Source organism: Heptranchias perlo, chromosome 27 (genome assembly GCF_035084215.1).
Source record: "Heptranchias perlo isolate sHepPer1 chromosome 27, sHepPer1.hap1, whole genome shotgun sequence".
Taxonomy (NCBI): Eukaryota; Metazoa; Chordata; class Chondrichthyes; order Hexanchiformes; family Hexanchidae; genus Heptranchias; species Heptranchias perlo.
In genome coordinates, this window is record NC_090351.1 from 15,178,603 (window position 1) to 15,322,781 (window position 144,179).

Below are 144,179 nucleotides of genomic sequence, written 5' to 3' on the forward strand. Positions count from 1 at the left end.
CCTTTGTAGTTTAGTGATAGAATTTGAGGCTTATGAGGAAGAAAGTCAAAGTAAGAAATTAAATGATGTTGTAATAGTAAGTGTAGTTGTTGCCCATTAGCTGGGCCCTGATTAACAGAACATCCCTTTAGTGATGTAGATTCCAATTGATTTCCACTATATTGGATTCATTTAATGAACCACTTTCATTTCATTTCAGCAGTTAATAGGTATCAACTGTGACAACTTCACGAGTTCCAAAACTGAGGACTTTGTGATGTCTGAGACTCATGAAAATTAAGAGTTTTTATTAACCTATTTGCTTTTGCTATCTGTTTTTTTTTAAACGGAGACTCTGGTAACACCATTTCTCAACATGTTTAAACTCCATTGGATTGACAGCGTGGATAGGCAATGCAAAGTAAGGCTGACTTTGTTCAGGCACAACCATTACATGTGTGAAAAGTGACCATTTAATAGACACATTTCCTGAAAAACAGTGCAATTTGTAAAAGTATTTCTTCTACTATATTGCAAGAAATTTGCTGTGTTTTTTTCTGCCATTCGAAGAAAAAACTTCTTTCGCCCCTGAGGTATTACATTATATGTAAATTATATAAAAGTGGACCTGTATAACAGTGTAAGATGATAACAGTATCACAGAGATTCATGTAGTGCTGTGGTTTATAATGAAAGTAGATAATAAAGGACGGGGAATTTTTTTTTATTGCTGTGGTGTAACACGCTCAGATAACATTCTGCATGCATTTTGAGAAGAGTTTTTTGTGTTTTCACCCATGCATTCTTCCTCAGGGCTAAAAGTTTGAATCAGAAAGATTAGATACGGGTGAGACCGATTAAGTAATTTTTGACTAAAATGTTGCAAATGCTTCCTAGTTGGTCCTGTTAAGTGGTAATGAGAACCATCAGAGTTCTTCAAGTGATAAATGTGACTGTCAAGGTGAGATGAGAGATATGAGAGATCAGATGAGAGCTATCTCTGTGTTATTTGACCTATGACTTTGGGGATATTGCATCTGGAATCATTATCACACATCAGAGGATATCAGAAGAGGGAAGTGAAAACGGAACATGATTATGACTGCAGCAAATCAGAATTGCCGATAAGCTTGGATATAAAAAGAGAGATTGATTAACATAATGGTCATTTGGGAGAATCAGTAGAAAGCAGATACATCCATGGTCATTAAACTCATGCAGGATCTTTCAGCTAGATCAGAGTACAAGATCAATGTTCTTTGAAATGGAATCCAGGGCATAACTTATTTGAATGAATCATTTTAGAATACAAATTAACTTTGTGTTGTAGCAAGTACAAAGTGAGCACTCATATTTTAGGCAGTGTGCTAAAAGGCATCAGATTGGTCATATTGTTCAACAAACTCATTCTTTCCACTATAATATGTAATAGTGGTTAAAATGTTTTTTACTGATAAGTGAGCTCATTTTGAAACTTTAAAAGCATGCTTAATATTTTGATCCTATGTAGACCTTTCATCACAACTCACAGTTGAACCTTTCACTTTCTCAAGTTTGGACATTTGAGTGCTTGTTTATTTAACAGCAATATTTTCCATCAGATACTGCATTATAAAACAAAATGTAATTTCAGAATAGCACAAAGGAGAAAATGGATAGGTACAAATGAAAAGTGTATTATTTAAATTAATTGACGAATGCAAACTTCATGGGTTTGATGTAATAAAATTACTATGTTCACACAATAGGTGAATATGTAAATGAAATATATATTTACAGAAGTATTAGAATAAAAGAGACAACTAGTGCATATGCCTGTACATTTTGTTATTTCTATTCTCATTTTGCAGATTTGTCTCCCTGAGCTGTCACTTCTCCCCCACCTTACCAGCCTGGGACTGGGTGGGTAGACAAGCAGCCTACTTCAAAGCTTTGGCTAAAGGCACTCTTCAGCTGCCTGGAGAACAAGAAGAGCTTGGGACGACTCCATCTTGAAAATTCCCCTCATCTCTTTTGCTTTGCTGGGGAATGGTGGGCACAGACTTGCACGCTACACTTGGCAATATATAGACTATAGGCAAGTGTGAGGTCATCCACTTTGGACCTATAAAGGATAGATCAGAGTACTTTCTAAATGGTGGAAAGCTTGAAACAGTGGAGGTCCAAAGAGACTTAGGGGTTCATATACATAGATCATTAAAATGTCATGGACAGGTACAGAAAATAATCAAAAAGGCTAATGGAATGCTGGCCTTTATATCTAGAGGACTAGAATACAAGGGGGTAGAAGTTATGCTACATCTATAAAAAGCCCTGGTTAGACCAGACCTGGAGTACTCTGTTCAGTTCTGGGCACCACACCTTAGGAAGGATATATTGGCCTTGGAGGGAGTGCAGCGTAGATTTACTAGAATGATACCTGAACTCCAAGGGTTAAATTATGAGGAGAGATTCCACAAACTAGGGTTGTATTCCTTGGAATTTAGAAGATTAAAGAGTGATTTGATCGAAGTTCAAGATATCACGGGGAACTGAAAGGGTAGATAGAGAGAAACTATTTCCACTGGTTGGGGAGTCTAGGACTAGGGTACATAGCCTTAAAATTAGAGCCAGGACTTTCAGGAGTGAAGTTAGGAAACACTTCTACACGCAAAGGGTAGTAGAATTTGGAACTGTCTTCCGCAAACAGCAGTTGATGCTCGCTCAAATGTTAATTTTAAATCTGAGATTGATAGATTTTTGTTAACCAAAAGGTATTAAGGGATATGGGGCTAAGGTGGGTATGTGGAGTTCGGTCACAGATCAGCCATGATCTCAATGAATCATGGAACAGGCTCAAGGGGTTAAATGGCCTACTCCTGTTCCTATGTTCCTATGACTTTGGCACGCCATGATGCAACCCATTTCACTGTATTTGTTAAACTTGACTTAAAAGGTCTCCTGTAAAGAGACTACTATCATCCAGAGAACTAACCATATTTTATTCCTAGCATCCTGATTGCAAATAAGAAAAACAAAATACTTCAGAGACCAGTAGTGTGCAAGGGATTATTCTGAATAGTCCCATGTAGGGCCATTGAAGAATCTCTGTGGAATAAGATCTAAACCAAATTCCAAATCCAAAGTGACCTTTACTTCAAAATTGTCAAAATCAGATCACTGTGGATTTTCCAAACTATTACACTATAAAAATCATGTCATGTACACGTGTTCCTGTTTTTTTCTAGTAGTTTCCAGCCACTGTGCTATGTAGTGGACATACAACTGTAGCTGAAGCCACACCAACAAACTTTGGTCCCAGCTCAAAAAAGGGTTTAACTTGTTGATGGGTTCTTAGCTGCTGGTCTATTTTGGGGCACCTGATCTATCTATAGAATATGCAGTTATTTTCCTTCATGGAATTAGTCGACAAATCAGTTTGGGAGAGTGTATGCATCCAGCCCCTGACAGTATAAGTGTGAGTATGTACTCATTTGCCCTAACAGTGTACTGTGTGAAATAGATAACCCATGTATTCTGATGATCTAAACATGTAGGACAGCGGTATCTGATCTTTGGATAGAGTATCACAAATTCTTCAATTCTGGAAATCTGAATTCTGAAAAGTCAAATCCCCTTCCTAAAACTATAGGCCATTGTAGCTATGGGATCTTTAAAGGGTTTCAGTTCTGGACTATTGTATATATTGAAGTTAAAAATGCATTGTTGCTTCAGTAAGATCATTGGCAAGGCCTCTGGTTTACAGGGAGTGAATGAGCTGGATTTCCCTCCACTATCCTTCTCAAAATCATGCTGGAGAGTGGCAGAGAAGGGGGTAAATTCGGGTGGTAAGACCATGGGTCTCCACCCCTTCCCCACCCATGACACACAAGGGGAGATGGGGGCAGATTCCCAGCGCATTTTGCTGCCACTCCCCAGAACTATCTGGAGAAACGTTGACAGTGGGTCTGGAGTAGCGGAGTGAAAGCCTTCAATTCTTTGAATAGAGAGCGAGATCTCTTCTCCCTCCAATTTGAGCCTCAGCTCTTGCCTTTGTAGGTCTTGGTCTCAACCGAGATCAATAAAAACTGAAGCTTACTTCTTGTTTGGGGCTCTCCTGACCCTTTAACTGTCCTCACCATCTCTTCAGATCCTGCAACAATGGTCACGCTGCAGCACCACTGGATTCTGACTCTTCAGCAGTGTCAGAGACCCAGGCCCAGAGTTGGAGGTTGGGGTGGAAACCCCAGCCTGACCCTACTGCACCTCAAAGAGGAGAATTCCGCCCAGTAAGTCAAACTCCACTTTTAATTACACGGAATCTCGGGAATTTTACCAGTGTTTTGGGGGCCACATTCTGGGATTCCATTGTTTATGATTTGGGTCACTGGTTTATGGTTACTGAATAAGTTAAATTCCATTTTTACTACATGGGGTTACAGGATTTTCCAAAACTTTCACTGGTGTTTTAGAGATCAGATTCAGTGATTCTACCCATTTTTCTTTGTGGGGCAGGCTTGATGGACCAGGAGGTCTTTTCCTGCCCAACATTTTTTGTATGTTCGTGTGATTGGTAAAACTTTTGCTTTACTTTTATAAACATGAAATGTGATGTGTGATGATGACATTCACATCATAAAATCAACATTGCATCATGTGATATCAGCACGACACTTGTCTCTTCCGGCAATGTGCCAATAAACCCCCCCTCCCCAATCAATTTCCTTCAGTCACATGACAATAATGGGGTAGGAATCGTTTGGAGCAGCGAACCAACACTCCTCACCGCTCCATAGATTTATACTAACCCACAAACTTACCGCGGTCTTTTCATTGGCCACTTCCTCGAATAAGAAGCAGAGAAGAGCCCAGCGTCAGTTCAGGTGAAGCTAGGACCCTGGGAGAAGCGAGAGGATCGATCTCTCCCCTCGACCAATCAGATCACAGCATTTTTGACAAGCTGCGTTCACTGTCTCTGCAAGTTTTCAGCGTTAAACCAGGAAGTGAAAGGTACAACATTTTAAATCAATGTAAAAACAGTTGCAGAGAGCGAAAAAAAAGAGAGGGTAAGAAATAATTGAATTAAATAAAAGATACAGAAGGGAAAAGTAAAAAAAATTTAAGATTTTTTAATTTTTTTAAAAAAATTTTTAATGACCAAAAACTATTAAAATAAAGAGTAATGAGACTCCAGATTTTTAAAAGTTAATTTTTAGATATTTGGCAGTCATTAAGACTAACCGCTCTGTTAAACTTAGTTTAGACCCGCTATTTTTAAGCCTACCTGTTTTGTGGTGTAATTAGTTACTTTCCAGCTGGGCAGATAAGCAAGTTTGTGCTTTTTCAATGATTTCTCTGATTCCAGCGTGCGATGTCCCTTTAATTCGAAGCTGTCATATCGCCGGCGAACCACTAAGAGCAAGTTCCAGATTTCCGCGTTTCACTGCGCATGTACGAACGCCGGAACTTGCTCCTCGATTTCGCCACTAACAATGGAGAGCGCTGTTGAGCTCTCCGTTATTTCCAGAGCAATTTCTGCCCCTATGTGTAGTTCAGAATCCAACCTGCTTAGAGCTGACAGTATTCAACTCATTGCTCAGCTCTACAAAAAAGAACAAGTTGAATCATCTTCAAAGCTCCTCCCAAATCCCTGTTATAGGCCTTGGCCTGTAATTTTCTTCAGAGGTTGTGGCTGGCTTTGGGCCTGTCAGAATCAATCCCTCGGGAAACTTGTAATAAGGTTTGTGAAACAATTTGATGCCCTGACTATTCTGTTACTGTTTAACCTGTTAGTATTACATTATCTTCAGAAAATCAGGACCCATTTAAAGTTTATTTTTACAGGTCATTATTCTGGTAAACTGTTTCCCATAGACTCAGGAATCACCAAATACAGAAAGAAGTAAATCAATGATCAAATCACAACTTTAATATAAATTTAGTGAAATAAATGGGGTATGTTGAGGACATATTTACCGTAATACATCTGACTTGAAGTATATTCAAGGCAGAGATAGATAGATTTTTGGACTCTACGGGAATCAATGGATGTGGGGATCGGGCAGGAAGGTGGAGTTGAGGTTGAAGACCAGCCATGATCTGACTGAATGGCGGAGCAGGCTCGAGGGGCCGTATGGCCTACTCCTGCTCCTATTTCTTATGTTCTTATGTTAAAGTTATTACCAAGTTTGCAGAGCAGAATCTGCTTCCTATAATGGAAACAGTTTTCGTGTGTTTGCTGAGGTTTTACTATTTTCATCATGGCACAGAATAAAGTTGTACCACAGCCTTCAAGACAATCAGTGGTTACTTTTGTACTTTTTTCTTTAATACGAATAATTTTTTTTGTCAGTATGAGTTTTACAAGAATATCCATCAGGTATGAATTACAAGGCTGAGTTACCCCCACTGAGCACCATTTTACATTTCTTGCCATAAAGGCAGATGGTGAACCAGCGACTACCATCTGTGGCTGGAGTACCATAGATCCATATTGAACTCAATGTGACAGCAGTTATTACCGACACTCCTTAGTATAAATGTAACTGCTCCAGAACTCTGCAGAGCACTTTGATCCGTGCTAAGTGTGAATTTTGTTTAAAATTGGACAGTTGAGTCTTACCAGGTTTCAGAACAACTAAAGGGTTGCCAGCTGATGTTGGAGTTTAGCCATGTGGTGTGGCTGCAGAAGTATCCAATTATTCCATATGAGAGACAGCAAGGGTGTGAAACATCAGCAGAAAAATAATGGATGAGCTTGTAAGATGGATATCAAGAAAGAGGAGAGATATTCATCCTGAAAGAAATTAGAAGCCAAATTAAGCAAGGTCAGAGAAAGGTATGAAATCACACTGTGCATATTAACATATATAGGAATTAACACATTTGTATGAAATTCTTTATAATAATTATTCTGTATGCTTCATTTCATTAATTAAATGCATTTCTTGTATGAATCTTAATGGAGACATTACCTCGCTCAGCGGCCAAAGGAGTTTCATACAAATGCATTTTGTATGTCATCGCATGCCATGATTTCACCCCAAAAGAGGAAAGACAAGGAGAAAAAAAAAGAATTATTCTATTTTTCATCACTGAAAAATATTTTGAAATTCCACTTTGGGAAGGGGAGGAGAGGTTAAGGAAAAGGTGTACTCTTTGTATGCCTGTAAAAATGCACAATTTTGAGATAGTTCCTTACATTGACAAACCACTTTAACTGACCTGTCTAATATTCTTGGGCAGTTCCAGCTGTCCTTCTGATACAGCTTAACATGAACTTTAGCTGAAATCATATAAATACAAATAAATCATTATTTATCATAAGAAATATTTACTGGCACTAGCCAATTAAATCATCATAACTTCTGGATGGAATGTTGGGCAGTCAGATCAGACATGATCTGTTATGTAGCTTTTCATATTTGGTTTTGTACTGTTTATTTAATTAAATACATTTCTCACATGAAATTCTTTGTACTGAATGTAATTCTGTTTTAACAGATTGGCTAATTCTACAAAGAACATGCATTTGTTTGTAAAAACAACAGGGTATGATGAGCAAGTTTAGGGGCTAAGTGTTATATTTGCTAATAGAAGCCATATTGCTGAACTCCTGCTTCAAGGATTGTAAGATAACGGGCTATTAATTGGTCCATGTAGCGTCCATTTTTTTAAGCGCTACATGGCCTCCTAAGGTTTCTAAATAGCGTCCGGAATGAACATGCACGCTTCTAGCTTGTCGTACACTGGACGCCATCTTGGTAAAGGCATTTGTACACGTGCAGATAACGAACATCGGTACCGTGTGAAGTAAGGAGAATATGCATTAGATCAGCGTGCAATGCTGATTTAAAGGGATAGATACCATTTTGGCACTGAATGCTCCAGCCAACGCACTGTCTTAACCACAAACAGCTGAACATGTCATAGATGGCCTGGAGGACCCTCCACCAGTGCTATTTAAAGGGACCATGCAGGATTGACAGGTTAGTTAATGGATTATTGCTTCTAGCTCCTGATGCATTTGTACCTGCTTTTGGAGGTCTCCTATACTTGAATACTAGAACTAGGGGACATGGCCTAAAATTTAGAGCCAGAACTTGCAGGAGTGAAGTTAGGAAACGCTTCTGCACGCAAAGGATGCTAGAAGTTTGGAACGCTCTTTTGCAAACGCCAGTTGATGCTAGCTCAATTGTTAATTTTAAATCTGACATTGATAGATTTTTGTTAACCACGGTATTAAGGGATATAGGGCTAAGGCGGGCATATGGAGTTAGGTCACAGACCAACCATAATGTCATTGAATGGCAGAACAGGCTCGAGGGGCTAAATGCCACTGCCACTTGCTGCCTCCTGTTATGCGCCACTTTCTCCTGCAAGAAAGCGGGATGCGCGTCGGTGAGTGTCCTGCAGGATGTTTGGGTGCCTGTCATGGTTGAATAGCTGCCAGTGTGCGTGACCTGTGAGTTGTGGGTGTGCGGCTTGCAACAGTGGTAATGTGTGAGGGTAAGAGGAAGCATCTGATTGGAAGAGTTGAGTACTGATTGAAAGAGTTTGTTGGTATGTGGGTGATGGGGGGGTGTAGTGCGTGGAGCAGTGGATGTGGCTGGTAGTGCAGTTGGTAGGAGATCCACTTAGCAGTTGACCTCATTCACCTTGACCACTTGTGTCAAAGCATTGAACTTCTTCCTGCACTGCATCCATGCTTGTGGTGCAATGCACCTGGCATTGACTTTGTCCCCTACTGCCTCTCGAGCATATGTCTGGGGAGCCTCTTGCCCCCCTGCAGATATAGGATGTCCCTCCTTCTGACCACCTCTTGCACCAAGGCCTCTAGTGCATCATCAGGCTCTCTCGCAGGCCTGGTACAAACTCAGATCGGCGAATTGGTGAGGTCCGGTGAGCAGACTGGAGGAGGTGAGATTTAATAGTGCACAACTTAATTCAATGTTTTAACATAACTCAACAGTTTGTAAACATAGGGATGGGACCTGCATGTGTGTTTTACAAGTGCGATGTCCGACCTCCATTCTGACTCAGTGCGGACCTGTATCTTACTTTTTGCAAGTAAGAGGTGCGGGTTAACTTTAAGAGGTGTGGGCTACCTTTAAGAGGTGCAGGCTACCTTTAAGAGGCGTGAGCCACTCACGGAATACCTGGGCCCCCCTGCTGATGAGAAATCATTGAACAACACAGCTAGGCCTGGCTGCTCGCGCTGGAATCAGGTAAGTGAGCAGGCAGCACGAATCTCATGTGCTCCTGCCTGCATCTCAACGACCAGGCACGGGTTAATCACGCAGCGTGACCCCCGCACCCTGATTCGGGGGTTATCGAATTTAACCCCCAGTGACTTTGAATTATACTTCAACTATCAGATTGTTTCATTAACCATGTTCAACTTAAAGGAGCACTCCAAGCCCAGTGATTGTCCTATCCTTGAGTGTATTCATCTCAAAAGTTCAATTTTCTACATAATGTATAGGTCACAGGGTGAATTTTCAGAGACTCGGGGGGGAATTTTAACCCCCAAGAACGGGTGGGTTTGAGGCGGGTGGGAAGTTAAAATGAATAATTTTCCCGGCGTGACCGCAACCCGACTCCACGCGCCCACTTCCGGGTTTAACGGAGGCGATTTTGGAAGCTTGGGAGTAACTTACTTGCCGGAGACAGGTCCCTAATTAGTGCAGGCGGGCGAGTCGTTATCAGTGCAATTAACATCATTATGAGGCATTAATTAGGCCTCTTTAAATTGATTTTAAAAGACCTTCAAATTTAATGCCCCCAGCATGGATTTCCCGGGACTCGTGAATCTCGTCAGTGAAACGGAGACGAGAAGGGCCGTATCCATGAGGTAAGAGCTTTTATTGCATTGCTTGTGGGCCATGATGAGCAGGCGTGCTTCCCTGTGGGTCACTAAGCTTACCTTTTAAACAACCCACAATCAGCCGTCCCCCCCCCCCCAAACGATGTCCGACTTCCCCATCCCCCCCTCCACGATGTCCGACTTCCCCCACCTCCCCCCGCGATGTCAGACTTCCCCCAACTCCCCCCCCCCGCGATCACCCCCACATATAAACTCTGAAGACTCTGATCTCTCCCCGACCTCTCCCATACAAACAGATTCAGATCTCTCTCCGGCTGCTTTCCTGCCCGTGAGGCAGCCAGCCTGCCAATTTAACTGGCTGCCAGGCGTGAAACACAGAAGAAAATATTTAATCCTTCAATTAAGTTGCAATCGCAGAATTGGACCCACTTCCGGGTTTTACGTCTGAAAAAAGTCCCCCGCTCTCTTCACGGCTCCAAGTAAATATCAGAGTCTTTGCTTCGGGGATGTAGATCAAAGAATCTGAAGCAGGCATTAATTCACCAAATTCACAGCATTCCCAATTTTTAGCTGTTTATTTCCAAAGGTTTCCCCTCATGTTTCAATGCTTACCCGTGGAAACACTGAGAAGATGGCAGCCATGATTAAGAAGCCAACCGCCTTATGGTGACCTTTAGATAATGTTTTTTTAACTTGTAATGTTTCTTGGTTTCATAGAATCATAGAATCTTACAGCATAGAAGGAAACCATTTGGCCCATCGTGCTTGTGCCGGCTCTTTGAAAGAGCTATCCAATTAGTCCCACTCCCCTGCTCTTTCCCCATAGCCTTGCAATTTCCTTCCCTTCATGTATTTATCCAGTTCCCTTTTGAAAGTTGCGATTGAATCTGCTTCCACCACCTTTTCAGGCAGTGCATTCCAGTTTATTTTGTATTACAGAAAGGGTCATATTAGTGAGACAAATACTTGGGGATAAGACCGTAGTAGGGCCTTATCATGAAGTATTCCATTAGAGGGGCCCTATCCTAATGATAATGCGTTTGGCAAGCTTTCCATTGTCTTTAGAGGGCGATGTGAATCCTGCTCAGTATGATGATGTCTCACACGCGACGTGATGATACATTCTGATGTGATGTGATTTGGGTTAGGGCCTCATGTGTTTGGGAATAAATGAAACAAAGTTTGTCAACTGCTTGAAGACAGTCCCTTTTTAGCAGCTAGGTAAAGGGAGTTACAGAGTTACATTGCCTATAACGTTATAGCTTTATTGTTTCACATCAAAGCTAATTTGCTTTTATACTCCAAAAGAACATAAATTGTTGAACCCTGAGGCCATATTAGCTGAGAGCAGGCATTTTGCTGGAGTAGAAACCAAAATCCTTAGAGTGAGCTCAACTGCTGTGTCTTAGAAGCCGCATCATAATCTGTTTCGTGATGGAAGAGAGTCAGAAAACTGATCAAAGCACTTGGCTGCATCGTTCACTTTTATTGTCTCTCTCATCCATTCCAGCACAATATGGATGCAAATATTCCAGTAATAACATCTCATAAGATTTGGTCTGCTGTTCACAACTTTTCACTAAATTGAATAATCTGTCTGAACAATACTTGAACAATTCTTGAAGGTTTAAAATACAAAATACTTATTTTTAGAAATTCTGCGCTGTCTCCTTTCAAGCCATTTGTTGGATCTTTTGCACGGCATTTCGGCTCAACAGAATTTGTGAGAGGTGAGACTCCGGCTATGAGAGATTTTTAGCAACATGTGGGAATAGCAGTTCTGAACGGTCCAATATACTCATGTGTTAGGGATGAAGATTACAACTTTCTGACATCAGTTTTTAGCATCAGAATAGGTTAGCGAATCTATCAGCAAAATATCAATTAGCTCATTAACTGAGAGTTTGGCCTCATTAAAGCAGACCATGTTTGTGCACAATTAAGAGCTGTCAGCAATAAATTGAGTTCAAGAGTTAGCACTGACAGTACAAATTTTTGTGCAACTTGGCAAAAGCAGGGCAACCTGGATCTTGTGGCTGCCAACATCCTGTCAGATGAGGAGCAGGATGAATAGGAGATGAGGGCGCACAAGTTCAGAACTCTCAGAAGAAGCCCGTAACTCAGGGGAAAAGTCTACAAGCTCCCTGTCTGTGAGCCCTATCACTGATAGAAGGGGCTTGTCTAACTGTGAACCTTTAGATTGTTCAAACAGGTCAGGTGATGTCAGCAAAACTCCCTGATGGTGGGGTGTCACGGTGAGATGTGCTTCAAATGGCCATGATGGGATGCTCCCTGCCTTCCATTAAATGCAGCCATATCTGTGTGATATCAAGGATAGGCTTTTATCAGTTCCAACCTACTGGATCTGAACGACCCTGCTTAGGTAAGTGACGATAGACACCTCCTCATGGCTGCCATGGATCTGTGTAGTGCTGATTCTCCCCACTCTCTGTTTAAAAATGAAAGCACTGTTCTTTGTCCTTCCCATTGCCTCCACTTGGACCTCAGGATGAAGACACCTGCAATCACTCAATGGTCTCTCCAGATCATCTTCAACCAGTCGAAGTTCTATCTCCTCTGTGTTTGGTAAGTTCTCCTGTGTTGATGCCAGGTACTGTAATGGTGATTGCATGAACCCACCCTTCCAGTCAGAGACGCTGTGTGGCACAAGACACTTTGGTGGAAAAAGGTGAGAAAATATTATTTCCTTTACTTTATTTTTGAGAGCTTGCATTTACAATCAGATGAGTATGTTATGCACCCAAAGTATGCTTTGACTACACTGCTTTTGAGAAGAGTACATTGATGTATTCAACAGTTCAAGCAATATGCTTTTTCTTAAGCACTGAAAATTACTTGGACCAGGGAATATAAAATCTTTGGCTACCGGTGTCCTTCTGTTGAGGTCACTATCCTTGACTGCCTAAAGATGGGCCATTTGTTGCTGGCTCCTTACCTATCCTGTGTAAACATTTCATGAGCACACAGCCTTTTGAAATGAGTCCTTACTCTTTTGTACTTTTGCGATTTCCAATGTATGCCTTGAGACGTGTTTGGTTTCCTCGTCATCCTTGGTCAATTGGTACTCAGTTTTCTTAAAAGTAGTTAAAAAGTGCGAATATTACACCAGCCTAATAATCAAATACATATCTTTTGCCTTGGGCAGACCAGAGCAAAGGGTCACTTGCCTTGTACAAACCTGATTCACTTGTACAAACCTGATTCACAGATCACAAAAGCTGATGCCGATTCTTTTCGCCATACTTTATGGTACGTCTCAAAGTAACAACCCTAAGGGAGAACTTTACCTCCTCCTCGGTGTAATGGTGGAGAGAGAACAATGCACTTGTTTAAGTGCGCTACGTGCAGCTAGTCGTAGGATGTGAATAAAACCCTGGCCTGCAATCAGACTGGAGCCTGTGGTTTTAACTAACAGCTACACCCATAACAGTGACCGTCAGCTGTAATCATAAAGAAAACAAAGTCACTTAACTTTGCTGCATCTCAGTAATTATTGTTAATTAAGAGGCTGAGTTTAATTTTTAAGTTAGGTTTACTTTCTGAAGCAGTTTATTTTCTGAAGTAGTTTTAGGATTAAAGAAAATTATGGGGCTAGTTTGCATTTTTATACAGGCACAGTACTGTTTTTAAACCAGATCTTACAATGTCAATGTGGAATCTGAACTGGTTTGTGAATTAATTTCAAAATTACTCATTTTGGGTCAGTTTGTGTCTACACAAAAATTTATTCGATGGGATTGATTTGCAATTGACTGTATTTTCTTTTAATTTCAATGCTGCAGTTCTTGTTCAGTGATGTAATATATTTTCAGGTCTGTGCCAACAATTGGGTAGCACCCACTGACCTGGCATATGATGCTACTTTCATCTTAATACAATATTGAAAAATCTCAATGGAAAAGAGAGGGGCCATTGAAATAGTGAGAAAGCTAATGAAATTCGATTTTATGGTCTATTATTAATGATAAGCAATGTCTTTAAGTGGATTTAAGGAAAAATCCAACCGAAGGATTCAGTCAATGAACAAAAATTGCTTCAGCCCCTCCAGCGTGATCCACCATTCAATCAGATCAGATTTGTACCTCAACTCCATATATCTGCTCTCGCTCCCTATCCCGTGGTACCCTTACCGAAAGAAAATTCTATCAATCTCAGTCTTGAAAATTTCAATTGACCCAGCATCCACAGGCTTCTGGGGGAGAGAGTTCCAGATTTCCACTACCCTTTGTGTGAAAAAACACTTCCTGATTTCACTTCTAAATGACTTAGCTCTAATTTTAAGATTGTGCCTCCTTATCCTGGATTCCCTTACTAGGGGAAAGTTTCTCTGTATCTACCTCATCAAATCCTTTTATTATTTTAAAGACCTCGATTAGATCGCCTTCTAAACTCAAGCAAATACAAGCCAAGTTTATGCAACTTGTCCCCATAATTTAACCCTGGTATCATTCTGGTGAATCTGTACCGTACCTGCCACCACCACCCCCCCCCCAACCCCACCAAGGCCAATACGTCTTTCCTGAGGTGCGATGCCCAAAGCTGAATGCAGTACACAAGATGGGGTCTGACCAACTGTCTTGCTCAGACACCCAACCTCCACCCTTCATAAACTTCAAAACTCTACTGCTTGTATCCTATCTAGTGCTATCACCCACATCCTTGCTAAACGATGTTGGTCCCCAATCCCCCAAAAGCCTCAATCTTTAAATTATCACCCGATCACCCTATTGCTTAAATTCCTCTATAATCCCACTCCTGCCTATCTTGGAAACCTCCTCCAACTCTCCCCTGCCCCATCCCCCACACCCCCCCCCTCACTATATTTTGCATTCCTCTGACTCTGGCCTCGTGCTTCTCTCCCCCTATCACCCCAGCATTGGCGGTCCTGAATTCAGCCATCTGGTCCCTAAAATCTGGATTTCCCTCCCTAAATCTCTCTGTCTTCAGACCTCTCTCTCCTCCTTTAACACCCTCCTTAAAACTCATTACTTTGACAAGCTTTTGCTCACCCCGCTTAATATCTCCTTCTTTGGCTCGGCATCTGTTTGTCCTCACACCTCTGTGAAGTACCTTGGGATGTTTTTCTGCATTAAAGGTGCTCTATAAATCCAAGTTGTTGTTGTTGAAATATAAACAAGGGATAAGCTCACTTTTTGCAGTGTACACCTGGAAAACAGCCTTTTCCCTTTATCTGGAAGAGTCACTGCTTTAGTGTTTAAGGTGATCCAGTCATAGCCACAGAATCACCTGCAATGTCTTCTCTTCCCACTCCCGCACCGTTTATCATCTCATTTACATGTTGCCTCCCGACGACATCGTCTGAAAACACGTCAGGTTCCACATGTACACTGATGACACCCAGCTCTACCTCATCACCACCTCTCTTGACCCCTCCATTGCCTCTGATTTGTCACGCCGGTTGTCCGACTTTTGTATGGATGAGCAGAAATTTCCTCCAATTATATATTGGGAAGACCGAAGCCATTGTCTTCTGTCCCCACCCCGCCAACCGACTGCCTACTTCCACGTCCGTAACATCGGCAGTCTCCGCCCCTGCCTCAGCTCATCAGCTGCTGAAATCCTCGTCCATGCCTTTCTTACCTTTAGACTCGACTATTCCATCGCTCTCTTGGTCGGCCTCTCACCTTGCACTCTCAGTAAACTTGAGCTCATCCAAAACTCTGCTGCCCTTTTCCTAACTTGCACCAAGTCCCATTCACCCATCACCCCTGTTCTCGCTGACCTACATTGGCTCCTGGTCTGGCAATGCCTCGATTTTAAAATCCCCATTCTTGTTTTCTAAACCCTCCATGGCCTCGCCCCTCTCTAATTCCATAACCTTTCCCAGCCCTACAACCCTCCGAGATCTCTGCACTCCTTCAACTCTGGCCTCTTGCCCATTTCCGATTTTCATCGCTCCACCATTGGCGGCCGTGCCTTCAGCTACCTGGGCTCTAAGCTCTGGAATTCCCTCCCTAAACCTCTCCGCCTCTCCACCTCTCTTTCCTCCTTTAAGATGCTCCTTAAAACCTCTCTTCAGCAAAGTTTTTGGTCATCAATCCTAATATCTCCTTCTATGGCTTGGTGTCAATTTTTTTTTGATAACGGTCCTGTGAAGTGCCTTAGGACATTTTACTACATTAAAGGCGCTACATAAATGCAGTTTGTTGTTGTTGTGATCATATAATTCCACATGCATCCACCAGATGGAACTTTGTCTTAGAGGTAATCCCATCATTCATTTGGTAAACTCATGGCTGCAGATGTGAACAAGTTGGAACATGTCCTGCTGAGTGATCTTATTAAAAGAGTGATTTGTGTTCAATTTTATTTGAACCCAGTTCTACATACAATTACTATGCAGATACACATTTCATGGGTAAGTGAAAGGGAGAAGCTATTTTGTAGTCAGAATCAAATGGTGTATCCCTGAATGTTACATCTCTACAAAATGAATTCAATTTCCAGAGATAATTTTAATTGACTTTAACCTGAATGTACAGCAGGTCCACAGCAAAGTTACATTCATTAAATATATCAAAGCACCAGACTTCTTGTAACTGCAGGGACTCTTTTTCTGTCCACCTCAATGATTTGGCACTTTTCGTAACTAATGAAGGACGCAATACCTCATCAGCATGATTAGACAACTCCCTGTTATTCAGTTCACTTGATGGGCACTTTAACTGGTAATTAGTTCCTCCATCGACTGAGGGTACTCTTTGTTAGACTGGCCATTTAAAGAAAGCGTGCGCTATCCCACGTTTTAAATAAACAGGCATCATTACAGGAAGAGTTTAACAAAACCTTTGCAAAATTATAGGCAGCAATTTTAAAAGCATCAATTATTTTTCATCTTTAACTAAAACCATCAGTTGGCATCATGTTTATGTTTAGATCAGTGTGTTTAATAATGTATCACAAATTGTTCGTAAATTTAGAATGTATAAGATTTAATTTTTATACAGCACTTGAAGGAATTTGCTTTTATGATCCCTGCAGAACATAACCTAGAATTAGTTCGAGTGTTTTTCATGTGTATATTTTTCTTAAAATAATTGGACCAAATATTCATTTCAATCAACAGTGCGGGGAGATTTCCTTTGTAAATATAATTATGATTTTTTTTGACAAAACCGCATAGAGAAAATTTTCAGCAAAATACTGCGGATGCTGGAAATCAACCTTCCGTTCCGGAGAACCTTCCGGACTCAACATTGATTTCAATAACTTCAGATCATAACCACTGCTCCCATCTTTTCGGGGCACTAGTGCTGGTAATGGTTCTGCTGCTGCCATTTACAGCTACTCCTGGTCAATCTTTTGTTTCTTTACCTGTTCCACCACCACTTTCCTTGCCTTGCACCATCATCCCTTTTGTCATTTAATCACTCTTGCCCTCTACCCTATCACTGACCTTCCCTTTTGTTCTTTCCTCCTCTCCTTCTCCCCCTCCCTCCCCCCTTTCCCTGGCTCTGTACTTGCTCAAAAACTTTAACTCTTTTAACATCTTCCTGTTCTGACGAAAGGTCATCGACCTGAAACGTTAACTCTGTTTCTTTCTCCACAGATGCTGCCTGACTTGCTGAACTTCTCCAGCATTTTCTGTTTTTATATTAGAGAAAATCTTCGCCCAGTCTTTATAGTCAGTAACCTACATGATTTGTCTCTGTGTTACTGCTCTTTATTCCTAATTTGTAAAAGAACGATGAAAAATCTTTCATGTTTTATCGGGCCTAATAACATTGAATGGAAGTAAACTTTATCCTTTAACATTCTCTCTTTTATATTGATCATTATAGGACTATTGTCAAAACATAAAAATTAAGTAAATTTAGAAGTTGCCCTTCCTAAGCATCTCCAAGAAGCTTGGTTCCCTCCTTGCTTTCCCTCACCTTCTGTTAAAGTCCAAATCCATCCAATATCTGGGGAGCCTCTTCTAGTCTCTCTCTAATATTCCTGGGCTAGGTATCAATAAAAACCACAGTCATCCTTCTCTTGCCTCTGACCTTTCTCTCTATCAGATCTACTTTCCTCCCCCTCAGTTTTATTCATGCTTCTATCATCAATACTCCTCTGAACTTCCCTCTCTTGTTCATCAAATACACTGTTCCTCCTGCTTCTATCTTCATTGTGTTGAGTACAAGACTCATTGTATTGGCACCCATTGGCCCTGATATTTACAGGGGGCAAGGAGGGTGCGGGGGAAGCCGGAAATTGCCGAAGAACCTAGCAGGACCGGGGACGCGGACATCCTGTCGAATTTAACGGCAGGACTTCATTATTCTTTTATTCCGTTTCCCTCCCGGCAGCCGGCCAGATTGGCAGCCTGGCCGGTTGCCGGGTGGGAAACCATTGGCATGAGTCCTTGGGGATGGTCCCCGGCAATCAGGCGGGGCAATGGTCGACGATCGGGGCCTGGGGGAGTTGGCGATCGGGGCTTGGAGAGGTCGGCGATTGGGACTTGGGGTGTTTGGCAATCGGGACTTGGGGTGTTTGGTGATCGGGGCTTGGAGGGGTCGGCGATCGAGGCTTGTGGGGGTCGGCGATCGGAGGATTGGGGGGTCGGCAATCGGAGGATGGGGGGTCGGCGATCGGAGCATGGGGGTGTTGGCGATCAGAGGATGGGGGCTTGGCAACCGGTGCATGGGGTGTTGGCGATTGGGGCTTGGGGGGGTCGGCGATCGGAGGATGGGGGGTCGGCGATCGGAGGATTGGGGGGTCGGCGATCGGAGGATTGGGGGGTCGGCGATCAGAGGATGGGGGGGTCGGCGATCGGAGGATGGGGGGTCGGCGATCGGAGGATGGGGGGTCGGCGATCGGAGGATTGGGGGGTCGGCGATCGGAGGATGGGGGGGTCGGCGATCGGAGGATGGGGGGTCGGCGATCGGAGGATGGGGGGGTCGGCGATCGGAGGATGGGGGGGTCGGCGATCGGAGGATGGGGGTGTTGGCGATCGGAGGATGGGGGGTCGGCGATCGGAGGATTGGGGGGTCGGCGATCGGAGGATGGGGGGTCGGCGATCGGAGGATTGGGGGGTCGGCAATCGGAGGATGGGGGGGTCGGCGATCAGGGCTTGGAGGGGTCGGCGATCGGGGGATGGGGGTGTTGGCGATCAGAGGATGGGGGCTTGGCGATTGGTGCATGGGGTGTTGGCGATTGGGGCTTGGGGGGGGGTCGGTGATCGGAGGATGGGGGGAAGGTTGGCAATCATGACTTGAGGGAGGAGGGGGGTTGGATCAGCTGTGATTGGCTGGACGGAAAGAGAGAGGCCATTGGAGCTGGAGGTGGGGGGGTGGTTGGCGATCACGGCAGGGGAGAGGGAGAGGCCATGATTGGCAGAGGGGAGGCCAAAGGTTTCGTTGAAGGGCTGGGGGAAGCGCTCTTGCTCTTCATGGTGCACAAGGAGTGCTGGAAAAGGCACTTACCTTGTGGAGCCGGAAGCTCCCGCCTCCCATTCGCTGCCGGGTTCCCCGACCCCTGCATTGTGGGAGCCCGATTTACATAGTGTTCTGCCTCTTCATGGTGGGACACTCAGATGCAACGAAACCCATCGCCGTAAAAAAAGGCAACGGGCAAGTACGCGGCGGGTTGGGGTCTCGTTACCCATTTTTTTCATTTTTAACCCCCCATCCTGAGGGGGTTAATATCGAGGCCATTCTTTCTCAGGTCCTCAAACCTGTGGAAGTCCTCTCCATCCTCAGTGTACCGTTCCTCCAACAATGTACAAGCTTTTATAACTTCAGCGTGGTGTCTCCTGTACTACTACTTAATTTAAGAAGTCCTCTGTCTCTCAACTATGATAACGTCCTGCACAATGGGCTTTGGCCCTTCACATTGGCTTCTCAGTAATGTAAAGAATATTTTCCACAAAGCTGCAAAGAAAATGACCTGTAGAAGTCAGTGCTTTTGGAAGCTCAAAGCTAGAGGATAGTTATGAGGTCAAAGTAAATGCTGCTCTAAGATTGAGGCTTAGTTTGAAGTGCCAGTTTGATGAACACTTGACATTTAATGAACAACATTCAAGAAACCTGAAAAACATAGGGTGGTGTGGGGGGCGTTATAACCTCCAGGGAGCGGGTGGGAAGGTGAAAATCTTAAAATTCTCAAACGCGACTCGAATCCCCCCACTTCCGGTTTTAACGGAGGCCGGTTGGAGGGGCAGGTTGGTCACTAAAATCGTTTAAGGAGGCTGCGTGTCTCCATTTAAACTCAATTTTTATTTTTAGCGCATGCAGGACAGGTTTCTCAGGCCGCGGGAATCCCGGCAGGTAAAAGGAGGCGAGACGGGCCTGATCCTTGAGGTAGGTGCTTTTATTGAACTGCTTATGGGCCTGGAGGAACAGGAGAGCTTTTCTCCGGCCCCCCAAGCTTACCTCCATGCGATCGGACCCCCACGATCAGCCGACCCCCCCCCCTCCACCACGATATATGATTCATCCCAACCCCCCACAATATCCAACTCCCCCCCACCGCGATGTCCGACTTCCCCCCTGCAATGTCCGACTCCCCGCCACCCCCCCCCGCCCAGCCCCGATCCAAACCACGAAGGTCCCAATCTCTGTCCAGCTGCTTTCCAGTCAATCTGGCTGGCCGTCTGGTGTGAAACCTGTTGAAAAATTTTGAAAGACGACCTCCCGTTAAAATCATCAGGGCGTGCGGGAAGCCCGTCCGGGTTCGTCGGGTTCCAGGCTTCCCGTCCGAAAGTCCTCCCTCCCACTCTCTTGCTGGCTCCAAGTAAATATCGGGGCCAGAGATTGTAGTATTTAGCTGTTCACCTTTTCTGCTATGTGTGACCCTTACTGCTGCTCAGAGACGGGTAGAGGTTTGTTGTGGGTGGTAGTGCAAAGCGCGAGATGGCAAATCGACATTCCATCTTGCCCGATTTTCGTCTCCACTGAGGAATGGAATGGGCTGTCCATTTGCTATCGTTCATTTTGCGCTACCATTCGAGACGGATTTCTAATTCAAAGTGTTTTTTTTCATTCATGGGATATGGATGTCGCTGGCAAGGCCAGCATTTATTGCCCATCCCAAATTGCCCTTGAGAAGGTGGTGGTGAGCCGCCTTCTTGAAGTGCTGCAGTCCGTGTGGTGAAGATATTCCCTCAGTGCTGTTAGGAAGGGAGTTCCAGGATTTTGACCCAGCGACAATGAAGGAACGGTGATATATTTTCAAGCCAGGGTGGTGTGTTACTTGGAGGGGAACGTGCAGGTGATAGTGTTCCCATGCGCCTGCTGCCCTTGTCCTTCTAGGTCGCGGGTTTGGGAGGTGCTGTCGAAGAAGCCTTGGCAAGTTGCTGCAGTGCATCTTGTAGATGGTACACACTGCGGCCATGGTGCGCCAGTGGTGGAGGGAGTGAATGTTAAGGTGGTGGATGGGGTGCCAATCAAGCGGGCTGCTTTGTCCTGGATGGTGTCAAGCTTCTTGAGTGTTGTTGGAGCTACACTCATCCAGGCAACTGGAGAGTATTCCATCACACTCCTGACTTGTGCCTTGTAGATGGTGGAAAGGCTTTGGGGAGTCAGGAGGTGAGTCACTCACCACAGAATACCCAGCCTCTGACCAGCTCTTGTAGCCACAGTATTTATATGGCTGGTCCAGTCAAGTTTCTGGTCAATGGTGACCCCCAGGATGTTGATGGTGGGGAATTCGGTGATCGTAATGCTGTTGAACGTCATGGGAAGGTGATTGGACTCTCTTCTTGAACATGGTCATTACCTGGCACTTATCTGGCGCGAATGTTACTTGCCACTTATCAGCTCAAGCCTGGATGTTGTTCAGGTCTTGCTGCATGCAGGCACGGATGGCTTCGTTATCTGAAGGGTTGCAAATGGAACCAAACACTCTGCAATCATCAGCAAGCATCCCCATTTCTGACCTTATGATGGAGGGAAGGTCACGAAGCAGCTGAAGATGGTTGGGCCTTGGACACTGCCCTGAGGACACTCCTGCAGTGATGTCCTGGGGCTGAGATGATAGGCCTCCAACAACCACTACCATCCATCTTCCTTTGTGCTCGGTATGACTCCAGCCACTGGACAGTTTTCTCCCTGATTCCCATTGACTTCAATTTTACTGCAGCTCCTTGCTACCACACTCGGTCAAATGCCACCTTGATGTCAAGGGCAGTCACTCTCACCTCACCTCTGGAATTCAGCTCTTTTGTCCATGTTTGGATCAAGGCTGTAATGAGGTCTGGAGCTGAGTGGTCCTGGCAGAACCTAAACTGAGCATCGGTGAGCAGGTTATTGGTGTGTGAGTGCCACTTGATAGCACTGTCGACAACACCTTCCATCACTTTGCTGATGATTAAGAGTAGACTGATGGGGCGGTAATTGGCCAGATTGGATTTGTTGTGCTTTTTGTGGACAAGATATACCTGGGCAATTTTCCACTTTGTTGGGTAGATGCCAGTGTTGTAGCTGTACTGGAACAGCTTGGCTAGAGGCACGGCTAGTTCTGGAGCACAAGTCTTCAGCACCACAGCCGGGATGTTGTTGGGGCCCATAGCCTTTGCTGTATCCAGTGCACTCAGCCGTTTCTTGATATCACGTGGAGTGAATCGAATTGGCTGAAGACTGGTTTCTGTGATGTTGGGGATCTCGGGAGGAGGCCGAGATGGATCATCCACTCGGCACTTCTGGCTGAAGATAGTGGCAAATGCTTCAGCCTTGTCTTTTGCACTCACGTGCTGGACTCCGCCATCATTGAGGATCGGGATGTTCTCGGAGCCTCCTCCTCCCGTTAGTTGTTTAATTGTCCACCACCATTCATGACTGGATGTGGCAGGACTGCAGAGTTTTTACCTGGTCCATTGGTTGTGGAATCGCTTCGCTCTGTCTATAGCATGTTGCTTCTGCTGTTTAGCATGCATGTAGTCCTGAGTTGTAGCTTCACCAGGTTGGCACCTCATTTTCAGATACACCTGGTGCTGCTCCTGGCATGCTCTTCTACACTTGTCATTGAACCAGGGTTGATCCCCTGGCCTGTTGGTAATGATAGAGTGAGGGATGTGCCGGGCCATGAGGTTACAGATTGTGGTGGAATACAATTCTGCTGCTGCTGATGGCCCACAGCGCATCATGGATACCCAGTTTTGAGCTGCTAGATCTGTTCTGAACCTATCCCATTTAGCATGGTGGGAGTGCCACACACATGATGGACGATGTCCTTAATATAAAGATGGGACTTCGTCTCCACAAGGACTGTGCAGTGGTCACTCCTACCAATACTGTCATGGACGGATGCATCTGCGACAGGTAGATTGGTGAGGACGATGTCAAGTAGGTTTTTCGCTCATTCTGGTTCTCTCACCACCTGCCGTAGGCCCAGTCTGGCAGCTATGTCCTTCAGGACTCGGCCAGCTCAGTCAGTAGTGGTGCTACCGAGCCACTCTTGGTGATGGACATTGAAGTCCCCCACCCAGAGTACATTCTGTGCCCTTGCTACCCTCAGTGCTTCCTCCAAGTGATGTTCAACATGGAGGAGTACTGATTCATCAGCTGAGGGAGGGCGGTAGGTGGTAATCAGCAGGAGGTTTCCTTGCCCGTGTTTGACCTGATGCCATGAGGCTTCATGTTGTCCGGAGTCAAGGTTGAGGACTCCCAGGGCCACTCCCTCCTGACTGTATATCACTGTGCTGCCACCTCTGGTGGGTCTGTCCTGCCGGTGGGACAAGACATACCCAGGGATGGTGATGGAGGAGTCTGGAACATTGGCTGAAAGGTATGATTCTGTGAACATGGCTATGTCAGGCTGTTGCTTGACTAGTCTGTGGGGCAACCCTCGCAATTTTTGCATAAGTCCCCAGATGTTAGTGAGGAGGACTTTGCAGGGCTGACTGGGCTTGATTTGCCTTTGCCTTTGTCATGTCCGGTGCCTAGTGGGCCGATGCCAGGTGGTCCATCTGGTTTTATTCTTATTATGACTTTATGTAGCAGGATTGTACAACTGAGTGGCTTGCTAGGCCATTTCAGAGGGCTGTTAAGAATCAAACACATTGTTGCGGGTCTGGAGTCACATATAGACCAGACTGGGTAAGGACGGCAGGTTTCCTTCCCTAAAGGACATTAGTAAACCAGATGGGTTTTTATGACAATCTGCTAGTTTTATTGTCACCGTTACTGATACTAGCTTTTTATTTCAGACGGATTTCTATCTCACAGTGTGCGAACATGTGTAAAACCAGCACACTCGGTCTGTTTCAGCAGAGCTGTGAAATGTCTGCACTGATTTGTTTACACTTTTAAATATACCTTCTAAATTGTATAAATACTGTGTAGGGTGATGTTTATTGTGCGTTCTCAATGCAAACTTACCATCTGTGCGAAGCAGTTTTAGCTCTGCACTAACATTAAACTTGTGAATGTAAATCAGGTGTGAAGACCCAAACTAACTACAAAACAAAGCAGAGTGGGACTGACTCCTACAGGGAGTCTCACTCTACTTGATTCTGGTGTCCGATCAGTCCCTAATTCCAGATTCAGGCTGCATCTACACTATAACTGCAGTATCGCTGAAAACTGCTTTGATCTGATGCTACAGTTGCAATGTAAATCTTTTGATATAATATGGTGGCCAGTCAGGCTCCTCATCATCAGAGTGCACTTCAGAAAATGTGGCACAATATGTCAATTGAATGAGAGCTGGAAGCCATTTATGAACACACGTGAGGGGCAATCTGAGTGGAAGCAGATTTTTGGGCAGGAGAGGATGCAGGAAACACCAGGAGGTAGAAATTGGATAGGGCCGACCTGCGCCTGAACAGGTAGGCCCAAGGCCTGATGAAAATTGTGTCTCGGACCTCATTTAAATTAGAGCGGTAAGCTGTAGAAGCCTGCTACTTGTCCCTAGGCAGCTCGCCAATGAAGCAGACAACAATTTCCGGAAGCTGCAACATTGGCAGGTAGGTCCTCGGAGAGGGAGAGGTGATCAGGAGGGAGCAGAGCAGGGGTCAGCAACAGTCTTCAGGACTGCTATGGAGCTGGGACTGCTGTGCTCCTCCTGGCTCCACATTCAGGAAAACATTTTTAAGAAACTTACCCTTTTGGTGGCAGCTTCCAGCTGCCCCTTTAAAGACTGCTGGTTAGGCCGCATGTGGACCTGGTTATCCTGAACAGTGCAGGCCCGGCACCGGCTACGTCAGGGCAGCCCAATTTTGGGAAGGGGTACTAAAACAGGCATTAGGCCCCTCATTAACATACATGCAAGAAGCCTAACACCTGTTTTAGGCATCCATCTGGGACACCTAAAAAAATGGTGCCACATATTTAACAGTGGGACCAAAGTCTGCGCAGATGAGATGTTAAACCGAAGCCCTGTCTGTCCTCTCAGATGGACTTAAAAGATCCAAGTGCACTATTTGACCAGTTGGGGCGTTCTTCCAGTGTCCTGGCCAATATTTATGTGGAGGGATACGGCAGCGTAACGGTTATGTTACTGGGCTAGTAATCCAGAGACTGTAATTTCAAATCCTGCCACGGCAGTTTGAGAATTTGAATTTAATTTTCAAAACCTGCAAATAAAAAGCTGGTATCAGTAAAAGTGACCATGAAGCTGTCACATTGTTGTAAAAACTCAAACGGTTCACTAATGTCCTTTAGGGAACTTGCTATTCTTACCCGGTCTGGCCTATATGTGACTCCAGTGCCACACCATTGTGGCTGACTCTTAACTTCCCTCTGAAGTAGCCTTGTAAAATTCTCAAGGGCAATCCGGGATGGGCAATAAATGCTGGCCTTGCCAGTGACGCCCACATTCCGAAAATGAATAATAATATAAAAAAAGATACAGGCCGATCTACTGCTAAATTATTATGCTGTATCCCCATTTTACGGCCAAAATTCTACCCCATTTCTCTTTTGCACCAACGTGCAATAGGGTTGGACTTTGGGAAATTGTGAGCACTATGTTTACAAAGGAGGCAAAAGGAAAACCTCATTACAAAGGTTGTCTACTCAGAATAATTAGTGGAAATAGTCTATTCATGAGACTTGCAGAAGTGAAATGTTTACAATTACTTTGGAAACCAGCTGAGTCGTTCTAGCTGTTGAAGAAAAGCACACCTGCCCCATGGAGAGGCTTGTGATACTGTGCCTGGGATAAGAAAGAGAGACCATGAGTAGAACAGCAGATTGGGATAAAAGGAACTGTTGCTGTCTGAGAGAAATGGAAATGTAGTCAGACCTCTCCTTGTTTTCTGTGGTAACGGACATCAAAACGTTTCTGTTTTGGCTGTTTTTCAATGTATCTTGAAGATCAAACAAAAGAAATTCAAAGTAAATAAAAAAGAACTTTGATTCTGTTTGTAAAGCTTAGACAACAGATCTGGGTCTCTGGTGGATTTCTGGAGAAAAGCTGGCTGTCAGACAGACTCCCTTCACTGTACTACGACACTTTCTATTCCCCCCTCCCAATTCAAAAAGAGACTCACTCTACACTTGTCAAATTTGCAAGATGAACTTTAATTAAACTCAGTGAAGCTTTTTGAGATTTGGTCCACATCCAGGTCTCTACAGTTTGGATTTGGAAGGAAGGGTTGAGATGTTAGAAAAATTGAGGAACAAAATCACAACCTGGATGACTGCTACCCATTCACCACATAGACATGAGCATACATGTACTCATCAATGTAGGAGTTAGTGCAGTTAATCAACTGATGGAGGCACCATGGGACATTCAGCAATCATATGTAGCGGACGAGAGTAGAATCGTAGAATCTTACAGCACAGAAGGAGGCCATTCGGCCCATCGTGCCTGTGCCAGCTCTTTGAAAGAGCTATCCAATTAGTCTCACTCCTTTGCTCTTTCCCCATAGCCCTGTAAATTTTTTCCCTTCAAGTATTTATCCAATTGCCTTTAGAAAGTTACGCTTGAATCTGCTTCCACCATCTTTTCAGGCAACTCGCTGCGCCTCATGTCGCCTCTGTTTTTTTTGCCAATTACCTTAAATCTGTGATCGCTGGTTACCGACCCACTCGCCAGTGAAAGCAGTTTCTCCTTATTTAGTCTATCAAAACCCCTCATAATTTTGAACACCTCTATTAAATCTCCCCTTAACCTTCTTTGCTCTTCGGAGAACAATCCCAGTTTCTCTAGTCTCTCCATGTAACTGAAGTCTGTCATCCCTGGTATCATTCTGGTAAATCTCCTCTGCATTCTCTCCAAGGCCTTGACATCCTTCCTGATGTGTGGTGCCCAGAATTGGCCACAATACTCCAGAGGAGGCCAAATCAGTGATTAATAAAGATTTAGCATAACATCCTTGCTTTTGTACTCCGTTCCTCTGTTTATAAAGACAAGGATCCCATATGCTTTTTTAACAGCTTTATCAGCTTGTCCTGCTACCTTCAAAGATTTGTGTATGTGAACCCTTGGGACTCTCTGTTCCTGCATCCCTCTTAAAATTTCACCATTTATTTAAATTGCCTCTCCTCAGCCTTCGTCCCAAAATGCATCACTTCAAACTTCTCTGTTAAATTTTATCTGCCCATTTCACCAGTAATTTCCACTAAGGATATGAAATGTTGCAAGAATGTGCAGTGTCTGAGAGTCAAATGTACAATTGATGATTTGCATAGGATGATCAAAAGTGCATTGTGATCTGTGTCAACAAGTAAGACGAGTTTCTATGTCCAGGATAATGGTGGACTTTGAGTGCATTATAATGTTTTCATGAAGAGCAGATTGGAAGGGCTTAAAGATGCACAGGCCTGAAATTTCAGGGTCCCTACTCCACAGTCAGAACTGTGATGGACTGGTACTTCTGACCACCGGCAGCTGAGAATGTTGACCCCTCCCCAAGAATCAGGGATGGGGCCATTTTAATAAGTAGGCAGACAGCCGACACCTGAGAAAGAGCAGAAAAATCAGAACATGTATTAAGAGACCCTTAATACAACAAAGAAGTCATTAAAAATAATTTTCACTTTTCCCCAAAGGGAAACCATGGCCTGCAGTGGGGGTAACCAGCCCACTCTGAGGTCGGTTGCCTCATCTCTGCAATGTCTTTGGTACCTCAGGAAGGCCCAGTACAGAATCCATACCTGCTCTCAGGAGGCGTAAGAAACACTGTACGTATGAGTGGTGTACTGGGCAGAATTCCTGGGGTAGCCCAGGAACACTCTCAATCTGCTGCTGGGACGTGGGAGCAGAGATGGTAGATTTGTCCGCACCCCTATCAGGATTTTCTGCCAGACAGTAAATGGGATGAAAACCCACCGGATCCAATACTGCCCCAAGTTCTTGCCTCTTTACTCCCTCCTCCACCAGTACGGCAATCTTCCTAAGGTGCGCCCAGCCCCACCGTAAGAACCTTCTAGAGTTTAATATTTCACGTGCAACACATGTGAATGTTTTGCAAACATTCAGGAAAGTTACAGAGAATTCCATCAAACTTCACCTCACTCTCATCAATAGCCACGTACCACAGAGATCCGATATTCTTGTGGGATTCTGAACAATTAAGATTGAAATATGTACAAGCGTATGCTAGTCAGGAACAGAGGTAACTGAGGAAGAAGAAAGTGAGTTAATGCATCACAATGAACCATGCACAGCAGTGCTTGAGATCAATTCTTGTATAGCACTTAGGTTCTAATCAAGGAAATAAATAACGACTTAAGGGATTAGGTTCCCTTTTGCTGTCAGAAGTTGTTAGCAAGATCTCCAGCAATGGAAATTCCACTACTCCATTTTCATTATTTTCTCCTTGTGGCAATTTATACAAATGTCAATGTTCCCCACTGGACCACACACATTTGATGGCCATTTTACTATTCACAGTTGGAGGGCTAGGAACTCTGATTGCTCAAGGGTGTTTTAAACAGCAGAAACATAAAGTAGAGTCCTAGCTCCTGCAGACAATAAACAGATAAAGGGTCTAAATATTAACTAGCATGGTGGCAATCAGACCAGCTTCAAGTTAGTCTTTTTGCAGTCGTTGTAGCACTGGCAGTTGAAGGGGAAAACTTGCTCCTAGATGTCATCACTAACTCAGCCCATCCCTTTCTCCAATATCTGTTCCTGCCACTCCTAAAAAGTGAGAAACAATTAGATTAGCCTTGCCATTTCAGTGTGGGTCTTACACCTTGGGTTTTCAGGCTGTGATGTGTTTTCTCCCTGGCCAGATGTGTTGTCACCTTCGTTAGTAGTACCCTATAGTTCAGGAATGCCAATGGGCACTTGGAGCAGCTTGGTGGTTGGGTAGACCTCAATGTGGAGACATCAGAGGTAGTCTTTCCCATATATTTCTTAAACCAAGGACCTATCTGCCAGCTCAAATGGATGTAAAAGATGGCATTATTTGAAGAAGAGCAGGGAATTCTCCCGGTATCCTGACCAACATTCCTCCTTCAACCAGTGCCACCAAAAACAGATTCTGGTCATCATTCATTTTGTTGTCTATGGGACTTCAAAAGTTATTCACTGGTTGGGACATCCTGAGGGAATGCAAGGTGCTACATAAATGAAAATTCTTTCTTTCTTATTCATCATTAGATTTTGGACAACTCATGAACTGTAGATATTTTTGCTATAAGAAAAGAGCCATTTGTTATTTCAAGTTATTTTCTCAGATTGTGGTAGCAACAACTACAATTAATTGTATATTTATTTGATGATCCAATGGATTTTTAATGCACCTGTAATATTTTTCTTGATGCTTGTTTTTGCATTTGTGTTTCTTTCCCTTCTATGCCATTCTTTTATCCCATTCCTGATGTGGATTGGATCCTGGAGTGTGACAGCTCTTCGCACTCTTGGAATATTTGGATCACGTGGTCTTCACCTGTGGTCCTGCTGACATTAACGATCATAGAATCATGGAATGATGTAGTACAGAAGGAGGCCATTCAGCCCACCGTGCTTATGCCAGGAGTGTCTTGATTTGTGTCAGTTTCAACAGAGTACATCTCCCTTCTATATATATCTTGTATCTATGTATATTTAGGGCCAGTGATTTCTGACAGCAGAATGAATCCTATCAATTTCTGCACTTGCCACATGTAGCAGGATTTGCTACTCGACTAATGCAATTTTGCAATATGAAGTCCAAGGCGGTGAAAATGCCTGTCCTGTAACAGTGGTTCCACCTTGTAAATGGCAGATTTCAACGGGCCCCTGCGGATGCACACATCTCAGGAGCACAACTGCTATTAAGTAGAGAGAGTCAGCACATGTAGTGGGTGGCATCAGGGCATCAGAGAGAAGAGAAGGAATCAATAGCCATGTGGAGAGTGGGGGAGAGAATTGTGACCCAATCTAAACTGTGCCCGTTACAAGTTTAGGGTCTTGCCTTAGATATTCTCTCAAGTACTGCGGTGCTAGTGACTCTCGTAAGCAGTCTGAGTATCATGCATTCAGGGATATCCCCATATTGCCCACTATATAACTATATGCTCGTATAACCCAGGGGTGTATCAATAGTATGGTCTCATGATCCAAACTGAATATTCATGTGGTCCTTCAATCTTTTCAAATGCGGACCTAGAACACAAGTGAACACATACGAATCGTTTACTTCACAGAGTGAACATAAAAAGCAACAGTTATAATCAGACTCACTTGGTTCAATCAGCAACAACTTGTTTTCACATAATAGCAGAAAATAATGAATACTTTACGCTTTCCCAAATCAGTGGATCATTTTTTTTGGTTTAAGCAAAGTAACTTCTAGCTACTCTCGTGCATTCTAACTTTATTGCAGCCTTTGATGTGTCTGACTGACCTTACAGCCTTTGCTGGATCTGACTCACCGGGTGCAACTTTAACTCTGCCCACCCGGCGGAAACTGCTCAAATTACTTACCCGTCATGGAGCCGCCGGGAGCTGACAAGCTTGTATCTTAACCTGCTCACCTGAAAAGGCATCAAGGACATTCGCCTAAAGCTGGCAGCCTCCTTTTTAACATATGCATGTTAACATATGCATATGACGCCATCGGGGGTCTCGACTACAATTTTTACTAAAAGGCCTGAATGGGAAATGGCAACGAGCTTTCCACTAGGCCTAAATAGCACGGAAGTGGATCAGGGCCAAAAGAGGCCTGTAACGCTAAGTTTAAATTTTTTTTAAAATTTCCTTGTGGGGCCCAGAGAAGCAGGGATGCTCCTTCAGGGCCCACAAAAAAATCTTAGGCCTCTCCTGCCATGATCCCCCATCCCCTTTTAATGGCCAGTGACCATCGGGGGACAGCCTGGCAGCCAATGCCACACACTTACCTACTCGGCGGGCAGCCACGGAGTGACACAATTTTGCTTCGCTTTCCGCCGACTTCCCTTTCGGAATGGGTGGTAAGATGGCTGGCGGCATTTAAATGAGGCCTGAGAGTTAAAAAAGAGGTTTTTTTTCGCTGCAGCAGGTGAGTTTTGAACTGACGCCAAAACTTACCAGCCGAAAACTAACTGCCAGTTAGAATTGGGGCCCTTGTGTTTCTTCACCCAAAAGGGACCAGAGATTCCCATCACAATGGGTGTGAGGTGTTTATTGATTACTAGAACAGGCTATTGAATTGCTTGTTGTTTACAGTCTTTGGGGAAAACAATTTCTGTTTGCATATTAACCACCTTTTGTCTAGATGCTTTCTTCACCTAAATTTATGTGAATACACTTGCTTTAAAAACCCAACATTTAAAAGAACTTTCTCCAAATGCTTACTGTGGAGAAATCTCGCAACATGACAGCTCTCCAAAATGTTTCTCATTTTTGCTGCAACAAATCACTTGCCCTCTGTATAATGTGTCCATTCAGGAAAGTGCACAAATGCACTGTAAGTAAAAATATATATCTACCAATATGCCTTTTACTTAAACTGTTCTTGTCCTTGAATAAAGGTTGTGAGGCTGTTGGTGCCAAAGCTTTATTAAGATGTTATAACAAGTAGCAAATATGTTTCAAATACAATAGTACAATTAAGTATGCTGTTTAGATTGATACAACCTGGCTTATTGTTCACGAAACCACAGACCCCAGAGTGCCCCACCAAAGGCCTGATGTATGGAGAGTCCAGTTGTGTCCTGAGAACGTTCTGGTTAATTACCGAAAAGCACCTCACTTATCTATGTTTTAAAGACATTAAGCTCTGAATGTCTGTATAAGCCTCGCATCAATCATCTCCTCTGTCTCAAAAGGGAGGCTATCAATCTTACTCCCTTCCTCCTAACATCAATTGCCACAGCCCTATACTACTCCCTTACGCTTATCTCCAGTGGAACCACTACCTCCCTCTCCAGATCAAGGCCATTAGGATGGACCAGGTGGTTGCTAACCAAAAGGGCTTTCTCTCACAAGGTCGTAGAAAGCTTGTTTTGATAAAGACAGCAACCAGTTCACAGCTAACTAACACATGTATATTACTTTAATATAAGGTTTATGATAATGCAGAAGTTTGTATAGTGCTTTTCTTACACGCGATGCACAGAGAGTTCACAGCACATATTGTAGTCTGTACCAATGTGGGGAAATCATTCTTAGTGCATGATGTCTGTGTATGTACAGACAGATACAGAGGGATACAACAATCTCAACAACTTGCATTATATATAGCACCTTTAACATAGTAAAATGTCCAAAAGCACTTCACAGAAGGTTAATCATTCAAAAATTGACATCGAGCCAAAGAAGGAGATATTAGGCTAGGTGACTAAAAACTTGGTCAAAGAGGTAAATTTTAAGGAGGGTCTTAAAGGATGAGAGAGAGAGATGGAGAGATGGAGAGATTTAGGGAGGGAATTCCAGTGCTTAGGGTTTAGATAGCTGAAGGCATGGTGACCAATAGTGAGGCAAAGGAAGTGGGGGATGCACAAGAGTTCAGAGTTGGAGGAACACAAAGTTCTTGGAGGTTTGTAGGGCTGGAGGAGGTTACAGAGTTAAGGAGGGGTGAGGCCATGGAGGGATTTGAAGACGAGGATAAGAATTTTAATATTGGGGCATTGGTGGATGGGGAGCCAGTATAGGTCAGCGACCAGAAGGGAGATGGGTGATCAGGACTTGGTGCGGGTTAGAACGTGGGCAGCAGTGTTTTAGATTAGCTTAAATTTATGGTGGGTGGAAGATGGGAGGCCAGCCAGAAGAGCATATATGGGATAGTCGAGTCTGGAGGTAACAAAAGCCTGGATGAGAATTTCAGCAGCAGATGGGCTGAGGCAGAGGCAGAGATGGGCAATGTTATGGAGATGGAAGTAGGCGGTCTTTGTTATGGAGAGGATATGGGGTTGGAAGCTGAGCTCAGGGTCAAATGGGACGCCAAAGGTTGTGAACAGTCTGGTTCAGCCTCAGACTGGCCAGTGAGGGAGATGGAATTGGTGGCTAAGGAATGGAGTTTTTGGTGGAAGCCAAAGACACAAAACTTTTTAGTTGAAACATTCTGAATTAATTTCCATAAATTAAAGCTTGGCTTGAGTCTGATTTATAACTTCAGTGGAAGATGCCACATACTTATTTGGAATTTTCAGCTAGTTAATTGGATCTGGTTGCCAATAATTGGGTAAGTTGGAGCTTCTCTACTGTATGAAAGATTCACCGCTGTGCTAAACCTATTTTGGAATTTATGAACTAGCTTTACACCATTCAAATGCACATTGCCTCCAAGCTGGCATTTATCACATAGCAATAAGTCAGCATCATAAGTCGCCACCAGGTATTGTTGTTGTTGTTTTGTTTACCCAAACCAGTAAAAACTCATCCATCTGGGATCTAGAGTAACAGCTTTTTATGGAACTGCGCACTTTACAAGCCATATGAATGGTTGAGAGGATATAAATATGCAGCATATGTGGCCAGATACTAACAGAACCACATGTTTTAGATAGAAAGTACCTTCTATATTTCTAGTATTCTCACTTTAACTGCAAATATAACAGCTAAAGCATGGAGAAAATGCTGAAATATTTATTTCTGAATTTTGTTGATGCTTTTTTTCCAAGTATTGCCAAATCTGGATTGTAAACTCATTCCCCTCTGTCTCACACTCACATCTCTCCCTTTCCCTTCTCATTTCCTCTCTCACAATCTCTCATAATCTATTATTTCCTCTCTCTTTGTTGCTCTCTCATCCTCGCTTCCTGTCTGTCTTTTTCACACTCCTTCCTGTCTGTCATTTTCCGTTCTTCTCATTCATTATCTCCCCACTCCCTCTCATTCCCTTTGTTTCTCTCTCCCAATCTCTCTGCCCCTGTAGCTCTTCATTCCCCATTCTCTGTTCATCCTCACTGACTTTCCCCTTTCCCTTCATTTCCATTCTCTTTCTTCATCCTGTCCTTTTCTCTCTCACTCCCTCATCCTCCTTTTTCTCATTCCCCGTTCCTACTTTCTTATATCCTCTATCTGCGTTTCTCTCAATCTCTCTCTTCTCAGTCTCTCTTCTGTACATTCTTTCCTTATCTCTGCTCTCTCTCTCATTTCTTCTTCCTCCTTTTTCTCGCTCCCTGTTTCTTCTTTCTCTTATTGTCCATGTGTTTCTTTCATTCTCTCTCTCCTCGGTCTCTCTTCTGTACCTTCTCTCCTTATCTCTGTTCTCTCTCTCATTCCCATCTCCCCTTTTGACTCATTCCCTCTATCTCATAGTTACCGGCAGCGGCTCTTTATCTCATATAGCTGATTAATGTACCCACTCTGAGTAACACCATCTGGCTGCTTTTCTGCTGCAGCACAGATAACACTGAAGCTTTGGGTTCACGATGGTCAGCAGTGATGGTGCTTCCCTTTTCCTCCTTTGACAGACTCCAGACCAGTTGATTGTTTGAGGGCCGAATACATGCTCAGCCTTTCTCCCCCTCTACAAATCGTGTACATTCAGGCTAAAATTCAATGAATTAAAAGTTATTCCAGAAACATACAAGTACATATCCATGGTATGGTTTCACACTGCATTTACACCACTGAAAGTTTGCACAGAAATCGTCGGTTAATGAGGGGCATCGGATACCACACGTACTGCAGTGATGTAAATCTTCTGTACAGTCTGCAGCTCCCATACGATACACATACTATTGTTATCTTTTATTGGCGACATGGTACAGATGAGGCACTTTATTAATTTTCCACAGGCAAGCTATATAACACTAGATTTATCACAATTGATCCAGAAAGAATTATCGCCAGTGGCAATTATGCATTAGGAAATACATTTATAAAGATTAGTAGCAGCCAGAAGCAAAGCAGAATAGATAATTTGGAGCTTCAACATCCATTGATAGTTAGTAACCTGCAGTGAAATATTTAATTAAATCTTTTTACAGTCCATGCCCTACTTTTGTCGTGAATAATCAGCAAGCAAAACCCAGTTCTATTAACGTTCAGTGCCTGGCAACCCTTGCTTATGTGAATCATTTTTAAGGCGTGGCCTATAATGCTTAGTCATGTGGAACACTGCATTGATATTTTCAACAAAAAGAGAATTTAATGTAAATGCTACTTGCACATTACTGTCAGGTTGTGAATGGTTTCTGTGTGGTTCTATCATTAGAATAGACACTTCTATTTCGTTTGAAATGTCTCGGTGAGTTATTGAGTATAAATCGATGCACATCTTTTACTTCCTTTCTCCGGATGAGATGTTAAACCGAGGTCCCTCCTGCCTGTTCCGATGGTTTGGGTGGATGTTCGATATCCCATGGCACGATTCAAAGAGCAGGCAGTTCTCCCACTCTCCTAAACAACATTTCTCCCTCATTCAATACCACGAAAAAACAGATCCGTTGATCATTCATCTCATTGTTGTTTGTGAGATACTGCTGGTGTAAAATGGCTGCCAGCTTGGCCTACATAACAAGAATCACTGCAATTAAAGCGAAAGTAATTCATTGTGTGAAGCGCTGTGAGGTGTTTTGATGCATTAAAGCACTATATCAAAGTAAAGATTACCGTTTGACTGGATTCCCCAACACCCCCCCCCCCACTCCCAAAAGTAGCAGGGCAGGACAGACAAGATGAAAAATGGTGAAATGTCTGTTCTGGAACTGGAGGTCCTGTGGAACATAAATCACTGGCCTAACTGTTTACAAACAGTGCTCAAGGACTGTGCTGATACGTATTGAAGTGGAAATAGATAAAGAGGCTGAATGCCACCGCAAGCATTGAACCTCTTTGAATAACAGTTAAGTGATCTGCTTCCGTGATGCAGTTATAGAGTCGAAGTGCGATATTCAGTTCTTAGTGGGTGAAGACCCACAGTACAAAACTGTGTCTAATTGGCATTATTTAACAGTCTCACTCTGAGGGGGCTACAGGTCGGTGCTGGTGGCAAGTGGAAAAATGCCATTCTCGTGCAGTAGGAGGTGGCTCTTCTGCATTTAGAGCTGAGGCATATTGTCAGGGCAGAACAAAGGAGCTTTATTTTGCAACTAATCACGCTGTAATAGAAACAGAAATGTTTGTCTTCATGTTAGATGGTTTAAAAAAAGCTTTGATCAAAATGGAGGCTACCCTCCCTTCATTAAGTTTGAAAAATGGAAGGCAGGAAATGGCTGGTCTGCACAAAGGGGCAAATACCTTTGTTCGGTAATAAATTAGGATGAAGGGTGCTTTGATGGACAATGAATGCAGATGATAAATACAATTTCCACTTATTGTGAGGTGCCTAAACAAATGGGCTATTATGATACCAGGAAGTCTGAAGTTCAAACCATTAGCACTTTGCCTAACAAGGTGTAAAGACTGTTAATGTTTTTGTTTGTCCACTTCAAAAGAAGTGGCTTTATATGAAAGAAATTACAGAGGGTAAAATCACAGTTCTGGCAAAGACAGCCAGTCTCCATGGGAGCAAACACATACTCTACGTGCAGCATCTTGTCCCAACAAACTACAAAATAGAAAATCTGACCCTTTCATCTAAAAGAGCTGCTGTTTACCCAGAGAATGTAAGCAGTAGCTTTCTGGAAAAGGGTATCTTAACCCATTGATTCCAGGTCTCTTGGATAAATATTGTGCAATTTTGGTATCTTATATCTTTTTGCTTCAATATATTTTATCTGTAAATAACTTCGACCAAGTAGTTTAGCCTGAAAAGAATATTTTATCAGCATGTTGTTGTTTTGCATTCTGAGGTGATGGAAGGTCATGGTTGGCTTGACACATATTCTCCAGTAAGTGATGAAGTGCAATTCTGGGCTATGTTAACCAGCAAAAATAAAGACGCACTTTCAGTTCATAAGCGGCTAAGTCTGCTTATGGAAACTGCAGCCTAGACATGAAGATACATAAAAGTATCGGGGGTGGTGGTGGTGAATGTGGGATATCTGAATGGTAACACTGTAATCCTATAACCAAAGGAGTGCTTCATGCTGAAGCAGTGTGACTGAGATGGAGGTGTTCCATTTCCCAGCACTAACATCTCTCGCCATGCTGAGAAAGAATCATTAAAAAATTACATTAATGAATAATGTTCTCAAATTCCACTTGTAGCTCATCGTTATAATTTACATAGAGAAGTGTTCCACTGAAATCCATGCAGGGAAGCATTTGAATTTGCCGTAATTTTCTTTTCTCCGTCCCACTTGGGAGCTGCAACTTGCTGATTCAATCAGCCCTTGCCACATTTTGTTGGGTCCTCAGCCATCTTATGAATGGAATGGCTGCTCCTAAATTGCACGTAGAAATGAAAATGATGCCAAACTTTATTTTTCCTGTGGGTATACCTCTGCCAAAGTCCCCTAACCTTCGGTGTTTGAGTCTGTGTCTGTAACAGTGATTAATGCTGCCCAGAGGATCCTACACACACACACCAAGGAAGTATTAGATTAACAGAAACAAAGTCTGCTTTGAATTTTAAATCATTTCAGCAACAGTCAGAGCTAAACCTTAAAAGAAGTGAGTCATAAAGACAAAGCATTTTGCAGGGAACGTTACCTCGTGTATAAACAGAGGGGCTGAGCCATGTAATCACATTTTTGCACAGCTAATCACATCCACCGTCACTCATTTATTTTAGTTTCAAGAAAAATTAAATTAAAAATTGAAATGAAAGAAATTCCTTTGCGTTTCCCCAAATTCTTGAGCCTAAAATCGGTATTCCACTTACTAATTTCACGGTGGGACGTCCCACAGCAGAAGTGTGCAATAAAAGCAGTGACCGCCATATTGGTTAAGGTGCTCATCAGGCGTCCCTGGAAGTTTGATTTGCTAATTCTTATGATCGTCCAAAGAAACATGGCGTGTACAATCAGAAAGCAGGCTGAAGCAGCAATATGTAAAGGGATCTCCAACTCCATTCAGGTAAGTTTCTGGATTGTCATTTGTGGCCGAGGTGTCCTAAAGCAAAAGAACATAAAAAATAGGAGCAGGAGTAGGCCATCCGGCCCCTTGAGTCTGCTCCGCCATTCAACAAGATCATAGCTGATCTATCTCAACACCATTTTCCTGCACCATCCAAAGGTCTGGTGTCTGGACTGATCCAGTGAAGACATGCAGTAGAGCCCCGAGTGAGTCTCCAAATTTGTAATGGTTTGCTGCATACTACACAACCATGCCATTCGGAGGGGCCCAGCTTTGCAGCTGCCACAGGAGGAAGGAGTTCAGGAACAAGATGAAGAAGGGATTGAGGAAGAAGATGATGATGAGGAAGACCAAGTGCTGCCAGCTGCCAGAGCTGTAAGGCAACAAATTATTGAGGGGAGATTCTCCTAAGCAAACTCTTCCCCCAGCACATCAACAGTCCCACCTACCATCTGACCCATTCCTTCCACCTACCTTCTGAATGCCCTCCAACAGAATAACCTCTTGGGTTTTCCTTTTACATAAAGAATATGAAGATCAACATCAAAAGCAATAGCAGAAAAAAAATCTCTTTACATCATGCATATTGTGGATTTAACAACGAAGTCAATCCCTTAGTGTCTGGCCTCAGTGCTCATTACCTAGTCTAGTGTTCCCACGAGGTGGTTCCCATGTTGCCGGAGTCTGGAAGATGGGAGGCTGCTGATCATCCACTGAGGGCACTTGAGATGGCCGTTGGTGGGTGACCTTGTGCAGCCCTGAGCCTTGAAGGTCCGGCTGCAGACTGCTGTGTCTCGGCGGCGACTGCGGCAGTCTGGGCCAGCTGGCTGTGTGGAACCAACCAAGGCACTGGGTCAGAGGCTGGCATGGAAGCAGGAGTGGTGTCACCCTGAGAATGGGCTGTACGAGCCTCTCCCATGGAGCCAATGCCACGGTCATGGGGCTGAACCGTTACACTGCCTCTACTCTATGGGTAGTGCCAGTCTCTGAGCTGGTGCTTGCTAAAGTACGATTGAGTGATGCAGTGTCAACTTGGCTGATGCTTTCTGCCACCTTCTCAGCCTCTGGGCGATCTATATCTTGTTGCCCTGCAAGGGAAGAGAGGGACAAGGATGAGCTTTTAGTGTGAAGGATAAGCAGAGGCAGATGAGTGGCTGCTGGAATTAGCTACACTTTGTTAAGCACAGTGTGTGAGGGTAAGATTTCAGTGAGAAGGGATAGAGTGCAAGATAACCAAGAACTCTCCAGGACATGACCTCCAGAGTCTCCACTCGCTACAACTCTGGCACGACCCATTCCCACGATCTGCATTACTTCCTCCTCGATTGTGGACAGAATCTGAATGGACGCTCTCCCTCCTTCAGTCCTTGCCTCCTCTCTATTATTGTTCACCAGTTTTCCCTGCAAGAAAGAAGGAAGAGTGTTAGTGGTAGTCTAGTGAGATGATTTGAGGATATGCATATCAAAGTTGAATAATGTGTAAAGGGTGGCAGAGGTGTGAGGCAGTAAAGGCAGTAATAGTGAGTGTGAAGAGTAGGAGATGCATAGTGTGGCACAAGGAGAAAAAGGAGGTGAGGTGAAGTTTGCCCCATTGGATGGAGGAGGGAGGAAAGGATTGTAAGTGCTGGGATTTCAGGTAGTGCAGGGTTATGCAGAGAGTGGTGCAAGATCTTACCTTAGAAACCCTGGACAGGTCATTGAACTTCTTCCTGCTTTGCAGCCATTTCCTGGGGACGATGCTCCTGGCGCTGACATGTTCTGCCTCCTGTGCTCACTGCTGCCAAGCAACTTGGTGGGCTATCTTCCTGCTGCTTGGTGGGAAGAGAACGTTCCTCTTCCTGCCGAACTCCTCCACCAGGACCTCCAGTGTTGCATCTCAGAAGTGGGGGGCTCTTGAAGCTTCTCCTCGGCGTGTCATCTCCTGAATTACCTTCTGTTGCCGGCAGCCAAAGTGTACCTTCCCTTTAAGAGGTTCAGGCCGCCTTTAAATATTGTCAGGGTCGTCCGATAGTCAAGCCCCTGATCATGGGAGCTGCCACTCAACATCGGGACTAGTGTTGGCAACCTGCCTATTTCATGATACATATGAACATATGAATTAAGAACAGGAGTAGGCCATTCGGCCCCTTGAGCCTGCTCTGCCATTTGATAAGATCATGGCTGATCTGATTCTGACCTCAACCCTACTTTCCTGTCTACCTACTATAACCTTTGACTCCCTTGTTAATCAGGAATCTATCTAACTCAGCCTTAAAATTATTCAATGGCCCTACCTCCACCGCTCTCTGGGGAAGGGAGTTCCACAGACTCACAACCCTCTGAGAGAAAAAGTTTCTCCTCATCTCCACCTTAAATGGGAGACCCCTTATTTTTAAACTGTGGCCCCTAGTTCTAGTCTCTCCCTTGATAATGAGTGCCCCTGACCAATTTCGTCTGCTATTTGTGCCCATGTGATTAAGCGCGCACTATTGGCACAGCACCAATTCTGGGCCCTAGATGGGCTCAGACAAGTTTCTACCTCGAGCTCTCTTGATGGCTGAGCAGGATTATTTAGAGAATAACTGAATCATACAATACAAGAATGTTCCAGATTCCACCCCTGTTATGAATTGGCTTAGCAAGGGCACTGGTTGGGGGGCTACAATTGGCCTCAGCCAGCTCTGCAGATTGATAAAATTACCCCTTAAACTCCAACTGCTCTATTCTATTAATTGTACATATATCCCCAGTTTAGAATATATATGAGATGTGGAACACAGATGTACTGTTTACCAACATGTCAAAACTTCATTCATCAGTGCTGCTTAAATTGTTGCCCTTTGCCTAATGTATAATTGGATGATCACAGTTTACTTGTGTCCTCTCCCATTATTTAATCTTATTATCACTCTTGACTGTAATATACATTCATGGCAACAGGGAGCAGAGTTAGTGCAGTATTTCTATATCTACAATCAGATATTATCAGCACATACCATCTCACTACCTGCATAGTCTTGGGATTTCAGGTTCTAATTGTTAATAATTTTGTTTTGTGTTTTAGGCCCCCCTTTGCAGTCAACCAAAAAAAAACAAAATAAGTGTCAAATTATAATTTTATTATATCGGTCCAGGATGCACTCCAGCCCCTGCGATGCCCACCGGTCGTGGAAAGTTATAATTGTTAATTGTTTCTATGTGATTTATATCAATTAGTGTTAATTGTATTCAGGTGGTGGGTATCAATTGGGGACTCTCTTGGAGGGTGTGTAATGTTGAGCTGGGTGAATAAAGGCTTGGAAGCAACTGAATCTCGGCTCCAGTAGTCTATCCTTCACCACCTGGCTATCTCATTTATAATAATAATAATAATGATGATGATACAGCTTTGAAAGAAATATTTACATTTATGTAGCAGCTTATTTCTTTTTCATTGAAATGTCTCAAAGTGCTTCACATAACAATTAATTACTTTAAAGTGGAATTGCCATTGTTTTGTAGGCCAATATGGCAGCCAATTTTCATGCAGCAAGATCCCACAAACAGCAGAGAAGCGAACGACTTGTTAATCTGCTTTGGTGGTGTTGGCTCAGAGAAGAATGTTGGCCAGGACAGTTCCCTACTCTTCTTCAAATAGTGTCTTCAACATTTACTCAGACCACAAAGCCTTCGAGGAGCAGCATTAATATTTCACTTAAAGGACAAGAAACACCTTCAACACGTATCACACCACAGGAGTGTCAGCCTAGATATCATATGCGTTTTGAACCCACAAGCTGAGTCAGAGGTGAGAGTTCGACCAACTAAACCAAGTTAATCTTTGGCAGGTTACTCACTAACTTTTGCTCCGCAGTCACAGTCCCAATAACCAACTCTCTTATACATATAAAAAGCAAAATATATTGCAGATGCTGGAGATCTGAAACAAGCATGAAGAAGGATCTGCACATGAAACATTAACTTGCTTGTTCTCTCCACAGATACTGCCTGACCTGTGTGTTTTGCATTTTCTATTTTTGTTTTTTGTTATACATATATTTCAGCTTCAGCGTCATCTCAGAACTTGCAGGCTGTGAACAACACATGGAGCAGCACTGAGGTGCTAAATAGTGCAAAGTGATACATTTTGGCAGGAAAAATGAGGAGAGGCAATATAAAGTAAATGGTACAATTCTAAAGTGGGTGCAGGAACAGAGACCTGGGGGTATAGGTCCACAAATCTTTGAAGGTGGTAGCACAAGTTGAGAAAGTGGTTAAAAAAGCATATGGGATCCAGGGTTTTATAAAGAGAGGCATAGAGTGCAAAAGCAGTTATGTTGAACCTTTATAAAACACTGGTTCGGCCACAACTGGAGTATTGTGTCCAATTCTGGGCACCGCACTTTAGGAAGGATGTGAAGGTTTTAGAGAGGGTGCAGACAAGATTTACTAGAATGATTCCAGGGATGAGGGACTTCAGATACGTCGAAAGACTGGAGAAGCTGGGGTTGTTCTCCTTAGAGCAGAGAAAGTTGAGAGGAGATTTGATAGAGGTGTTAAAAATCATGAAGGGTTCAGATAAAGTAAATAAAGAGAAACTGCTCCCATTGGTGGAAGGGTCGAGAACCAGAGGACACAAATGTCAGGTGATTGGCAGAAGAACCAAAGGCTACATGAGGAAAATTTTTTTTCATGCAGTGAGTAGTTATGATCCGGAATGTGCTGCTTGAAAGGGTGTTGGAAGCAGATTCAATTGTGGCTTTCAAAAAGAATTGGATAAATACTTGAAGGGAAAAAATTTGCAGAGCTACGGGGAAAGAATGGGGGAATGGGCTAACTGGACTGATCTTATAAAGAGCTGGCACGAGCTTGATGGGCCGAATGGTGGCCTCCTACGCTGTAACCGTTCTATGATTCTGTGATTCTAAAGGAGAGGAGCTAGTGCTCATAATTGGCTATATAATGAGTCTCATTGCTGGAGAGAAACATAATTTATAAAATGAATAAACAGGGTCTTTGTGTAAAACTTAAATGATCAATAGGCTGGTATACAGCCTTTAACTATTGGCTTTGGTCCAACACTGATAGTGATTGAACGGCACTGTTAAATAAACTAAACATCATTAATTATCTGAGGCCCAGTTGCAGTAATGGCAAACACTTAAATCAGTGGCACCAACTTGATACAGAAAAAAACATCTCAAAACAAAACGTAAGGGCTGATTATCCAAACATGTGCTCCCAGTACAGAGCCTTTCTCACCAGGAGCACGCATTGCGAAATGGCAGGCGTATTCCCACAATATTACATTCATTTATGGAGAGCACACCTGGCATTTCCTGATCCAATCTGTGGCCGGGGAGGTGCATACAGTATGAATTGTGCATTTGTAAAACTGGCCCAGTAGCATCTGTGCAGTTTTACAATGTTTACAGTTATTTCCAATGATTTGCTCATGATATAAACCATTCCAACAGGGAAGATCCAGAGGAAAGGGCCTATGCGATGTACAGATACTCAGACATCCATTGAGCATTCACTGGCTACTGTAGTGATTTTTCTCAGCCAGCCATGCTGGTTCAATGGGACAGGCACTAGGTTGGTACATTTTTCTGATGTTGGAGCATGGGAAGGTCCTACTTAAAACATTATCTTTGTAACAAGTTTTTTTATTCTTGTGTAGTGGCTTGTCCTGAAGATAGGAGGTGAGGAGTGGAAGATCATAACCAGTAACAATTAGTGCCTCACATTTTTTCTTCAGTCACACTTATTTCTCTACAACTATGATGGTGGGAACTATATGCTAAAAATAATACAATACGATGCGCAAAATAAATATATTAGCTAAATTTTTGAGTCAGAGAGAACTTGCATTTCCAAAGCACCGTTTCACATTTTTCAGATGTCCCAAAATGTTTCCCATACAATAAATTAATTTGCAGTACAGCAGAGAAGGAATAAAATTAGAAAAATAAATAAAAGCCTAAATAACATCACCTGGAATTTCCGCAATGCTTCTCCCAATCTCCTGCCGTAACTTTGGCAATAACCCCGGTGAAACAGGGTTAACGGTTATAGAGTGTGATAAGCAGAGGTTAGTGGGACAGACAACTTCATCAAACTCCTCGGAGTGCTTCACATACAATGAATTAGTTTGAAGGGCAGCGACTGTAGGTGAATGCAGCAGCCATTTTGCATTGCGGAGCCCCACACATGGCAGTGAGATTAATGACCAGTGAATTAATTTTTTTTGCCAGTGTTGAAGGAGGATTGTTGGCCAGGACAATGGGAGAACTAATTGGTATTAAGTAAACACTGGCTCAGGCCAATCAGGGTTTAACTGTGATTTGGTCAGAGAATTTTGCACATGGAATATGGTTGTCAGTGTGGTGTCTGGAGAGTGGCATCTGGAGCGAGATGTCTGTGCATATTAGACATCCTGGTCTTAAGATATTATTTAGAGGAATTCCCGTGCTATTACTCACAGTGAGTTGAAGGATACACTGGTTCCTTTACCTATATAGTCAGTTTTTAATCTCTTACCTTCTTTAAGGCGCAGGATACACAACAAGACAGGAGAGGTGCTGGGACCTTCAGGGGAGGAGAGGGAGGGGAGCCAGTGAGTGTAGAACTGAACCCAGCCTGTTCAGGATGTAAAACATTCCATGGCACTTTTTCAAAGAAGAGCAAAGATTTCTCTTGACACCCTAACCAACATTCATCCCATAACCAATACCACCAAAACAGATTAACTGATTATTCCTCTCATTTGCTGTTTGTGGGACTTTGCTGCATGCAAATTGGCTGCCACATTTGCCCACACAACATCAGTGACTACACTTTAATAGTAATTAATTGGGAGTGTAAAACTTGGAAACTCGCAGCTGCTGCACCACTCACCCTAAACTTAACAAATGCCAACAAGGTCAGTCAGGATTCAGCGAATGTATCACAGAAGATTCTAATAATGTGAGCAAACTCGGGGGAAGTGTTCAAATGGTGAAGTCAGGCAGAAATGGCATCCTGCCTGATAAAAAGATTTTCTGCACCACTTATGCACTAGGAACAATGAAGAAACTCCCCCTCAAAGTTTTGAATGTCATTCTCCACATTTGGCTAAGTAAATATTGTAGCTTGCACCTCAGCAAACAGCCTCAAAGAAAAGTTGAAACCTAATTGATTTGTCTGCAATTTCCTTTCAGCTAATCTTCAACCAAAGTAGGCATTACATCACTTCAAGAATTACAAGATCATTATGCTTCCTCTTGTTTACCATTACAGTAATTACTGCACATAGTAGGTTTACAGAATATTTTTCAATGATATGAGAATTCCAGTTGCAACATGCAGAGGCTCTTAATGTAGAGCAACCAGACAACAGGAGGTGTAGGAAACCAATAACAAAGAAAGCTGCTCACTCGCATGTCTGTGAGTTACAGGTGTGGGACCAGTGGGCATTTTAAAAGTTCTCCAAAGGTAGCCAACAAGATTTTCCTACTTTCAGCGGTGTATCCTACATTACAACAGTGACTACACTTCAAAAGTACTTCATTGGCTGTAAAGCATTTTGGAATGTCCTGAGTTCATGAAAGGCGCTATATAAATGCAAGTTCTTTCTTTTCTTACTTTCTTGTATTTTAAGAATGAGAGATGCAGGCTGGCCCACAAAACCAATCAAACAAGGGCTAACATATTTGGCCATTGCTTTTGTCAGCAGAATAACATCCCACTGTCATCACTGTTATGTAGGCAAATACATTAGCCACAGCAAAGTCCCACAAAGAACAATGAATGAATGACTGGATTGTCTAATTTTGTTGGTGCTGGTTGAGGGAAGAATATTGGCAGGGAAACCAGGAGAACTCCCAGCTATTCTCGGACTAACGCAATGTGAACTTCCACCTGAGCAAGCAGCTGAGGCCTTGGTTTAACTTGTAATTCAGAAGATGTTAGCTCTCACCATACAGAATACTGCCACTGCACTGAAGTGCCAGCCTAGGTTATGCACTCAAAGTACAGATATTTATGCTTCAGGATGTTTGAGTCTGAGCTGAGCTTTCATTCTGCTTTGATTCACAGTTAGGAACTAAATCCTTCAGGCTGATGAACATTGATGCAGGAGCTGAGGTGAACTATCAGGGCACTGAATAACAGAATTATAATTTGTTTATAGCCCCTGCAGACTCAGTTTTAGATAGTGTCTCATACAGAGCACGCACAATAGCCAAAGGCTCAGATTTCACTTCCTTGTGAGTCATTGACTGCAGTTGAATCTGCAGCACTTTGAGTCTCTGAGGCCTGACCCCGAAGCCAAGTGTCACATGGTTGAATAGTGATTTTCATAGTGACTGAACCAGAACAGTTGTGATATTGAAGAGCAAGTCGCTCAGATGAACACGGGGCAAGTGTTTTGAAATTACCTCAGCAATCTTAAGAGTATATTTGAAAGAGAGCTGAGCTGGCAGTGTTGCCTAACTGTCCTCAGAATTGGTACTTGCCCATGTTTCCAATTCAGGCTAAAACCTTTACAAAATGACTGAATGTAATGTAGTATGTAAAACTGTCCCTGACCATCTGCTGCAATGTAAGTAATGGGCCTTTGCAATATGGCACTGGCATCTAATCAGGTTTCCTGACCAAACCACTAGGTTTCCAATATTAAGCTTTTTCTAGTAAAATTCCAATAGTTTTGAGGTAGTGTCCATTTGTCTTTCTTTCATGATCCTATGTCAATATAATCCACTCTTCTGTGTGCTTCAACTAACAGTAACAGTTTAAATGTAAATGTGTCCTTCATTTTTGTGTCATCTTTGTCCTTGTCAGGTTCAAAGGCACCAAGCTGAAAATACTATTCAAATAGGTTTTAACAAATTCAAGGATGCCGGCTTAATTTGTTTAGAATCCAGCTGTACCAGATATCTGCGGGCATTCATCCAAAGCTGTCAAACTAGGCTTCGCATTAATAAGCTCCTGCACATAAAATAGTCGCTCCCTATTGTCTGGTGAAGATGAAGGAAAATCTCTGGCTACTGGAATGTTTGGATCTGCTTGCTTATCAGAGTCACACTGTCTTTATTAAGGTCAACTTTAGGGTAAAATCCTTGAATTCAACATATATTCCCCTGTCCATTTGTACTGAATTGGTTAACAACAGCTGGCAGAAAGTAGGCCTCTTTGAGGAGATATAGGGGCCAATTTTGGTATCATGGCGGTAACGAGAGCAAAATCACTACGATGAACTTACTGCTCCGTTCACGCCCGCCACGATCTTGGAGTTGGCGGGGAAATAGGTGTCCAGGTCTCCTTCTGTAAACAGGCAGGAGGCTCATTAATGTATGCAAATTGGTCTCTTTAGACATACATATAGTTTGCCTACATAACAATGACTACGCTTCAAAAGTGCTTCATTGGCTGTGTAGCGTTTTGGGATGTCCTGAGGCTGTGAAAGATGCTACATAAATGCAAGTTCTTTCTTTCTTAAAGGACCCCAATGAAATTTTTAATTAAAATGCACAACAACATCCATGCTGTGAATGCCCCGCCCAAAACGCCAAACCAGCCGTCCTTAGAGAGACCACTGGAGGCTGCTCCGAACCTGCTGCAGGTAAGTGTTTTTAAAGATCTCTGTGTAGCGAGAAGAAGCTATTTTCTCCTGTGTCTCTACAAAATTCTTTCCACCCGCTGCTGGACCTTCTTCGGCATCACCACCAACCCCCCCTCCCCCTTTCCCCCAGCTGGTTTGGTCCTGTGGAGGAACCGCCAGATTTGCTGCCCCCTGATTGATGAGCTGCCCATCGCCACTCATTCAGTGCTGGCAGCTCACCCATTCTATTTTAATGAGGTCTGACAATGAAAATGGCCCAGGCCATCACTGAACTTCACCAGGTGGGAGGTGGGCCTGCTCTGCCCATCGCTCACCCAATGATAGGGGTCACATGAAAATCGACCCTATAATGTTACCTACCTGTAGTACAGAATCAGTGTGCTCTTAGCTTTGTCTACATCAAAATCAGACTTGTCCTTACCAATGTTGGAGAAACTTGTAGTATTTTAAAGAGATTGGCGTTATAAATATCCTCTAGGCTACTGAGGGTTTCACCCAAAGCAGTCCATGGTGCACAAACTAACTCCAACAGCTAAACCGTCTTTCTCAGATCTTGTTGTGATGTAGGGGGAAAAATTCGATAAGGGTCGTTTTCGTGAACTTCGTGCTGCCTGCTAATTATCTTGATATCTCCGTGCAGCCAGCGCAACCCTCGCTGCTGAGAGGCTGCACAGAGAATGAGGAAGTTGGAAATGGAGCGTGCACAGCGCACGTCATCAGCAGCCTGCACCTCTTAAAGGTACAGGTGTACATTTCAAATGTCAGGTACAAGCTTACTTGGAGGAGGGAAAGATGGCAATGAGGCTAGCAGGACCGGCATGAGAGAGGGCTCCACACTTCTCTGATGATGCTCTGGAGGCCTTGGTGGAAGGCATGGATGAAAGGAGGGCCAATATGTACCCGCAAGGTGACCAGAGACCCTTCAGACTGCAGCTCCGCAAGCATTGGCAGGCTGTGGCACAGGAAGTAAACGCCAGGAGCATTGCACCACGCATGTGGGTGCAGTGCTGAAAGAAGTTCAATGATTTGACACGAGTGGTCAAGGTGAGTGAATGCAAATTTCAAGTGGCACATCCTACCAACTGCTCCACGCATCACACTCCCCATCACCCATCCAACAACAAACACTGCCCATCCATACGCAATGCTGCACTTGGCATGCTGCATCTCACCCAAACATAGCACCACACTTTCAGGCCACACAACCACCACTCACAAGTCACACAAACTGGCAGCTATTTGACCACAACAGGCACATCACCCACACACCTTGCAGGATACTCACTGAAACATTGTCCTCTGTCTTGCAGGAGAAGGTGGCGCATAACAGCCGGCAGCAGGAGGGACCTGAGGGTGGACGGGCAGTTTACATGTCCTCACCCTCCGAGAGGAGACGGTGCTTAGGATCATTGGGCGGGCTGTCACTGCAGCCGTCACAACATGCTGCGCTAGAGGTCCCGATGAAGTGGGGTATCTGCATATCTAAAGCTCCTTCTCCTTTTCTACATCTCCCTCCTCCCATAATCTTTTCTGACTCACATGCTGCAGATGCTGTCAGCACACACGTCTTACTTGCTCCTCTCCCCACTCCACAACTCAACCTGTTTCCCTTTGTCATTGCAGAAAGCCAAGAACACGTGGTGGCACCGTCCGAGGAGGAGGAGGAGGATGAGGAGGGGGACACTGAAGCCACACCATCACTCGATCTGACACTTGCTTCCACCACTCAGAGACTGACACTGTGCGTCCTTTAGAGGTTAGGTTAGAGGAGGGATCTGCACGTGGTGAGACACCGAGCACAAGTGCGCAGGAGCCGGGGCGGAGGGAACGGATACCACAGGTGCCAGCTCGCCAGAGGGCAAGGCTGCTCACTGGTTCTGCTGCAGAGGAGTCTGATGATAACTTCGATGGGCCAGGCTACAGAAGTCGGCTGATGGGCGTACACCACCAAATGCTTGGGGCACTGGAAAGCCTGCCAGAAAGCCTGCGCACAGCACTCCAGCAATCCGTTCTCCAGCTGATCACCAGGATTGCTGAGGCACCGCCCCAGGAGAGTGGCAGTGGCATCATGGCAGTCGGACCTGCTGTCCTCTCAGGACGACAGCATTCCTGCTCCCACCCCTGCCACTCCCCTGTTGTTGCCTCTCGGCCAGCCAGGCCAGACTGCTGCAGCCCATGTTGCGATGGTGCAGTCTGAAGCAGGGCCCTCCCGGCCCAGAGCTGCTCGAGGTCGTCCTCCAAGGCCATCTGCACACTCCTCCATTGAAGGCCAGTAACCTCCCACCACCCATTCTTCAGCCACTGGGGAAGCACCTCGTAGGAGCACTAGGATAGGTAAAAGCACACGAGTAAAAGGCACTAAGGGAATGCACAAGGGAGAATAGTTCTGTTCTGTTTGCATAATTTCATTTATTCATTGAGAAATGAGACTTTGATTTTGCATTTGGTGGTGGTTTTTATTTACGCAATGAGCTGAGAGGGACACCGATGTGTAATCAGATGGAGGGTGATTTGATTGTCATGTGAGAGCGGAAAGATGGGGAGTGTAGGACTGTTGGTGAGTTGGGGGATGTAGTTCAAATTATTGATAGCAGGGACTGATCAGGCGAGCACGCAGAGCCCTTGCAGACAAGGCGTGCGGTTCCTGTTGCACCCTTGTGTCTTCCTCCACTTTCTCTTCCGGCTCCACCCCCCTCCTCTTCCTCCTCAGCCTCCTCCTCCTCCACCTCTGACTCAGGGTCTTCTGCAATCATTGGTGGCAAAGGCTGATCCCTCGTGATGGCGAGGTTGTGCAGCATGCAGCATACCACCACAAATCTGCCCACCCACTCAGGGGAGTACTGCAGGGCTCCTCCAGACTGGTCCAGGCAGCGGAAGCGTTGTTTGAGGAGGCCACGTGCGTGTGGCAGCATGGCTCCCATTATAGACCTGCTGTGCACATGTGCATGGGTTCCTGACCAGTGTCATGAGCCATGGCATGAGGGGACAACCCTTGTCGCCCAGTAGCCAGCATTTGACTTGCTGTGTCGGGTGAAAGATAGCTGGCACATTGGACTGCCGCATGCCGAAAGCGTTGTGACTGCTCCCAGGGTCGCGGGCATCGACCTCCATGATTCGATGCGTGTGGTCGCACACCAGCTGCACGTTGAGGGAGTGGAAGCCCTTTCGGTTGACGAAGACGGCTGAGTTGATGTGCGGGGCACGCAGGGCAATATTCGTGCAGTCAATGGCACCCTGCACCATGGGGAAGCCAGCAATGCGGGCGAACCCCCATGCTCACTCGTTCTGCTCCACTCTGTGGAGAGGGAAGGTGATGAACCTGTTCCTCATCTGGTACAGTGCGTCTGTGACCTCCCTTATGCAGCAGTGCACTGCGTACTGCGAGATGTTGCACATATCGCCAGCAGAGGCCTGAAATGCTCCTGAGCCGTAGAAATTCAGCACCATGGTGACCTTCACAGTCACAGGCAATACTGTCCTTGCCCTGCTCTGAGGCTGCAGTTGTGGCCACACCAGTTGACAGATCTCGGTGACGGCTTCCTTCATGAACCTCAGGCGTCGGATGCAATCCTCCTCGGTCATGTTGAGGTAAGAGAATTGGTCCTTGAAGGCCTTCATTGGATAGGGCCTCCTGCTCAGTGCCCTGCGCCTCCTTGTCCTCCGTCTCCTTGTAGCTTGACCTGCTATGCGTGGCCTCTCCGCATGCTCCCAGTCGTGCTCAATGCCCAGAGGGAGTCCTAGCAGATCGCCCATGGTTGACAGGAATGTTGTTCAACCACGGTTGTAACTTTCCAACCCATAAGGCAGAACCTGCCAAACCACTCTCAAATGTAGCCCAGGAACTCTCAGTAAGAATAGGGAGCTTCAAAAAACACTTCCTATTCCTCCAGCAGCCAGAAGCAATAATCCAGCAACTAACCTGCAAGACCTGCATGGCCCCTTAATCAATGCTGGTGGGTGGGTCCTTCAGTAACTGTAAGACACGTTCAGATGGTTGGGGTTATGACTGTGGGTTGAGTTGAGCGTTAAGGTCCAAAATGGTGTCTGTTACTTTAAATCAGCATTGCACAATGATTGCATGCATTTTCTCCCTACTTTACATGCTTCCAGCCTTCGGTATTTGCGCATGCTCTAACTCCTATATCAAGATGGCATCTGGCGCACATCACGCTGGAAATGTGCGTGCACATCCAAGACGCCATCTTGGATGTCAGAGTGGCCATGTAGCGCCGAAACAGTGGGCGCTACACGGCCCAATTTAGCGCCCGTAGTCTTTAGCATTTGCTGAAGCTACTTCCTTATGTTTTTGCTGTAGGTTTCTTACCAAGGCATTTATACAGAAACCCCTTCTCTTGTGGATAATAGTAGCAGATGAAGACCGGTTCGCTTATTTCTTTGCTGAGCTGACATGTCAATTATTTTCAAAGTTCTGGACAGAAGCATCACCAATTCCTCTGCCCATTCTTGTTGGGACAGAGATTCCTCTGAATTCTCTACTGAATAGTGCGCTAACAATGGATGTTCCACTCACCACGCACTTGCTATTGCTGGATGGATATTCATGCTCATGTTTTGCAATAACCCCACTGCAGGAGCAGCTCAACCTCCTCCCTGATATGAGCAACAAAGCACATGAGGAGTCATGTGAGCAGTGCGTGGGATTTCAGAAGATTTGCATTTTATTGCAATTATGGAAAAACTTTTCATTCCCAAACTGCAGTTTCTTTTTCCCCGAGATGTGCCAAACAATTACGGATTGCTGTTAAGGCTTTGATGTATTGGGTTATGGTCTCAAATTCCAGTAAGAATGGTCAGAGAACGTGCTGCATCTTCACTGTAGTGTTTAATACATTATTACTCACATTCTGTACTTAAGCCTTCATCATGACAGGATGGTGGTGGAATGTTTAGATCAACAGAGCACGCTATTGATGGTGGATGCCACCATTGTTGCTCCTCCTCTAGATTAAGGTACCCTCGATTGGCCAAATTATGTATTAACTGGGCAATTAACTTCTTCAAGATATAATTTATTGTGTAGAATCTTTTCTTTCATGGCCACCATAATTTGAGTCTCCTCGCTTTCTAGCTGTGAACTGATGACGTGCTTCAGCACAGTTGGTGTTTCAGCTCTCATTTATCGATTAGTATTTCTACTCTCGTTTATTGATTAGTGTTTCAGCTCTCATTTATTGATGCTGTTGTTCTCTAATGTATGTAATAGGAACTTGAGGGTAAATTTACCAGTTCTATGTTCCCAGCAGACAGCCACATCCAAAGAGAGTGAAGGTTGGAGAATTAGTGCTACCCTTTGAGCAGAGCACCTGCTGGGAGTGAGGGATTGGAGATTTTACCCTTTAATCAGGAAGTCTGAGTAAACTCAGGCTAGAACTGTGAAATAGCAAAGGATTTCATTGATGTTCTTTGCAGCGAGCTGGTTTGTAGTTAAGCAGACAGTCCATCTATCTTTTTATGGCAGCATCTAGTGCCCAGTACAAACCATGCATGATATAAAAATACTTAGTGCATCTTGTATAGAGTCAAGATTCCTGGGATTAACCTGGGTCACTCCTTCTGTAGTCTGCCTTTAGGCATCAGGGTATGAGTTTATACATTAATGACAATTTTAAGACTAAAAATTCCCATTGCTTTTACTTGTGCATTGGCAGGTAAATAATGAAGATATTTAAGCTGTTTCATGACGTCATGAGGAAGTTCCTCTGAACGTCCTCTCCAACCACCGGCGAAACGAGTGTGCAAGTTCGTGACTGCGCACATGCACAGTAAAACCCCGAAATCGCAAACTTGTTCCCATTGATTCACCGGCAGATTGACAGTTATGAATTAAAGGGCCACCTACGCTAAAATCAATAAAATCAGGAAACATTCGTAAACGAAGATGCTTATGCCACCAAAAGGTACACTAGAAAATACCAGCCCTACACTACTTTTTAAAAGTGCGGTAAAAGGTTAATGACTGCGAAACAACAAAAAATTCAATTTTAAAAATGTGGAATGTCAAATTACTCTTATTTTGATATTTTTGATCGTTAAAAAAAACTTTTAACTTCTGTAAGTTTCATTAAATTAAATCATTTGCTTGGCTCCTTTATAAGGTATGTTAAATTTTTATTTACGCTAACATAGACAAGTTCACTTTAAATGAATGAGTTTTACTTGCCTGCTTGTGGGCGGGACTTCTCTTCCTGACCGATTCCGTGGGCGTGACTTCCATTCCTACAGAGTCCATCGGTACGAAGGAAAGGACTGCTGAAATCACAGCGCTGTGTGCCATTTTAACAGGTGCGTTCTCGTCAGCTAGCAAAGGCCTTATTGAACTTCAAATGTCGGAGTCTGATGACGTCATTCCGATCCCAACTCTATTTTAACTCCGGACAGCCGTGATTGGCGCCTGGCATCGGCCTCGTCGGGAGCACTGGGTGTGACGGATGAGCAGGCCCGGAAGGGTTCCGAAAAGATAAGCAAAATTTATTTTTGAGATGTTTCCTCATGGGCCAGGAGGAGCTGGAGGGGTCCTCCGTGGGGTCCGAAAGGAAATCCAGGCCCCGTTCCTCCCCGTCCCTCCAAACTCGATCGCCTCCCCCCCCCCCCTTTCCCCCTCACCACTTACCTGACTGCCAGGAATGGTTCCTGTGGGTCCATGCCCTCCTGCCGCACTCGCCCGCCATCTCCTCGTCATTGGCGCCAGGTTCGGGCAGGAGTTGGGCCTAACTTAGTTAAACGAGAGGCAGGAGTTACAATGTCCCGGGCTTCACGTCGGTGGACCAGGGTGAGCCTGATCTGGCCCCACCGACCCCCACCCTAACACCCAAGAGCCACTGCAGCTGCCTAACTCACCAGTAAGAAGCATTCCTGCACCAAACATACAAACAAATTCTTGTATATGCACATCTAAAAGAATAAGATCACTGCCCAAGGTAAGGCTTATTTGGAACAGATTGTGCTCTCGAGCTCAGAACTGCATCAGTATTCTGTTGTTGTCATATTACATTCTCACCATGAAGCCAGTCTGCAGCATCAGGACCAGTGTCTGGTGAACCCGGGACTAATGCTGAGTTTTGTTTCGGGATCTCCTCCAAATGCTGATCGCCAGCAATTCATTTTTCTTTCATTGTTGTTGCTGGTTCCGTGCTGTGGGTCGAGGTCCACCAGGATTGAGGCTGTCAGAGCTCAATTTAATTGGAACCTTCAAAGTGAGAAGAATTTCCTTCTCGAGGTCTCAGGTGGATTTGAATCAGAGCCCCAGCAGTGGTTGAACTTCACAGCTGTGCAGCAGGCAGGTCCAATAGTTTTCAATGATTACCGTATCAGTGTTTCAAGACCGCCAGAGTGTGTGTTGAACAGGCACCTCGTGAATGTAATTTATTATCCTTATTAAATAAGAAAAACCGAAAGGTTTAATGAAACCTGCCATTTGAACAATGTTGTGAGGCATCATTTTGCTGATTTGGTTATTTGGCTGTTTAAATAAGTTTGAGCCCTGTTTGTGGTGGGCGGGAAGCTCCCGCAGGCAGCTGAGTGCGAAACCCTGGGCCATTTTAACTCCTGGGCCGCATTACAATATCATGGGCTAGCTGTCCTCCTGATTGCCTGCAGAATCGGGCAACTCACCCATCCCCTGCTCCACGGGCTATTTCCAGCACGACTCCCGACTGTGCTTAAAGCAGGGATGCAGTCCCCACTTTCATTTCCTGTGTTCAAATTCCCTTTAAAGTGCTGGTTTAATGAACTTTTATAATTTGCTGTCAAACTCAGCAATAATCGTTTAATACCGTAAAAGGTCAGAGTTGTAAGTTTTAAAAAAAAACCGAGCTCCCGTGCCTCCTTTATTGGCTGCCTGACAAAGATTTATTGTGGTGGCAGTACGGCTCAGCAGGTATTTGTTTTTTCTCCAAAAATCTATATCATTAAAAATGACCCAGGAGTTACAAAGCATAATTACACCCAGAACATATGTTGCTGTTTCTTCATCGTCACTGGGTAAATATCATGCAATTCCCTACCATTGGGGGAGGAACCATCACCACAAGGACTTGCAGGAGTTCAAGGAGAATACCCACCCCCACCTTCTCAGGGCATCTAGGGATGGTGCAATAAATGCAGCCTTGCCAACATTGCCCACATCTCAAATATTAAAAAAACATTCAGTGTACCATTGACTTATACGAACATACAAACAATGACGGACAAGAAAAGATCCTTCTGTTCATCCAGCCTGTCCCACACAAATGCCCTTAGAGTGTAGATGCTTTTCATCTATCTCATTAATATTATTCTCAGCTGTGCATCACTTCGGCTTAATATCTCCCATCATATGTTACAAGGGCATTTAAACGAAATTCAATCATTTTAAGAGTCTATTGCTAAAGGACTCTGCATTCTCCCCATTTAATGAAGGTTAAATCTCATCCTTAGAGATGCACCCTCCCATTGACCTATCCATATAGTTGAGACTCCATTCCATCTGTAATCTTCTGCTAAAGTGTCAGCATGTGTTTCTTTAAAGCTACAAAGTCTAATTCATGTTAAATAAATACTGGATGAGTTCGTTCAAAGGTTAGCTGCTGTCAGGCAGGAGATCAGAACTTTGGTTTGTTTGTAGTAATGTAGTCAATTTCTGACTCTCTTCAATTGTTCGAATCTGACACCACATTGGTAATGATTCTGACTTTATTTCACACAAGCAAGAATCAATACATTACAGTATTTAAGCAGTGGTTTACAATGCACAACTGAGACTTATATTTCCCCGTTGTCCTTTGGGTAGAAGCCTTGACCCAGTTCCCTGTTCCTTCTCTCCTCTTTCCACGTCACCCATCGGGTGCTGTCTCTTCTCCTCTACGAAATCTCTCTCCCAAATCACTCTTTTTATCCTCACTGCTGCAGGCATGCATTCCTTAACAAAGTTATTTTTTCCCTTTCTTATCATGTCCTCTAGTCCTGCCTTAATCATGTCCAGAGAACAGAATGTACTACATTGGCCTTGGTTGATCAGGGATCACCACAAATAATGTGATCAAACAGCTATTTCATGATTTAATTATTCCTGTTTTCTCCCTGTCTGGTAGCTACCACATCCTCCCTGTCTGTCCCATCATTAGTTTTACTGTTAGGAAAGCAGACCAAGCATTGAGTACAATGGGAGTGTTCTAAAGTAATCAAGACACCCTTGATAAGGGTTGCCTGAGAGCATGTGGTCAGAAGTTAATAGAATCAAACAGCAGTAATGAAAATATGCCATGATTTTAAAATGACACCCTAACACAATTTATTACATCAAAAAGCCATTTCCTTACAGTAAGGTCACTCAAGAGTCTGCAGATATTGGAGCTCAGGTAATTTATGTTCCTGGAGAGCTTTTCCAAGCATTAGAAATCACTGCCTTTGTTTCTTTTTATCCTTTTTGCAAGTATGGCACAGAAAATTGCATTAGGTGGTATGTGATGTCTAAAGTGTAATGGACAGGAAGCAGGTGCATTTGTGAGGGGTTTTATTAATATTATTGGTGGATCTCCTATGGCACTGCTCATAATGTGTCAGAGGATACGTTGTTTTATGCCAGGGCCACTGATTTATTGTGATTGTATCAGTCAAAGCTTGATTTATTACACAGTTTTGTAGGAGTGTTAGTGATATTTTTGGGCTTGAATTCCGAGATTATATGTATATTTGTATGAAAACTGTAAGTCAGTGGCCTTGATTATTGTTGAATGTTCATTTAACTATGCAGTTAATGTTATCATTTGTGCTTTTTAAAGCCCAGGATATAGAGGAAGATGAGAGTGAGAATGTTCTAGGTTGCAAGTAAGTGGGAGATAAGTTGTAGGAACTGCATGTAGCGGGGAGGGGTGACCATGTAGATTAGCACTGTTGGGACAGCAGTCCTAAGGTCTGGGTGCATTGGGAGGTGGGTCATGGGCTATAGAAATATTGGTGGAGGGATGCAAGAATCTGAGAGAACCAGGAGGGAGATGGGATGTGGGAGCACTGGGACCAGGATAGCGGGATCTTGTAGAAGTGGATTTGGGAGACGACATCAGCATTTGGGAACACTGGAATGAGGGTGCAGAGTATGGTAGCAGTGGGAGAGTGTAGTAGCATTGGGATGGTAGTGGCAGGTGCGAGAACAATAGGAAGGGGTTCCTATGTGTGGTGGTAGTGGCAGGGAATTCTGGGGATGGGAAGGGAGAGTTTGTAGGGTACAACTGACAAAAATGCAGTGGTAGAGCTTTTTTCAGGGTTGGGTGGGGAGTGGAGGGAAAGCTTTGTGAGCTGAGTTTGGGAGGCTGGGAGTAGTGAAAGGCAGCAGAAGGACACAGGGAGTGAGGAAAAATGCAAGTACTCAGGGCAAGAGTAGAGAGAGGTGGTAGGAAGGAATGGTAAATGTATGAAAGTTCGGAGTGTGTGGGGATGGGAACAAGTAGGAAGGGGTGAAGGATAATGAATTCCCTTCACTCCCCAGAAGTATAGAAAAAAGGTTTTCCCATCACTGGGTTGGGGGAAATCTGTATTATTTAAATATTTAGATACTGCTGAGCCCCCAAACAGTGAGAGAAACAGTGTCCTGACCAGTACCAGTGAGAGGCCACAGTGAGGAGGGAGCAGGCAGGTGGCATTGTGGACAGTACTACTTATGTTGGAGACAGAGCAAAGAAAGGCACAATCAGAGGTAGCAAAATGAATGGGTAGGTTTAATCATGGTAGGAAAATGTGAGACAGGCATGACAGAAATAATATGACAGGAACATTGTACAGGAAGTAAATTGATGCTTGCAAGAAGTGTGTGCTAGACTTTTAACAGATGAATGTACTTCTTCTCAGATAGTACACTACCAGATTTGTAGATAAGCACAGCCTGCTTAAAAATACCTTCTATAATTGGCCACCTCAACCATTACAACAATTTGCAGTGAACTAGAAGAAAGAGTTGGTATGAAACATTTCACAGAATCTTTCCATTCAATGAGCAATATGCATGAAACTGTAAAACCCTGACTAATATTTCTCTGTGAATCTCAACACTCCTGAAGATGAAGAAAAACAAGTTGTTCGTTTGACGTTGGTTGACTACGACAAAAACAGCTGCTGAGAGTCATTTCTGGCCACATCAAGGAGCGAAGTGCCCTTATAAGGGGAGGGTTTCATCCGGTGCTGGAAGAGACAACGATAAGAATTATGTTTTTTCTTGTTTGCTAGATAAAGTTGGCCAGTCACCTCAGAAAATAGGGTAGATGTAAAAAAAGACATGAATGCTGCAAATCTGAAATACAAATTCTGACAAAGGTTCCCCCCAAAATATAAGCCGATCTAAAATAATGATAGTTTTTCACTTAAATTCTATTTATAGAAGTATTATATTGACCTTGTAAAGAAAAACCACTGTAGCTGTATATTCCTGGGTGGTATGTAATTCTTAAGACACTTGCAGTTCTAAAGCAGCACAAACTATTACAGCACTGGGAGGGTCATCCACCAGTCACTAACCTCAGCCTGAAATTACACCATAACACTATACAAATTATTGGTTAGACTGCAGTTAGAACATGGTGTTCAGTTTTGGGTGCCTAACTTCAGGAAGGATGACAAGGTCATGGAGAGATTCATTAAGATGATGCCAGGAATGAGGGGCTTTAGTTCTTGGCAAACAATCGGTGGGCACCTCAAGAACATGGTCTGTACCTTCGATCCGGGAAACCAGTCATAATATAACGATGCATATTTTCATTTGGAATAGACCGTGTCTATTAGTGGCGCCCTCCTCCTAGGGAGACATTTGTAGAGTGTGTTGTGTATAGGTCCCATTGGTCTGTTTCAAAAGAGCAAAGTGTTAAATTGCCCACGGCAGAAGTGCAATCGGATCTGAGAACTCTGATTAGGCAGCTCATTACCATTGCCCAATCTCAGACAGCTGATTGGCTCATTGTCCTTTTGCGGTATAACCTATCCGATGATGTAATTCACTTTGATGTTATTTAAATGTGGAATTTGCAGAGAAGGGGTAGTTTTAGTTGTGTGTGCTGTGCACAGGAATGTTTGCCTGATGGTGGTTTGGTCTGGGTATTGATTCCTATTTCTTTTAGCATTGTGAGATTCAGGGAGAAGGTTCTGGCAGAGATAATCTGGTTGGTAATGAGGGTGTACGCCTTTCTGTCGGGATGACGGCTAACAAAGAATGAAATCTGTTAAACAGTAGGGACAAGCTATCTGTGGTTCTGGGCACTACACCAAAATAGTGGACATGGCTCAATCTTTAGATTCTGCAATAGTTGCACATTATTGATGTTACATTGGTGCAGCATGCTACCAGACTACTTATTCCCAACAAGTGAGCCAATAGATATAGAAATGTAATTTCAAGTTGATAAAAGTACAATGGCTATAAGCCTCAGGTTACATTGTAAGATCTTCTGCAAGAATTCAAATCATGAGCTTGCCATGTTAGTGACACTAGCATAGTGGGACAAACTTCCACTGATGGCTATTTCCAGTGAAATCCTACCTATATTCCCATAGAATGTGTTTGATTTTCCTAGAACTGATGAGCATGGGAAACCTCTCTGTAAACTTTGTCATGTTGCTAATACATAGCGTTTGGGGAAACTATTCTTCACTCTCTTCCACCCCACTTATTTGAAGAGTAGCTGGTGGAATTTCCTGGTGTCCTGGACAACATTTATCCAACAATCAATCCCACCAAAAAACAGATTATCTGGTCACTCACTATTTGTAGGAGTTTGCTGTGTGTAAATTGACAGTGGTATCTGCTTCCATAAAATACTGACTGTCCTTGGGTGTGAAGGTCTCTCTGACTTCCTCAGGCAGTGCATGGTGATAGATAAATGAATTCCTTTTGAGTGGAATGACATGTGGGTAAGTGTAATAGCTAATTCATGCACAGCAAAGTCCTACAAATAGCTGAGCTGAATAAACCGTTAATCTTTTTGTGATGCTGGCTGAGAGGAATGTTAACCAGGACATGAGCAGAATTTCCTGCTTCATTACAAAATGAAATGTAATCTTTCTGTCCATTTGAGGAGCTAAATGGGGGCCTTAATTGAACATTTCATCTGAAGACAGTAAGAATAATGCAATTCCACACTGGAGTGTCAGATTAGATTATGGGCTCCAGTAGTGGAATGGGGCTACAAACCATAACTTTGAGTTGGTACCAACTGATATTAGATGGAGCAGGAAAGGCCTTGAATTTGTGAATTTCCCTCTATTCAACTGTGGGAATGTTTGGCATCAAATGGTAAATCTAATGCTGTTGGATTTTATTTGGCTTTGCGGGCTCAGGTTATAGAAGCCTGATATAAAATATAAATGAGCAAAACCCAAGAATTTCATGGGTCAAGTGCAAACCAAATGTTGCATTTGTCAGTAACCTGGTTGTGTTTGTTGAGAGACAGCCTTTATTTCAATGCCTTCCTGATTCTTTTAAAGGCACAGACTTGTGTTTGTTCCACATGTTTTGTAAGCTTTTACGCACCTTGCCCAAGAAGCTGTTGAGTTGACCCCCAAACTTTTGCTGCTTCCTGTATCCATGCTGAGTAAAAATGTAACATTATTCCATTATCTCTTTACCCCAGGGCCACAAAACCATGGAACCTGAGTGCAGTTTTCCCTACTTACAATTGTCAAGCATTTAACAGTGGTGAGTGGTGAATATCTCCTTCCTCTGTCCCGATTTCCTTGCTGTTTTCTCCATTTCTTGTTTTTGAACTATGAGACTTTCCCTTTCACCTCAATTTTAATTTTTAATAAAAATTTAATTGTCCCATTAATTGTTTATTCAACCACGAAGCTGAGCCCAACCTTGTCATCACCTGACCCGCCCATATATCAACATTTCCAGTCACAATTGCTGTTTAACATTTGAAAGCAGGCTTCCCATTCTGGTGACGGAGGTCAATTGTGGAATCCTGTTGTATACTGTTTAATACCAGGCCATGGACTTTTTAAATCTTTAAAAGCACTGACTTGTAGGTTTGAACAAACATTAAGTATTGTGAACTGAGAAATTCCACACCCCTATTTTATAGTTACATCAAAACTACAGCACAGAAACAGGCCATTTGGCCCAACTGGTCATCTTTTATGCTCCACACGAGCCTCCTCCCTCCCTACTTCATCTACATCTACCAGCATACCCTTCTATTCCTTTCCCCCTCATCTAGCTTCCCCCTAAATGTATCTATGCTATTTGCCTCAACTACTCCTTGTGGTAGCACATTCCACATTCTTACCACTCTTTGGGTAAAGAAATTTCTCTGAAATTCTCTATTGGATTTATTAGTGACTATTTTATATTTATGTCCTCTAGTTTTGGATTCCCCCACAAATGGCAACATTTTCTCTGTCTACCCTAACAAACCCTTTCATTATCTTGAAGACTTCTATCAGGTCACCCCTCAGCCTTCTCTTTTCTAGAGAAAAGAGTCCCAGTCTGTTCAGCCTTTCCTAGTAAGTATATCCTCTCAGTTCTGGTATCATCCTTGTGAATCTTTTTTGCACCCTCTCCATTGCTTCTATATCCTTCCTATAGCATGGAGACCAGAACTGTTTACAGTACTCCAAATGCAGTCCAACCAAGATTCTATACAAGTTTAACATAACTTCTCTGCTTTTCAATTCCATCCCTCTAGAAATGAACCCAATGCTTGATTTGCCTTTTTTATGGCCTTATTAACATGTGTTGCTACATTTAGTGATTTGTGAACTGGCAAGCTGCAGTCCACAGCACCTCGGATTCAAATTCAAAATTTGGGGGGGGGAGGAGGGAAGTGGAAGATAATGAGCAAATCTCCCATGGCATTGCTCATGATCAGTTGGCTGACTTGCTGCTTTGTAAGGTTGAGAGTTATACCTGCACAATATCCTCTGCTGAGTTGGAGGTGTGTAACTTAGGTTGTCACTTTTGAAGGCCTGGAGGTCTGAGTCAATATGAACTCCAAGGTGAATAACAGGGTAACTATCGGGCACATGCTGAGCGCAACAGAATGTAAGTCTTTCTATGTAGATTGGCAGCTGATGAGAAAGCCCTGGTTTTGTTTCTATCAATTTATAACTTCTACTCCTCTATATCAAGAATTACTTGCCTTTTTCCCTTCTGTAAAGTTGTCACAATTCACTTGTGCATGGTGTGTAACTATACATCTACTATGGTGCTGCTCACTTAAGACTGAATCCTGCCTTTGTCAGAAGATCAGTGGGGAAGCTGTAGACATTGTTGCTCCAGAATTGTGGTCCAGAAACTTTCTTTCACAGATGACGACTGACCTGTTGAATGTTTGCAGTCTTTTCTGTTCTTGGTTTTCTGGTCTCTTCTTTCTTCAATGGTCCTTCAAGAGATGAGAGGGCTAGTTTTGAGCCAGTCCTTGTGGCCCTGAATGCTCCAATTAGTATGCCACTGTGCCATCCACACCTGTAAGGTCGTGGATCTGATCTGAAATCTGTCAGCCGATTGCCCCTTGGGCAGCAGTTGGAGTGTTCCGTGTCACTTCAGCTCTGGCCTAGAGAGTGAGGAGAATGAGCCAGGGTTCCAATTCTTATCATTTCATGGTGACATCTGCTGGAATGTGTTGTTGCTCAGCCTCTGAAGGAAATCTGCTGAGGTACTAAAGGATCTGTCACTAGTAAAACACTCCAACTGCAAGGGGTCGATTTTGAAATGATGGGGGGTTGGCAGCGGGGGAGATGAAGGTGCGCGTGCCACATGAACAAAACTTACCGTTTCCGATGCGATCGCATGGCGATTGCTGATGATTAACGTGCTCTCCAGGTTTTGTGCCTGGCAGCCAGCCTGATTGACAGGAGCTGCAACATGGTGGTTGGGGGGGGGGGAGGGGCGAGAAAGAGAGAGTGTGAGACGTCTTCCGGCACTGGAACAGAAGGTTGGGGTTGCGGGGGGAGAGGGACATCAGGGGGGGTGAAGAGGGGAACATCGGAGAGGGAGTCATCGGATATCAGAGCAGGGTGCAAAGGTAGGTTGATTTTGTGTTTTAACTTCCTTCTATGGTTTTTGATGTACTTTATTTAGTTTCTTTTTCCCTGATCCAGCCCTTCACGCTCGGTTTCACCAGGCGTGAATCAGAAGCAGTGGACAAGCCACCCAGGTAAGTATAGCAATTTTTAAAATCACTTAATCTGTCACAAGTAAAGTGCCTTAAGTACCTCAATGAGGTACATTTGGCTCTTTAATTGTCATCCCGCCGGCTTTAATTGCCAGCGGGACTTCTGGTTTCGGGACGCCCGCGCACACTGGTGCGTCCTTGGGAAACTCGGAAGTCGACGGGTTGGAGCCGGCTTCCGAACCCGAACGGGATTTCCGCGATTTTCGGAGCCCCCCACCTCCAACGTACCCGCAATTGCCCCCTAAAATTGAGCCCCAAGAGTCAGTGCCTTGCAGAGGGAGGGAGATTGAGGGTCAAAGTAACCAAGGTGCTTTGATCTATTGTACCAAATTTATCTCTGTGCTGGGAGTTCTAATGCTGACTGCACATGAAGGATGTTCGTGTTGCTGAAGTTGTCATAGATTTTGACACCGTTAATACAGGAGCACATTGACAGAGTATGATTTAAAACTCTTTGATCAGCCTTTGACATCTGGGTCTCAACTCCTCACAAACTTACAGCACGAAGCTTCCAAGACATGATGGTTAAACCTTGCCACAGATAGATTGGCTGTTGGCAAAGGGGGGATTGGTGAGTTGGGTTTTAGTTTTTCAGATTCACTTTACACTTGTTCAAGGCGAAGGATACACAGTAATGGGACTTGATTGTGTCTTTGAATTCATGTGCTACCAATCACTGGGGAAGTAGATGTTGGGCAGATGGAGTTTTGAATCCCTACACACTTCTCCCACAAGGATCCTTAGTCCTAACTTCAGATCACCATCTTGCCAAATGCCTGTTTGACTTTCTAGCCCCACACCAGTCGCCATGGCCTATTGGCTGAAATAAAGGTGCCCAATTAATGTTCAAGTCAGATCATTGGTGTTGTAGGCTCAGATTCCCCATGAAATTTGGGCAGGATATTCAGTGCTAATAACTTGCAAAATGTATTCATGCCAGCCTCACTTCAGTATAAGTCGAACCAAGATTTATGCACATTGTCCTGTTATTTATTTATTGCCCACATGAGGGCAGCAGTGAGTGAGGAGACAGCTGATAACCATATCATGGCAAGTTGGGTTTTATTTCAAAACCAGTTGGGTTGGATTAGAAACTTCATTTTGTTCACATTGGGAACAAACTCTGTGCAAATCAGTATGCTGAGTGTACTTAAAATACAGATGAGGGAGTTAATTTGGCACATCTGGCTTGTCGTCGTACAGAAAGCACTCCCAACACAGCATCTAACAACCTATTGAATGATTGCATTCCATGACCTCACCCAGAAGAGTATTACAGGTTCAGATCATTGTTTTGTTTGAAGTGCTTCCTACCCCCTGTTCTAAACTCTTTATTACCGTCGGAATTTCCTCGGGGAGGTTTTCCCCATCGGCCGCTGCAATTTCAGTGGGAAGCCTGTGCATGCTCTGTAAACAAGGCTGCCGCAGAAATTAGTGGCCAAATGGGAGAAATTCACAGCCTTAGTTCCCTGGTTTCCTATATTTTTTTTAAAAAAGCTAGTTGCTACATTTGCCCCAGTGTGCTGCAATTGAATTGTAATTTAATAGTGCTCAGGATTAGTGTTTCCTATTGCCCCTTTCTGTTGTATACCTCCTTGGGGTGCAGTCACGCAGCAATCGCAAACACAGACTGCAGTGGCTCACCACCACCTTCTCAAAGGCAATTAGGGATGGGCAATAAATGGTGGCTTTGCCAGCGATGCCCACATACATCCCATGAACGAATTAAAAAAAAGTGGTTTGGCATCACCGACGGTTAAATTGCAGTGTAAATGTAAAATGGAGCCTAAACAAAACACAGGCAGGCATTTTGAAGGGGGGTGGTCTAATTGCAGTGTGCTCTGTTTTATATTCTGAAGTGAGATTTAACCTTTGAGTTTTAGGCTGTATATGTTGGTCTGGTCGTGTTCTTTGGCTTCTGTCATGGGACAACTTGATGGGCACTGATTATTGATTAGTCAGCCTGGCTTCGTAATGGAACGTGGAAGTGTGGACCTATCAATGGGCGACTGTTCTCTTTGTTCTTGCCCCAGCCTTAACAGCATGTGACCCTTCACATGTAAGGTGAGGGGGTAGGGTGGGATGAAAGTGCTGAAAGCCTGACTCCTACCAATTCCATAGTCTATAAATCTGTAGGTTAAATTCTCGATCTTTGGAGGGAGCAGGGCTGAGCCCAAACTCGGTTGAAGTGTCTGGTGTTGGGGAAAGTGGAATGTTTGTCCCCCCCAGTCCTCAAAGTCCCAGGTCAGGGAGATGTTTGAGCTTTGTGAATTGAGGCATGTTGACTGAGCCACTGTTCCAACGAATGAAATCTTGATTCCTACTTAATGTGTCTTCATATTTGCTGCCAATGAATGTGGTAGTTGCAGGTTTTTTGGTGTGGTTTTTAGCTGAGCCTTTTCTTCATGGAATACACACCAACTTTGCCAGCCTCGAGTGTTAAACTTCAAGTGTAATAATGTGGAGAGTAGAAGTCTTTACTCACGCCAAGCAACCTTGCTTTTCCAGTCATCACAGAAAATCGACAACTGATTTTAAATGTAGTAAATATCGTGTGATTTAGAATGCACAACTCGATTTAGTTCAGTCAAAAGGAACTTACGGTGTGAAGGAAAGTTAATTTAATGTAAGGCTCCTGCTGAAGGAGATATGATATGTAAATTTAATGATAACGGGTGTTGAAAGCCAGAAGAGGGAAAGTAGGACCACCATACAGCAGAAGTATCTCACTAGTTAGACTTCCTTTCTAAGTTATGTCACAGTGAGAAGGCCATTAATTTGGAGTGCAGGAAGGCTGGAAGCCAAAGCACCAATGAACAATCATTGAAGGAAGGAAGAAAGTGTATGCAATCCTAAATTGAAACAGTGCTTACTGTTACTACTAAATTCCTTCTGTCAGCTCAGTAGCAACGATTTCGGTTTCAGAGGTCTGGAATTCACCAAGTGTTTGACCATTATTCCTTGGCTATTCTCTCTTGAGATTTAGTACGCCATCCGAGGCAAGATCCTGGGTTGTGGCACTTGGAGCAACTAGTGAGAGCTGGGTGAGTGGTCAGGACCAACTGCTAGTAAAACCATCCTTCTGGGTGTGGTTGTATGTCAGCGGAGGTGCTCCCTTTAAGACTCACCCCAAACACCCCCTACTGCTTAGTTACTTAAAATTTGCTAAAGTGCAAATTAACAAAAGGAAAATTGTCAGTGTTTCTTTTCTGTGTCCATGTACTTTTTTCTGCAAAAAAACACTCCTTATTACTGCTACCTACTGTTCCGTGCTTCCCTGCTCGCTGTCAGTTTTTGCTAATGAACTACAACAATTTTTATATAGCACCTTTTAACGTGGTAAAACGCCCCAAGGCGTTTCACAGGAGGGTAATCGGACAAAAAGTGACACCGAGCCAAAGAAGGAGATATGAGAGGAGATGACCAAAAGCTTGGTCAAAGTGGTAGGTTTTAGGAGAGGATTAGGGAGGGAATTCCAGAGCTTATGGCCTAGATAGCTGAAGGCACAGCCGCCAATGGTGGGATGGAGGAAACTGGATGAATGCAGAGTTCTTGGAAGGATGGAGGAGGTTAGAGATGGGGAGGGCGAGGCCATGGAAGGATTTGAATACTAGGATGAGAATTTTAAATTCGAGGTGTTGGTGAACTGGGTGCCAATGTAGGTTAGTGAACTATAAATTATATGAAATCAAATCATTAAAAATAGTGACCTAATGGGTAACTGAATTTCAGCTTTGTCCAATTCTGCTCTGCGCCCTCTCCCCCTTTCACTCAAACACTACACTTGGCCAATTGGAAATATAAAACTATCATGTACTTGTATTCACTGTAATTAGAATTAATTGCACACTGTTGGGAGAAACTAGAGAAATTGAATTTCTTTTTATTGAAACAAAGAAAGTTAACAAGAAACCTGATAAAGGTGTTGAAAGTTGAGAGATTTCGATAGTCAGTCGGGGAAAATTATTTCCACAGGTTGTTCAGTCACTAACTAATGGGCACAATTTTATGATTGTTACCCAAGGGAGAGGTATGGAGAATTTTTTATGGGTTATTTGGACATGGAATGACCTAGCAGTGGTGGAAGCAGAATCCATAAATATTTTTAAAAATTGAAATGGATAAATATTTCAAAAGGGAATGGAACGAAGTGGATAGCTCTTTCAGGGAGCTGCCACAGGCATCTTGGGCTGAACAGCTTCCTGTGCTGTAAATTCTATGATTTTGTGACTGTATGTACCTATTGTAGAGTCACTTTGTACTGTGTGTAGTTGGCAAAAATGTCACTGAGTTGTAGAATAGAACAGTCTGTTACATGAAGGACTAAACATTTAAATCAATTAAATTTATCAATATATTCAGTCTATTCAATATATTGACCCTGCAATATCCTCATCAACATCTGGGGGCTGGTGACTAAGTTGGGAAAGTTGTCCCACAAACTAGTCAAGCACGAGCCTGACAGTCGTTCTCAGTGAACATCCTAGACTCTTCCAGCATTAACCCTAGTTATGTCCTGTCCCATCAGTAGGGATAAACCCACCAGAGGTGGAAGCATAGTGGTATATCGTTGGGTGCACGTGGCTTTAGGAGTCCTCAACTTTGATTCTGGAGCGCAGGAAGTCTCATGGCTTCAGACTAGACCAAGCCAAGGAAACTTCCTGTTGATCACCTACTGTCCTCCTCAACTGACTTAATCGGTACTCCTCCATGTTGAACACCACTTGGAGAAAGCACTGAGGGAAGCATGGCACAAAATATACTGAGTAATGGACTCTGATGTCTACCTCAAAGAGTTGCTCGGTGATACCACCACTAACTGAGAATGCCAAGTCCTGACGGACATAGCTGCCAGATTTGGCCTCCATCAGGTGGTGAGGGAACTGACATGAGGGAATAACCAGTTTAGCCTCATCCTCACCAGTCTGTCTGTCACCTGCCAATCCTGTTAACATATGCACCACACTGAACCTCAATAATTTACACTTTGCACTTAGAATTATAGAATCATAGAAGTTTACAGCTAAAGTGAGGAAATTCAGCCCGGCATATCTATACTGACTCTTTGCTAGAGTAGTCTAAAATTAATCCTACTGTCCTGCTTTGGATTATAAACGTTTACAAAAACGTTGCAGGATGTTTGAGGGATGTGTCTATCATTCAGGAATTCTACAATCCAATATTGAATTCACTCGACTTTTTAAACTTGTCAAACTAATCTAATTCACAAGAACAAAAATTTGTTGAAGCTGAGGGAAAAATTCTTTCAATACTTATTTGGGAGGAGTACTGCTGGTGGCTCTTTTAATAAAACTAATTTCACAATTTGTGTCACAACTACAAAGGGATATGTGTGCAGCTCATGAGGACATTCACTGTGGTGTGTGGAAATAGATTGTTCAGATTGCAGTCACAGTAAATGTGCCTTGAATGTTGCACCAGCTTTCCAGCACACCTCAGTTTTATAATGATGCAGCCAGTAAAGCTGATTCAATAATGCTTACCTTGATCCCACTCAGAGTAAACCCATCATGTGCCAGCTTTGATGCACAATGTCACATTAAAACATTCACCATTGTACCTTTAACATTTTGTTTCGATTACTTTCTCATAAGCGCATTTTGTGAAATTTGGCTTTCAAAATTAAATTGCCTTTCTTCAGTACTCAATCGCTGGTATTTTACAACCAGGTCTTAAGAGATTTTATTATCTTGTGCAGCCTTGGACTAAATAATACAATTCATAGCAGTGATGTACAGAATGAAAACAGCTTGGAGAATTGGCAGGTCCTCCATATAACATGCACTGTTGGCTTTCTATTCCTTCAACAAGAACTCAACTTGAGATTTATTTATAGAGCTCTATAGAAAATGTACTGATTAAAATGAAGAAAACAGCCAGGCTAGTGGAGAAAAGGCAGGCAAATCAAACACCTAAAGTAACGTTCACTGTCGGTGAATCCAAAATAGGATTGGAAAATTAACCAAATGAAACAAGCTCTTTCAACATTTTTTTTTGAAAGCAATGAACAAGGGAACAATCAATGTGGTTTACAGGAGCTGGGCAAAACTGAAGGGGTAATTTTAACCACACCTGGCAGGTGGGCAGTTAAAATCGCCCAGGTTACTTATCCGCCGGACAGCCGCCAGAAACCAACCATTCCAAATTTTAACTTGCTTTACTGAGCAGGCAGCAAGCACACTGCCTAAAGCCAGAGGGTCCTTTACATATGCACGTCAGGTCCCGATGTGATCGGGACCCGACTGCAATTTTAACTGGTGGCCTGAACGGGGAACGTGCTGTGGCTTTCCCACCAGGCAAAGATGGCTCGACTAGGAGCCGGGGCCACAAGAGGCCCAAACAGGTAAGTGCTTCTCCGGACGCCACAAGGAAAGCTTAGGCCTTGTTTTGGCATGCGGCCTCTGGGATTTTCTGACTCTTCCCACCAACTTACTGTCCGTTTCTAACTCACATTGCTATGCACCCGCCCGGAGTTAAAATCTGGGCCCAAGTTGTGAGGGACAACAATGAATTTCAGCCTATTATATTTTTAAAAATTATTTCGCCGAATCAATTGCAACAGTCTCTGAAGTGATTTCAGTATAGCACAAAGAATTCAGTCTATCTTGTTGAGAAATCACAGCTTCAGCAAGAATGGAGTAAACTAATGAGGCAATCGGTCAGATCCATTGATGTCCCACAAGCTTTAACCTCCTTGTCAATCATGACATTAAATCAAGTGAAGCCTGTTTAAGCTCTAACCTTGTTTTTTTTGTTAATCCTGGGACCAAATGCAAGGTCACGAAAACAGCAACACAGAAACCGTGAAAGTAATCCATTGGAAGGTATGCAGTGTCCTGATAAATACAAGGAACCTGTCATCTGAAACAATGAAACTGTCATCTGGATCGCATAAATATGACCGATGATACTCAGACTTAGATATTTTACTTGTTACTGTTCATCAGATAAAGAAATTTTTCTCTAACTCAAACGAATGAAGTCTGGCAGCATTATTAGGGACTTGTGTCCAATGCTGGCTACTTGCCAATGGCGATTGAAGAAAGATAAAAAGTTCATACTTTTAAATAAAAGAATTCCAGTGCATGCATTGTAGACCTACTCTGAACCCATGGGGCTAATTTTCATGATGCCACTGCCCTGTTTGGATTTAATTACGGACGGTAGCAGTGCCAAAATAGCATAGTGCTGATGTGGAAGTACCGAATCATTGTGCGGTTTCCGCCTGTTAGGAATTTTGGGCGGACCTTGATCTAGATAGACAGAACCTCATGAGAAAGAGTAGGAGCCTCATTAATAAATGCAAATCAGGGTCAAATGATATAGCTACAATTCCTGACACCATTTTCGTTTCTGCCCACGTTGCTACTGCTCCTGCTCCCGCCAACGAACTATGGGCAGTGCAAGTCGAGTGACGGCTAACAAGCTCACCTGGCCGACAGGACCCCTGAGATTGGCCAACCCCCTCCCACCACCCCTCCCACCCTGATGGTGAACCCACCTCCACAGTGGACCCCCACCTACCTCCGACTCTTCACCCGATGTCCAGCGACCTCCGATCTTCTTCCTGGCCCCCCGATCTTTTCCTCAGCACCTCCCCCCGAATTCCTCCCCAGTCCTCTGATCTTCTCCCTGCCACCCCCCCCCCCCCCCGATCTTCTCCCTGCGCCCCCCACCCCGATCTTCCCCCCGGCTTATGATCCCTCCTTCCTTCCGTTTCCTGACTGCAGCTTGCTGCAGCAGGCCTTCATGCCCAATAGCCAGCCAGTCTGTTGATCAGGCTGGCTGCCAGACATGAAACCTGGAAGTGCAATTGATGGGCCTCATTAAGGTCATGATCCGCCCACTTACCTTCCCGGCTGGAAATTAAAATTTACCCCCTACACACTGACTATCGCACCAGTGTAAGTCCCTAGTGCCTGTCTTAAGTCCTCTCTTACCTACACTGGTGGTCCTATGAGATGATCCCCTTGTGGCTGCGGGCTGCTGTGGTTCAGTCAAGAGCTCCTGAGATACCTGTTATTGGCGAACTCTAGGAGCCTTGGCTTGAGGGGATCTTGGCTGAAGACTCCAGCAACTTGACATCTGCTGGAGTAATCTGGCCCAGCTGGCTTTCTGGCACCAGGCCAAGTATTGGTGCTGGTGATGGCGAGGATCCAGACATGTTGTCACCCTGAGGGATGACAACATGTTCCATTCCCATTGCACAGCTGTGGCTTAGCACTCCTACTGATCACGCGTTGTGCCGATTTCTCCCTTCTGAATGTGTGACTGCACAGCTCGAAGCATCTAATGGACCTGGAAGGGGAGGGAGATCAGGCCTAGCACGTCACTACAAGGGGAAGCAGTAGCAAATGAGTGGCCATGCAATGCAGCACCAGGTTGTCTTGCTGTGTGTGTGATTGTGAGGGTGTGTGAGTTAGTTAATTAGAAAAACAAAATGAAGGGAAGATGCCCAAACACCCCGCTGTGCCTGACCTCCAGCCTGGCCATCTCCGATGCTGCGTGCTGCTCCCTGTCAATAGTGGCCTCTTCCATTGGTGTCAAGAGTCTGTAGACTGGCAGGACTTCCTCCTGGTACTCTTCCCTCCTATAACAGCTTCTCCTGCAAACAGAGTGGAATTTGTGCCCTGATTAAGGGTTTTCATGATGTATGAGACAGCCTAGCATTGTGTGCATGCTGTGGAGGAAGAAGCAGCAAGTGTGGGCAAGGGGGAGAAGTTGTTGTGAGGTTAGTTGCCAGTTTTGAGGGTGTGACTGCAAGCAGAAAGATGGTGCAGTGAGGTGTTCCCTGCTAACTTGAGGAGAGCCATGGGAAGCAGGGAGGGGAAGGATTGATAAGTGATGGGGCTAAAGTAGTGTCGTGGTGGACTTTGTAGAGAATATGAGAGATGTAGCGGGCAGTCTTACCTTGATAGTGCCGGTCAAATCATTAAATTTTTTTCTGCACTACATTCAGGTCCTGAGAACAATGCTGGTAGCATTGACATTCTCTGCCAGCTCTCTCCATGCCTGTTGACTAACATGCCTTGCACCCGTTGGAATCAGAAGGAAAGAAGATTCATTTGGTGAATCGGCTCTCCACCACTGCATCAGAGAAGTTGGGGGCCCTGGTCGAAGTCGTCATGTCTGTTGCTGCTCAATATTGCTGCCCTCTATCCACCACTGTAAAAAGTACCTCCCCTCAAAGGTGCTGCAGGATACCTTTAAATAGGGGCATCCCCACCAGATTTCCTGCCCTTCCAATGGGTCACAGCCGATTCCTTCAGGCAGGCACAGCGCCCGTCTGATTTACAGTGGAGACGAAAACCTCCCTCTATGTCCCTCATTAACACTTTTATTTCCAGACAGTGGAAATTTAGAATGTGCAAATCACTGTGTTTGAATTTTCTCCATACCTTGGCTGTTGAATCTATTTACCTCCAGTGTGTTATCAGGTGCACTGGTTCTATGTCGGACCACATGCCGGGATACCTTATGGAGAAAAATCTTTCACTTCAGATTTTTAAAAATTAATATAATTTTTGCCTTGTATGCAGCCAGGTAGACCTGTGATTGGCTGATATGGAGCAGCATGTGCTAGTCAATCGTTTGGACCCATTTTGCTGCAATTTCAGCTCAAGGGGGTGATGCCTAGGACAAATTCAGATATTGTCCCGATCTAAATGCAAAATCGGCCTTGAATTTCCTGAAAACTCGTGCCATGGTAAAGGTGCATCTATGGTGTACGCCATTGTTCTAGTGCAGAAGTTCCAGGAAATGATGGCGTAAGTTACTTACACCATAACTGATGCCATGCCATAATTTCTTCGGACTTTTGCGCCGTTACCCTCACCCAAACAGTGAGAATTTAATTATCATAGCTCCGCCCACCATTAAAATCAACGGCGATGGCGAATTTCCTTAATTAACACCTGTTTTCTCATCGCTGCCACTTCGACTGAAAAATAATGCTGCTCGAGACCTAGCAGTGGAGTGATTTGTTGATTTAAAATTCATTGTCTGATTGCATTTCAATGACGTGCTAATGTGTTTGCTGATCGGGACTTGTTGAAAGATGGGTCCTTAAACCATTGCACTGTCATGTCAAAACGTATTACTAAAGATTCTGCTCTTTATTGTTTTTTAACTATGCTTCATTTTAAGCATTGATTGTTGCTAATCTACTACTCCAAGTCTATTTAGCTAAGAGGTCCCTTGTGTATCAATATGTGTACAAATGTTGTTTAATCTGTGGCGGGCAAAATCAGGTACAGCAGGACAGTGAAAAGATTTGATGGGCAGGGGGAAAGTGTGACATCTCTAAAGGCTCGCTGAAATGCACAAAATGCAAACTATTGATGTATGTGTGGAGGCATGTAAAACGTGCTTTCTAAATTACCGATGGATGTTGGGAGCCCTGTTTGCTGGATAATTACAGACAAGAATTTTATGGTCCTTGAACTGAGGATGATGGAAACAGGTGCAATTGTTGGGTTACAATACCTGTGGTTCTCAAATTGGCTTTAATGGAAATGAATAATAGGTGACCTGAACTGTTTATTTTCATAGCCCTGCTGGCAATCGTTATGTACGTTTCTCTCTAAGAGGTTATTGAAAAATAAACCTCAATCTTACTGAACCACCAACTGTTCCACATTCACGTTGTGTATAGACTCAAACCTGCTGATTCTCCTTGTGAACAAAGCCTGTCGAAAGGGTATGTTTCATTTTATGTGTTCGCCCTATCTAGCGCTGCAATGCCTCTTGTTACTTTGACTTCACGCCCACTGATCAGCATGAGAACCCAGTTACTATTGATCCACTGATGCCGCAGTAATTCTACAAAGAGTAGAATTGTTTTCAAACAACAGCAGAAACACTTGCACAAAGAAACTGGGCTGGAGGGTGAAGCAAAAAGCTGTTACAAAGAAGAGCAGCCCCTATAGTCAGGAAGTTGAAGGGCTCTTAGATAACGTTGACCTCAACTCGTCACTCACATTTAAAATATTCTGTATCTGTATGAAATGCTAGGGACATGTTGTTTCAATAAGATTAGCTTCACTTTTGCTTAACATTAGAAAAACCCTGGAATTAATTGAAACCCCAACCTGCTTCACTCCGAGGATTTTTTTTTCCTCAATCATTAACTGTGAAGATGGAGATACTCTGGGTGATACCTGTTGCTATTTCTAGCAGCTAATCCCTGCCCCTCAAAGGTGAAATACTTTGCATTGATCTCACTGTAAGGATGGCCGCAGAGGGACTGATTTTAATCAAATACAAGTAGGTTGTTATTTTGATGACGTGATCGGGACAACTTATGAAAAAATGTGAATTGTACAGATTCACATTTTAACTAACTCAGAAATTATATCTAAAGTGCAGGAGCGAAGGAGTAAGAGTAGAACTAACTGGTAGACGCAGTACACCTTTTTAATTTCAGTTTTAAATTGCGAGTGTTAATAGATTGACTTGGGACATTTTATTTAAATAATTAAAATCGTCTCAACAAATGAGTGTAATGATCTGGAAACTCTGAAATTCGTCAGTAGTATTTTGCAGACAGGGAGAGGAATAAAGAGTTTGCAAGTTAGATCAATATAGTTAATCTAATTTGATACTTATTTCTTGCAGATACTAAAACCTGATAAACATTGGCTGCAATCAGGCATTAGGAATGGATTACAATCCTCTAATTCTGTTTCAAAGCGTCGTTTATACTGGACACTGATAAGTAATTGACAGGTTCTTCCATTTAATAAGCAGTATCCACCTAATATTTGATTGATAGAGACCTATTTGAAACAATAATTGAATTTCTTCTTAAAAGGAAGTACGTTAATGCAAAAAACTGCCTCGTGTTTATAAAGATTCAGAACGGGAGACTATGAAATAATATAACTCAAATACAGACTTTCAGACCCTGAAGAACAAGAAAGGAGAGTGGATTTTCAATTTTATTTCATTTTGATCATCGGGAAGAGGGGAATAAAAGTGAAATAACCTTCTAAAGTAACTTTTATATTAGATTTTAGTTATTTCCTTAAATTTCTATGAATAAATGCAGAAAATACATAAATGTATCCCAAAATATTTATTTATAGATTGTTGATGAAAAAGCAACTGGGTTAAAATTACTTACTGTTATGAATGGATATAAACTATTGATGTTAAAGTATCAGTTTTAAATGAAGAGATCAGGAATCAGCTATGGAGTGATGGAATGTACAGTTGCCTTTGGCTGTACTACTTCTGATTCGCTGCTTGCTCACTGTGACGTATTCTAATTCGAAAAACAGGTAAATTTGGAGTAAGATAGCAACGGTGAGATTGGCGCATAAAACGGCAAAATTTCCAGCACATATCACCGTTGCAGGAAATTCTGGGCCATTAAGTATCTGATATTCTTGCAAACTGCATAAGTGATTGTTGACAGTTGACAGGGCCCTCGACCATGTCTGTCCTATTTCACGCACTTCTGCCCTCACCCCTTCCCTTCCCTCCCAGAACCATGATAGGGCCCTCACCTTCCATCCACCAGCTCCACATTCAACGTATCATCCTCTGCCATTTCTGCCAGCTGCAGCGTGATCCCATCACCAAAAACATCTTCCCCTCTCCTCCCCTTTCAGCATTCTGAAGGGACCACTCCCTCCGCGACACCCTGGTCCACTCTTCCATCACCCCAACACCTGCTCTCCTCCCCACGGCACCTTCTTGTGCAAGCACAGGAGATGCAACACCTGCCCTTTCACCTCCTCCCTTCCCACTGTCCAGGGGTTCCAAGCACTCCTTCCAGATGAAACAGCAGTTTACTTGTAATTCTTTCAATTTAGTATACTGTATTCGCTGCTCACAATGCGGTCTCCTCTACCCTGGGGAGACCAAACGCAGGTTGGGTGATCGCTTTGCTGAATACCTTCATTCAGTCCGCAAGCGTGACCCTGATCTGCCGGTCGCTTGTCATTTTAATTCCCCGTTCCCACTCCCACTCTGACATCCCTGTCCTCGGCCTCCCACACTGTTCCAATGAAGCTCAATGGAGGCTCGAGGAACAGCACCTCATCTTTCGTTCAGGCACTTTACAACCTTCCGGACTCAACATTGATTTCAATAACTTCAACCGAGAACCACTGGTCCCATTTTCCATTTTTTTTTGTGGGACTGCAGCTGCTTGTTAATGTTTCTGGTGTTGCCATTTATAGCTCCTCCAGACCAATCTTTTGTTTCTTAACTTGTCCCATTACCACACTCCTTGCCTTGCACCATCATCCCTTTTGTCATTTAATCACTCTTGCCCTCTACCCTATCACAGACCTTCCCTTTTGTTCTTTCCTCCCCTCCACTCCCTTCTCTCCCCCCCCCCCTTTCCCTATCTCTGTACTTGCTTAAAAACTGTTAACTCTTTAACATCTTCCAGTTCTGACGAAGAGTCTTTGACCTGAAACATTGGGCATCATTTTAGCACCCGCTATCGGGTGCGTTCCTGGTGGGGGGGCCCCGAAAATCGGGAAATTCCGGTGCGGGACCGGAGCCCGCCTCGAACCCACGCACATCCGGGTTCCCCACTGACGCGCTGACGTGCGCGCGCAGCCCCCGCTGGTGGGAATCCCGCAGGCAATTAAAGCCAGCGGGGTTCCACTTGATGCTATTTACTTTGCTTGTTCAGGTCATTAACTGACCTGATTAAGGGATTATGTGAGGAGGGGTGGGATTTTAAAGCAAACTGGGACTGTTTCCCACACTGGGGGAAACACTCCCAGTTCAAATGGACCTGTTGCAGCCATCAGCCTGTGGCAGCTGCAAAGGTCCATTTGACAGGTTTGGGGGGGGGAGACCCTCACCCATTGCAGGAGGCCACTCTGTCACTTGGGACAAAGTTTGGCCTCCACCACCCACCTCCTGACAATTAAAGTCACCAACTTGCACACTTACCCCGGGGTCCAGAGACATGTACCTACCTTGCGGACCCCCTCAGATGTACATCTTGTGGATGGGGGCCGCCGTAGCTGCAGTCATGACCTCCTCGGAGGGCGAACAGCATCACCAGCCTCGCCATCCACCTCTGACACATGGAGCTCCACAACAGAGCGCTGTGACACATCCACCTGTACAGCAGGAGGGAGGGCTTCCGCAGAGAGAGATGCATCGCAGAGGGCACTACCCTCGCCACAGGGTCCACAGACCGAGGCTCAGCTTCCTGGACCTCTCTGAGCAGGAGTGCACACGGAGGCTCAGAGTCACTCGACTTGTAGTCGTGGACATCTGCAGCCTCCTTCATGCCAAGCTGCTCCCGGCTGGCCCGAGCACCATCTTCTTACCTGTCGCTGTCAATGTCACCACTGCCCTCAACAACTTCTCCTCCGCATCCTTCCAGGGTGTCACCGGGGACATCGCCGACGTCTCTCAGCCGTCTGCACAAAAGAGCCCTGCAAATACACCTACACCCACTCTGCAGTGACACAATGGGTGGCATCAGTTGTGGGTATTCATAGTGATCCTCAGGAAGGGGCATTATTGCACAAACCAGACAAGATTCGCAAAGACATGGCAGTAGTGGTGCCAATATAATATGTGATGTGAGTAACAACCATGACAAATCCTCAAACACCCTTGTGCATCCCCTTCATGCTCACGACACGTTTGCCTTACGCTGCCTACTGCACATATGTGATGCATGCCCTGTGGCTGCAGCACAGGTAGTGGCAGGTTGAGTGAGGCTGACCATGAATGAGATGCACGAGAGGGTGAGTATGAGAGAGAGCCATGAGATTGTATGAGGATTGGGTTGAGTGGTAGTGGCAGGATGAGTACTGGCGAGGTGAGTAGGTGCAGGTAAGATGAAGATGAGGTTTGAGTGGGTCTGAGGGGTGATGTGACAGAGTAGTGTTGGCAGTGCAGAAGGAGATGTGGGGTGGGGGCGGTGATGTGGCAGACGGAGTGTAGGGGAAAGAGCAAGTGTACTCACTTCGGCTGACCTACTGAGGTCATTGGAGCACCTCCTGCACTGTATGCAGGTGGGCGATATGTTGGTGGTGCTGGTGACCTCCTCTGCCACCTCGAGCCAGGCCTTCCTGGTGGCAGAGGCAGGCCGCTTCCTCCCGCCCGCCGGGGGGAAGATCTCTGTCCTCCCCCTCCTCCTCACCCCATCCAATGATACCTGGAGTGAGGCATCATTAAACTGGGAGCAGCCTTCCCCCTGGGCTGCTCCATGCTGTAATTTTTTCTATTTGTTGCAGCATCTGTCAGTGGAGGACTGCCCCTTTAAATAGAGCTCCTCCAGCTGACAGACCTTACTGCGCATGCGCAGTCCACCCGACGCGCAGATCAGCAGTGGGGAACCCAGAGGACCAGATAAGTGGATCCAATTGGGCTACGATCGCGCGGGTGGCTGACTGATTTCGCCGGGCGCGTTACCCACGCGCCCGATAGCCCCCCCACTGGGAACCCGCAGCCCTAGTAACATCGGGCCCATTAACTCTGTTTCTTTCTCCACAGATGCTGCCTGACTTGTTGAGCTTTTCCAGCATTTTCTGTTTTTATATAAGTGATTTCTTGATTGTGTTCTTTTTTCCATGGTGATTGCGTTGAAAGATTTTAAACTAAACCCAAGATCAAGTCAGGATAACCGCTATCTCTAATATGAAAGTAATTGGTAAATGATGAGTGACGCTAGGTAGTTTCGTGGGCCAGCCTTTTGGGTCTGCCTTCAAATTTGATCCAAACTGATAAGATGCAAATTTTCTTTCCTTACTGCCTATAAGTGTCCTCTGGGCAGTCTCAACTCTATTCATAATGTCTAGGCCCCTAGCACAAAACTGACCACATTTTGTCACAAATAATGGGAGAAATGGAAGAGTTCACATTGGTGCAGTACAGGGTGTTCTCAGGTTGGAACGGAATATAGCAGAGCTGTCAGCACTGGACAAATCCTAGAGGTGAGATTTTCAGTTGAGAGGCAAGTACCTGAACTATACATTTCAATTTTGTTCTGTATTTCATCTATCCTCCTTCTCTTAGAATCTTTGGTTTTATTGTGTGTTTTTTTCTCTTCATGTCACCCTGTGTATTAGCTTAAGCATACTTTTTTCCTCCACATGGTACCTGTTCCCCAACCCCAAGCCATCTTTTTAATTTTAAATCATGTCCCTTCTTTGCTCAACCTTTAGTTGCTCTTTCCATTCTATTTTCTAATTTCAACATTTGGAGCAAAGGCCAAGATTCACTGAGGCATCCTGAGACAATTTGCTTTCCATTAGTGAAAGGACTTTCTGCAGTAGTTCCCATGGAGACACACTACTTCATCTTTTGTGCGTTTCCATTTTGTATAGAGTATGCTAGAGTTCAAACCTGACTACAAACAGTCACAAAGCTACTGACATTCGACTGTCGCACATCATTCTGGTAGCAGCAGTATCACTCTAAATCACTCACTCCCCAGAACAGTCACTCACATCAACAGTGCACATGGTACTCCAGTGACTCTGTCTCTGCCCTAATAAGCGTCCATAGACTCAGCAGAAGTGATCTAAGTTCCTGGAGGCACATTTAAGCACACATGCAGAGGTTTTTACCATATACATAATAGAGAAAGCAGAGCTTCCAGAAGTTCACCTGGAGGTGGTACACCATTTTGGCTCACTTTGACCACCGGAATGTACGTAAGAACATAAGAAATAGGAGCAGGAGTAGGCCATATGGTCCCTCGAGCCTGCTCTGCCATTCAATAAGATCATGGCTGATCTTCGACCTCAACTCCACTTTCCCGCCCGATCCCCATATCCCTTGATTCCCCTTGAGACCAAAAATCTATCTATCTCAGCCTTGAATATACTCAATGACTGAGCATCCACAGCCCTCCGAGGTAGAGAATTCCAAAGATTCACAACCCTCTGAGTGAAGAAATTCCTCCTCATCTCAGTCCTAAATGGCCGACTCCTTATCCTGAAACTATGCCCCCTAGTTCTAGACTCTCCAGCCAGGGGAAAGAGCCTCTCAGCATTTACCCTGTCAAGCCCCCTCAGAATCTTGTATGTTTCAATGAGATCACCTCTCATTCTTCTAACTCCAGAGAGTATGGGCCCATTCTACACAGTGGGCCTCAATGTACATATGTGGGAGGTTATTACTGTATCATCAAATACTCAATGTGCAAGGCTTGTACCAAATGTGGGAGAATTGGTATTTCTAGAATAGAGGGAGCTTTACGCAGCTGTCGGTAATTGCTGCACCTGGCCAGTTAATGCTTGATGCTGATGTTGGGTACTAAAAATAAATCACTTCCCCTGCACTCTTCCTACCTACACTGAGGAGAGAAAACTTCACCCGAGCAAAATTAGAATTAACTTTGAGCATTAATGAGCATAATAATGCCATGCTAATCTGTTACATAATTGGGATTCTCACATTCGTCTGCTCTAAATTCAATGAAAGAGCCACGGAAACCCTGGAAAATCAGGATTTCCGCGGTTCTTCCTCTGAAGTTACAGTGGATGATTGGGATAATCCCCATGGAAATACATCCCCTACGTGTGCTAATGCTGCAAGGATTAGTTACACTAGCTCTACATACAGTATTAGTATATCAATGCATAATAATATGGCCTCTGATATGCAGAAAACACTACAAGCCACTATTTTAAAATTACAGTACGCGGAGGACTTTTTTGAGGTTATCTGGGCATCTGCAGCACAATAAACAATAGTCAAATTAAGCTACATAGGTAGACTTTTTATTTGCCTATTATGTAGAGAACACTTTCTCTCCATAGGTACACACTCCACTTACTTAAATCTGGAGAGCCTTAGGTGCAGGTTTACAAGATATAAGGCCTTGGAGACCCTCAGGTTTGAGCAGGAGTACTAACCAGTTAAAACCACCTTGTTTAACAGTTTTGGGCATTGGTAACATTCATGTTATTTGTACAGCCATAAGGGCATTGGCCTGCAAGAAAGAATCCCAGTGACAAGTCCGATACTCCAAGTCCCCTTAATGAGCCAGGTTAGCAAGTCAATCAACAATAATGCCCTGAAGCACTGCAGACCTGACTGCCCTCGGTATCTGATCACCACATTTGTCACAGAGTGTTGGCTCAATTCCAATTTCCATCACTAGGCATGCCATTTTAAGGCATTGGGAAACCAACACAAACCATGAAGGTGGATAAGCAATGCCAGGCTTGGGAGATGCACTGAGTGGAGTGTCTCAGAGATTTCTTTTGGAAACCTTACTAATTCTAATCTATAGAAATGATCTTGATTCAGAAATGCAATACAAGTTGGTCAGATTCATAGATCATACAAAATTATGGGACATTCGAATTTGATAAAACAGCCAGGAAATAACAGAAGAATCTAGACAAAATTTACAAGTGAGCAAAATTGTACACATGACATTCAAAATATATCAGTTTAAGATGGATATTGCACACTCCATTAGTACAACAGTTTTGTACAACTGCCAGCACTAGATATTTTATTTTAGTTCGGCTAACAAGCTTTGTATCACTAAATCGGAAACAAACGTCAACACAAATATGATCCAATAAGGCCCAGGTCATGATGTACAATATTAATCCTAAGATTTAAACGTTGCTTACAGCATTCATTGATTTTCTACACCAACTAATACTAAATAGGATGCAAGCTGTGTTTTTTAATGAACTTTTTCTTGGAGTTGCCAGCATGAGGTTATGCGATATTCTAGTAAAGACTGGAGTTATACAGACCAGTTTTTAGATGACACCAACTTGTGCTTTAAAAGCCTGCAGATTGTAGGAGGAAGGGACGACTAAGGGAGTTGTAGAACTTCACAGTTTTGAGGACCTGGCAAAGACTGGTTAGATAAAGAAGAACAAATGATCACTCTCTATAGTAACTGCGTCTTCCAAGATCCTCCTAGTAAATCTTCAAAGTAATGTCCAACACAATGCTATTGTTTTCTGCTTTTTCTTCCAAGCATCATGGTTTTGACATAATTTCGCACCAAATGCTGAAACTTTGCACTAAAAATTTCACGTACTATTGTATTCACCTTTGCTCCACAAACAAGGGGAAAAATAAGTAGCAAATGATATTTTAAATGCTTGGTTTAAAAAAAACCTTGAAGATGTCAGCCATGGAAGCAGTAAAAGAAAGAAAGACTGACTTGCATTTATATAGCGCCTTTCACAACCTCAGGAAGTCCCAAAGCGCTTCACAGCCAATAAAGTACTTTTGAAGTGTAGTCACTGTTGTAATGTAGGAAACACGGCAGCCAATTTGCATATAGCAAGGTCCCAGAAACCGCAACATGATAATGGCCAGATAATCTGTTATTAGTGATGTTGGTTGAGGGATAAATATTGGCCAGGACACCAGAGAGAACTTCCCTGTTCTTCTTTGAAATAGTGCCATGGGATCTTTTATGTCCACCTGAGAGAGCAGACGGGACCTCGGTTTTACGTCTCACCTGAAAGTAGGAGTGCCACAATTTGCTTCAGTGCACTTGAGTTAGGAAGTGCAAAATTGGCAAGGGTGCTCAGTCCTATTTGCTATCCAGTTACCCCTGCTGGAAATGCACATGTGTAGACATTGACTGACAGCAAGATCAGACTTGGCTATGACACCTCACATGGTTGAATGGCCTGCTGGCACTCGTTCTCCAAAACTCACACATGAATAATGGTCCCTTATCCGAGGAACTCGAGCTCACCTTATATTTTTTTAATCATTCTTTTGGATGTGGGCGTCGCTGGCAAGGCCGGCATTTGATGCCCATCCCTAGATGCCCTGGAGAAGGTGGTGGTAGTGGGCCTTCTTCTTGAACCACTGCAGTCCATGTGGTGAAGGTACTCCCACAGTGCTGGTAGGTTGGGAGTTGCAGGATTTTGACCCAATGACAATGTCATCTCTATTTCCTTCCAATGGCCTCTATTTCCACAGGCCTCAACAGAGTGGAGTTAAAGAGTCCCAGGATCAAAAGCACAGGCCATGGGATAATGATATGGAGTGGGCCTGCATGTGATATGTATAGTTTACTTCAATGAAGTGTATACTTGTTAAAAGCATATTTTTTCAAATCCCTAAATCTTCCCCATTCATTTGTATTCAAGCCTGTTCTATTAAGCGTGTAATGAGAAAATTTTTTATTAAGTACAATTTTGTCATCACCCTCCCATTAGTGAATGGTAATCTTTTAATTGCTTACACTCCCCCAACTTCCTTAGATGGTTAATTGTACTCAAAGTTGGATTTTTTCAAACCGTGATTAATGCAATTAATAAGTAACATTTCATAAATACATTTTTTTTGTCCTGGAGCAGATTTTATATGAATTCCTCCTGGTGTACACACAGACTTTATATAACCTCCTTCTGGGTGTACACTCAATTAATGTATGAAAAGATCGGAGGATACTTAATTTATGACATACATTGAATTTTGTTAACATCAGTTAATTAAAATAAAAAATCTGGAATAAATAATAATCAGTAATGGTGGCCATGAAACTACCAGATTGTCGTAAAAACCCATCTGGTTCACTAATGTCTTTTAGGAAACCTGCCATCCTTACCGGTCTGGCCTATATGTGACTCCAGACCCACAGCAATGTGGTTGATTCTTAACTGCCCTCTGAAGTGGCCTAGCAAGCTATTCAGTTGTACAACCCCAGTACAAAAAGACATAATCACTTTCACGACACGGACTGCAGCAATTCAAGAAGGTGTCTCACCACCACCTTCTCAAGGGCAATTAGGGATGGGCAATAAATGCTGGCCTTGCCAGCGACGCCCACATCCCACAAATGAATTTTTAAAAATCAGAACAGGAGCTTCTAATCTGAGCAAAACTAAAAATAATTTGGCAGTTAGTATTTCTAAAACTGTTGGTGCCTTTGGCACAGCCCAACTGTGTAAGGCTGGCCAGACTTCTTTAGTTATTAAACTTCTTCAGAAAAAGCCTTCACGTTGGTATCCGATGCAGTGTGTAACACTATACCATGTAATTACATATGTGTCCAGCAGAGGGCCGAGTAGTGCTACCAATCATTGAGTTGGCAAGTTTCTGGCTGGGAGGTCGATCAACAATAATATGGCTGCCAAATGAAGATACAGAGATTGATGTTGTGAGGAGTGGGTTCCCTTCAATTTCATTTGAAGCCAGTACCTCACACAGCAGGTAGGTAGATGTTTTCAACATCAACACCCATAAAGTCAAGCAAACCCGCTGCTCACAAATACAAAGCATATTTTAGAAAGCTTGAACCCTTACTGCGCATGTGTTGTTATGTAGCCCTCCAGCCCAGATTTAGTGTCTTACTGAGACCTGTTTATGGGTTAAGTAGCCAATGAGTATCTACTTTAAATGATCTCCAGCAACTACAATACATTTTGCTTTTGTTTAAAAGGTCAAAGCAGAGGAATTACATAGCATTTATAGCACAGAAACAGGCCATTCGACCCAACTGGTCCATGCTGGCGTTTATGCTCCCCACAAGCCTCCTCCCACCCCTCTTCATCTAATCCTATCAGCATATCCTTCTATTCCTTTCTCCCTCATGTGCTTATCCCCTTAAATGCATCTATGCTGTTTGCCTCAACTACTCCTTGTGGGAGCGAGTTCCACATTCTAACCACTCTCTGGATAAAGAGGTTACCCCATCATATTTATGGCCCCTAGTTCTCGTCTCCCCCACATGTGGAAACACCTTCTCTATGTCTACCCTATCAAACCCCTTCATAATTTTAAAGTCACCCCTCAGCCTTCTCTTTTCTAGAGAAAATAGCCCTCCCCTGTTCAGCTTCTCTTGATAAGTATAACCTCTTAGTTCTGGTATCATCCTTGTAAATCTTTTTAGCACCTTCTCCAGTGCCTCTATACTATGTAATATGGAGAGCAGGACTGAGCACAGAGTGTGGTCGAACCAAGGTTTGATACAAGTTTAACATAACTTCTCTGCTTTCAATTCTATCCCTGTAGAAATGAACCCCAGTGCTTGGTTTGCTTTTTTTTATGGCCTTATTAACCTGCATTGCTACTTTTAGTAATTTGTGTATCTGTACCCCTAGTTCCCTTTGCTCCTCTGTCCCATTTAGACTCTCTTTTTTCAAAGCAGTATGTGACCTCATTATTCTTCCTATCAAAATGTAACACCTCACACTTATCTATATTGAAATTCATTTGCCACCCATTCTGCAAGTTTATTAATGTCTTCTTGTAGTTTGTCACAGCATTCCTCCATATTAACTATACTCCCCAATTTGGTGTCATCAGCAAATTTTGAAATTATACTTGTGATTCCTAAATACAAATTGTTTATGTAAATGGTGAACAACAGTGGTCCCAGCACCAATCCTTGTGGAACACCACTTCCCACCTTTTGCCAGTCTGACTGGCTACCCTTAACCCCTACTTTCTGTTTTCTGTTTTGTAGCCAGCTTGCTATCCATTATGCTCCTTGCCCCCAGACTCCATATACTCTGACCTTAGTCATGCGTCTACTATGCGGTACTTTATCAAAGACCTTTTGAAAATCCAAATATATTACATCTACTGCATTACTCTTGTCGACTGTTGCTGTTACTTCTTCAAAGAATTCAATAAGTTTGGTCAAGCATGATCTTCCCGTTTGAATCTCAATCTCAAAGAACTGGACTACAATCAAAATTATAACTCATCTGGACTTTCTGTTTTAAGAATACTCTATCCTAAACATTTACTGGTTCTGGAACTTTTTCCAGTAATCATTACCAAATTTATCAATAATTATATTTGCACGTATTATAATTTTGCATTGTATTTAGGCAGCCATTTATATTTTGTCCCCCCAAATATTGGCACTGCTAAATTTTATTTTTAAAGCCAAGCTTTAAAGTCACTGAACTAGGACAAATTTTATATTTGTTTCAGCAAATTTGAAGGAATTAGCCCAATTCAGATTACTGTGGGTTTGAATTCACTTTGGTAATTGTCCCTATTTCCAGTTAGAAGACATTAAATGCCATTCATCGGAGCACCTCCAATGGCCTAGTGATACTGCATGGTGTGGTAGCTGTTAAAACCAGGAGGTCCCAGCTCTGATTCCTGGGCAATTGGGTTGACTTCATTTGGAGTGTTTTAATTGCTGTTAATGTCCCTGATCGACAGAAGTAAAGAATCTTACAACACCAGGTTAAAGTCCAACAATTTTATTTGAAAATCACAAGCTTTCTCCTTCGTCAAGTGACGAAGGAGAAAGCCTCCGAAAGCTTGTGATTTTCAAATAAAATTGTTGGACTATAACCTGGTGTTGTAAGATTCTTTACATTTGTCAACCCCAGTCTATCACCAGCATCTCCACATCAGATCTACAGAAGGGATAAGTCACCCAGGGTTCCTGCTCTAAATCACCATCCAACGAGCTGTACTGAAGAAAGTGCTTGTGGTTTAGGATAGTATCAGGCTTGGCTTTGAATGCCCCTCAATGTTGAATAGGCTGATAACTTGCTGTCTAGTCTTAAAAAAAACACATGAAGAATGAAGACTCGGATGCTAGGGCATTTGGAACAGTATCCCAGCATGAGTCAAGGAAAAAGGTAGAAGAAAGAAAGTAATAGTCTTAGATTAGTTAAGACATAAAGCTTTTCTGATGGCCTGGATGATAAAAGGATTGAATAAGAGGGAAATCAACTTATTTCAGTTGGAAGAGAACTGCTATTAAACTGATTGAAAGGAAGTTGGGTGAATGTGCAAAAACGATCAATCCACACATCATCGATGGAAATAGATTTGCTAAAAAAACATCAACTGTAGTGGTGATGTGAGATTTGCTACAGATTGGCTCAGTAACGTAAATGGAAAAATAAATCTTTGACCCAGTGAACGTTACAGTAATTGTGCTCGGATTTTGAATAGCCCCGTCTATCACATTCTGAATTGCAAACTAATAATGCTGATTTCAGTCTTGGTGTTCTTTTGAATAATACAATAAAACATGCTGTGGCATTGGGGGTAATTTTAACCCACAAGGACGGGTGGGTGGGAGGGTTAAAATGTAAAACATGCTTCCAGCCTGCCCACTTCTGGTTTTAACTGAGGCGAGTCAGGGGGCGTGCGACCACGAGACGGGTCGGTCAGTTAAATCTTTTAAGGAGGCAACAAACCTCCATTTTAATAGCTATTTTGTTGATAAACTTGCACCAATATTTTTCCTGTCAGATGCTCTCTCATCATGCATTAAGCGGCGAAACTAGTGCTGTTTCTTGCCTATTTTTAGTGCATTATAAAACAGTCTCATCTGCATTAAGGAGAATTAAGATCTCTCTGATACAGTGACGATTGACTTGTAGTGGAATTAAACCCATGATTAACTTGCTGCTATCGGTCTCTTTGCAGACAATCGATTATTAACTGAATTTCCTGCGGACTGGGTGTACTCAAGAGTAGAACAATTACAATGAGTTGAAAGATCATTTATTGTTACTGTGATAATTTTATTTTGGTTCAATACAACATGAAGTAGCTGTGATCAGAAACTTTCAGCTCTTGCTTTCATAAACCAAATACCAGAGAGTTTTTTATTTTTACAAGTAGGGGTGAGGCAGCCAATTACAAAACGCATAAATATTTAAATCATTCATCTTTGTAACCTTTTATTTCTTTTACAACTTTAAAAAAATTGTGAAAGAAAATATTGCACCTGAAAAGATGTAATTCAGAAAATGAGGGACAAAATAGTCAGTCGGGCCTAGTGATTCTATCTCCACTCAGCATCTCCCCGAACAACTGCGACTGAAATCAAATGGTTACCAGATGACAACCTCAGGCTCGGCACAGTCTCCATACCATTCAGGGGCGAATACACCTGCACACTAACACACCACACCACCGGGACTGCCGGAGTGTAGGTTTGAATCAAAGTAATTTTCTATCTGCAGTTACCCTATTTTGTCATTGATTTATATGTTTTAGTTCTGACGTTATGACCAAACGTGCTTTCTGCACATTGATAATCAATCACAGCCAAACTCTGGTCTTGGCAGTGCAATGGAGGGGAGGCAGGTTTCAAGTATCTGTGCTCCTCCCATACCCGTTATATTAGAACCTGTTGATTTTAATAGTCGCAACAGTTGTATTTACTGAGCTAGCCACAAAAAAATGATTAAATAAAATTAATGGGAATAACTGAAGATCATAATCATTTGTTTTCCAAAAATAGATAATGCTGTCACTGTTCATTATAACCTTGATAAATGTATTGTTTTTTTTATATATAAGGGCAATGTTTGAACTGGTGGAGAAAATGATCATTTCAAATTTTGGCTCTTCAATAGAATGACCAGAACATGATTTTTGGAGCCAGAAAAGACCTTTCTGTCCATCCAATTTGTCCCATCAACTAGGTTCCCCTTCAGATCCTGAGGTGTTGATTTTTTTCTTTCTTTCTATCCTCATCCCATATCCCACTACCCAATTTGAATCAGGCCGAATTCAATTTCTTTGTCTCAGTTTCAGCTGATTCACTATCCAGTGCACCAGGTGACACTTGAGCCCCGATTTTAACTTGGGGTGAGTTCGGGGCCGGCGGGCAGTCGCCGTGGTGAGTTGAGCCTCAATAGCACGTGACTGAGCTATCTCCCACCCGAAACCAGGATGTCAGAATTAAGGCAGGAGCCCAAGGCCACCAGGGACCCAAGGGAATGGTCCTCGACATAAATACGGTGCTGAGGGAGGCTGGGGGTTGAAAGGAGATGCAGGTGTTGGAAGGCAGAGGCAAGGCCGGAGCTGGGGAGACCCAAGGACATCACGTGGGGTCCAACCTCTCCTGGCCCACAAGTAATCCTCAGAAAAGTTAATTTAAAATACTTACCTAAGCGTCTTCTGACCACTCCACTGACTCCCGCCATGTGTGGCTTGTCAGTTAGGCCCGACATGAGCCTCCCGAATTTTTGAGTTAAAATTGCGTTGCGGCATCGATGACATCATCGGGCCGCGACTTTTTGAATGTAAAGCAGGCCCCCAGCCTTTCTGGGGCGGGCGACCCTCACGGGCCTGTTTTGAAGCAAGTTAAGATGGTGGCGGGGGGGTGGAAACGCTGCGCGATCGCCCTGCCATTTTACCGACCCATTAATGCTGAGCGGAATGGGTTAAAATCTGGGCTTTGAAGTAAAAATCCGGTTTCATGCAGCTGGACTAAAGAATGCCATTGACGGCAGTTGTGGAAAAGGTGACGGATTAGGTTGGTGCATCCTGCTATCTACTGGAGGATACGTGGCAGAGGAGAAGAAAAGATTCTAATAAATATTCTGATTGTGATGTACCTTCAACTTTTTCCAGTACAATAACCAGCACAATTTAGGTATCTCATTACAGACTTCTGGCAAAATTATCAGTGCACATTTCTTTTTGAAGTACTGACATAGAAAGTCCTGACATAGAAATCTTCAAAAAAGACCTGTCACTTCATATTACTGCAGATTGTGGAGCTGCACTCTCTGATTTGGTGGAGTTACGTTTTCAGTCATTGAAAGCTGATGTATTATTTACACTTTCCGGCTCGAGGTTTAATTTTCTGTTCCGCTGTGACCCAGTCATCAAATTGCAAAGCAGAGTCTTTAATGCAAAGATAACTATAATCAGTGTTTCCGCCTGAGTCCGAATTAGAGATGAATGCAGTCATTTTGCCGAACCTAATTATATGTAGAGATCAATACAGAAGCAACCTCGAAATGTGTTTGAATGCTCAAAGTGAAAGTCCAGATTGCTCCAGTGTTATTATGTTGTTGAGACATGAACAAGCTCCAGAACATTCTTGTATACGAACAGACCTGCTGTGGCACTGCTCATAGTAAGTCAAAAGATATAATGTAGTGTGAGGAGAGGAATCATACAATGTAATGCAGAATGTATTATTCTGCTGCTAAGGTAGAAGTCTGTTTAATTTGGCTTGTCCCATGAAGGGCATGAAATCTAATTGCTATGAAAATGAACATCCTGAGGTCTAATTGTTTTCTTAGTTTTTTAATGCACTACTTGTTCATTTTAGGTTACTTATCTGTTCTGTTGTGATATGTTGCTGCTTTATCAATATTGTTGAAGCCAATGGTGCAAAAATGACTCTGCACGTGTGCCACTTTCAAATGTAACAGGCATGCTAGGCACAAGACAATTTCTGCATTTAATAGTCAATCTCCCATGGTATTGCAGACAAGGGGGTCGATTTTAACTTTCGAGCAGTCGACCGACAGATTGCGCTGGCTGTGTGGTTTCTGGGGACTTATTTTGAAAAGAATCTTAACGGTAATGAAGGAGATTCAGACTATAGAATCTGCCATAGATAACAGACAGTAACAAAAACACATCGCAGAAAGTGCCTGATTCATGAGGGAGAGTTCTACATCAAAATAGAACAAGAAACAAAGGTGGGAACTTTCTGATGTAACAAAGACACTAAAAAAAGTTTCCCCTGAACAGATTCAAATATGAATAATTGGAAATAATATGCTGGTCCTAACAGAAAGTTTGCTTAATCTGCTTAAAGGTGATGCTTGATATGGCCATAATAAGTAGAATGAGCTAGTTTATTGAACCAAGGCTTGATACTTAAACAGAAAAACATAAACATTCAGCACTGCTGTGTAAACAGCCCAAATTACACTTTGCATCATATTCTGTATGACTACTGTGGTATTTTTGAGCATCTGCCCGAGATAACAGCAAACAGTTTTATAAATCTGATCACAAGATGTCAAATACATACAAATTAATTTTGACAAAATTAACATCAAGAGATCTTTAATATTTAGTGGGCCTAATTATATGACAGGGATTATTGTACAAATGATCTTTTAAGTATTAATAAGATGTTTAATGTAACCATGAAAACTATCATTAGAGAATGGTTTACCCTTCCTACCCTGTTGTTCAGTCCAGCTCAAACAGGATTAATGGCGTCCCTGTAACCCTGTGCATTGTGGGTACTCAGAGCAACTGGTTTACTTTATTCTGGGTACTGCCAAGATAATGATATGTGGAATCTTTTCTACACCCACAGGTCTCCCAGCACAAGACCAGTTTTCAGGAAACCCTTTGAAGTTGATGGAATAACTATTTCAGCATTGCACTGGGGAAGTGTGCAGATGCATGGAAAGCTGGTCCTTGCTTAATCAGTATACCCGGGCATGAGGGATTTTTTCATTTTAGTAAAAATATTGCCACTGCTTGCACTGGAGGCTTGAAAATCATAGAATGATACAGTGCAGAAAGAAGCCATTCAGCCCATCTTGCCTGTGCTGGCTCTTTGAAAGAGCTAGCCAATTAGGTCCATTTCCCTGCCCTTTCCCCATAGCCCTGCAAATTTTTCCCCTTCAAGTATTTATCCAATTTCCTTTTGAAAGTAATCATTGAATCTGCTTCCACCACCCTTTCAGGCAGTGCATTTCAGATCATTACAACTCGCTGTGCCTCATGTCGTCCGTCCTTTTGCCAATTACCTTAAATCTGTGTCCTCTGGTTACTGACCTTTCTGCCGCTGAAAACAGTTTTTCCTTATTTACTCTGTCAAAACCTTTCATGGTTTTGAACAACTCTATCAAATCTCCTCTTAACCTTCTCTGCTGTAAGGAGAACCATCCCGGCTTCTCCATTCTCTCCACATAACTGAAGGCCCTCATCCCTGGTACCATTCTAGTAAATCTCCTCTGCACCCTATCTGAGGCTTTGACATCCTTCCTAAAATGTGGTGCTCAGGATTGCCACAATACTCCAACTGGGGCCTAACCAGTGTTTTGACCTAACCAGTGTTTAATAAAGGTTCAGCATAACTTCGTTGCTTTTGTACTCTATGCCTCTATTTATAAAGCCAAGGATCCTGTATGCCTTTTTAGCAGCCTTCTCAACTTGTCCTGCCACCTTCAAAGACCTGTGTTCATACACCCTTGAAAATTGTACCATTTCATTTATATTGCCTCCCCTCATTCTTCCTACCAAAATGAATCACTCCACACTTCTCTGTGTTAAATTTCATCCGCCATGTGTCCGCCCATTTCTGAGTTTCGTATTTCGTCTGCAAACTTTGAAATTATGCCTTGTAGACCCAACTCTAGGTCATTAATATACAGTGAAGCCTTTAAATTAGGGACACCTAAGGGATTTGCATCAGGTGTCCTTTATTTGCAAGTGTCCTTATTTTCAAAATTGTCATTATATGTACAGTAAACTGGATAAGCCAAATATCCCGGGATTGGCTGTATCCCCTGCAGCATTCCTTTTTTTCGCCCTCACCTAGGATTGTGCCTAGTTCTGGAGCCCTGCCAGCGGGATGTGATTTCAGTTCTATTTTCAGTTCCTTGGGTTTCCCAGTTCATTGCCATCCCTGGGTCCTTTTCCATTGAGAGAGAGATGTCCTAATCCTGGGATCTGCTATGCTGGCAGCCTGTAAAGGGCAAGATGGCTGCGGTAGGGCCAGAGCACCTGGGAGATCCCAGTCAAATTGCGGGGGGGGGGAATTAATGTCCTGCAGGCCCCTGTCCGGGACCCCCTCCCTCTGTGCGCTGCTACTGCTAATGTTTGAAGTGCTGGGGGTGGGTAGGGGGCTTTTAGCAGCACGTTAATATCTGATGTACTGGTGGAGTGAGATGTGATCCTCCAATCGCAGCTTTACTTTTTCCCGCTCTCTCCAGTCGCTCGCCGTTTTCGCGGCTTGCGCGGCGCGTCCGTTGCACGTAGACCGACCGGAGCTGCCCTCCTGCGCGGCCGCTTTCACACTCTATGCCCGTGCTCCTCTGCTCTGCACTTAATACCATTTTAAATTAGAAATACCTGATAATATTTGACAGGAATAAAACAAAATCTATTCCACTACCTGAAGTCAGATGGCACGGTGCTCGACAGACTGAAGTGTGAAGAACTGCCCAGTTAGCGTTACCAACTCTGGTTGGAGACATTCCTGGTGGTTTGATCACATGATGTTCTTACCACATGACATCTGACCATGCGATGCATGATCATGTAATGTTCTTCATCCCCAGTCCCTTTCTCTTCCCTTTCTCTTTCGCTCCCCGAGACCCCATTCCCCAGTCTCCATCTCTCCCCGAGCTGCCATTTCAGAGACCCCACCCCCCAATTTCAGACCCTCTCCTAAATGTCGACACCCGCGATTCCCGACCCTCCACCCACCTCCCGACTGCGCTCCACTCGGTCACGGCTCTCTGCGGTGGTGGTCTGGTGACTTTATGGAGCAGGGGTGGGTGGGCGCACTGCAACGGGAAATTTAATGCAATGGTCGCCATGTAAATAATCTCCATAAAGAATCCAATGATAACCCGAGCTGATAAAGGCAGCATCCTGGAGACCCATGCCCCATTTCGGGAGAGTTACCGGTCATTCTGGGAGGGTTAATACCCTATGCCCGGTGCAGTTCCTGGTTTTTGTGGAATGGAGAATTCTTTACCCAGTATCCATAGCGGCAGAGAAACCGCTCTATCCCTGGGCTACAGCTGCGCAAGCATTCGATCCCAGAGATAGAGCGGTTTCTCTGCCATTATGGATGCTGGGTAAAGAGATCCCCATTCCACAAAAGACGTTTCTTTCACCCACTGCCACTTCGCACTTACCTGTGTTTTAAGTTGCAAACGGAATTGGTGCATTGAAGGCTGTCCGTAGTTTGTAATTTGCGAATGTCCGTGGTTTCAAGGTGCAGCTTGTATCTATTACGATGTTAGTTATTTGGGACTGTCAATAAATGTACATTTTTTGCAGGTGTCCATTTTTTGGGGGTGTCCATTTGTACAGCCTTCACTGTACATCAAAAGAGCAGTGGTCCCTCACCGATTCCTGGTCGCCACCTCTGTACACTTCCCTCCAGTCTGAACCAATTCAAAATGAACCAAGTGTAAAGATCTTCATCTCTCTGTGATGGACAGTTATAATATAACCTCTGGCCCTTTCCCACTCAGTACTCATTCTATCACCTTGAAGCAAGTATAAATATATGTCAAAAGAAAAGCATTGGGCTCAATTTCAAAATGGTGGCGGGTTGGCAGCCGGGGAGGTGAAGATGCGCGTGGCAAACCCGAATCAAAAAAACTTACCATTTCCGACGCGATCGCAACAGAATTGTTGGTGATAAAAGTTCTTTCCGGGTTTCGGGCCTGGCAACCAGCCTGATTGACAGGCTGGTTGCCAACAGGAGCTGCAACGCGAGGGGGGGGAGGAGGAAGAAAAAGAGAGCGAGCGAGACATCATCCGGCACTGGAACGGAAGATCGGGGTTGGGGGGGTGGGGGAAGAGTGGAAGATCGGGGGGAGATCGTGGGGGGGGGGAGATTGGAGAGGGAGAAATCGGACATCAGAGAAGGGTTGAAAGCTAGGTTTATTTTGTGTTCTAACTTTGTGCAATGGTTTGTTATTTACTTTATTTCATTTCTTTTTGCCTTCATGCCTGGTTTGACCAGGCGCAAATCAGAAGCCGTAGGAAAGCCACACATGTAAGTTAAAAATCGTTCTAACTAACTAATATGTCACAAGTAAAGTGCCTTAAGTACCTCAGGTACATTTGGTGCTTTAACTATCATGCAGGACTTCCAGATTCGGGACGCCCGCATGCACGCAAGTGCGTCTGTGGGGACCTCGGAAGTCGGCGGGTTGGAGCCGGCTTCTGAACCCGCTCTGCATTTCTGCAAGTTTCACAGCCGCAATTTACGTTTAAAATCGAACCCATTACCTCCACCACTAGGCTCCATCTGCTGGATGCATGTGCAATTACATGATATAGTCAGAAACACTACAGGCACTTATGATTCTTCCACCATGCAATGACAGTAGAAATAGATCCCCCACCCCCAATACACCAGGAGATAGAAGATGTGACTGTGTCCTGAACATTCTCTCTTGTCTCCCAAAATAGCCACTGAGAGTCTATAGGACTGGTGCTTGGTGTCTACCATTTCCTCGGAAGATGGGATGGGTTCTATAAAGGATGAGCGGCCTGCTTTGACAGATGACCATCCATGCATTGAAGTCATAAATTGATCCCATTGTTTTCAATATGAGGAGTGCTATTGAAATGTATGGTTGTTGTAACAGCCTCAGCCTGTGTTAGACTGAGCAAGATTCATTCCGAAAGAAGAGAAAAGATCCAACAAGAAACTGGCCATTATACACATATCCCCTGTTATGCAGCTAATTTAGAGTGTGATGTGAGTAAAGCCGTGCTGGGTTGGTGGACTAGGAGAGTACAATGGTGAAGTGCACTATAAGTAGAATACTGAATTCAGAGGGAAATGAGTCATTGTGTGTAATAGAAGCATGTCATTTCCAGCTCCATTGGTCTCGTGAACTACACTCTTAAGTGGCCCAGCTCAGTAAGCTATGCTGGTCGGAGGCTGTAATTGTCCAGTATAGAAGAACACTCAACCAGCTAGTCGCTGTACAGGTGCATGCGAGTTCATATTTTTCAAAAGGATAAGAGCTGCTATTAATCACTGACAACAATTGCTGCGTTTACACATCAGCAGGGCCCCAACATTGGAAAGTCCCACCAATGGTGCCTGTGCTGTAATATAAATGAGTTGGCACTGCTCTCTCTGGCAGAATGGAGTTCTACCTCAAGACCTTCATTTCCCTTGTGCAGTTAGAGGCACAATGCCGACAGTTACCGACGTAGATGTCTGGCACTGCTGGTGTTAGCTGCCATTTATCTGGTCATGGGCCTGGATGGACCTTCCGAAGGCAACAGGGAAAGTCTGCAGTAAGCAGGGCTCTGGCCACCATCAAGACAAACCAGGCAGCCGCCTCACTCACTTTTCTCTGTCGTAAGTTGTAGGGAGGGCTGAAGGTTAGTAAGTGCACAAAGAAAAGGTTGAATGAAAAACGTTATCACACATTATTATACATGTACAATAAAGATAAGAATTCTAAAAGAAACATTCAAACGTCCATCTATGTGGCTGTTCAAGTGGATGTAAAAGAGCCATCGGCACTTTTTTTTTGAAGAGCAGGAAGTTGTCTTAGTGTCGTGGCTAATTTTCATCCCTCAACCAACACCACCAAAAACAAATTCACTGGTCATTGTGCGACCTTGCTGTGCATAAATTGGCTGCTGCATCTGTCTACAAAACAACAGTGACGACACTTCAAAAAGTCATTTATTGGCTACGAAGAACTTTGTGATATTCTGAGGACGTGAAAGGTGGCACATAAATACAAGTTCTTTCTTTAATATGCGCAAATGATGCTGCAGTGTAGCAGTAAAATATCGAAAATCCCAAACCTGTGCGTGACCATGCTCGTTGTGGGCAATGTGGCCATATTTGCCTCAGTAAAAGTTTAAACCTGGCTGCAGCCCTGGTAGGCAGAAAGCAAAAGTTGCAATGATGACAATTAAGCATCAGTGCATGTGCCCTTGTTCTTTGTTATTACCATGGTGTTCGTGGAATCTGTCCCGCAAAGTCAAAGAGGCAATTCGATCAAATTGGGTTCCAGAGGACTGGCTGCTAAAGCAAAGGTTTTATTTCCTGTGCAGTATAAATAAAATGTGAACTAGTGCATTAACTATGATCCAAAATTAAAATTGTTTTTTTAGCATTTCAGTTTAACATAAGGGAAATAGAATGTTGTAGAACCACAGAAGGTTACAGACCAGAAGGTCATTTGGCCCATCGTGTCTGTGCCAGCTCTTTGTTATAACAATCTAAAATAAATCCCACTGCCCTGTTCTATCCTCATAGTCCTGTACCTTCCTCTGCTTCAAATATCTATCCACTTTTCCCTAATGCAAAGGTCTCTGCCTCAGCTGCTCCCTGTGGCTAAACATTCCAGGCTCCAACAACCCAATGCGTAACAAAATCTCACCTAACCTCTCTCCTAACTCTCTTAGTGACAATTTTAAATTAACGATGCCTAGTCATTAATTCCCCAACCAGAGGAAGTATTATTTCGCTATTCACCCAAACAGAATTGTATTTTTATCATTAATCAGAACATTTTGCACAACCAAATTCTCATTTTGCCAAAAGAGTATTTCCTTCTTTGAATTAAATACCTCAGAACACAAAACCACAAAGTGGTCACTGAGCAGGATGAGGGTTGGAGGCATGTGACTTCTCAGTGACACCGTGCTGATAGACAGCAGATGTTTGAATATGAACACCAGATATTTTCGTGCAGCATTTTATATTATGTAGATCTAATCAAGCACAATCTAACTGCAATGAATCAAACACGTACTGTAACTTTTTGAAGTCAGTAGTAAATGCATTGTTCAAAAAGAGCACAATTATGATTTTGCGAGAAGTACTGATCAGAGGAAATCATCATTTACAATGTTGGTGACCATAGCTGCCAGAGCAATTTTGCATAATTAAATGGGCAGGGGGGCTCCTTCAGGGGGGCTGGAATACAAAGGGGGGAAGTTATGTTACAGTTATATAAAGCTCTGGTTAGACCCCGTTTAGAGTACTGCATTCAGTTCTCGGCACTGCACCTCAGGAAGGATATATTGGCCTTGGAGTGGGTGCAGCACGGATTCACCAGAACAATACCAGGACTAAAAGGGTTAAATGATCAGGACAGGTTGCATAGACTAGGCTCATATTCCCTTGAGTATAGAAGATTAAGCGTGATCTAATTGAGATGTTTAAGATGATTAAAGGAGTTGATAGGGTAGATAGAGAGAAACTATTTCCTCTTGTGGGGGTGTCCAGAACAAAGGGGCATAACCTTAAAATTAGAGTGAAGCCATTCATGGGTGATGTCAGGAAGCACTTCTTCACAGGGTAATGGAAAGCTGAAATTCTCTCCCCCAAAAAGCTGTTTGAGGCTGGGGGTCAATTGAAAATTTCAAAACTGAGATAGATTTTTGTTAGGCAAGGATATTAAGGGTTACCAAACCAAGGTGGGTAGATGGAATTAAGATACAGATCAGCCATGATCTAACTGAATGGTGGAACAGGCTTGAGGGGCTGAACGGCCTACTCTTGTTCCCATGTTTCTGTCCTGAGATATCATGCCCTGGGACTTTCAAGTCTTGCATCGATCTGATCAACTACAGGAGCTGCTGGTTCTTGAGCTGTGATGATGAAGCCATTATCATTTTCCTTGGGCGCATAAGTGGTGTATCCCATGCAGATCCAGAGTGGGAGATGTTTCTGGTAAAAATTTGGGGAGGGAGGTAAGATTTTGTTTGGTTGTTATGTGCAGCTGTAAATGCATTTCTGGAGATTTCCTCTGTATGCTATTTCTGAAAGGATGGGGATACAATTTTACTGCAAATAATTAACAGAGGAAAGCCTCACAATTGCATTTACAATGATGCAGAAATTGTTTAAAAAAGAATGGTGAGCTCAACAGCACTCACGTTATTGGCGAAATCGAGGAGCACATGCGCAGTGAAACGTGGAAATCCGGAACTTGCTCCTCCTGGTTCACCGGCAATATGACAGCTTCGAATTAAAGGAATATCATCGGCTGGAATCAGTGGAAACAATAGACCAGCGCCAACTTGTTCATCTGCCCCGCTGGAAAGTAACTAATATTGCCGCAAAACAGGTACACTTAAAAATACCAGGTCTAAACTAAAGTTTAACAGCATGGTAAGTCTTAATGACTGCCAAACAACTAAAAATTAACTTTTATAAATGCGGAGTCTCATTATTCCTTTTTTTTCGCTGTCTATAACTATTTTTAACAAATGATTTTAATGTTGTACCTTTCACTTCCTGGATTTTACGTTCCAGCCTGCAGAAAATGTTCACAGCTTGTCAAAAATGCTGTAATCTGATTGATCAAATGGAGAGTGTGATCCTCTCACTTCTCCCATGGGGTCCTAGCTTTGCCGGAGCTCACCCTGGGCTCTTCTCTGCTTCGTATTAGAGGAAGTGCACCCAGTAAAGACTGCGGTAAGTTAGTGGGTTAGTATAAATCCATGGAGCGACGAGCACTGTTGGTTCGCTGCTCCGAGCAATTTCTGGGCCATTATCACTACACACAGTGGCTAGCCCACAGTGTCCTCTGTTGGCAGTAATTGCCATGCTCTTTATCACTGAGTCAATGGTTATGGGGTTTTGTGAGTTTGTTCTGTGCTAGCAGATTCTTTATAAGCATGACGTCTCCTACTTTCAAGAAAGGTCTTTGACAATCTTGCATTCGTTGTCTGATTATGGGATGTTATAGTGATATATACACCATCATATCAGAGTCAACCATTGAGACCTGGCTTACATTGTGTTAAACTGTGCATTTCAAGGATGATCTTATGTGTTTCCTTAGTTGAGTACATTTGGATCTGCAAACGTTTGCAAACTTTTACAAACTGCAAATAGGGTATGTGTATTCACTGCTACAGTTATAATATGTGGTTATGGGCTAGGCATTAGCACTAGACTTGTACATTTAGACCTTGTTTTGAAGGTTTGTTCTCTGCAGTCATGCAGCCATGTAGCCAACTGTCTCATTTTCTATTTGCTTTGCCTGTGCTTCCAGCATCTTAATTTGAAGGGTATCTGATAGCTTAGATGAACTCTTTTCAGACTTTTTCCTCAATATAAAGTTTTCTGTGATGTCTCCCTGTATCTGAGGAATGTCACATGAGTAAATTGGCATTTTCAGGCTCCCTAAAAATCTGCTGCTGCAATTTTATTGATAAGCACTTCGTAGTACGTGAATTCTAATCTCTTAATCCACATTGTGAACTCACACATGATGACGTAGGCTCGCAACGATCCACTTTGGATCAAAAAAGGATAGAACAGGGTACTTTCTAAATGGTAAAAAGTTAAAAACAGTGGATGTCCAAAGGGACTTAGGGGTTCAGGTACACAGATCATTGAAGTGTCATGAACAAGTGCAGAAAATAAACAATAAGGCTAATGGAATGCTGGCCTTTATATCTAGAGGACTGGAGTACAAGGGGGCAGAACTTATGCTGCAGCTATACAAAACCCTGGTTAGACCACACCTGGAGTACTGTGAGCAGTTCTGGGCACCGCACCTTCGGAAGGACATAATGGCCTTGGAGGGAGTGCAGTGTAGGTTTACTAGAATGATACCCGGACTTCAAGGGTTAAGTTACGAGGAGAGATTACACAAATTGGGGTTGTATTCTCTAGAGTTTAGAAGGGTGATCTGAGCGAAGTTTATAAGATATTAAGGGGAACGGATAGGGTGGATAGAGAGAAATTATTTCTGCTGGTTGGGGATTTTAGGAGTATGGGCACAGTCTAAAAATTAGAGCCAGACCTTTCAGGAGCGAGATTAGAAAACATTTCTACACACAAAGGGTGGTAGAAGTTTGGAACTCTCTTCCACAAACGGCAATTGATACTAGCTCAATTGCTAAATTTAAATCTGAGATAGATAGCTTTTTGGCAACCAAAGGTATTAAGGGATATGAGCCAAAAGTGGGTATATGGAGTTAGATCACAGATCAGCCATGATCTTATCAAATGGCAGAGCAGGCACGAGGGGCTGAATGGCCTACTCCTGTTCCTATGTTGCCATGTTACTATCTATACTTTATTTCCCCGTTTGTGGCAGTATCTGCCTGAATGTATAGGGTTCAAAATCAAGATTAATTTTTGGGGGGGTTGGGGGGAGAAATAATTTTTAAGTGCTGCTTTACCTTATTCATAGTTTTTAATCATCAATTGTCTCTGGCAACATATTGTAAATGTCATCGTTCTCCAGCAGGGCAGTTTCTGGTGTCATAGTTCACATCCACAGCTTTAAGTAGGATTTCAAGTCTCCATTCACTTCTCACATTATGGTCTCAAAATGTTGCACAACTGGTTAATCTCGAAGCCAATAGAAAGGCAGGTCGGGAAATGTCATAAAACCAAAATGGAAGCTGGAAATCTAAAATAAAAACAGAAAATGCTGGAAGCACTCAGCAGGTCAGTATCATAGAATGATACAGCATGGAAGGAGGCCATTCAAACCATCGTGCCTAGGCCGGCTCTTTGAAAGAGCTGTCCAATTAATCCGATTCCCCTAAGCTTTCCGCATAGTCCTGCAAATTTTTCCCCTTCAAGTATTTATCCAATTCCCTTTTGAAAGTTATTATTGAATCTGCTTCCACCACCCTTTCAAGCCGTGCATTCTAGATCACAACAACTCGCTGCATTAAAAAAATTCTCCTCATCTCGCCTCTGGTTCTTTTGCCAATTTCCTTAAATCTGTGTCCTCTGGTTACCGACCCTTCTGCCACTGGAAACAGTTTCTCCTTATTTACTCTATAGGAAAATAGGAACAGGAGTAGGCAATTTAGCCCCTTGAGCCATTCAATGAGATCATGGCTGATCTGTGACCTAACTCCATATACCTGCCCTAGCCCCATATCCCTTAATATCATTGATTAACAAAAATCTATCAATCTCAGATTTAAAATTAGAAATTGAGCTAGCATCAACTGCCATTTGCAGAAGAATTCCAAACTTCTCCCACCCTTTGTGTGTAGAAGTGTTTCCTAACTTCACTCCCGAAAGTCCTGGCTCTAATTTTTAGGCTATGTCCCCTAGTCCTAGACTCCCCAACCAGCGGAAATAGTTTCTCTCTATCTATCCTTTCAGTTCCCCTTAACATCTTGAAAACTTCGATCAAATCACCCCTTAGTCTTCTTAATTCCAAGGAATACAACTCTAGTTTGTGTAATCTCGCCTTGTAATTTAACCCTTGGAGTCCAGGTATCATTCTAGTAAACCTACGCTGCACTCCCTCCAAAGCCAATATATCCTTCCTAAGGTGCAGTACCCAGAACTGAACACAGTACTCCAGGCGTGGTCTAACCAGGGCTTTGTATAGCTGTAGCATAACTTCTACCCCCATTTATTCTAATCCTCCAGACATAAGGGCCAGCATTCCATTAGCCTTTTTGATTATTTTCTGTACCTGTCCATGACATTTTAATGATCTAAGTACATGGACCCCTAAATCTCTTTGGACCTCCATTGTTTCGAGCTTTCCACCATTTAGAAAGTACTCTGATCTATCCTTTTTAGGTCCAAAGTGGATGACCTCACACTTGCCTACACTGAAATCCATTTGCCACAGTTTTGCCCATTCACTTAATCTATTAATATCTCTCAGTAATTTTATGCTTCCATCTACACTGCTCACAACGCTGCCTATCTTTGTGTCATCTGCAAACTTGGATATGTGGCTCTCTATCCTGTCATCTAAGTCATTAATAAATGCAGTGAATAGTTGAGGCCCCAACACAGATCCCTGTGGGACACCACTAGTCACATCCTGCCAATTTATGTATCTGCCCATTATCCCTACTCTCTGTCTCCTGCAGTTCAGCCAATTTCCTAAACAGGTCAATAATTTGCCCTTAATTCCATGAGCTTCAACTTTAGCTAACAGTCTCCTATGAGGGACTTTATCGAATGCCTTCTGGAAGTCGATATAAACAACATCTATGGACATTCCCCTGTCCACTACTTTAGTCACCTCTTCATAAAAGGCTACGTTGTGTTAAACTGTGCATTCCACATCACCCAAACATCCTGCAGGACACTCACCGACACACGTTCCGCTTTCTTGCAGGAGAAAGTGGGGCATAACAGGAGGCAGCAAGTCGCAGTGGCTCCATGGAACATGAACCTGCTGTCCTCTCTCAGGATGACAGCATTCCTGTCCCACCCCTGCCACTCTGCAAGTGCCCTTGCTGTTGCCTGTCAGCTAGCAGCCCACTCCCTGTAGAGTATTGAAACTTTATTATAGAAACATAGGAAGATAGGAACAGGAGTAGGCCATTTAGCCCCTCAAGCCTGTTCCGCCATTCAATGAGATCATAGTTGATTTGTGACCTAACTCTATACACCCGCCTTAGCCCCATATCCCTTAATACCTTTGATTAACAAAAATCTATCAATCTCAGATTTAAAATTAACAATTGAGTTAGCATCAACTGCCATTTGCAGAAAAGCATTCGAAACGTCTACCACCCTTTGTGCGTAGAAGCATTTCCTAACTTCACTCCTGAAAGTCCTGGCTCCAATTTTTAGGCCAAGTCCCCTAGTGCTAGTCTTCAAGTATAGGAGACCTCCAAAAACAGGTACAAATGCATCAGCAGCCAGAAGCAATAATCCAGCAACTAACTTGTAAATCCTACATGATCCCTTTAAATAGCGCTGGTGATGGATCCTCCATGCTGTTTACGACCTATTCAGCTGTGCGTTGGCTGGAGCGTTGAGTTCCAAAATCGCATCAGTCCCATTAAATCAGCATTGTACACTGATCTAACGCATAGTCTCCCTACTTTACATGCTGCCAGCGCTCGTTATCTGCACGTGCGCAAACGCCTTTACCCAACATGGCGTCCAGCGCGCATCACGCTAGAAGTGTACATGTGCATTCCGGACGCCATTTTGGGTCCTTAGGGGGCTACATGGCCCAATTTATAGCCCCCTATATTTTCTTAGCCTTCTCAACTTGTCCTACCACTTTCAAAGATTTGTGTACATACACCCCCAGGTCTCTCTGTTCCTGCACCCCCTTTAAAATTGTACCTTTTAGTTTATACTGCGTCTCCTCAATCTTCCTACAAATTGCATCACTTCTCACTTCTCTGTGTTAAATTGCATTTGCTATGTGTCTGCCCATTTCACCAGTCTGTCTATGTCCTCCTGTCGTTTGTTACTATCCTCATTGTTTACTATATTTCCGAGTTTCATGTCATCTGCAAACTTTGAAATTATGCCCTCTGTACCCAAGTCCAGGTTATTAATATGTATCAAAAAGAGCAGTGGTCCCAATACTGACCCCTGGGGAACACCACTGTATACTTCCCTCCACCCTGAAAAACAACTGTTCACCACTCTCTGCTTTCTGTCTCTTAGCCAATTTCATATCCACTCTGCTGCAACCCCTTTAATCCCATGGACTTCAATTTTGCTAATAAGTCAATGATGCGATACTTTATCAAATGCCTTTTGAAAGTAATACACAACATCAACCGCACTACCTTCGTCAACCCTCTCCGTTACTTCATCAAAGAACTCAATCAAGTTAGTCAAACTCGATTTGTCTTTAATAAATCCATGCTGGCTGTCATTTATTAACCCATATTTTTCCAAGTGACACTTAATTTTGCCTCAAAGTATTGTCTCTAAAAGTTTCCCCACCACAAACGCTAGGCTGACTGGCCTGTAATTGTCAGGTTTATTACTCTCCCCTTTTTTGAACAGGGATGTAAGATTTGCAATCCTCCTGTCCTCTGGCACCGCTCCTTTATCGAAGGAGGATTGGAAGACTGTGGCCAGAGCCTTTGATATCTCCACCCTTATTTCCCTTAGCAACCTAGGTGCTTCCCATCCGGACTGGGTGACTTCTACTTTGAGCACTGCCAACCTTTTAAGTACCTTCTCTTTATCTATTTTTATTCTATCCAATTTCTCTGCTACCTCCTCCTTTACTGTGACATTGGCAGCATCCTCTTCTTTAGTAAAGACAGATGCAAAGCACTCATTTAATACCTCAGTCATGTCCTCTGCCTCTACAAAAAGAGCTCCTTTTTGGTCCCTAATCAGTCCCACCCTTCCTTTAACTACCCTTTTACCATTTACATGTTTATAAAAGACTTTTGGGTTCCCTTTTATGTTAGCCGGTAATCTATGCTCATACACTCTCTTTGCCCCTCTTATTTCCTTTTTCAGTTCTCCTCTGTACTTTCAGTATTTAGCTTGGTTTTCCCTGTATTATGAGCTGAACATTTATCATAAGTCTCCTTTTTATGTTTCATTTTAATCTCTATATCTTTCATCATCTAGGGAACTCTAGCTTTGGATGCCCTTTCTTTCCTCCTCGTGTGAATGTTTTTAGTCTGTACCTGAACTATCTCCTTTTTGAAGGCCTCTCATTGCTCATTTACTGTTTTACCTGCCAATCTTTGATTCCAATCCACCTGGGCCAGAACCCCTTTCAACTCCCTGAAATTAGCCCTCTTCCAGTTGAGTATTTTCATGTTTGATTTCTCCTTGTCCTTTTCCATAACTACTCTAAATATAACAATATTGTGATCACTGTTTCCCAAATACTCCCCCGCTAAAACATGCTCCACTTGCCCCACTTCATTCCCCAGAACCAGATCCAGCACTGCTTCCTTCCTCATTGGGCTGGAAACATACTGATCAAGAAAGTTCTCTTGTATGCATTTCAGGAATTCCTCCCCCTCGATGAACACTGCATTTCTACACTTTGCTGTGCCCCCCCCCCCCGTGCAATCCTTTGCCCCACGGTGCCCTGTATGTGCTCTAGGCTGCATTCTTCCAGACTGGGTTCCTCTGAGGTGTCGTCACCCTCATTGGTATTCAGTACTGAAAACTGATTTGTGAGCGCCACACTCCCGGAGGATTCCGCACTGCCTGCCTCTTCCTACCCTGCCTCTTCCTTTCCTGGCCACCCACTTACTATCCTCCTGAACTTTCTGTGGCTGTGGGGTGACTACCTCCTGGAACCTGCAATCCAGGAAACTTTCAGCTTCCCGTATGCCCTGCAGTGACTCCAACCACTCCTCAAACTCAGAAACCCTGAGCTCGAGCAGCTGAAGGCACTTCCTGCACACATGGTTATCCAGGACACACGCAACACCCTGGAGTTCCCACATGGCACAAGAATTTCAGGCAATGGGTCTCAGCTGTCCCATCATTTTATTTAAAATTACTGTCTGCTTTCCTGAAGTTTAGTTTAGCTCTTATGTTTTATTTTTATACGTAAATATATATATATATATATTTAGATAAGTAGCCCCTTAACTCCTATATAGTTAAATATGAAGATAAATAAATAAATCAGACACTTAGCTTCTAATCTTTAGGCCCCACTGCTCGTCTCTCTCTGCTGTCTGTGATGTCGCTTTCTCATTTTTTTCGTGCCTTTGTTATAAAGCCTCTTTGCTCTGTTGCACTCTCGAAGTGTTCTCAATCTGTGGAGAGAGAAACAGAGTCGACGTTTCAGGTCGATGACCTTTCATCAGAACTGGAAAATGTTAAGAGGTGAACAGCTTTTAAGCAAATACAGACCCATGGAAAAGGAGGGCAGGGAAAGTACAAAAGGGAAGGGTCTGTGATAGGGTGGAGGGCAGGTGTGATTAAATGACAAAAGGGCTGATGATGCAAGGCAAAAGGAGATGATAATGGGACAAGTATGGAAATAAAAGATGGGTCCAGACAAGGTGTAAACGGTTACAGAATGTCCAAGAGAAAATGGGAGCAGTGGTTAAGATCTAAAGTTGTTATACTCAATGTTAAGACCGAAAAGCTGTAAAGTGTCTCACAGAAAGATGAGATGCTGTTCAGAAAAAGGCTGTTTACCTGAGTATATTATTTTTCTCCCTGTGCTGGCTGAAAATTTTTTTGCAGGCTACATAACATTGCGAGTTTTTTTCTTTTTGATTTATTTCAGTGGCTTTGCTGCATCCTTGTGATCAATGTAATGTTTGTGTGTCTATCTTCTATAAAGCCAACTTAATACAGAGGTTGGATCTTTTGCTTCCTGGCTTTCTCTATTCCCACTCTATAAACGTAGGTTGATGCTATTTTTCATTAGTTTTGAATTTAAATCAAGGATATAAATTACAGTTGTAAGTACTCGACTATATATAGCAACCCCAGAACACTCTTAAAGCAACATAACTAATATGTTGGACATTATGTAAAGGGCCTAATTTGACCTCTCTCATACTGTCTCATACCAAGGTTGGCATCCTTCCATAGCACAAACCAATCCAAATATGGCACAATGTTGCAACCTCACCGTAGAAATAGCTGTGGAATTTGTAAATATTATACTGGTAAACTGTAGGGGTCTCTTCTGAATTTGTGGTTAAAGCACATTACTGGGGCAGTATTTCCACATTACATTATGTTTCCCTACATGACAACAGTGACTACACTTCAATAGTACTTCACTGGGTGTAAAGCACTTTGGGACGTCCTGAGGTCATAAATGCAAGTCTTTCTTTAATATTGAATAAGTTTTAGTTTGTATCTGACATGGGAGCATTTGACGCTGACAATTGCTGCAAATGTAGCAAATTGTTTTCATCACCAGTGCTGACGGCCCTTCCCTTGATAAAAACAAAGCCACTGAACACAAATTAAATGTAGAAATAACTTTAGTTTCACTGTTTAGCTATAATTATGCAATGATACATGTGAGCTATTAGCTCATTCCTTTTTTGCTTGCTCCCTTAACCTACGAATTTGCCGCAGACCCTCCCGTCACCCATCAAGTTTTTTAGAATTCCAAGTATACTCTGTGTCTGCACATCAGATGACTGGATGAAACAATTGGCAGGCAGGAGGTGACCTTGTGACAAAATGGAACAGATAAAAATAGGAAAACCTGGCATCAGAATGATTGACACTGATTGGAACCAATCGCAGGCCAGGAATTGAGCATAGATTAAGTGTAAATGATGGGACCATAAGTCGGTGCTGACCAACAAAGGTCAGATTTAATCACTGGGAGTCTTCGGGCTGTGTAACTGTGCTTCAGGCTGGATGTGAGAGTGGGATTGGGCAGAGACAGAGAGAGACAGAGAGAGACATGGATATATGGATATGGAGGGCAAGTTTTTATCGGGGGGCAGTGGGGTGGAATTCCTGATGGGTAACCCAGACGTCCTTACGATTTTGACGTAAGGAAGTGTTTTTTTTTGTATATTTCCTGCCTGACAGGCTAGCCTGATTGACAGGGCTTAGCCACGGGGGTCATCAGAGGGCTCAGTCGTCGGGAGTCATCGGGGGGGCTCAGTCATCGGGGGACGTTGGAGGGGTCGGGGGATTTCAGTCATCGGGGGGGGTCGGGGGCTCAGTCATCGGGGGAGTCGAGGTCGGGCGTTAGGGGGCTGTCATAGGGGGTCATCAGGGGGGCTCGGTCAGGGGGCTCAGTCATAGGGAAGTCGTGAGTTCAGTCATCAGCGGGGTCGGGGTCGGAGGTCACACGGGGGTTGGGGGGCTCTGTCATCGGGGGGTCGGGGGTTATCGCATGGGTCGGAGATTGTGGGGGGATCAGAGATCGTGGGGGGTGTCAGAGATCATAGTGGGGGGGATCGAAGATCATGGGGCGGGGATCAGAGATCGTGGTGGGGGGGTCAGAGGTGTGGTCGCTGCAGGTAGGTTTGTTGGGCCTGGGGGAAGACCATAAGACTATTGGAGCAGGAGTAGGCCATTTGGCCTTTCAAGTCTGCTCCGCCATTTAATGATCATGGCTGATCTGATTTTTACCTCAACTCCACTTTCCAGCCTTTTCCTCCTGCTCCTCCGAGTGCACAAACTCTGCAATAAAGGCACTCAACTGCAGTTTCAGGCCTTCTCGCCTCTTCTCACATGGCATGAAGTAGAAGGCCCGGGAATCCTGGCCCCCAGGGGTTAAAAATAAAAAATTTGTAAGAACGGGAGGCCCGCAGCCTTCTTGAAAGCTTTTAATGACCGACCCGCCTCCGGAAAGTGGGTTGGTCACGGGCCCCTCGTCCTGCCTCTGAGAAAACTGGGAGTGGGCGGGTTGGGGGCGGGTTTTAGTTTCTTAAAATTTTTACTGCCCCCGCACCCCCTGCCCTCAACCCACCCGTTTTTCCCATTTAAAATCATGCCCTGAGATTCAGCATTGTGCTATTCCTTCTAAAGTTATTGTACTGATTAAACCCAAAGTTTTCTGGTTATAAAAATGTTGGGGGGGCCGGGGGTTTGACCTGAAAAGGCACCTATTTCCTCTAAGCTGACTCTTTGAGCAGAATTCACGTTAAAAAAATTGAATCCGCAAATCAGGGCACTGAAAACTTGTGGGAATTCTTCCAATTCCTGCTCTAAGTCCGGCAGAAGACCAGTGGAACTCACTGGAAAACAGCAGGGACTCAGTTGCGCTGGGTGTTCACCACTTCTAGGACTTTCCGACCTGCTTTGTGCAGGATGGACCCTCCGACCGTCCCTTCCAAGGCAATTGTCATCGGGGTGAGGCGGGGACTGCAAATGCCAGGCGTTCCCACTACTCTGGCTCATTCAGGATCCAGTGTAATACTGTGTAAGCCTGTATGCCCAGTGAAATGAGATGTACCAGCCTGCAGATGCACGTAAGTGGGGTCTACCCAGTGGGAGGGTGCAGGCCAGTCAAGCGGCCCGCAACTCCAGACTGTGAAAAAGTTGTTTATTAATATATCTTGATGGCCTCTTATGTGGGGTAGGGGAGGGGGAGCGTTTGAAGGGGACATGGGTGGGGTGTTGGGCAGGTACTCGATTTTGCAGCTACATGAAGCTGTTCAGTGCTAGAGAACACCAGCAGGCCTAACTGCCAGGATCACTTCCTGATGATTTTCAGGGCCCAGAGTTTCTAATCGTGTGTAAGGTCTGGTCAGGAAATCTCAATGCTGCACCGCCTGTGTAAGTATCTAACTGTAGGGGTGCTGATGGTATAAATAGGTACACAAGCTTGTAGGGAGAAACCTGGAGATGGATTGCAATAAAGGAATGAACTGCTGACAGATTACAGCTGCATGCCAGGTAGGCATTAAGAACATAGAAGCCAGAGTAGGTCATTCGGCCCATCTTCTGCACCATTTCCCAATTCCCACTCTTTTTTCCATATCCTCACTGCCCAAGTAAACATCCATCATCTTTTCAAACACCTCAATTGACTTTACATCTACGACCTTCAGGGACAGAGGCTGGGATTCTTCCCATTCAACTCCAGATAACCCTGTATGCCAATGCCCTTGTAGATGGAGGAAGGCTGCCTTAGTAGTTAGACTCCAGCGGTGCTTAGTTTACTTTGATGTCTTTAAGCTTCGGCTCTTTAATGTCTGTTGGATGAGAAGATGAAAGTAATTCAGTAAGAATGCAAAAATGGGTAACTGAGTGGCACTGTGGGTTAAACATCATCCTTCCACCTCTAGGTTTGGGTTCAAATCCAGCTCAGTGATGAGATGAAAGTCTCCCCTGTCGCTAGGTGTAAGGGTCCAATCCCTGGTGAGCATGGGCCCACAGCACAAAACTATCCCTAATTTGGCACCAAATACCATTCTTACACAGAAAGGCCACAGGATGGCTGGTGTAAGAAATGGAAAAGATATCACAGTGTTCGGGCTGAGGCATATTGTTGGGGCAGAGTAGTGGAAACTTGACCCTCTATTTGGCTGAGTATATCTGATTTAAAGAGTGATTGGTACTTACACTGAGTGCTGGAAATAGAGAGAGTTTCATCCCCCAGCATTAGCACCTTGAGCACAAGACTTGTTAAAAAATGTAAAATACAATTATCCAAATTCAGTGAGGAATCAAGCTCCTATTGTTTGTCCAGTCAAGAGGAACTAGCAGATCCAAAATTCAACAGGTTTCCTGACATGATTGGCCAAACAGGACAAACACTCCCTCCCCCCCCCGCCACCATTGAAAGTAATGAATCAGCTTGACCTGAAAAATTAAGCAGGACAAATTTTGTGTTGCTGATCAAACTTGTCATCATCTCCCATCTCTCCCAGAACAGCCTGTTTGAAACTCTTCAGTCCACCTGCTAACAACACTGTGACTGTCTTGGTCAAAGCCCTCTGTGACTGATCATGGTGTGTTATCCCTCCTTGACATCTTTGTAGGCCTTGATATGGTTGACCATATACACCTTTCGTATCTGAACGAGTTCCTGAGTGTGGTTGACATACCTATGTTTAGAAGATAGATGGGCACTGGGCGATGTGTCACCTCCAAGTTACCCTCCAAGTTACGCACAATCCTGACTCAGACATATATCACTGTTCCTTCATTGTCGCTGGGTTAAAATCCTGGAACTCCTTACCTAACAGCATTGTGGTAGTACCTTCACCACATGGACTGCAGTGATTCAAGCAGGTGGCCCACTACCATCTTCTAAAGGGCAACTAGGGATGGGCAATAAATGCTGGTCTTTCAAATGATATCCACATCCCGAAGAATGATAAACCAAAAATCAAAGCACACTTTTTCACACAAAGAGTAATGAAATTTGGAATGCTCTCCCCCAAATGGCTGTGGAAATTTTCAAGACTGAAATCGATAGATTTTTATTAGGTATAGACTTCAAGGGAAATGGGGCAAAGGCATGTAAATGAAGTTGAGGTATGGATCAGTCATGATCTAATTGAATGGAAGAACAGGCTCGAGGGCCTGAATGGCCTACTTCTGTTTCTGTGTAACCAAGAGTGTGTCAATATTTGCATGAAGTTCCTTGGAGGATGCCATTATTCACAGGGTGATCTTGGGGTGTGTCAATATGTACAGGGAATCCCCCACATTACAGGAAAGTTTGAGAACAACTGCTCTGTGATACAGATCTGTATGTATTTTTACTTGGTGCAGACGTTATAAATATGGACATAGGAATTCATAACAAGTTATATTATTAATTTTTAAATAATACTTTTAATATTATATTACCATTTGTATTTCTATTCCTATGTAAACTTACCTCACCATAATTACACCCTCGCCCCCAGTGATGGAGCAGAGGGTATATCTTCTAACTCCTCAGCCTGTACTGCAGAAAAACCCTTATGCTCCAACCAACTCTGCTTCCCAAATTTACTTATGTTTTGTTTTTTAATTATAAATAATATAAAATATCATTTTAAAATAGGACAGCATGCCATGTGCGCGCTCTGGTCCAGCTTCATCTGAAGACTACACATGGTCTTAACTCCCAATGTCATGGGCGATTGACTAGTTATCTGGACAACAGCGGTTCAAAAATAGCAACAGCAATAAGTGTTGTAACTAAACTGGTCCTTGAGAGAAGCAATGGATTCAGGTTCCTTTTACTGCCTTATGATAGTATAATTCTTAAACTACCCAATGAACCATAGCACTGGCTGTCTAATGTTTCTCGGTTTACAGCTTAAATACAATCTGACAAAGACACTATCATTGAGGAAATAAAACCAGCAACCTCAATTAAAACAAACTTATGGTGTGAAGACAAATATGATAAAGTGAAAAGCAGACAATTATTGTGTGTGCTCGTGTTTTTTGGGCCTTAGCTGTTAAATAAGCTGCAATGCAAACCTCTTTGATTTAATATAAGCTTGAGTCCTGACCTATACACTGATGAATAAATCAAATGATTTAGAGGCCAATGAAAAACACTAATGTCACTTTTAGTCTGCGTAACGTCAGATAAATAATCCTGAACAGGCAGTTACAAGGAATGTGCAATTCCTATTGTGCCTCCAGTATACCTTATACTGTTACTCATTCTCCAACATGCAAACACAGTGGTGCTTAATGTAGCAAACCGTGATTTTATGAGATTTTAAAATTAGGCCTGGGTCTATTGTAAATGGCTTCCAGGACATGTGAGAGGGGCAGTAGTTCACCTACTCCCCAAATATCCCTCTCCGTGTGGGAAGGAAGCTTCAGCTTTACTTGGCCTCTCACTCTTGACAGCTGGGCTGAGATTAGAATTCACCATCGGGGAAATGGGAAATGGAGTATTTTCATACCCCAGGGTGCCAAGTGTCAGCGTGCGACTTGTGATATCAACAAACCCTATCTATTTTGCTCAGCCCTTTGTTCCTCTTCTTTTTGTGCATCTTTCTGTCTGGAAAAGTGAACCAGATGAAAGATTTTTTCCATCGCTGCTGATCCTGATCCTGTAGATCAAAAGTGATCAAAACAAATGTTTTTAAATTATTCACTAGTCGGTGAGTAGGACTTTTTTTGAAATGGGCTAAATCAACTTAAGTCAACAGGTGCTATGTGAGCCCTTTGCCCGTATCTTTATCGGCTCGCTGGGGTTGGGGACTGTTCCTTTAGACTGGAAGGAGGTTAATGTAGTTCCAAATTTTAAAAAGGGGGCTAAGACAGAACTGGGTAACTATAGGCCCATTAGTTTGATGTCAGTAGTAGGGAAGATGCTCGAGGGAATCATTAGGGATGCAATATATGTCCACTTAGACAGAGAAGGCCATATTAGGGACACCCAACACGACCTCCGGAAAAGATTGTGTCTTACCAATTTGATTGAATTGTTTGACGAAATCACCAAGCTAGTGGATGAGGGTAACCTGGTAGATATTGTCTCTCTGGACTCTCAGAAAGCTTTTGATGAGAGGCTTCTCTATGAGATAGAACCTTGTGGAACTAGTGGTAATCTGCTGCAATGGATTGTGAACTGGCTGAATGCCCTTAGGTAGAAGGTGTTTGTTAATGGATTTGAATCTGCTTGGAGACCAGTTACCAGTGTTGTTCCATAGGGATCAGTGTTTGCTATTTACTATTTTCATTAACGATCTAGATGTGGGTGTTAGGGGGATGATCCGCAATTTTGTGGACGACACCAAGATATGTGCGAGAGTTAGGACTGTTGAGGATGCTCAACCAATACAAGCAGATCTAGGTGTGCTCGGGGATTGGGCCCATGATTGGCAAATGATATTTAACTTAGAAAAGTGTTATGTCATACACGCGGGCAGGTCAATTGCTGAACATACATACACCCTACAGGGAAAAGAATTAAAGCCGGTGTGAAAGAAAGAGATCTGGGTGTGTCAGTGCATCAGTTTCTAAAGGCCCATGACAAATGTCGTGAAGCTATAGTTTCACAGCATTTTAGGGATTTAGGGTTTATTCACAGGACAATTCACTATAAAACAAAGCATACCATTTTGTCCTTGTACAAGACCTTGGTTAGGCCTCAGTTAGAATACTGTGTCGAATTTTGGACTCCTCATATGGTGGGAGATATTAAGGCTTTGGGAAGGGCGCAGAGGAGGGCCACTAGATTAATTCCCAATTTAAAACACCTTAGTTCCCAGGTAGGCTCAATGAGCTAGGTTCTATACTTTAGAGAAGTGTACACTTTGGGGTAATTTGATCATGTGTTATAAAATAATGAAGGGACTTCATTGTGTTAATGTAGACCAATTATTTCAAATGCATAGCTTAGGGAGGACCAGAGGCCATGCTTACAAGTCATGTAAGGGTGGAACCAGGTTGGAAGTTAGGTGTTTCTTCTTTTCCCAGAGAATAGTGGACCTGTGGAACAGGCTGCTGGCTCGTGCGGTGGGCACTGATTTGTTGTATTCCTTCAAGCGAGAGCTGGATTTGTTTCTGGCTGGGGAGGAGATTACCTCGCACAAGAGGTGGATAATGTAAATCAGAACCAATGTGATCTGGAGTAGTTTCAATCACCTAAGGGGGTCGAAGAGGAATTTCCCAGTTTTTTGTTCCCTATTTGGCTTGGGTTTTTATCTGCATTTTTGCCTCTCCCAGGAGATTACGTGGCACCACACTGGTGGGAAGTGTACGTATAATGTTGTTGGAGGCATCATAGCAGTTTGGGACAGGCTGGATGGACCAGTAGGTCTTTTCCTGTCTGTCATTTTTGTATGTAACTTATTGGCCCAGGTTGTGCTGAAAACGTAATGGCGTGTGAATGAAGCTCACCATTATTAATGTACAAATCGACCAGCAACTTGTGGTGAGGAAGAGATACCCCGTGAATTGCAAATCGCCACAAGTTGCTGGCCAATTTGTGTCACTCTGCCGTTAGCTTTGCAATAACAGATTTTTACCAAGTTGCTGCATTTAGAATCATAGAATCATAGAAAATTTATGGCCCAGAAGGAGGCCATTCGGCCCATCGAATCTGCGCCAGCCGAAAATGAGCCACTCTTCCTAATCCCACTTTCCAGCACTTGGTCAGTAGCCTTGTAGGTTATGGCACTTCATGTGCAAATCCAAGTACGTTTTAAATGTGATGAGGGATTCTGCCTCTACCAACCTTTCAAGCACATTAATTGTCCATTAAACTCGCCACAGAATGTTAAGTCTAGTAATTAATAGCATAAGTACCCTTTTAACAAAGTGATAATTGTTAATGACTGCCAATCAGCCTCTCTGGCTCAGAAAGTGAACAATAAAAGTGTGGGGTCTCATTCCTGCAGGTAGCAAATTGTTAGAGATTTTTAAAATGTCAAATTTAAAATTTATTTTTCATATTTTTCCTTCCTGTCTTTTTTCCCCTCTCTTAATCTAATCTTTGTTTCCTTCTCTTTATTTCTCAATCCTTAAATCTCATTGATTAAGAAGATACATTGTTGGTCCCGTCGTTCACCAAGGTCCCAATTGCCCCATTGCCCTCACTGCCCCATTATCAGTTCGCACTTCCAGCAACTTACAAGGCAAAAAATTTTGAGCTGAAGGATGCAGGAAAAAGTTTAACTAACCGGGCACGCCGTGAGAATTGTGGGCCATTATTTTCCAAAACTGTTCAACTTTGACAAAATGAACTAGAAAGGGATATTCAATGAGGTCCAAGTCTTTTTCATCTGAGACGCAGAGGTAGGCAAAACACTTCAGATCCTATCACATCACTAAAGGTTCAAGAGACGAGCTCCTTCATGGCATTGTTGCACCAGGATTGACATCCAGATCCAGGAATAAGGTTCAACCAGCTGATCAGGCCATCCAGATTTCTAGGTGACATCATACTAACCCAGACCACTTCTTCAGTCCTCTGCGTCCCTACTTCATTCAATTTACATAGAATTACATCGAATGTACAGCACAGAAACAAGCTATTCGGCCAAACGGGTCCATGCCGGTATTTATGCTCCACACGAGCCTCCTCCCTCCCTACTTCATCTAACCCTATCCTCCTATTCCTTTCCGCCTCGTGTTTATCCAGCTTCCCCTTAAATGCATCCATGCTAGTCACCTCAACTCCTTGTGGAGCGAGTTCCACATTCTAACCACTTCACTTTTATTTGGCTGAATGACCTGTGCCCTGTTTTAACTGGATGTTGGCCAACAATTCTGGTTCACTGACTTTTAATGGAATCTGTCAAAACGATTGCACGCCAAGTAGTGAATTCTGCTTGTGGATGGATTGAGTCACTGCATTTCAATCATTAAGATGTAAATGGTGAAACAGCAGGCCACAAAGAATTTGTTTTAGCTTTGAAAGCATACTCTTTTGGCAAAAGTGGCAGTATAATTCCAGGGTCAGAGACCCACCTCACTCCGGAGAGGAACAGTGTGAGACCCACGGTGGAGATTGTCTTCCACCCCTTCCGTTTTCCACCACCTTTGCATTGTCAAGCCTCCTTTAAAAAGTGTTGGGGGAGAGGATTGGACTTCCAGAACACTTTACAAAATGAGGCAGTGTTGGTTTAAATGTTTTGAGTGTGAATTCTCTCCCTCCCACTCACACTCTTGGTGCAATTAAAATGTACTTCCTGGGGTCGAACCTCTGTACATGCGAGTAAGCACAAATGTACGGAGCTTTCTTCTGGCCCAGAGAGTCAGATTCACAAACAGACCGTGCACCTGAGCCAGTGCTGGCTGTGAATCTGCTTCCATTCTTGAGGCTTATAATGATAGTGTAACTGCAGCTTTGATCTCTGTTTCTAAAGAGAATAACCTTAATTGCCTAAATTTACAATCACAACCCCTGAACCTGAGCCTGAAATCATATGAGTCGCTACCTTGTATTAACTTAGTACGAGAAAGCCCAAACAGAAAGCAGATATAAATTGAGTCTGAGGCACCTGGAAACGCTGAGCATCATAAAACGTGGAAAACTTCTTTGACTTTCTAGGTTGATAACCAATCTGATTCCGATGGGCTGTCATCAAACTGAAAGTGAAGCCTCCAGCTCATTTTTCCACTCTTGGTCAATGCTGCTTGAGGAAGGTTTGTGCTTGACGCAATAAAGTAACCAAACTTTGATACCGATGGGTTGGTCCTGGATAAGGCTGACTATCCCATGAACTTATGTTCACCATGGTTTATCACCTATAAAATATGTTTATATAATCAGTTAGTTTGTGGATTGTAACACAGGGTCTGTTAACCACAATGTACGGCACCAGAGGGCACTCATGCCCTCTGTATATTTAGTACCTCAAGGTCCAAGGGTATTCTGCACTGCTATCGTTTCATTTATAGATTAGTACTTACTTTCAGTGCAGATCATATTATACTGTTTTTTTTTAAAGTGTTTTGTTTTTGTTTTATTATAACCAAACGGAATGTAGGAAATTATAACCTATGACAGTGAGTATATATCTTTCTCTGTCTCTCCCTTGTGTCCATCCTGTACGGTGATTGCAGAGGGTAAACCCAATCACTCACAGTTTTTCATATCTTGGAATCTAATTACTGTGTAATTTCTACTTTGCAAGAGTGAGTACGTATTTAAATGGCCACTGTCTAGCCTATTTCTGGATGAAATAACCAGGGCTTAATTATGTGTTGGAGTAACTCATTCACAGCCGTCATTCTGCAAATTTCGTGGTGTTTTTTGGTTTCTACCCATCTAGTTTTGGACCAGTCAGTCCAGTCTTTGAGTAGCCTGTCTGGAAATTTCTAAAACATAAATTGGACAGAAAAGTCTGTTTAATACAACTCAATTTTTTCACTTGCTTCTGTCTCTCATTATTTAAGGTGGTCAATGATTTCAGTGAAGTAATTTTCATTAGCAACAAAGCTATGATAAGAAATCGAGCCATGATCCCACTTTCTGCCCTACCCCTATCTGGTTTTGGATCTGTTAAAAGTTGATCACTACAGTGCCACATTCACAGCACCCCACCCACTCACCCAGGGGATGGTGTGCAACATGTGAGGATTTAACAAAGTGCATGAGGAATTTCTGTTCGTAATAAAGACTACGGGCATGATTTTAAAAGAAAAGTGCGGTTGCGTTGAGGGCTGGGGGTGGGGGGAAGGCAAAGAAAATCGGGTTTTTGAAAAGCGGACAGAAATCCCGGCTCCAACATGCTGAAGAATGTACACGGCCCAGAGCCGATCCCGAACCCAGAAGTCCAGCCAGCAATTAAAGCCAGTGGGACGATATTTAAAGCAGCAATTCAAATACTTAAAGCACTTGAAATGTACATAAATCTAATTAAGAATGAAGGCAAGCGATTTCAATGCTGCCTGAATGTGTTTCCCGTGCTGTGTGAAAGTAGTCGGGTTTCAGCCAGCAGCCATTTGGACATTTAAATCCCTGTTTGACAGATGGGGATAAAGGGTGAGTGAATGCAGCAGAGCACTCAGTTCTCTCAGACAAACTTTTGGCTGGGAGATCTTTGGCTGGGCCTGGCAGTATCTCAATACCCGTCACCGTTAAAATGACCACTGCCCTCAACCTCTTCACCTCCGGATCATTCCAGGGTGCCACCGGTGACATCGCTGAGGTCTCTCAGTCGTCTGCCCACAAGCAGGTCACCAACGGCTTGTTTCACAGGGCCTCGCAATACGTCAACTTCCTCATGGATGACCTCAGTCAGTCAGAGAGGGTAGTGGGAATCCACTCTGTGGCTGGCTTCCCACGTGTGCAGGGTGAAATCGATTGCACCCATATAGCAATCCGAGCACCTCCACATGAGCCAGGACTGTTCATCAACAGAAAGGGTTATCACTCCATCAACACTCAGCTCGTTTGTGATCACCACAAAAGATTTCTTCACGTGTGTGCGAGATTCCCTGGCAGGTGCAATGATTCCTTCATTCTGAGGGAATCCAACATCCTGGACCTCTTCCACGCACCAAACAACTTTAAGGGCTGGCTCCTCAGGGACAAGAGATACCCCCTGCACACGTGGCTGATGACACCTCTGAGGAACCCCATCAGCGAGCAACAGCGTCGATACAACGACAGCCACATCGCCACCAGATCAGTCATTGAACATGCGATAGGACTGCTTAAGATGCTATTTCAGCGTCTCAATCATTCTGGGGGAGCTCTTCTAATACACACCAGCGAGAGTGGGTCGCATTATAGTAGTGTGTTTTGTCCTGCACAACTTGGCGCAACAGAGAGGGGTACCAGTTGATGAGGCCCCATCCCCTCATCCACCATCCACATCTGCAATGAACAATGAGGAGGAGCAGCAGCAGGAGGAGGAGAAGGAATTTGAGAAAGAGGAGTAGGAGGACGAACCCATGGGCAGAGCAACGGCTCACCTGGCTGCTTGTGAGGCCAGGGAGTCACTTATATGTGAACGGTGCTCATAAGATCACAAAGTGAGAATAGTCCAGTCCTCACACCACCTAGAAAGAGCAGCGCCAATACCAGCCGCACCCCCCCACCCCACCCTCTGCACAAAACAATCCTGCAACTACACATACACCCATTGTAAAGTCACCCACTGGGTGGCACCAAGTCTCGCCTTTCATGATGAAACACACGAAAGGGCGCTATCACAAAAGGCAGAATGGGCAAGATGCAGCAGTAGTGGTGAGAATGATAATATTTAATGTAACTTTATCAAAAACCAAATGTAAATGAAAAACATGACAGTCTGTCAGACACCCTTGTTCATACCCTTCATGATCACAAATCCTTAGCCTTTCTCTTCCTACTACTTCTACATGGTGCATCCCCCGTAGCTGCAGCAGAGGTAGTGGCAGGTTGCTCATGTTCATGCCCCGACTGCTTAGATGCTTTTGGCCTATGCCCTCTGAGTTTCAGAGCCCGTGAAGGCCCCGCCAAAGACTGCTCCACCTGCACCTGTGCAGGGGCAGACTCGGCCACCTGGAGAGGAGGCAGCATTGTGGGTACTGGTTGAGAGGGGGGCAACGGGTGAGACGTGGGAGCACTTTGAGTGGCTTCCCCACTTCCATGTCCCCTTTCGTCATCATCCCTCTCCTGGGCCAGGCCCACATCACTCCTACTACCCTGCTGGATAACAGTTTGGGGGAAATGTGTGATGCCTTGTAAGCCCAGTTGTAAAGTTTCTGTCTGCCTGTTTAAAGCGGCAGAATGTTGTTCACTGTGAGTCCGAACGGCTGTTGTCAGGGCCTGAATGGACTCATTTGTGAGCCGTGCTTGAAGCTCAATAGAGGCTAGCCTCCTCTCCATCGCAGACGTTCCTGCACTTACCTGCGACACTATCTCAGACAGTCCCTCACGATCCTGTGACACTATCTCAGAGATTCCCTCACGTACCTGTGTCACCATTCCACTAATGCAAGAGTTGGACTCTTCCATCCTCTGGGCTATTGTGGAGAGTGTGTGTGGCACCTGTTCCAGTACCTCGCAAGTGAGCTGTTGTCCCTCGATCATTCTCCTTTTAAAGGATGGCCCCCGGGGTTCAGCATCTGCGTCCAGCTGAGCAGAGCCTGGAGAGGAGTGCGCCCACCGACGCGGACTCTCCACAGCTGCCCCTGCCACCAGTGTCTGCTCGTGCTCACTTGTGTGTGATGACTCACCAGGTGCCAACCCAACTAACTGACTACTAGGACCCATTGAGGCGTGAGCATCTGCGCTGGTGGATAGCTCATTAAGATATGATGGTGCGCTCTCAGAGGCCAGGAGCTCCTCTGAGGAATCGTCCTTTCCCATCACTGCAGTCGTCGAACGGCCTGTAAGAGAGCAGAAAGCAATATTAAGCATGTCACAGATGTGTCATGTTGTGATAAACATACTGAGGTGTTCAACATGCCAATCATTATTAACATCAATTCATGTTGTGTGTGATGAATTTTAAAGTTGTCTCACCAGATGTTTATGGGGTGCCAGTCTCGGCATCCCCGACAGACAGGCACTTGAGGGTGCAACTGATCTCCAGGGCCTCCTCCTCCATCTCTGTGAAAACCACCATTTGTCGTGACGCCCCCTCCAGTCCTCGCCCTGTCACATGCATTTTGTGTTCCCTTCTCCTAGAAGGGGAGAAAGTACAGCTGTGTGAGTGAGTGATGGTGAAGTGTACAGCCAATGAATGCATTGCTTTGGATGAGGCTGACCGTGAAAGAGATGCATCAGATAGAGACATCACATTGGATCAGGATTGGGGTGAGTGGTATTGGTGGGATCACAAATGGGGAGGTGAGGAAGTGCTCAGCAAGTGAAGGTAAGTTGAGGATGAGCCTTAAGTGGGTGTGAGGAGTGATGTGATGGAGTAGTCTTGGCAGAGCAGAATGATGTGAGGGTGGGGGGGTGGGTGATGTGCGACACGGAATGCAGGAGAATCAGTAAGTGTACTCACTTTTGTTGACCTAATTAGGTAATTGAAATGCTTCTTGCACTGGAACCAAGTGCGGGATATGTAGCTACTGCTGGTGACCTCCTCTGCCACCTCGAGCCAGGCCTTCTTGAAGGCAGAGGCAGAGCGCTTCCTCCTGTCGGCTGGGTAAAATAGTTCCCTCCTCCTCCTCACCCCAGCCAGCAAGTGAGGCATTGCTGAATTTTGGGGCAGCCTTGCCCCTGTGCTGCTCCATTGTGTCTTCTTGCTCTTTGCTCCAGCAAAACCCACTGGAGCAATGGCCCTTTAAATATAGATGCTCCGGCTGACAGCCTGTCATGTGGGTGCGCAGTCCTCCCACTGCACAGCTTTTGGACGGCATAACGGAAACAAGATTAATGGCCGCCAATTAAGTTGCAATCGTGTGGGGAGCGGTAAATTTTTTTTATTGGGGTTACCCATGCGCACGTTTACCCCCCCACTGCAACCCCGCCTGCCTTTTAAAATCATGCCCTATGACTTTCAATGGGATACAATGTTGTGGTATAGTATATACAAATGGAGAATATAAGCAGTCAATCTGTGGCAATGCCTAGCACCCGCTGCGTTCAGGGCAACCCAACTTTGCATAGGGGGCCTCAAACAGACGTTAGGCCCCTTATTTACTTATGCGAAGAGCCTAACGTCTGTTTCAGGTGCAGGCCCTGGATGCCTATTTTTTTTTGTTGCCTGTACCAACATGGTGGGCAGTGCACTTCTGTTGAGGAAATAACAACAGCAACTTGCATTTATATAGCTCCTTGAACATAGAAAACAACCCAAGGTGCTTCGCTGAGGCATAATTTTAAAAAATGAAAATAAATGAATTGTCTGGAGGAATGGCATTAATCATGGCTTCTTTTGCCTCTGACTTGAGGTTTGTGGTGTTTACTACATCACAAGGGATTTCACAATGTATGCCAACATCGGACCTATTTGCTTAGGTGCATCTATTTTGAACTGTTTAGATAAGAAATGTGTATTTGACAACATTCGCACAAGATTTCCTTCAATGTCTTTGCATTCTGCTTCAATCTTTACATCATCTTGCAGTGAAATAATTACTGAGACAGAACCAAAATGACTGCCAGCTTTGGAACTTACTGCTGATACCAAATAGATGGTGGCTGCTGAAGATATAGGTAAATTAGAATTCAAAAAGGTGAACCAAGCCCTTCCATCAAGATTTATAAATATTGTAACTCTATATCAGTTTGTGTGCATAAGAATTTAGAGACTTTCCCTTTGCGCCAATAAGTGATGAATCAATGTTTCAATTCACCAACCGGTTACATCCAGACAGGAGTGTTAATCTGCAAGATGGAGTTTGGAAGCTTGCAATGAGGTGTTGAATATTACTATATCTAAAGTTGTTTACAACCAAAATAATTTTTAAAAATGCAACTTTAAAGCAATTGTATCTGTTGCTTATTATGCAACCATAATAATAATTATCTTCATTATTTAATGCTGAAGTTTTGGGGCAATCTTAAAACAATATTACAACAGAACGAGACAGTTGTCTTGCAGATCTTGCATCACTGTTGAGCTAAAACCACTTCAGAGCAATGGAAAATGTGAAGTATAAGTGAAGGCAAATGGCATCGGGCCAAGCTTCTACGAGGTACCCTCATAGTCTTAGGACTTCAAACCAGCTGCAGTATGACTGCAACCAGTGCAAAGCAATCCTTTAAAATGTTTAAATGGACGGACCATTGATCCTTCATTCAGATTAAAAATTTAATGCACCTGAGCTAAAAATTGATAAAGAGGAGTGTTAGATCATGCAGGTGTGTGTAACAAATACCAAAGAATTGGTTTTGCGCACTGTATGTATCATGAAATATATTTAACTGTAACCACATGCAGTATAAATCATTAGCCTGTAACTTGGAGCTGTTCCTGGGGACATCCGCAGACACCCAGCATCTTAAGGTGATCAGCGGGGAGATGTATCTTCCAGAGACACAGCTCACCCTTGGTTTCAGATGACTGGGTAAGGGCTTTGCCATTGTCTCAGCTCCCAAAGAGATAACTGCCCATCACCTCTTGATGAGGCTGAATACCTGGCCATTCTCCCATGTCGTTAACAACATCAACATATTGATGAGGAAACATTAAGCCATTTCCTTTTGATGAGGGTAAGGGCTTTGCCATTGTCTCAGCTCCCAGAGAGATTAAGTCGTCAGCAATATAGCATTAGCCCATCTCCTCCTAATGAGGTTGAATGTCCTGCCATTGTCCCAGCAAGTCAATGATGTCAGTTTGGTGCTGGCTGCTCAAGACTCTTTTGTCAAGCTGATGGACTGCATCTGCATCACTTGTCCTGCCTCATTATCTGGGCTGGTGTGTAGTCAGCTGACCACAGGACTTCCTGCTAATCAGTGTGTAAAGACACAGCTCAAGCAAGGGCTCAGTGTCAGGGATCCCTCAAGAAGAAGCGGACGAGTTGTTAAGGCAGACGGAGTGGCAGGAACCCAACGCCCGTGAGAAAGAAGGAAGAAATCTGCAAAAGGCAGGATCCGCGGGATCCAAGAGGGTGTGGACCGTGAGTATTGCGAGAGGTGAGAGGCCAAGGCATGAGCTCAACCCAGAGTGGAAGCGGGTAAGATATCTCTAGCTTCTATCCTGTAAACTGCTGCTTAAACACTGTGTGTATTAAACTGTCCTTCATAATAAAGTATGTGCCACCGTAACCAATTGGGGTCAACTCGACTCTTTCGGAACTGGAAAGTGAGTAGCGGAGCAGGGGCTCCCTAAGACTATATATATATATATATATATATATATATTCCCAAAAGGAGGTACTGGAGAGGCTGGCTGTGCTTAAAGTAGATAAGTCACTTGGTCCGGATGGGATGCATCCCAGGTTGCTGAGGGAAGTAAGGGTGGAAATTGCAGAGATGCTGGCCATAATCTTCCAATTCTCCTTTGATATGGGGTTGGTGCCAGAGGACTGAAGAATTGCAAATGTTACACCTTCTTCAAAAAAGGGTGTATGGATAAATTCGGCAACTATAGGCCAGTCAGTTTAACCTCGGTGGTGGAGAAGCTTTTGGAAATGATAATCTGGGACAAAATTAATAGTCACTTGGACAAACATAGAAAATAGGAGCAAGAGTAGGCCATTCGGCCCTTCGGGCCTGCTCCGCCATTCAAAATGATCATGGCTGATCGTCTAACTCAGTAAACTGTTCCTGCTTTTTCCCCATATCCCTTGACCCCTTTAGCATTAAGAAATATATCTATCTGCTTCTTGAATACATCTAATGACTTGGCCTCTACTGCCTTCTGTGGTAGAGAATTCCACAGGTTCACCACCCTCTGAGTGAAGAAATTTTGCCTCATCTCGGTTCTAAATGGCATACCCCGTATCCTGAGACTGACCCCTGGTTCTGGACTCCCCAGCCATTGAGAACATCCTCCCTGCATCTAGTCTGTCTAGTCCTGTTAGAATTTTATATGTTTCGATGAGATCACCTCTCATTCTTCTAAACTCTAGTGAATATAGGCCTAGTTGACCCAATCTCTCCTCATACGTCAGTCCTGCCATCCCAGAATTAATCTGGTAAACCTTCGTTGCACTCCCTCCATCCTTCCTCAGATAAGGAGACTAAAACTACACACAATACTCCGGATGAGGTCTCATCAAGGCCCTGTATAACTACAGTAAGACATCCCTGCTCCTGTACTCAAATCCTCTTGCAATGAAGGCCAACATACCATTCACCTTCCTAACTGCTTGCTGCACCAGAATGCTCGTTTTCAGCGACTGGTGTTCAAGGACACCCAGGTCTCGTTGTACCTCCCTCCCCTTTTCCCAATCTGCCTTTCTGTTTTTACAATCAAAATGGATAACCTCACATTTATCCACGTTATACTGCATCTGCCTTGTTCTTGCCCACTCACCCAACTTGTCTAAATCACATTGGAGCCTCTTTGCATCCTCCTCACAGCTCACATTCCACCCCAGCTTTGTGTCGTCTGTAAAGTTGGAAATGTTACATTTAGTTCCCTCATCCAAATCATTGATATATATTATGAATAGCTGGGGCCCAAGCACTGACCCCTGTGGTACCCCACTAGTCACTGCCTGCCACCCGGAAAAAGACTCGTTTATTCCTACTCTCTGTTTCCTGTCTGTCAACCAATTCTCAATCCATGCCAGTATATTCCCCCCAATCCCATGTGCTTTAATTTTGCACACTAACCTCTTGTGTGGGACCTTATCAAAAGCCTTCTGAAAATCCAAATACACCACATCCACTGGTTCTCCCCTATCTATTCTACTAGTTACCTCCTCAAAAACTCCAGTAGATTTGTTAAGCATGATTTCCCTTTCATAAACCCATACTGACTTTGTCCAATCCCGTTAATGCCTTCCAAGTGTTCTGTTATCACATCTTTTATAATAGACTCTAGCATTTTCCCCACTACTGATGTTAGGCCAACTGGTTTGTAATTCCGTTTTTTCTCTCCCTCCTTTTTTAAATAGTGGGGTTACATTTACCACCCACCAATCTGTAGGAACTGTTCCAGAATCTATAGAATTTTGGAAGATGATCACCAATGCATCCATTATTTCCAGGGCCACTTCCTTTAGTACTATGGGATGTAGATTCTCAGGCCCTGGGGATTTGTCAGCCTTTAGCCCCATTAATTTCCCTAGCATTATTTTTTTACTAATACTGGTTTCCTTCAGTGCCTCACTCTCACTAGACCCTTGGTTCCCTAACATTTCTGGGAGGTTATTTGTGTCCTCCTTTGTGAAGACAGACAAGTGTGGATTAATAAAGGAAAGCCAGCACGGATTTATTAAAGGCAAATCGTGTTTAACTAACTTGATTGAGTTTTTTGATGAGGTAACAGAGAGGGTTGATGAGGGCAATGCGGTTGATGTTGTGTATATGGATTTTCAAAAGGCATTTGATAAAGTGCCGCATAATTGGCTTGTCTGCAAAATTGAAGGGGCAGTGGCAGCATGGGTACAAAATAGGCCAAGTGACAGGAAACAGAGAGTAATGGTGAACGGTTGTTTTTCGGACTGGAGGAGGTGGTGTTCTCCAGGGGTCGGTACTAGGACCACTGCTTTTTTTGATATATATTAATGAATTGGACTTGGGTGTACAGGGCACAATTTCAAAATTTGCAGATGACACAAAACTTGGAAGTGTAGTGAACAGTGAGGAGGATAGTGATAGACTTCAAAAGGATATAGACAGGCTGGTGGAATGGGTGGACACATGGCAGATGAAATTTAACGCAGAGAAGTGCCAAGTGTTACATTTTGGCAGGAAGAATGAGGCGAGGCAATATAAACTAAATGGTACAATACTAAAGTGGGTGCAGTAACAGAGAGACCTGGGTACATGTGCACAAATTTTTGAAGGTGGCAGGACAGGTTGGGAAAGCGGTTAAAAAAATCATACAGGTTCCTGGGCTGTTTAAATAGAGGCACTGAGTACAAAAGCAAGGAAGTTACGTTGAACCTTTATAAAACACTGGTGCGGCCACAACTGGTGTATTGTGTCCAATTCTGGGCACTGCACTTTAGGAAGGATGTGAAGGCCTTAGAGAGAGTGCAGAAAAGATTTACTAGAATGGTTCCAGGGATGAGGGACTTCAGTTACGTAAATAGATTGGAGAAGCTGAGGTTGTTCTCCTTAGAGCAGAGAAGGTTAAGAGGAGATTTGATAGAAGTGTTCAAAATCATGAAGGGTTTAGATAAAATAAATAAAGAGAAACTGTTCCCATTGGCGGAAGGGCCAAGAACCAGAGGACACAGGTTTAAGGTGATTGGCAATAGAACCAAAGGGAACATGAGGAAAAACATTTTTACGCAACGAGTGGTTATGATCTGGAATGCGTTACCTGAAGGGGTGGTAGAAGCAGATTCAATTGTGGCTTTCAAAAAGGAATTGGATAAATACTTGAAGGGAAAAAATTTGCAGGGCCATGGGGAAAGAGCGGGGGAATGGGACTAACTGGATTGCTCTTACAAAGAGCTGGCATGGGCTCGATGTTCCAAATGGCCGCCTTCTGTGCTGTAACCGTTCTATGATTTGTCCCAATCTGACAATAGTGAGAAGCTGGACTATAAATCAGTACTGTCAGTTCATATTACTGTAAGGCAGGTACATTTATCAAACTGGTGCCTACATTATAACATCATGTTTCTTCCTCCAAAATTCTTCCAGCTACCACTCTCACTGCCATAGAAGCTGCCGAGATTTATATTGCATGGTGATTTCTACAGCAGCTGGATGCACTTTAAAACATTTGGCAGCGCATAAGCTTGCACAGCTACAGTTGCTTTAAAGTTCCAAGGAGAGTTTTTATCACTGGAGCCAATATCTTCCCCAGTGCCTGTAGAAAGTCCGTACAGACAGATAGGAACAAACTGCTTCACAGAGGTGGGAGAGCTGGAGTACTCCAGCTGATCAGCCTGCTGGCAGCCAAACGTTTTGGTTGCTCTGCTCTGGGCTGCAGCATTTACATCGCCTTCCCCAGTCTCGGTTGCTGCTAAAAGTTACGCACTTTGGTGTTGCACACTGTCTCTGATGGCAGGAACATTGTTTTGTTCGCTTAGCAACTTTGCCACTGATTTTAGAAGCGCTGTTGGTTGCAAATCATTAAAACATACTGTAACAATTGTTACCATTGAACTATTCTGAAACTCGTGTCGAATGCTACAGTTAGAATTTAAATGGTCACTGATAGTGGATCTAAATGTTGAGTGATTAGATCTACTACGTGAGAAAATGTTGCAACTTAATCCGTGTTGCTATCAACTACATCTCAGCGCACAGCAGTCAGTAATTGACGAACCCTTGTTCTACCGGTGTGGTCATTTTGTGGTTGATTTTTCTGTGCTGTTTGAGTAAAGCAAATTACAACAAACTGAGCCCTTCTAATGAAGTGAAAACTTCATGCCCTCCACCTCTCCATCATTTCAGCCCTGATCCTGTCATTATCTAGTTTCTTTCCGATCTCCCCCCATTCCTCAGTTGGCTTATCTCCTCAATGAGATCCATCTCCTGTTCCTTCAAGTGGATGAGATCGAGATATGGCACCCTAATGGATTTTCCTGCCTCAATCATGCATTCCACCGGTGACACAAAACAAGAAATCTCCCCTACGCTTTCCATTATCTAAACTAGATTCAATTCTTAACAATCTAGTGTGCACCCATTTCGCTGGTACTCAAGTATGTACCATCATTACCCAACAGTATTGGCAAGTGAGCTGGTTATAATAAGATGAAGATGGAGGTGCTGGCATTGTGCAGGAGAGAACGCATGTGTGTTTCTCAGAGTTTAGATTTCAATCATGATATTAGCTCTCTGACGGTTAAGAGGTTTTTCTTTGATGATTAAGATCATTTGCAAAATAACTTCCCTCAAGCTACTGCTTTTTAAAAAAAAACAACTTTTTTCCCCTCCTATCCTGAAGGCAGAGGCACTGACCGTCCTCCAGTACCTCACTCATGTGGTCATTCTTTTATCACCCTAGCTGATTCTCCAAACCCTCCCCCCTCCTACCTGTAGCATTTCTATCACAACAACAACTTGCATTTATATAGCGCCTTTAACATAGTAAAACATCCCAAGGCGCTTCACAGAAACATTATCGAACAAAATTTGACACTGAGCCACATAAGGAGGTATTATCATAGAATCATAGAATCATAGAAGTTACAACATGGAAACAGGCCCTTCGGCCCAACATGTCCATGTCGCCCAGTTTATACCACTAAGCTAGTCCCAATTTCCTGCACTTGGCCCATATCCCTCTATACCCATCTTACCCATGTAACAGTCCAAATGCTTTTTAAAAGACAAAATTGTACCCACCTCTACTACTGCCTCTGGCAGCTTGTTCCAGACACTCACCACCCTTTGAGTGAAAAAATTGCCCCTCTGGACCCTTTTGTATCTCTCCCCTCTCACCTTAAATCTATGCCCCCCTCGTTATAGACTCCCCTACCTTTGGGAAAAGATTTTGACTATCTACCTTATCTATGCCCCTCATTATTTTATAGACTTCTATAAGATCACCCCTTAACCTCCTACTCTCCAGGGAAAAAAGTCCCAGTCTGTCTAACCTCTCCCTATAAGTCAAACCATCAAGTCCCAGTAGCATCCTAGTAAATCTTTTCTGCACTCTCTAGTTTAATAATATCCTTTCTATAATAGGGTGACCAGAACTGTACACAGTACTCCAAGTGTGGCCTCACCAATGCCCTGTACAACTTCAACAAGACATCCCAACTCCTGCATTCATTGTTCTGACCAATGAAACCAAGCATGCCGAATGCCTTCTTCACCACCCTATCCACCTGTGACTCCACTTTCAAGGAGCTATGAACCTGTACTCCTAGATCTCTTTGTTCTATAACTCTCCCCAACGCCCTACCATTAACGGAGTAGGTCCTGGCCCGATTCGATCTACCAAAATGCATCACCTCACATTTATCTAAATTAAACTCCATCTGCCATTCATCGGCCCACTGGCCCAATTTATCAAGATCCCGTTGCAATCCTAGATAACCTTCTTCACTGTCCACAATGCCACCAATCTTGGTGTCATCTGCAAACTTACTAACCATGCCTCCTAAATTCTCATCCAAATCATTAATATAAATAACAAATAACAGCGGACCCAGCACCGATCCCTGAGGCACACCGCTGGACACAGGCATCCAGTTTGAAAAACAACCCTCTACAACCACCCTCTGTCTTCTGTCGTCAAGCCAATTTTGTATCCAATTGGCTACCTCACCTTGGATCCCATGAGATTTAACTTTATGTAACAACCTACCATGCGGTACCTTGTCAAAGGCTTTGCTGAAGTCCATGTAGACCACGTCTACTGCACAGCCCTCATCTATCTTCTTGGTTACCCCTTCAAAAAATTCAATCAAATTCGTGAGACATGATTTTCCTCTCACAAAACCATGCTGACTGTTCCTAATTAGTCCCTGCCTCTCCAAATGCCTGTAGATCCTGTCCCTCAGAATACCCTCCAACAACTTACCCACTACAGATGTCAGGCTCACCGGTCTGTAGTTCCCAGGCTTTTCCCTGCCGCCTTTCTTAAACAAAGGCACAACATTTGCTGCCCTCCAATCTTCAGGCACCTCACCTGTAGCGGTGGATGATTCAAATATCTCTGCTAGGGGACCCGCAATTTCCTCCCTAACCCCCCATAACGTCCTGGGATACATTTCATCAGGTCCCGGAGATTTATCTACCTTGATGCGCGTTAAGACTTCCAGCACCTCCCTCTCTGTAATATGTACACTCCTCAAGACATCACTATTTATTTCCCCAAGTTCCCTAACATCCATGCCTTTCTCAACCGTAAATACCGATGTGAAATATTCATTCAGGATCTCACCCATCTCTTGTGGTTCCGCACATAGATGACCTTGTTGATCCTTAAGAGGCCCTACTCTCTCCCTAGTTACTCTTTTGCCCTTTATGTATTTGTAGAAGCTCTTTGGATTCTCCTTTGCCTTATCTGCCAAAGCAATCTCATGTCCCCTTTTTGCCCTCCTGATTTCTCTCTTAACTCTACTCCGGCAATCTCTATACTCTTCAAGGGATCCACTTGATCCCAGCTGCCTATGCATGTCATATGCCGCCTCCTTTTTGACTAGGGCCTCAATCCCCCGAGTCATCCAAGGTTCCCTACTTCTACCAGCCTTGCCCTTCACTTTATAAGGAATGTGCTTACCCTGAACTCTGGTTAACACACTTTTGAAAGCCTCCCACTTACCAGACGTCCCTTTGCCTGCCAACAGACTCTCCCAATCAACTTCTGAAAGTTCCTGTCTAATACCATCAAAATTGGCCTTTCCCCAATTTAGAATTTTAACTTTTGGGCCAGACCTATCCTTCTCCATAGCTATCTTAAAACTAATGGAATTATGATCACTGGTCCCAAAGTGATCCCTCACTAACACTTCTGTCACTTGCCCTTCCTTATTTCCCAAGAGGAGGTCAAGTTTTGCCCCCTCTCTAGTCGGGCCATCCACATACTGAATGAGAAATTCCTCCTGAATACACTCAACAAATTTCTCTCCATCCAAGCCCCTAATGCTATGGCTGTCCCAGTCAATGTTGGGAAAGTTAAAGTCCCCTACTATTACCACCCTATTTTTCTTCCAGCTGTCTGTAATCTCCTTACATATTTGCTCCTCAATTTCCTGTTGACTATTTGGGGGTCTGTAGTACAATCCTATCAAAGTGATCTCTCCCTTCTTATTTTTCAGTTCTACCCATATAGACTCAGTGGGCGAACCCTCGGATATATCCCCTCTCACTACTGCCGTGATGTTCTCCCTAATCAAGAACGCAACTCCCCCTCCTCTCTTACCTCCTGCTCTATCTTTCCTATAGCATCTGTACCCTGGAACATTGAGCTGCCAGTCCTGCCCCTCCCTTAGCCATGTTTCAGTAATAGCTATAACATCCCAGTCCCATGTACCCATCCATGCCCTGAGTTCATCTGCCTTGCCCATCAGACTTCTTGCATTGAAATAAATGCAGTTTAATCTAGACTTCCCTTGGTCTTTGCCCTGCTTTCTCAGACCATCTGTCCGGTCATGTTCTGTGCACTCTCCCTTACTGCCTTTTGTTTCTGTCACCACTTTATTTCCCACTGACTTCCTGCATTGGTTCCCATCCCCCTGCCATATTAGTTTAAACCCTCCCCAACAGCACTAGCAAACACTCCCCCTAGGACATTGGTTCCAGTCCTGCCCAGATGCAGACCGTCCAATTTGTACTGGTCCCACCTCCCCCAGAACCGGTTCCAATGTCCCAGGAATTTGAATCCCTCCCTCTTGCACCATCTCTCAAGCCACGTATTCATACTAGCTATCCTGTCATTCCTACTCTGACTAGCCCGTGGCACTGGTAGCAATCCTGAGATTACTACCCTTGAGGTCCTACTCTTTAGTTTAACTCCTAACTCCCTAAATTCAGCTTGTAGGACCTCATCCTGTTTTTTACCTATATCGTTGGTGCCTATATGCACCACGACAACTGGCTGTTCACCCTCCCCCTCCAGAATGTCCTGCAGCCGCTCCGAGACATCCTTGACCCTTGCACCAGGGAGGCAACATACCATCCTGGAGTCTCGGTTGCGTCTGCAGAAACGCCTGTCTATTCCCCTTACAATCGAGTCCCCTACCACTATAGCTCTGCCACTCTTTTTCCTGCCCTCCTGTGCAGCAGAGCCAGCCACGGTGCCATGAACCTGGCCACTGCCACCTTCCCCTGGTGAGCCATCTCCCCCAACAGTATCCAAAACGGTATACCTGTTTTGGAGGGAGATGACCGCAGGGGACCCCTGCACTGCCTTCCTACTCTTCCTCTGTCTGTTGGTCACCCATTCACTATCTCCCTCAGTAATTTTTATCTGTGGTGTGACCAACTCACTGAACGTGCTATCCACGACTTTCTCAGCTTCGCGGATGCTCCAAAGTGAGTCCATCCGCAGCTCCAGAGCCGTCAAGCGGTCAAACAGCAGCTGCAGCTGGACACACTTCCCGCAGATGAAGGAATCAGGGATACAGGAAGGTTCCCTGAATTCCCACATCCTACAAGAGGAACATGACACGGCTGTGGGATCTCCTGCCATGACTTAACCCTTAAGTTAGCTTAACAACAACTACAATGTCAAGAGAAAAAAAAGGAAAGAAAAACTACTTACCACTCCCTTTAAGGAGTTTACTCCTTTAAATTGTTCTTAATTTAGAGAATGTTAACTACACTAGGGACCTTGATTCACTAAAAAATAAACGCTACTTCCTATAAGACCTGCAGACCTTCCCTTTCTTTTTACTTTAGTTACTGTAGATAAGTAGAAATACTCACCTGAACAGGTGACCAAAAGCTTGGTCAAAGAGGTAGGTTTTAAGGAGCATCTTAAAGGAGGAGAGAGAGGTAGAGAGGCGGAGAGGTTTAGGGAAGGAATTCCAGAGCTTAGGGCCTAGGCAGCTGAAGGCATGACCACCAATGGTGGAGCTTTTAAAATCGGGGATGCGTAAGAGGCAGGAATTGGAGGAGCGCAGAGATCTGGGAGGGTTGTCGGGCTGGAGGAGGTTACAGAAATAGGGAGGGGCGAAGCCATGGAGGGATTTGAAAACAAGGGTGAGAATTTTTAAATTGAGATGTTCCCAGACCAGGAGCCAATGTAGGTCAGCGAGCACAGGGGTGATGGGAGAACAGGACTTGGTGCGAGTAAGGATATGGGCAGCAGAGTTTTGGATGACCTCAAGTTTATGGAGGGTGGAAGATGGGAGGCCAACCAGGAGAGCATTGGAATAGTCCAGTCTGGAGGTAACAAAGGCATGGATGAGGGTTTCAGCAGCAGATGAGCTGAGGCGGGGCGGAGACGGGCGATGTTATGGAGGTGGAAGTAGGCGGTCTTGGTGATGGAGCGCATATGTGGTTGGAAGTTCATCTCAGGGTCAAATAGGATGCCAAGGTTGCGAACAGTCTGGTTCAGCCTCAGACAGTGGCCAGGGAGAGGAATGGGGTCAGTGACTAGGGAATGTAGTTTGCGGCGGGAGCCAAAGACAATGGCTCCGATCTTCCCAATATTTAGTTGGAGAAAATTTTAGCTCATCCAGCACTGGATGTCGGACATGCAGTGTGACAAATCAGAGACAGTGGAGAGGTCGAAGGAGGTGGTTGTGAGGTGGAGCTGGGAGTCGTCAGCGTACATGTGGAATCTGACGTCATGCTTTCGGATGATGTCGCTGAGGGGCAGCATGTAGATGAGAAATAGGAGCGGGCCAAGGATAGATCCTTGGCGGACTGCAGACGTAACGGTGCGGGAGTAGCAAGAGAAGCCATTGCAGGTGATTCTCTGGCTATGATTGATTAGATAAGAATGGAACCAGACGAGCGCAGTCCCGCCCAGCTGGAAGACGGAGGAGAGGCGTTGGAGGAGGATGGTGTGGTCAACCATGTCAAAGGCTGCAGACAAGTGGAGAAGGATGAGGAGGATGAGGGTTTCAGCAGCAGATGAGCTGAGGCGGGGCGGAGACGGGCGATGTTACAGAGGTGGAAGTAGGCGGTCTTGGTGATGGAGTGGATATGTGGTTGGAAGCTCATCTCAGGGTAAAATCGGATGCCAAGGTTGTGAACAGTCTGGTTCAGCCTCAGACAATGGCCAGGGAGAGGAATGGGGTCAGTGACTAGGGAACATAGGATGTCATTTGTGACTTTGATAAGGGCCATTTAAGTACTGTGGCAGAGGCGGAAACCTGATTGGAGAGATTCAAACATGGAGTTGCGGGAAAGATGGGCACGGATTTGATAGGTGACAACATATTCAAGGACGTTGGAGAGGAAAGGGAGGTTGGAGATGGGGCGGTAGTTTGCAAGATAGAAGGGTCAAGGGAGGGTTTTTTGAGGAGGGGTGTGATGACGGCAGATTTGAAAGGGAGGAGGACTGTACCTGAGGAAAGGGAACCGTTAACAATATCAGCTAACATGGGGGCCAGGAAGGGAAGTTGGGTGGTCAGCAGTTTGGTGGGAATAAGGTTGAGGGAGCAGGAGGTGGGTCTAATGGTTCAGATGAGCTCGGAGAGGGCATGAGGGGAGATAGACGAGAAACTAGAGAAAGATGCGAGTTCAGGGCTAGGGCAGGGGGAACCGTAGGGAAAGTTTGGCTTGGTGGGCTGTTAGATTATGCTGGTGGGTGCTAAAAGTGTAACAAATACCAAAGAATTGTTTTTACGCAATGTATGCATCATGAAATACATTTAGTACGTGACCACACATATTGTACAAATTATAAGCCTGTATCAGGGACTTTTACTGGGAATAGCCACAGACACTCAGTATATTAAGGTGATTAGCTGGGAAGATGTTTATTCTAAAAACACAGCTCACTCTCTGTTTGAGTTGTGATGTGGAGATGCCGGTGATGGACTAGGGTGGACAAATGTAAGGAATCTTACAACACCAGGTTATAGTCCAACAGTTTTATTTGAAAATCACAAGCTTTCGGAGGCTTTCTCCTTCGTCACTCACCTGACGAAGGAGAAAGCCTCTGAAAGCTTGTGATTTTCAAATAAAACTGTTGGACTATAACCTGGTGTTGTAAGATTCCTTACATCTGTTTGAGTTGACTGGGAACGGGCAGGCCGCCTTCTCCCAGAGAGATAAGAGCCCACCTATATTGATGAGATTGAGTGCCTTGCCATTGTCTCAGCTCCCAGAGATATTAAGTGCTCAGCAAGGTAGCAGCACCAGCCCAGCCATATTGATGAGGGGAAATGTGCCGGCCAGTCAGGATCTCTTTTCTCAAGCTCATGGACTACATCTGGCATTATCAATTGTGATGAGGATGTTTAGCCAGCTCACTGCAGGATTTCCTGCTAAACAGTGTGTAAAGACACAGGTCAAGCAAAAGTGCAGCGCGGAGAATCCCTCCAGGAACAGCAGGGTAGGTTTGTTAAGGCGGATATGCTGGCAGGAGCCCACACCCGTGTCGGGAGTAGGAAAGAAGTCTGCAGAAGGCAGGATCCGCGGGATCCCAGAGGGTAGGGGCCGTGAGGACCATGAGAAACGAAAGGCCAAGTCGCGTGCTCTACCCAGAGTGGAAGCGGGTAATATACCTCCAGTTTCCTGTAAACTGCTGCTTAAATATTGAGTGTATTAAACTGTTCTTCATAATAAAGTACGTGCCACCGTAACCAATTGGGGTCAACTTGAATCTTTCAGAACTGGGAAGTGAGTAGCAGAGCAGGGGCTTCCTAAGACCGTATATCTATTCCAAATATGGCTAGGGGAAGTGGCAGAGGCAGCTGAACGGATGGTCTCAATCTTAGTGACAAAGAAGTCCATGAGCTCCTCGCACTTTTCGTTGGAGATGAGGGTGGAGGGGAGAGGGGTTTAAGAAGACTGTTTGCAGTGATGAGAAGCCGGGGGTTATCTTTGCATTCCAGGATGATCCTGGAATACTGTACAGTTTTGGCAGAGGAGAGCAGGACCTGATAGTGCTTTATGTGGTCCAGCCAGATCTGGTGATGAATGGCTAAACCAGTTGGCCATCATAAATGTTCAAGTCTGCGTCCTTTGGACTTAAGGGAGTAGAGATGAGGGCCTTACCCGGGGAACGACCAGAGTGAGAGAGAGTAATGGTTTTAATGGGGACATTATAGGTGGAGGTGAGGGTGTGATTGAGCAGATTGGTAGCTGCAGAAATGTTGTGGTGAATGGAGGGCCAAAGGCTAGACAGTTGGGAATTTGAAAGTGCCATTATAAGTAACTTATAATGGTTTTTCCAGAGGCGGACACAGAAGGAAGTGCGATTTGGGAGGGGGAAGTGGGGTGTGGGTGGCGAGGGATACAAGGAAGTGATCAGAGAAGGCTTTATCCGCGATTGACATGATGGGAGTAGAGAGGCTACGTGAGATAGCAGGGTCGAGAGGGTGGCCGTGAATATGGGTAGGGGAGTTTTTATGGAGGGAGAGATTAAGGGAGGATAGGAGAGCAGTGAACTCAGAGGAGAGAGAGCATGATGAGTTGAAATGGAGGTTGAAGTCTCCGAGGATGAGAAATCGCTCAGTGCTGAGCGAGGATAGCAGTGAAGATATCTTGGTGAGTAACTTGTCGTGGGCGGAAGAACATGAGGATTTTAAATGAGAGGCGTGAGGGGTGGAACAAGGTGAAATGCTCAAAGGAAGAGAAGGTGCCAGAGGAATAGGGGGACAGACCAAGGCGCGATTTGGTGATAAGGGCCACACCACTATTACGGCGATCTGGGCGAGGCGAGTGGTGGAATTATAATCAGGCGGGGCGGCTTCATTAAGGGGGAAGGCATCGTCACCTGTCAGCCACATTTCCGTCAAGGCCATGATGTCAAAACAATCACATCCACAATCAATCACAGTCCCAGCGAAGACCGGCTGACTCTGCATAAATCAAAGATTGAGCTAAAGTTTATGCTATCAGTTTTGTTTTTCTGAATGTGTTAAGATTGCAAATTGACTTCTTCATATCTCAACTTGAAAGTAATACCTTCACTAAATGTTGGGCAAGCAAATTTAGTTTAACTTTGACATTTTCTCATTAATCTTTTCTCTCACATATGACACCCACCCCGAAAAAAATGTTACTTTGCCAGTTTTCTAATTTTTTTTTGGAGTGTTTGTTCATCAACTCCAATGGAAAAACCAGCAAGTTATGCTATAGACTTGCGTGTAATGCCCTTGACTAATTGACAGAGTGAATGAGCTGCTAACTGCAGTGTGCAACACATTGCCTCTGATCTGTTAGAAGGTCAGGTGATTGGCTCTCATGTAGGGGCAGATGACTATATGTTCACCAACAAACGGGGGTCAATTTTAACCCCCAGCAGGTTTCAGCCGGGCGAGAGATGAGACGAGGTGAATGAGAAATGCATTTGCAGCCTGAAGTTTGAGGCCCGGGGCATTTTAACTTCCTGGCCTCATCTGCATGCTGCTGGTCAGCTGCCTGCCCGAAACGGGAAGAAAGTGGTAGCTGGCTGGAGGGTGGGAGTGGAAGTTTGGGTGACCAGAGACCGTTAGCCGGCACCAAAGGAAGGCTCGCCGACAAGCAGGTAACTTGCAGCGAGCGGGTTTTGGGAGGATCTCGAGAGGGAAATGGGGGTGTCCAGGGAAGGGGAGGCAGCGACTTTCCTTGTGGGGCCTGGAGGAGCATTCCTGCTTCTCCTGGCTCCACAAAGGAAATTTCCCACTTACCTTGTGTTAATTGTATCCATGTGATTTATATCAATTAGCGTTAATTGTATTCAAGTGGTGCGTATCAATTGGGAACGCTCTTGTATCCATTTATAAGAGAGCTGATCTAGAGTGTGGTGTGTGTGTAATGTGGAGCTCTGTGAATAAAGGCTTGGAAGCAACTGAAGACTAGGCTCTCGTATTGTATCCTTCACCACCGGGCTATCCAAATTATAACACCTCGGAGGGTCTCTTTGTCCTTCCCAACAGCTGCCGACCTGCCTTGACCTATCAGAAAAGCCAAGGCACCTTCCTTGATCACGCCCGGGTTGACGTAATCGGACTTCGATTTACATTAATTCCTGCCTGCTTCCGGTGGGTGCCTCAGCCACCTAACTGCAGTAAGCAATTAAAATGGTGGCCGGCGGGATTCCAGCAGGAGGGGATTGGTAAGGCAGAATGCTCCACTTTAAAGGCCTCCCCATCCCTGTTCCCACCATGTGGGTTGGGTTAAATTCGACCCCATGGCCAATGTTTACTTCACCAACAAAGCCAGGTCTTTGCAAATCGTTGGATTGGAAACATTTGGAAGCTGCATCATTATTGCACAAATTTTCATAATTAAACCATTATTAGATATTTCTGTTGTGCACGATTAAGATTGAAAGGGTCTAGATCAGCATCAGCACTGTTATTCCACCATGAAATAGAATTATCACTCACTAATACGACCGATGAACCAGGAACTCAGAAATGCCCTCAGAAATTTCTTTTAATGGAAAACATCAAAGAACCAAGAATGATTTGAAATGCAGGAAATCCTTCACATTTTAAATCGATAAAACCCAATCACAGGCTGTTTCACCATGGGATCTAAAAAATGAACTTTTTTTTAGTCGACATGGTATCAGGATGATCACAGACAATTAAATAGAAACACCAAACATCTGTGTTTAAAAAAATAACTTTATGTTGTTCCTCTTTCACTTCCATTTTCTTCACAACATTTTGGGGTCGATTTTGCAATGATGGCGGGTTGGCAGCGGTGGGGTGAAGGTGCGCGTGGCAAAGCCGTATGAACAAAACTTACCGTTTCCGACGCGATCCCATGTTGATTGCTGATGATTAACATTGTGGAAATGGAAGAAGTAGTGTAAAACTGAAATAAAATGAAGGAGTCACCATGTGTAAGGGATAGTGGATAAATAATGCAGAGGTTCAGTAATGTTCTGAAACAGAGGGCTCATAGGTAACCTCGTCAGACACTACAGACGCCAGTTAACAAACAATGGGTCAATGGATGAAGTAAGATGTAAACTAATCAAGGAGATGGGACAGGTTGTAGAATAGGATAAGCTAATTATCAGGGCGCAGGAAAAGGGAACAAATGTGTAATCGAGGAGATGGGACAGATTATAGGATAGTATAAACCAGGAGGAAAAACCCCAGACAGCAGCGAGAACCTAGGAGCAACACTCGACAGCAGGGACCTGGGGACAGAAACCCTACGTAGAGGTTTGGACAGAGATTGATCACCTCGGACCAAATCGTGTAATATCAATATAAGTTGTGAGTCTTATATTTTGGAATTATACTTTAAACTACGAACGGTGTTTGTTAAGCATTTATTAAAGATAAATCTTTGTACACGAAATCTGTTGCCGGTGTGTTTGTTCAGCTCAAACTTACATTTGAACCCTAAAAGGAAAGGTTGCTAACCTATTTGTTCGATCTTTCGAACATCTAGCAAAATCGGAGCAACAATTGGCGACCCAGATGGGACTTAGAATTTTGGTTTGGACAAAATATACCACAGTAAGGGGCTGAACAAGCAACAGACAGTATCTGTTAGAGTCGGATAAGGAATATCTGTTAGAGTCAGATAAGGTTTTAAAGCAGTAACTGTGGTGGAACATGACCCGTCTAAAGGGGAGACCTCCCAGGATTGGGAAGAACAGTTTAACCAGTTAATGGTAGGAAAATATAAGGACAGGGCGGTGACGATCGCCGGTCCAAGTTTCAAAGGAGGTCAATAATAAAAAGGGAAAAACGAAATGAAAAAAATGTAAATATTTTCTGATGGCAGCCTGTTACTCCGAATTAATGAGCGAGCGAGCATTAACACACAGTCAGGGTCAGACCCAAAACCAATTGCAGTCTGATTTAGACCAGCTCTGGAATCAGGTTAAAAATTTGCAAAAGGAAAATGAGGAATTACGTAGTGATAAAAGATTGCACACTCTCCATATGGCCTCGAGTATAACTGCAGTCGAAGCAAGTAATCAAAAATTACACCGAATGCAGGAACAACTAGACGAGTCCACAAGGGACCGCTGTGCACTTGAGGAAAAATGTGCACTTGAGGAAAAATGTGCACTTGAGGAAAAATGTCGGAATTTGAAATCAAGGTCATAAAATAGTCTCACCAGCGGGAAAAATACGATAAAACGGATCATACCCACTGTCGTCAAGAAATAGAAGTATTAAAATCACAATTATCCTCACACAGAGGCATAATATGCGCTTTCTCCGACAGAGGTGGAGAGGGTATTGACTACTCAAGTCTGGCCGAGGCGGCCCAGAACTATGAGAGGGCCCGATCAGGAGAAGGGGACTACGACCCCCCCCACTGACCCGTCATGGTACGATCCCCCGCCACCCTATAGAAATAATAAAAGTCGTACTGCCCCAGAGGATGGGTTTGCTGCCCCAGAGGAGCCGCCATCACCACTACTCATGAACCCTATGGTCACTGTTTGGACACAGGAAAGGACCGACGGTCAAGCAGTAAACACTGTGCCCAACGGACCCATCAATTATTCCACCCCTTTTACTCTCTCCCAATTGAATGATATTGCCAAAAACATACCCAAGTTCAATGGCAGGATTAATTTTGAATTATGGAAGGCCGCGATTCTCCGGGCCTCTGAGACTCAGGGACTAGATGAGGGAGAGCTGAGGAAACTGGTGACTTTGTGTTTGGGATCCATTATATTCGGGGCCATGCCCCAAACCCAGAGAACAGGGCAGGGCACCATAGTTGAAATATGGATCGCCATTAAGGAGGCGGCCGGAGTTAACAGCAAGGATCCTGTTCTGGAACTAGCAAACTTTAAACAGGGTGACGAAGAACCCCCCCCCCGTGCTTACGCGGAACGCTTGTGGGTGGTTTTCTGTAACCTGATGGGAACATTGAACCGCAACATGATGGATGATGGTCCTCGTGCCACCTGGTTTAAGTTCCTCATTTCCCATGCCTCCGATTCCAGTAAAAGGGCATGTAAGCTCTTCGACCCTACCGACGACACTCATAACGAGGCCTGGATTTTAAGGCGTATGACCAGGGCTTGGCAGGACGATCAAAATCAATCCTCTCCCCAACCAAAAGATAAAATCCATGCTTTCCACTCAGGCCCAGATAGAAATGACCCGCCAGCATGGAGGACTGAGGGATCTCCAAGGTATCCGGTAGCAAACCAGGGAGATAAGGGATATGGACCAATAAATGGACACTGTTATAACTGCGGAAAGATGGGACATTGGCAAAGGGAGTGTCAGGCGCCAAGAAGTAACTGGTCCGGCGCTGTGGGATGCTCCACGTGAATGGCACCCTTCCATGAGCAACCGGCACTCGAACCCGGGGGCCAACAATGACGGGGTCCGACCTCAGAGGTCATGTGCAAGGCAGGATGTGACAATCATGGACGGCCTGTAGTCTCAGGTGTTGTAAGAGGTCGCGATACCACATTTTTATGGGACACAGGCGGATCCAGACCGTGTCTGAGAAACCAGCACCCTCTCTCGCCCAACGACTTTACTAATCAAGAAATTCTCCTTAGCGGCTTCACCAGTCATGGGCAGACCGCTACAATCACTAAGCCATTGGAGATTCAATTGGGAAGTTTCAAATTTAAGCATGCCTGCCTATCGGTGCCACAGATGCAGGGAGAATCGGCAATAATTGGTATTGACTTCATGAGAATATATAATTTGGCTTATGACCCAGCAAACCGATGTATTTGGAGAATGTGCGAAACTTGTGTTGATGGGTTAATACCCACGAGGATGTACGACGCGTATGCTGCATGAAAACTTTTACTTTTGTTCCTTCTACAATAACAGACGACCTGGAAATACAGGATATTTTAACCCAAAACTCAAATGTTTTTGCCACCCACAAACACGAGTGTGGCCGGATGGCAGGACCGGTCTCAATCATGGGACCCAATCCCCCGCCCCAGAAGCAGTATAAAATTCCTGTAGAGGCAGAAAAGGACTTAGACAATATTATTCACAGTCTCTTGAATCAAGGCGTGCTCCGACCCATTGCTTCCACCAATAACTCACCCATTTGTCCTGTTCAAAAACCCGATAAGTCCTGGAGAATGACTATAGATTACTGAGCCTTGAATAAGGTTACGCCTTCCGTGGCACCCACTGTTGCCACTGCCCCAGAGACTGCTTCAAAACTTTCCCCAACTGCAAAAATCTTTACTGTCCTGGACATTAGTAATGGATTTTGGTCCATACCCTTAACAAAAGAATGCCAGTACAAATTTGCTTTTACTCACAAGGGACAGACACTTGGACCCGGTTGCCTCAAGGTTTCCACAACAGCTCCTCAATATTCTCAAACATACTGGCAAATAGTTTGAAGGGATTTTCCCAGCCCTCAGCACTCGTTCAGTCCATAGATGATATCCTCCTCCAAACTGACACGATGGAGGAACATAAGGTCCTGTTACAGGAACTATTTAAAACACTCCACAAGATTGGGGTAAAGGTGAACCCTAAAAAGGTGCAGATTGCAAAGCGGTCAGTGCATTACTTGGGAATGCAAGTCATAGAGGGTCTAAGGAAGGTAACGGAAGAGCGAAAAAGGTCCGCCTCCACGTTGCCTACCCCACAGATGTAAAATCCCTCCGGTCCCTTTTAGGGATCACCGGATATTGCCGGGACCACATTGAGGACTACTCTTTACTGGCAAAGCCCTTATATGACTTACTAAAGAAGGGAGTGGCTTGGGAATGGTCTCAACAACATACGGATTCCTTTAACCAGCTAAAATTAGCCTTGACCCAAGCCCCTTCACTACGCAGCCCCAACATGTCTCTGAGTTTTTATCTGGAGACTGCCGCTTGTGAGGCCGGCCTATCAGCAGTATTATTACAGGAACACTCTGGGAAGCTCCAGCCTGTTGGTTATACTTCTAGAGTTCTGACCCCTGTTGAGTTAGTGTTCTCACCCTGTGAGAAAAATTTACTCAGTGTGTTTTGGGCTGTGCACAAATTCTCTCCAATCGTCGGACTTAACCCTTTGATTATCCTAACCACACACACGCCTATTAAAATGTTTATGGATGGTAGCCTTAAAGATGGCTCGGTCAGTTCACAACGAATAGCCAGATGGACACTACTCCTACAAGGGAGGGATATCAATGTTAAATATCAGCCTAAATTAACAAACTTAGCGCAGAACATGCTGTACCCAGGAGACCCACACGAATGTAAAATTTTGTCATCAAGTGACCTTGATGGCCCCTTTCAGACAAAATTTAGGGAGGGTGACGGTGACCAGAAAATCAAAACCCACGTCTATGTGGATGGTTCATCAACTGTGGTTAATGGACAACAATGCACCGGATTTGGGGTGGTAACTATGACTGAGGATGGGAAAAGAGTTCTAGAACAGACCCCTATAAAATTGGAAGGACACAAAGGAGCACAAATAGCCGAATTAAGTGCCATTGCCTACGTAATAATGCACCCCGAATCATTTCCTCCA

The 144,179-nt window shown here is 44.1% G+C and overlaps 1 long non-coding RNA gene across 3 annotated transcripts; it reads left to right on the forward strand.

Annotated features, from left to right (window-relative positions):
• The first annotated feature begins 12,292 nt into the window (after window positions 1-12,292).
• On the forward strand, window positions 12,293-74,371 carry LOC137344678 (uncharacterized). 3 transcript variants are annotated; one of them, XR_010968431.1, is made up of 3 exons: window positions 12,293-12,370; window positions 61,190-61,254; window positions 72,714-74,371. It is a non-coding gene; the product is annotated as an uncharacterized lncRNA (long non-coding RNA). The 3 variants fall into 3 exon arrangements; XR_010968430.1 differs by lacking the exon at window positions 12,293-12,370 and adding an exon at window positions 53,828-53,882; XR_010968429.1 differs by lacking the exon at window positions 12,293-12,370 and adding an exon at window positions 56,800-56,935.
• The last annotated feature ends 69,808 nt before the right edge of the window (window positions 74,372-144,179 follow it).